The 144,179-nt window shown below is 44.9% G+C and overlaps 1 protein-coding gene and 1 long non-coding RNA gene across 2 annotated transcripts; one reads left to right on the forward strand and one right to left on the reverse strand.

Annotated features, from left to right (window-relative positions):
- Positions 1-40,073: 40,073 nt before the first annotated feature.
- LOC141212764 (uncharacterized) lies at positions 40,074-61,114 on the reverse strand. The gene is made up of 7 exons (XM_073665074.1): positions 61,023-61,114; positions 48,347-48,496; positions 48,116-48,217; positions 47,910-48,033; positions 47,732-47,826; positions 47,443-47,533; positions 40,074-43,431 (listed from the first exon to the last, which is right to left on the reverse strand). Exons 2-7 carry the CDS (start codon positions 48,422-48,424, stop codon positions 41,663-41,665), a joined length of 2,259 nt encoding a protein of 752 aa, XP_073521175.1. The 5' UTR covers positions 48,425-48,496; positions 61,023-61,114; the 3' UTR covers positions 40,074-41,662.
- Positions 61,085-98,290, forward strand: LOC141212765 (uncharacterized). Its single transcript, XR_012282411.1, has 2 exons — positions 61,085-61,221; positions 98,035-98,290. It is a non-coding gene; the product is annotated as an uncharacterized lncRNA (long non-coding RNA).
- The last annotated feature ends 45,889 nt before the right edge of the window (positions 98,291-144,179 follow it).

Here is a 144,179-nt window from a genome sequence, read left to right on the forward strand (position 1 = left end):
GTCAGGTCCTAGTCCCCAGAAAATCTGCACTGACGGCGGGGAACCGATGGAGGTTGGGGAGATGTCACTCCACTCTCAGGAAAAAGAACGGAGATTCGCCGAGGGATTGTGTCTTTATTGTGGTAAAGGTGACCATTTGATTAAGTATTGTGAGCGTCGTTTAAGTAAAGAAAAAAAAAAGGTCAGTTACGCCCGTATAGCTTGTTTATGCTCTGCAGGAGTATTTCTTTCTGGGAGTACTACTCTGCAGGGAGATTTGATTGAATTTCAGGTATTTGTGGATTGTGGTTCAGCACTTAATGTGATTGATAAAGGGTTTTTGGAAAACCTTAAATTGAAATCAAAACCTTTGTCATCACTTATTTCTGTGGTTGCAATTGATAACACTCCTTTGAAATGTATTACTCACAAGGTTGCTGCATTTTCTCTCACTATCAATGGAGTTCACCAAGAAATTTTGGACTTGGTTGTTTTGGATAATTTACCCTCTCCAGTTGTTCTAGGATTGCCTTGGTTAAAACTGCACAATCCTTTATTGGACTGGTCTACTAATGTGATTAAGTCTTGGAGTCCGAAGTGCTATGATAAATGTTGTAATGGTCGCTCTGCGGCTGTGGAAAAAGTGGAATTACCTGTACCTATTCAAGATTTTTGGAGGGTTTTTTTGGAGGAGTCGCAAGTTTTACCTCCTCATAGGGATTATGATTGCGCCATTGAGTTTGTTCTGGGTGCTACTCTTCCCAAAAGTCGCTTGTTTAATCTGACTATCCCTGAAAGAAAGGCCTTGGAGGAGTACAAAGAGACTAGCCTGGCTGCTGGTCACATTAGACCTTCTAAGTCGCCTGTGGCAGTCGGATTCTTCTTTGTTAAAAAAAAGGACGGCGGTTTATGTCCATGTCTGGATTTTCGTGAAATTAATAAGATTACCGTACGCAATTCCTACTCATTACCATTAATTCCTGACTTGTTTAACCAGTTAGTGGGAGACAAGTGGTTCTCCAAAATTGATCTCCGGGGGGCATACAATTTGTTACGTGTGAAGGAGGGTGATGAATGGAAAACTGCTTTTAACACTCCGGTAGGTCATTTTGAGAATCTGGTGATGCCTTTTGGTCTTACCAATGCACCTGCATTTTTTCAGAACCCTATTAATGACATCCTGAGACCTCTGATTGGTAAGAATGTGGTTGTGTATTTCGATGACATTTTGATTTATTCACCAGATCTGGAGTCCCATTCGCAGAGTGTACGTGAAGTTTTGCAGTTATTGGGTGATATTTCACTCTTTGCTAATCTGGAGAAATGTGAGTTCGCTGTGCAGAAAATTAGTTTTTTGGCCTACATTGTCTCCAGCGATGGCTTTGAGATGGACCCTGTGAAGGTTCAGGCTGTGCAGGAATGGCCTAGGCCTGCCTATTGGTTTGAAATCTATACAGAGATTTTTGGGTTTTGCCAATTATTACAGGAAATTCATTAAGAATTTTTCTGTAATTGTTAAACCTCTAACCGATCTCACCAGGAAAGGTGCGAATACGGCCCAGTGGACTACTGAGGCCATTGAAGTTTTTGAGTATCTCAAAGAGAGGTTCAGTTCTGCCCCTATCCTTATGCAGCCTGATGAGACCAAGCCTTTTTTGGTCGAGGTCGATGCTTCATCGGTGGGGGTCGGAGCAGTTTTGTCTCAGGAGAACAAGGGTGGAGTACATCCTTGTGCCTTCTTTTCGAAAAAAATTTCGGAAACCGAACTGAATTATGATGTTGGAAATCGGGAGCTGCTGGCTATTAAACTCGCGTTTGAACATTGGCGTCATTTTTTGGAAGGCGCTAGATTTCCTATTCAGGTTTTCACAGATCATAAGAATTTGATGCTGCCAACCGCTTGAATGCCCGTCAAGCTAGGTGGGCACTTTTTTTTTCTCGGTTTCATTTTTCTGTTACCTATTTCCCTGGTACTAAGAATGTTAAAGCCAATGCTTTATCTCGCAGCTTCTCTCCTACGGTCGGTGCCGAGGAGGAGGAGAGCATTTTACAGAAAGGAGTTGTGGTGGCGGCTTTGGACTCCGTTTTGGAGAATGGGATTCTGAAAGCTCAAGAAGATGCTCCATCTAACACTCCCCATGGGAGGTTGTTCGTGCCTGGAGCCTTTAGGAGAGATTTGTTTGTGGAGTGTCATGAGTCTCTGTTGGCAGGTCATCCAGGAATTTCGGAGACTAAGAGACTGATCAGTCGCAGTTTTTGGTGGCCTGGATGGCAGAAGGAAGTCATCAAGTGGGTGCGTCAGTGTACTGTGTGCGCTAGGTCAAAGGCTTCACATACTCCTGCTGCGGGGTTGCTTTGCCTTCTGGAGGTTCCTAGTGTGCCTTGGACGCATCTCACTATGGATTTTATTACTGATCTTCCTGTGTCCGAGGGTTTTACTGTCATCTGGGTGGTCGTGGACGGTTTTAGTAAGATGTGTCATTTGGTTCCATTCATTAAGTTGCCCTGCACCAAGACACTCGCTAAGGCATTTGTTAAGGAGATTGTCAAGCTCCATGGCGTTCCCACGGATATTGTTTCTGATAGAGGACCTCAGTTTGTGGCTCGCTTTTGGCGTGCTTTTTGTGACAGGTTGGGAGTCCATTTGTCATTTTCGTCTGGTTATCATCCTGAGTCTAATGGACAGACTGAAAGAAAGAACCAGGATGTTGAGCAGTTTTTGCGTTGCTTTGTGGCGGACAATCAAGAGGTGTGGTCGGAGTTTCTGCCTCTCGCAGAATTTGCTCTTAACAGTCATACATCCTCCTCTGCTGGGTGTTCTCCTTTTTTTTTGTTGTACTGGGAGACATCCGTCTTTTGGTTCTTTCTCCAAATTGGGGTCGGCGGTGCCGGAGGAGGAGAATTTTTCCGGTGATTTAGAGAGAGTTTGGACTAATGTACGTTGTAACCTTTAAGAGGCTAACCAAAAAGTCCAAGAAGTATTTTGACAGGAAACGTAAAGAGGTTTTGTTTACTGTGGGTGAAATGGTTTGGTTGTCCTTGAAGAACCTGCGTTTGAGGATTCCCTCTAAAAAACTGGGTCCTAAGTTTGTGGGTCCATTTAAAGTGCTTCAGGTTGTTAACCCGTCTGCTGTTAGGTTGGATGTCCCTACTTCCTGGAAGATTAATCCTGTGTTTCATGTTTCCTTCTTGAAAAAGTCTGACGTATCTAATAGGGACGCCACTGTCACAGTTCCTCCTGTGGTGGAAGACGGCGAATATGAAATTTCTCGTATTTTGAATTCTATATGGCATAGAGGGAAATTACAGTATCTTGTCTCCTGGAAGGGTTTCGGTCCCGAAGACAACTCCTGGGTAAGGACGGATGATGTCTCTGCTCCTAGGCTTATTAAAGCTTTCCACAGGAGCTTTCCTGATAGGCCTGGGCCTGGAGGATCCGGAGGATCCTCATAGAAGAGGGGGTACTGTTAGAACCCTCCTGTTAGTTTTTGCTATCTTGTGTTTTGCGGTCACGTGACCATCTGCATATACATTCCAGCTCTGCCCTTCTGGCTTTGCTGGACTTCAGTGTTGTTTGACTGTTTTGCTAGCCTGGTGCTTCGGTGCCTAGCTCTGTCAGTTTGCTTGGTCCTCTTGGACCTCTAGTACTTTTTGTCAATTTGTCTTTTGTGTTCTACAACAATTTCTGTTTAGGAAGTGTCCCATTTTTGTCCCAGTCCTTAGTTCTTTAGGAACCCTTCCTTAATCCTATAGGTCTTCGTTCAGACTAGCCGAAGAAAAAGGTGGGTCTGTTCACTAGGAACAGGCACCCCGCTACATCATAGGGATTCAGCTTAGTCTTATTGTAGGGACAGCTTTCCCCTATCTTTCCTTATTTCTTCTTGCAGATCACAACACACATAGCCTTACTTTGCTATTTAGATAGACAGATAGATAGATAGAGGGCTGCCACCAGGAATTTAAGGGCCCAATATTGGCAACATTTTCAAGCTCCCTTGAGACTCCGCCCAGGCTCCACCCCAGCTCCACCTCCACCCCTCGAAACTTCCACAGTCCCACCACCCAATCTTGGAAAAACTCCACTTCTGCACCACGCCCTCACCAATCACAGATTTACAGTTTCCACTCAACCATATATCATATACATAGCCAGCAACTTTTGTTTTGGCCAAAAGATTTTTTTAATCAACCACCACGACAAGTTAGACTCTTTTGGCTGGGCCCTACTTTACTCTAACCTATTAAACCTTTCTTAAAATATCCAATACTCTTTTTAGGTATATTTTTATTTCTTTTTCTTTAAAGGAATGTGTCACATCAATTTTTTAAAATGACTAATAATATCACATTCAAGGAACAAAAACCATCACACCATAGCCGGACCACAATTTACCATCACATAGTCACCAAATAATACCACATACAAGGTATACTGCCACACCATGACCAGACCACATATTACCACCACATAGTGACCGAATAATACCGCAAGCAAGGAACAAATACCACCACACCATGGCCAGACCACATATTACCACCAAATGGTCACCAAATAATACCACATATACACTGTGTGCAGAATTATTAGACAAATAAGTATTTTGATCACATGATACTTTTTATACATGTTGTCCTATTTCAAGCTGCATAAGTTTGAGAGCCAACTACCAATTAAGTAAATCTGGTGATGTGCATCTCTGTAATGAGGAGAGGTGTTGACTAATGACATCAACACCCTATATAAGGTGTGCTTAATTATTAGGCAACTTTCTTTCCTTTGGCAAAATGGGTCAGAAGAGAGATTTGACGGGCTCTGAAAAGTCCAAAATTGTGAGATGTTTTGCAGAGGGATGCAGCAATCTTGAAATTTCCAAACTTTTGAAGCGTGATCACCGAACAATCAAGCATTTCATGGCAAATAGCCAACAGGGTCGCAAGAAGCGTGTTGGCCAAAAAAGGCGCAAAATAACTGCCCATGAATTGAGGAAAATCAAGCGTGAAGCTGCCAAGATGCCATTCGCCACCAGCTTTGCCATATTTCAGAGCTGCAACGTTACTGGAGTATCAAAAAGCACAAGGTGTGCGATACTCAGGGACATGGCCAAGGTAAGGAAGGCTGAAAAACGACCACCTTTGAACAAGAAACATAAGATAAAATGTCAAGAATGGGCCAAGAAATATCTTAAGACTGATTTTTCAAAGGTTTTATGGACTGATGAAATGAGAGTGACTCCTAATGGGCCAGATGGATGGGCCAGAGGCTGGATCAGTAAAGGGCAGAGAGCTCCACTTCGACTCAGACGCCAGCAAGGTGGAGGTGGGGTACTGGTATGGGCTGGTATAATCAAAGATGAACTTATGGGACCTTTTCGGGTTGAGGATGGAGTGAAGCTCAACTCCCAGACCTACTGCCAGTTTCTGGAAGACAACTTCTTCAAGCAGTGGTACAGGAAGAAGTCGGTATCGTTCAAGTAAACATGATTTAAATGCAGGACAATGCTCCATCACATGCATCCAACTACTCCACAGCGTGGCTGGCCAGTAAAGGTCTAAAAGAAGAAAAAATAATGACATGGCCCCCTTGTTCATCTGATCTGAACCCCATAGAGAACCTGTGGTCCATCATAAAATGTGAGATCTACAGGGAGTGAAAACAGTACACCTCTCGGAACAGTGTCTGGGAGGCTGTGGTGGCTGCTGCACGCAATGTTGATCGAAAACAGATCAAGCAACTGACAGAATCTATGGATGGAAGGCTGTTGAGTGTCATCATAAAGAAAGGTGGCTATAATGATCACAAATTTTTTGGGTTTTTGTTTTTGCATGTCAGAAATGTTTATTTCTAAATTTTGTGCACTGATATTGGTTTACCTGGTGAAAATAAACAAGTGAGATAGGATTATATTTGGTTTTTATTAAGTTGCCTAATAATTCTGCACAGTAATAGTTACCTGCACACACAGATATCCTCCTAAGATAGCCAAATCTAAAAAAAAAAACACTCCAACTTCCAAAAATATTAAGCTTGGATATTTATGAGTCTTTTGGGTTGATTGAGAACATAGTTGTTGATCAATAATAAAAATAATCCTCTAAAATACAACTTGCCTAATAATTCTGCACACAGTGTAAGGGACAAATACCGCCACACCATGACCGGACCACATATTACCACCACATAGTGACCAAATAATACAATACTGATCATTAATAAAAAAAAAAAATACTAATATTACCATAAGTGCCATTATACACAGGAGCTCTCTACATAGTAGACGGTGTACAGTGATCACCAGTGACATTATACACAGGAGCTCTGTATATAGTGTCAGTGTACAGGTAATACAGTGATCACCAGTGACATTATACACAGGAGCTCTGCATATAGTGTATAGTGTACAGGTAATATAGTGATCACCAGTGACATACACAGGAGCTCTGTACATTAGTATATAGTGTCATTGTACAGAGAACACACTGACTCACAAGTGACGTCTCTAGTTGAAGTCCTTCATCTTCGCTTTTTTTCACTTTCATCCAGCGCAGACCGACCTCACTTCTTCCAGCCAGGACTCGTCTCTGCATAAAATAGCACACAGTTATCTAGAGCACATTCCCCAATTTCAACATTACACAGTTGAATACAGATGTGCACCCACCATTAATATATAATTAGTTATTATGCAACCCACCATTCCAAATACAAATTGTAATCCACCACGGCCCCCCCACTAACTGTAAATAGCCACTTTCTCCACCCAATAAATATATAAATTAAATAGCACCTGTACTCTTTCCCAATTCATTACCAGTCACACTCCTGCATCCTCAACACCCCCCACTCTGTACCTCCCGCTCCCCCAATTCATTATATTTACATGAACCCCTCCACTCCAATTCATTATGTCATGTTCGTGCTCTCTCCCAACCTGTATTCATAATCATTTATTCTCCCCCACTCCCAATTCATCATTTGCTCTACCCCACTCCCAATTCATTATTTGCTCTCCCCCACTCCCAATTCACCATTAGCTCTCCCCACCCCCCATTCAACATTTGCTCTCCCCACTCCAAATTCACCATTAGCTCTCCCCACTCCCAATTCACCACTAGCTCTCCCCACCCCCCACTCCCAATTCACCATTTGCTCCCCCCATCCCCACTCCCCATTTGCTCTCCCCACTCCCAACTCATCATTTGCTCTCCCCACTCCCAATTCACCATTTGTTCTCCCCACCCTCCACTCCCAATTCACCATTTGCTCTCCCCACCCTCCACTCCCAATTCACCATTTGCTCTCCCCACCCTCCACTCCCAATTCACCATTTGCTCTCCCCACCCGCACTCCTAATTCACCATCTGCTCTCTACCCCCCACTTCCAATTCAACGTTTGCTCTCCCCACCCCCCACTCACTATTTGCTCCATTCACTATTAGTTCTCCCCACCCCTATTCCCAATTCACCATTTGCTCTTCCCACCCCCAATTCATCATGTGCTCTCCACACTCCCAATTCACCATTAGCTCTCACTACCGCTCCCTCCCAATTGACCATTTGCTCTCCCCACTCCCAATTTACCATTAGCTCTCCCCACCCCCACTCCCAATGCACCATTTGCTCTAGTGAGGCGAGAGATGAACTAGTCGAGCAGCAGAGTTGAGGATGGACTGGAGGGGTGCGAGAGTGTTAGCAGGTAGGCCACAGAGGAGGGTGTTGCAGTAGTCGAGGCGGGAGATGATGAGGGCATGAACAAGCAGTTTAGTAGATTGAGGGTTGAGGAAAGGATGGATTCTGGGAATGCTTTTGAGCTGGAGGCCACAGGAGGTGGCAAGAGCTTGGATGTGGGGCTTGAAGGACAGGGCAGAGTCAAGGGTTACTCCGGGGACAAGGGAAAGTGTGATGTCATTTATTGTGATAGAAAGATCAGGTGGGGAAGATATGCGAGATAAAGGAAAGATGATGAGTTCAGTGTGCTGAAAAAGTTGGCTTATCCTCGAGTATATACGGTATATACTTTAAACTGTAAAGTGTTAGTAACAAGGCAAATCAACAGTAGAACTAATATCAGTAAGCTTGGGATAGCAGAGAAAGTCTTTCACTATTTAACGTTAATGTTCTCTTCACAAAGGTGGTGTGCCCAGTCGTGTGAGTTTCCATGTAAGTTCTCTATGAAGCTCTGGCAATAGCGGGGATCACTGGGTTTTCCGGCTAGGCCGCAAGTCTCTCTCTGATGTTCACTACTAGGACCAACCCTTCTCAATCACTATGTTTCCACAAAGTAAAATAATAGGAGCTATACTCACCTCCGGTGCTGGCACCATTCCAGCTGGATCACTGAGGGGCTCCCGCAGGAACTGAGCAGTCAATGTCTTTGATCCTAGCTGTTATCTTTAATTAACGCCTTTGATGCCGCAACCTATAGTATCAGTGGCATCTAGGTTGTCAAATAAAGGTAGGGGGCTCTTTTAGTCAACCAACTCACACAATGGCTCCCACAGCTGCAATTGTAAATCATGCCTCGCAGCATCGTGCAATAAAGCTCAACCAGGTTCACGTTCTGTAAAGGGACTAAAGTAAAAAAAGTAAAAAACAAAATGGTTTATAGAAAAAAATAACACAAATCCCAGGTCCCGTTCTTTGATGTGGACTTGGGAACTGAGCCGACAAATGATGGCTGCGTTATTCAGCCATCATCTGCCTCTAACAGTTGCGAGTGGAGGGAAGCGGCCGTTAACCTGTTATATGCCGCTAACAATCTGTGATGGCAGAATTTACAGTGACTGGTCCAGGTGGGGCACACTGTTCTAACTGTCCCTGCATCATGATTGTGGGGTGCCAAAGGGTTGTCATGACAGCTTGAGGTTTTCTGAACACCCCAGTGCTTGTCATGACAATACTCTGTAGTATCGGTGTCTCTGCGCCTTGACAGGCAGAGACGCCGTCCCTCTTACCGCCGCGCTCCCCGCCCGGCGTCCTCCGGCGCTTCTGCTTCTGCCGGCGCGCAGCTTCCCGGGCATTGTGCTTAGGGCGCCCTCTTAAAGGGGCCGCGCACGCCGTCCTAAGGAGTCCCCGGCCAATGACCGGAGGACCTCTCATATAAAAGGCACCTCCTCCAAGATGGAGGTGCCCATGCAAGGTTGTAGCTTTGTGTGTTAAACTCTGCTTCAGCCCTCAGGTCCCGCTGCCAGCCTGACTACCAGTCCAGCCCGCCAGCCTGACTACAAGTCCAGCCCGCCAGCCTGACTACAAGTCCAGCCCGCCAGCCTGACTACAAGTCCAGCCCGCCAGCCTGACTACAAGTCCAGCCCGCCAGCCTGACTACTGGTCCAGTCTGCCAGCTTGTCTACTCTCCAGCCCGCCAGTCTGTCTATGGGCCTTGCCCACCTGCTTACCTGGAAGCACCTGCCTGTTACCTGCTGTGCCTACCAGCCAGCCTATCTGGAGGCTCCTGCTTGTTACCTGCTGTGTCTGCCAGTCCGCCTACCCGGATCACCCGTCAGCCTGCCTGCCGTGCTCATCTGCTGTACCGGTCAGTCCCTGCCTTCTGACCCGTGGGAGTCACCTGCTCTCATACAAGGTCGGTCCCAGAGTAGCACCTGGTCCCCTCTGCTCGGTCCTTCCCTGGTCACGGAGTCGATTTGAGCCGCCGTATGACCTTGGTCAGTCCGAGTTGACAGCTACTTACGCCCCTCTGGTCCCTCCTTGCACCGCAGCACAGAGGTTCCACCACCCGGATCCGTAACATACTCCTTTGAACACATGCCTGTGGAGAGTAGGAGACTGTGATTTTTGCTACATACTGAAGCAGGGCTGCCACCAGGAATTTCAGCACCCCATACTGGCAACATTTCCGGGCACCCTTGAGACTCCACCCCTCAAACTTTCCACCGTCCCACCTCCCACTCTTGGAAAAACTCTGCTTCTGCACCTCGGTTTCACCAATCACACATAAACAGTTCCCATCGAACACCATTTCACATACACAGCCATCAGCTTTTGTTTTGGCCAAAAGATTTTTTAAGCCTGCCACCACGACAAGGTAGACTCTTTTGGCAGGGCCCTACTCTACTCTAACCTATTAAACATTTCTTAAACTATCCAATATTCTTTTTAGGTATATTTTGCTTCTTTTTCTTTAAGGGAATGAGTCACGTACATTTTTTAAACTAATTGAAACCAGATTGTGATCATTTTTTTATAATCTGTATTTCTGACTTCAGATTATTGTATCCTGTTTTCTGTACATTTATGGAAATCTGCTTTCTTGCCTGTTTGGAGATATGAACAATAGACATATGGATGTATATATATCACAAGACAAAATAGGGGACTCTAATTCCTAGGGAGAGTTTTCTATACATGTTCTCATGTTTAGTGACATGCAGATGTCATTGTGCAGGAAAGGGGAAGAGGTGAGCTGTGACACGACCTAATGTGAATGGTGGATTCTGTTATCTCTCATTGTAATCCTGCTGGCTATGATAATGAGGTGACTGCTGAAAAGGAATCTCTTCTAAACGTGTTATTCTATTAGAAAAGCAATTTCTGTTTATTTATTATTTATGATATAAGGGGTGACAAACTTTAAAGTAAATTCGTCCAAAACGTTAAACTATGATTAAAAGGATTGGCAATTTTCTGGTTATTCTTGACCAATGTGTTTGAGATGATGATAAGGCACTTAGTATTATGGTCTTTCTTGAACTTCGGCACTAAATATGAAATATGGGAAATAGACTATATTTCTATGTTAAATTTCTGCATTAAGGGCCTTTTATTCATCTCACACACACATTGGTTAAGAATAACCAGAGCATGGTCAATGCCCTTAACATAAAAGTTTTGTAAAACATTCCCACTAAACATTTCGCTAATTAAATCTATTTTTCATAAGAGTCATTTAGTTAAATCCTTTGGTCAATTATGTAAAGTGCAAAATTATAATGTAACAAAACAAAGACAAAACGTAGAACCAATTAATACAATGAAAATAAGGTCATTTTGTGAGGTCAGAAAACATATTAAAACAACAAACAGTTTTGCACACGATCTAAGGAAATGAACCATAATAATAAAGACGTATTTCCATAAATTCAAGAACAAAGAATAGTGCGCTCTATCCTAAAAACTGAGCCCTAATATTAAATGGGTATTCCCATCTGGGGTACCGATAGTGCATCGCAGGGTCAGTCAGGTGCAGGTCTCAGAACTGAAACATTACTATCCGATCTGTTACATCTGTCTAATGCTAGGACTTTGGGTCAGTAATCCCGCAGTCAGGCTAGGACACTCATCCATAATACAGGGGAACATACATGGCAATAACACACTAATGTAAAACTGGCTACATGTAGAAGATGTGAAGATGCAAATTTACATGTATGGAACAGGCAGTCATTTTACCTTCTGGTTAGCAAAATCCTTAATCAGGTCTTTAATATTCAGGTGTCTGGCGAGCTCATGCTCAATTGACAGAAGGGCTCGGCTGTTTAACCGTAGTTCCGTCATTGTAGAATGCAGATAGTTCTTGAGAGTTTGCTAATGCTATCTCTCCTTCTGCTACTCAAAGTGGTTGGGTGATAAAAATTCTTACAATACACACCTCTCCAAATCTTGAAGCTCGAATTTGTAGATGGCGTTTAGTAAAGCCAGTGGACCCATGTTTTCTGTAAATGTAGCTTCATAAACTTTCCGAAGACGTTGCTACTCAGAAAGTAACGGTGATGTGAGATCTACCTGCCTTCCCATGGGTTGTTCCATCTCTTGCTATTATTTTGAATTATTTGGTTCTTTCCTAGAATGGGTGGTTAAGTATGAAACAGGTTCCTCCGCTATAATCCATTATCTTGACGATTTTCTTTTTGTGGGACCACCAGATTCCAGGTCCTGTCAATTTTTGCTGGACAATTTTAGTTTTTTCGCGTCGCATTTTGGCATTCCCTTATCCAGTGAAAAAACTTTTGCTACTACTTCGCTATCCTTTTTAGGAATTGAGATTGATCCGTTGCCATGGTTTTTCGCCTTCCCTCAGAAAAAAGGTCAAAATTGCTGTCCCAGATTGAAGGATTCTGTTCTGTCCTCAAAGTAACACTATGTCAAATGCAGTCCATGCTAGGCCTCCTTAACTTTGCATGCACAGTAATGCCTATGGGGAGAATTTTTTCCAGACATTTAACCCTCTCGACCAAAAGCATCAAGCTTCCCCATCATAGAATTCGGATAAAACCTCCTTTGAAAGCAGACTTGCTGGTTGGGAAGGAGTTCCTCTTATCCTATAATGGATATACATGCTTTTAGTCATCGGAATTGACTAATGAGGATCTCTCCCTTTTTTCCGATGCCGCTGGATCTACTGGTTTCAGTGTCATTTTTGGAGACCAATGGTGTGCCGAACCTTGGCCGGAATCTTGGCGCACTGAGGGCTGGGTTAAAAATCTTACTTGGTTAGAGTTATTTCCTATCATCACAGCCATTTCTTTATGGGGCCCATCCCTCAGGGATAAACGGATCGGTTTTTGGACTGACAATATGAGTGTTGTACACGCCATAAATCACTTGTCATCCTCATCTCCCCTGGTTATCAAATTACTCAGATTCCTGGTATTAAAATGCTTAAGTTTAAACATCTGGTTTTAAGCCCGCCATGTTCTGGGTACAAATAATGTCATTGCTGATTCTCTTTCTCGTTTCGATTGGCAGAAATTCCGGGAATGTTTCCCCGCGGCCAAAGAGGAGGGACATCCAAGCCCATCCCTAATGTGGGAGGTGGTAGAGAAGGATTGATGGAGTTGGTGATATCTTCAGTGGCCTTGTCTACATGGCATTCTTACGGTAAGGCATGGAATGAGTGGCATAACCTAGTTGGGGATAGATCAGCAGCAGCATCCGACGCTGCCCGTCTGGAGGTCACAATCGAATATTTACTTTACTTGCACAGCATGGGTGTTTCAGGAGCCGTTGCACAGAACCGCCTATCTGGTCTCGGCTTTTATTTTCGCCTCTTAGGTTGGAACAATGTTACTGAGATTTTCATCATTCGGCAGGCTATTAGGGGTTGGAGGAGGGAGCACACTCGTCAGGAGAACAGACGGCCCATTTCTTTCAGTTTACTTACCCGCCTAATCAACTCCACTCCCGCTGTCTGCTCTTCTCCTTTCAAGTCTGCTGTACTCTCTGACGCTTTTTGACTCGCGTTTTTTGGTGCTTTGCGCATTAGTGAATTGGTGTCCCCATCCAAGCGCACTTCAGGAGGACTCCAGTATGATGGTGTCACTCCCTGTGACCGAGGTCTCCGTATCTGCTTTCGGAAATCGAAAATTGACCCGTCCAGTATTTGGTCATGGGTTCCCCTTCTTGCCATCCCCGGTCCTATTTGTCCTTTAACCCTTGTTAATAATTACTTATCGTTCTGGCGATCTGGTGACTACTTTTTCTCACACAAGGATGGTTCTCCTCTTACGGTTTTTCAATTTCAATCCCTTTTTCGGAAATGTTTAGCTTTCGTAGGCCTTCCTCTCAAGGTATTAGGATAGGAGCTGCTACCGAAGCAGCCCGTGCTGGTTTGTCTAACTCCGAGATCCAGCGCATTGGTAGATGGCGTTCCTCTTGTTTTGCAAGATACATCAGACCGAATTTATTGCTTCACTAACTTTATTATCTCTTCATAGGTGGTGTAAAACACAGTGTGGATACTGGGCCACTCTTACATCTTCTGGGCATCCCAAAGAGGAGAACGTCGACCAGGTGGCAGAGGTCTTGGGTTCCACGGCATCAACGTTTTTTGGAGAGGAATAAGAGGCTTGACCTGGCCTCAGGTTCTTCCCGAGGTGGTGCGGATAGCTCAGACTACTTCCTCTCCCTTAATTCTAGTCCTGCATGCGGGCGGGAATGATCTCTGCTCCTTTCACCTAGTGGAACTCCTCACAATCATGCGCTCAAGACGTGAATAAATTCCACAGACTTTTTCCAGAGCTTACTCTGATTTGGTCAGAGTTCATGCCACGTGTTGCATGGCAGGGCGCGAGAGATGCGGCGGCAGTTGAACGTTCTCGGCACACGCTTAATGCCCGCTTGTCCCGCTTTATCCGTTTTAAGGCCGGAGTGGTCATGAGGCATCACCAACTTGAGGGAGACAATTCCAGTCTTATGCTACCCGATGGAGTCCATCTGACGGAAATAGGGCTGGATATTTTTCTCTCCGGTCTCCAGGATAGCATAGAACAGGCTTTGTACCAAATGGGTGGGGGTCGGAGCGCAGTATAAATACTCCGCTCCTCCTTGACGGTCATTTGCTCCATCTTGATGTTTTTTTCCGGTACGAAGTCTGACTTGCGCTGGGAGTCCAGCTGTGGCATATGGATTCGCACCCGTTTCAGCTGGCTAATAGTGCTTTAACCGAGTTTTATACCAGTTACGTACTGAGCACGTCCTTTTTGGCTGTGACCGACTTCTACCCATTAAAAGGAGTTTTGGTTAAGATCTGTGTGTTGTCGTTATTCCATGGGACTTTTTGGGGAAATATTGTTGTTGGGTCTCAGCAGTCTGCAGGGCACGTCAATCTTTAATTGAATGCCCCTTGACTGCTGTGCCCTGCTGAAGGGGTTATATTGTGTGTCCCATGTTCTTTTTCTCCTCTCCTCCTGGCTTTCACCCAATAATCCTCTTCTTCTTCCCTCTTCCCCTCTTTATAAGTCCAGACCCTGCCTCTTCCTGCCTCTCTCCTCACAAGCGTGGGACCCGCAGTCTGCGTTTCCCACCACCCCTCCCCTTTTTTCCCATGTACAGTGTGTTTTGTTGGTATTATTTGGGTGTTCACAGCAGCAGTCATTTGCTCTATCTTGAAGCTTTTCTCCAGTACGAAGTATGATATGCGCCGGGAGTCCGGCAGTGGCATATGGATTTGTACCCGTTTCAGATGGCCAATAGTGCCTTAACCGGGTTTTATACCAGTTACGCGCTGAGCACGTCCTTTTTGGCTGTGACCGACCTCTAACCATTAAAAGGAGTTTTGGTTAAATTCTGTATGTTGTCGTTATTACATGGGACTTTTTGGGGAAATTTTGTTGTTGGGTCTCAGAAGTCATCTTACTACTGTTAATAGTAAAAATGATAATAGACATGTGCAATGTTAGTTAAAAAAAATCTGGCCTCCTCCTCCCCTTAATAGCCGGCCATCGCACACCATGTTATTTCTTCTTAGCCCAAGACAGCACCAAAGACTGGAGCTGTTATGAGCAAGAGGAAATCCATTCACCAGTTAAGGTAAAAAGTTCTGCACATGCCTATGAGTATAGTGAAGCGCAGATGTTGTGGCGCTTATACTTACTGCCAGCGTATGAGTAGATCTGCTGGCATCTCTGTCTTTGGTGTCATATATTGGGATCCTCTGTCATTGCTATGCTTATCTTCATTATTAACTGCTAATTTAAAAAAAAAAAAAATCCGGCCTCCTTCCTCCCCTTAATAGCCGGCCATCACACACCTCTTCCCAACACCCATGACAGCACTTTCATGAGTGTGAGGAAATCTTACTACCGGTAATGGTAAAAATGATCATAGACATGTGCAATGTTAGTTAAAAAAAAAATCCGGCCTCCTTCCTCCCCTTAATAGCCGGCCATCGCACACCATGTTATTTCTTCTTAGCCCAAGACAGCACCGAAAGATGGAGCTGTCATGAGCAAGAGGAAATCCAATTACCGGGTAGTGTAAAATGTTCTGCACATGCCTATGAGTATAGTGAAGCGCAGATGTTGTGGCGCTTATACTTACTGCCAGCGCATGATTACATTGTCTGGCTTCTTCATCTTTGGGGTCGGTGTTTTGGGTCCCTCAGTGTCGTATCCATGGTCATCTTCATTCCAGCAGTGCTTTCAGATGATCATCAAAGTGATGTCCAATCTTCAGTTCTTCAAGATCTACTGGAGGCTGAGGAAGACAGCTGGCTCTGATGACTATGGAGCTGGTGTCTTGTCAAGGGTTTCCAAGTTGACAAAAGAAAATCCCTTGAACATGGCCTGGTCCTTTGCTTTAAGAGGTGACTTTTTGGCCTCTGCTGCTTCTAATTTCTCCAGATGGTGTGGTCGAGAACTGTGATGAGCTTTAGATGGCTACAAAACAAACAAAAAAATAATTATTACCAAAATCTCAAACGTTCTGGAGAAGGATGATATGAAATGATCTGGACCATCAGACCAGGACCAGCAGCTCTGGATGATGTTGATTTTCCAATGTTAGGCTGTGTGCCCACGATGCGTTTTTAATGCGTTTCTGCAGCGTTTTTGCAGCTGCGAAAACGCATTAAAAACGCATGGTAGAAGGGCAGCAATGATAATCCGCATGTGCTGTGCACATGCTGCGGAAATATCCGCTGTGGATTATCATTGCGGAAAAAAACGCAGCACTACCAATTATTTTGCGGAAATGCTGCGTTTATCGCCGCCATTGACTTGCATTAGAACGCACCAATTCCGCAAGACTGCATCTGTACTTGCGTAATTGGTGCGTTCTAATGTGCGGATGGTACCCAGGACTAGAGGAGAGGAGACTCTCCTCCGGACCCAGGCACCATTAAAAAATCTGTAAAAAAAGAATAAAATAAAAAATAAATGTATATTTACCTTCCGGCGGTCCGCGCTGCGCTCCTACTTGATTCCCAGCACTTTGCAGTGGATTGAAGGACCTGCGCTGACGTCAGAGTCATGTGACGGGTCACGTGACGCTGACGTCGGCAGGCCTTTCAATCCACTGCAAAATGCAGGCACCGAGAGAAGCAAGCCAGCGCGGGCCATCGGAGGGTAAGTATACATTTATTTTTTTTATTTTTAACCACTCTCTCGGGTCACACTATATAAATCCATGCAGTTTGCATGGATTTATATAGTGTGACCTAGTTGTCACAAGCACTTTCCAAGTGATGCTAAAATCGCTTGGAAAGCGCTTGTCAACCCGCATGCGGAAATGTCAGTGAATAACGCTCCATTTCCGCATGTCCCTGGCAGGAAAAACGCATGTACAATCCGCATGTACAATCCGCATGTACAATCCGCATGTACAATCCACATGTACAATCCGCATGTACAATCCACATGTACAATCCGCATGTACAATCCGCATGTACAATCCGCATGTACAATCCACATGTACAATCCGCATGTACAATCCACATGTACAATCCGCATGTACAATCCGCATGTGTTTTTTTCTGCCAGGGAGATGCAGAAACACTCAGGAAAAAATCCTGGGCATTTCTGCATCGTGGGCACACAGCCTAAGTGTCAGCGCTAACTAATACTTAACAGAGGTGCAATGTGATCTGGTCATATGCTTACTACAGGGATGTGTGGTGGAGGCACTTTCAGGGCTTCCACAGAGACCCAATCAATACACTGGAAAAACACGTGCTCTCGGATGTTACCATGGACTACTAAGCGTCTGGCAGGATCTTTCTGTAGGAGCTAAAAACAATAAAGTAAAACCCATGAAGGTAAGCGGTAGAGGCAATAAAACATTCTCACAACTTCACCATTTAAATGAATATTGTACAACCCATAGTACTAATAACCTGGAATTATACTGACCTGTTTAATGATGTCATCAATGCCGGAGGATGCCTCATCGAGTGTCAGATGGAACGTACACTCACTGGTAACCATATCTTTTAAGATGACACCAAGAGAATACCAGTCTACTCCGGCGTTATACTCCTCGCCAGCAAAAATCTATCATGGAAGAGAGAACAGAAAGGTCAAAATGTTAACATTCCCATGGACTGTAATTTTAGTGAAAACTAAATAGGAAATCACTATTATCCCACCTCAGGAGCCATGTAACCGGCAGTTCCAGCGTATCCAGTGGCTGTTCGGTCTCCATGCATGTTGTCAATTGCGAGACCGAAATCTGTGATCTTAATATGGCCCGTTTCAGCCACCAAGATGTTCTCGGGCTTGAGGTCTCTGTGGATGACGCCCTTGGAGTGGAGGTACTGGATTCCACAGACCAGTTCAGCGGCATAGAATCTGACAGAAAGACATGAATGAGTGTAACTTTCCGAGGAGAAGACAAGAAACACAAAGATATTGCTTCCAGCCAATATTATCTACATTGACTGGACGATTAGAACAAGATGACCATATGCAGAACATACAACAAATCCTGCCAGATCCCACTGAAGAATAATGAGGCCACTCAGATTTCTGTCAATGTTCGGGTTAATTTCGCTGCAATCTACAGTATTTTTTATATTAAAAACACCAGAACCCAAAGGCAGATAATACAGCACCGAAGTGAACGGATGAATGCTAGACATTTCTATACAGTTATGATCAGGTTTGTAGGTAACATAAAATGTACCTTGCGCTGGGGATGTCAAGCCGCCCCTTCTCCAGAAGGAAGGTGTTAAAGTCCCCGCAGCTCACGTATTCCAGACCAAGCAGCACACAGAGCTGGAGCACAGAAATACAGAAGTAGATCTGTATGCAGGTAAAGTGGCCAAAAGATCACAATATCTACACACCTACTACAGAATAGCTCCGTATAACTATAGGCGGCAGGATAAATGGAAGGTGGTCTACATGTCCCATGTAAGAAGGATTACATTTCACATGTCCCATCATTTGTTTCAATGTTCTAGCTGATGACCATGAGACCCCTGTAATGACACCTTAGGGTTCATAATGATGCTCCTGTGGAGGGTCACTTAAATATGCGGATATGTAGAATGATTTTCTTCAGGGGCATACAGAGATAGAAAGAATTGCTGTACATTTTGTTCAGTTAATGTTCAATGTCCTTTTATGTCAGATATTTATAGGGGTGTCCTGTATTTACTGATGCACAGGGCAGGCATGGTGCCAGTATCTCTTCCCCCGCAGCATCTGGCAGATTTATTATAAAATGATTCTGGTTTATGGTAAAAACACGAGGTCAGACCTTGTACAACACTTTAATAAGTAAAAAATGGAGGCATGTTTTCATGAAACTAGCTTCACGTGGCGAGACTCCTTAGATATGGTGCTCGGATTGAATCATGTTTTTCAAAGCATTTAACTCAGACAAAAGAATGAAATCTTTGTGCCCGGAGTTCTCACTAGTTGTATCAGCAGAATAATATATCATACAGAAAATACTTACACATATCTTACTGACCAACAGTCAGGGAGGCCCGACAGGACTGGACGAGTGTAGACTGCAGTGCACAAAGCATGGTTGTTGTATACCCTAATCCAAGCTACAATAATACCAGGCCATAAAAGTGGTGGTCTGAAGGACATGATGCTCCATCTGTTAACCGGTTCAGGACCGCCCACTGTACCCAGGGTCCTGCAAGCGCTGCGGTTCCGGTGCAGAGCGATAGCTCTGACATGTGAGATCATGGGGACCTGATTGGATCAGGTCCCCATGATGTTAACCTGTTCCTATCTTCTAGATGAAGCGATCCATAGCGATCGCGGCATTTAAAAGATAGTGACACCGGTGGTCGGTGATCCAGACCCCGACATACCTTAGCAGCGAGGGGATCCTGATGCTGTGACCTCTGACCTCATTGAGACCTGATTGGCTCAGGTCTCGATGATGTCAGCATCACACCAGCCAATCAGAGAGGGCGATCTGCCTGATAAATACACTGTTTCCCCTCCGATCTCAGTGAGAGAGCAGAGGAGAAACAGTGTGACAAGAGCTGTGTCAGCCTTGCCACTGTGAAAGTAGAAAAAAAGAAAGTAAGAGTTAGGTTAGGGTTAGTCAGTCCTGTCAGTCAGTCAGTCCGTCCTCTCAGGTCAGGTCAGTCAGTCCTGTCAGGTCAGTCCAGTCCAGTCAGTCCAGTCCAGTCAGTCCGGTCCGGTCAGTCCAGTCCCGTCCGGTCCGGTCAGTCCAGTCCAGTCAGTCCAGTCCAGTCAGTCCAGTCCAGTTCCGTCCGGTCAGTCCAGTCCAGTCAGTCCAGTCCAGTCCAGTCAGTCCAGTCCAGTCCAGTCAGTCCAGTCCAGTCAGTCCAGTCCGGTCAGTCCAGTCCAGTCAGTCCGGTCAGTCCAGTCCAGTCAGTCCGGTCAGTCCAGTCCAGTTCGGTCAGTCCAGTCCGGTCAGTCCAGTCCAGTCAGTCCAGTCCGGTCAGTCCAGTCCAGTCAAAAAATATAAAAACAAATAAAATGGCCCGTCAGACTTATACCGCAGAGGAGGTGTATGCCCTGCTATGTTCTGACACTGATGACAGTGCAATCTCAGATGGAGATGTGGATTTTGAGGGCTTTAGTAGCGGCGACACTGAGAGCTCAGAAATGAGCAGTGATTCTGGTCCATCCTCAAGCCCAAGGACCAGTACAGCAATAGGGGCAAATAGCGCTACTGGAGAAACGTCTCCAAATCAGGGAACACTGCCCAGTACAAGCGCTGTCCCTGCTACTAGTGAATTGGCGCATGCCAGTGTACAAGGGGCTTTGCCACATGATATAGCATTTCCCAGATGGGAGGCTTCGGATTCGGCTGCTCCATTCAGCCCTGATTTCAACGCCACTCCTGGTATAAATGTGGAGGTGGAAGATTTTGGACCAATTCATTTTTTTAATTTGTTTTTTACAGACAGCTTGCTAGAGCATATTGTTGTGCAAACAAATTTATAGGCATCCCAATTCCTAAGCCAGAATCCCCGATGTTACTATGCTAGGGCAAATTTATGGACACCAACTAATGTCCCGGAAATCAAAAAAAATTTAGGACTTACATTTGCCATGGGGCTTGTTAAAAAACCGAGCATTCGATCCTACTGGTCCAACCACCCTGTTCAAGCCACCCCTATGTTTTCAGTCGTTCTTCCTAGGACCCGTTATGAAATGCTCATGCGGTTTTGGCATTTTAACGACAATAGTCAATGCCTGCCCAGAAATGCCCCAGAACATGACAGGTTATATAAAATTAGACCCATCATTGAAAATTTGTCAGAAAAAATCTGAAGGCTCTACACCCCAACACAAAATATTTCTATAGATGAGTCCCTTGTAAAAATTCAAAGGAAGACTGCACCTCAAGCAATTTATAACATCTTAAAGGGCAAGGTTTGGAATAAAGCTCTATAAAATGTGCGAAAGTTCAACCGGATACACATCCGCTTTTCACATATATGAGGGGAAAGATAGCCAACTAAACCCACCAGGATGCCCTACTTATCTGGGGACATCTGGAAAAATTGTTTGGGAGCTGATAAGTCCATTTTTTCAAAAAGGCTACAATCTATATGTGGACAATTATTACACCAGCATACCCCTATTTAAAAGTCTGGTTGAACACAACATCGGAGCTTGTGGGACCATTCGTAAAAACCGTCAGGGGTTTCCACAACCATTGGTCAACCAAAAGTTCCAAAAGGGGCAGTCAGGGGCTGTACGCAACGGAGAGCTGCTTGCCCTGAAGTATAGGGATAAGAGGGATATTTTTGTCCTCAGCTCGATCCACACAGATGCCACAAGGGCCACTGTAGAACTAGGATCCACCACTCCGAAGCAAAAACCTGTGTCAGTCATTGACTACAACAAACACAAGGGGGGTGTGGACCTTGCAGACCAGGTTCTACAGCCATACCAGGTATCAAGAAAGTCCTATACCTGGTATAAAAAGTTGGTTATTTATTTGTTTCAGGTGGCCACATACAATTCTTTTGTGTTGTACAAAAAAGCAGGAAATTCCAATCCTTTTCTTGATTATCAAGAAAAGGTAATTGAAAATCTTGTTTTTGAAAGTGTTAGCCCCGCTCATCCATTAGAATCTGAGGATGTGAAAAGACTCACTGAGCGACATTTTATTGCACTTATTCCAGCAACGGAAACGAGAAGGAACCCCCAGAAAAGATGTCGTGTATGTACTAAGAGAGGAATGAGGCGTGATACCCGCTACTATTGCCCACAATGCCCATCATTGCCAGCCTTATGCGTCACTGACTGCTTTAAAATCTTCCACACAGAACCACGTTTTTAAACTGTAAAAATGTATCCCAATTTGTCATTCAAACATTTGGTTCATTTAGTGAATGACACATTCGAGTAGAGCTCACTTAATTTCCAGGGGTGGGGGGGTTCTCCAGAATCTAAACCTTCCATTGTGTGCTTGTTTCTGGTAATCATCCATTGAGTTAAAATGGTCACTAAACCCATAGATGAATTCCCAGACGGGTGTCATTTCCAAAATGGGGTCACTTCAGGGGGGATTCTTTAGTTATGGTACTTAGCGCCTCTGAAAAGTGCCATGAAGTGACCCCATTTTGGAAATGACACCTCTCTGGGAATTCATCTATGGGTTTAGTGACCATTTACCTATCTACTTATTTTCCCACCACTAGATTAATTTATACAGAGGAGTAGATTGTAAAATTCGGTCACTTGTTGGGGGTTTCCTCTGTTTAGGCACCTCAGGGGCTCTCCAAATGCAACATGGCGTCCGCTATCGATTCCAGCCAAATTTCCAATCCAAAAGTCAAATGGTGCTCCTTACCTTCCGAGCCATGCCGTGCGCCCAAACAGTGGTTTTGCACCACATATGGGGTATCAGCGTACTCAGGAGAAATTGCACAACACATTTTAGGGTCCATTTTTTCTGGCTGCCCTTGTGAAAATTAAAAATTTGAGGCTAAAGTGTAGCGCCGGCGTCCCTGCCCTCTGCTAGGCAGGGACGCTGTTCCCCTCACCTCCCTGCTCCGTGCCCGGCGTCCTCCTCCCGCTCTGCTGGCAGCGCGCGCTCCTTCCCGGCCACTGTGCTTAGGGGGCGCGCGCGCGCGCTCTCCCTCCCTCTTAAAGGGGCCGCGCGCGCCGTCCTAAGGAGTCCCCGGCCAATGGCCGGAGGACTTCACCATATATAAGGCACCTCCTCCAATATGGAGGTGCCCGAGCAATGTTGTTGCACTGTTCACTACTCTGCTTCAGCCCTCAGGTCCCGTTGCCAGTTACCTGCCAGTTACCTGCCAGATTCCTGCCTGATTATCTGCTACCTGCCTGCTAGTCTGAGGTCCGACGGTCTGCCTTACTTCTCCTGTCAGTCTGTCTAAGGACCAGCCTGCCCGCTCACCTGGGAGCGCACATCAGCCACCTGCCTGCTTGCCCGAGGTCCGACGGTCTGCCTTCCAACTCCTGTCAGTCTGTCTATGGACCAGCTTGCCCGCTCACCTGGGAGCACACACCTGCTACCTGCCTGCTAGTCTACCTGGAGGCTCCGCCGTCACGTGCTGTGACCACCTGCCTGTCCAGTGACTCCTGCTCGCTCACCTGGGAGCGCTCATCAGCTGCCTGTCTACTAGCCTACCTGGAGGCTCTGCCGTCACGTGCTGTGACCACCCGCCTGTCCAGAGACTTCTGCCCGCTCACCTGGGAGCGCTCATCTGCCGCCTGTCTGTTGGTCTTCCTGGAGGCTCCGCCGTCACATGCTGTGACCACCCGTTCATCCAGAGACTCTCGCCTGCTCACCTGGGAGCTCACGTCTATCATCAGCCGCCACAGGTCGTACCAACCCTTTACCCAGAGACTGCCCCGGTCACTTGCCGTGACCATCAGCCCGTTCATCCAGAGACTGCCCCGGTCACTTGCCGTGACCTCCAGCCCGTTCACTCAGAGACTGTCCCGGTCACCTGCTGTGACCATCTGCCCGTTCATCCAGAGACTGTCCCAGTCACTTGCCGTGACCTCCAGCCCGTTCACTCAGAGACTGTCCCGGTCACCTGCTGTGACCTCCTGCCCGTCTTCCCTGGTCGCCACCCGCTCCCTTACAAGGACTGCCCCCTTGTATAGTAGCTCAGAGGTTCCGCCTCCCAGACCCGTTACAGTTTGCTCGGGCCATGGAACCCGGTGGCACCCAAGCTCCCTCGCTCTCGGACTTGTGTCATGAACTGTCCCGTCAAAGGTCCCAACAGGAGTCCATCCTGGGTCACCTGCGGAATGTCAATACTCGCCTGGACACTCTGACTGCTCCACCAGCAACCTCCGCCAGTGCCATGTCTCGCAGTCCGGCAGCTCCGCTGCCCACTAATACCATGGTATCCTACCCCGGACCCCGGCTTTCTGCACCTCCTCGCTTCGGAGGCGACTCCGCCCAGGCTCGGGGCTTCATAAATCAGTGCACCCTGCATTTTGAACTATTGTCCTACCAGTTTAACTCCGACCGGGCCAAGATTGCATTCATCATGTCCCATCTCACCGGGGAGGCCCTGGCCTGGCTAAATCCTCTATGGGAGAGAGGAGACCCCCTGGTGTCCAACTTGCCTGCTTTTCTCACGGCTTTCCGGAAAGTCTTCGACGAACCCGGACGGAAGACCTCATCCGCATCATCACTGCTACGCCTCCGTCAGGGAAGTCTCACCGTGGGCCAATATGCCATACGGTTCCGTACCCTTGCTTCGGAACTGGCCTGGGATAACGACGCTCTGGTATCCGTCTTCTGGGAGGGTCTGTCCGGCCGTATTAAAGATGAACTTGCCGGTCGGGACATTCCTACCACTCTCGATGACCTAATAACTCTTGCCACCCGGATTGACCTACGGTTCCAGGAGCGTGCCAAAGAAGTCACCCGTGAGAGGAGGTTACCACGTCTAGCTCCTACTTTTCAGAAACCCGTCACTCCCTCCGTCTCTACCCAGGTACACTCTCCTGAGCCTATGCAGGTCGACCAGACCAAGATGGTCAAAACCCGTCAGGACTTACGCCGTGCCGAGGGGAGCTGCTTCTACTGTGGCAGTAAGGAGCACCGGATCCGTGCCTGCCCGGAGAGGTCGGGAAACGCCTGTGTCTAGGTTCGCTCAGAGAGGTCGACCTAGACAAGAATAAATCCTCTTCATCTCTGCTGTTGTCAGTCTCAATCGTCTGCGGGGAGAACCGTTATTTCGAACTAGCCCAACTTGACTCTGGAGCAGCCGGAAATCTCATTTCACAGTCCCTGGTAGAGAAATACCGCATCCCCACCAAACCTCTGGCTGTACCCTTGTCTGTTGCTGCCGTGGATGGGGGTCTCTTACCACGCCCCATCCAACTCATCACCGAATCCATTACTCTGCAGGTGGGAATGCTGCATTCTGAGAGTATCTCCTTTCATGTTCTGCCTGGACTCTCTCACGCCCTCTTACTAGGCCTACCTTGGCTCCAGAGACATGCACCCGTGCTTGACTGGCAGACCGGAGAAGTCCTTCGCTGGGGACAGGACTGCCATAAGACCTGTCTGGTTCCCGTCCATCCCGTCCGTCCTTCTCCTACCCCAGCTAATCTACCCGGACTTCCGATTCCTTATTGGTCTTATGCTGATGTCTTTAATAAAAAGGAAGCAGAGACACTACCCCCTCATAGACCATACGACTGCCCTATCGACCTGTTACCTGGTACTACTCGTCCCCGTGGGCGTATTTATCCATTATCCGCTGCTGAGACCCGGTCGATGTCTGAATATATTGAGGAGAATCTGGCCAGGGGATTCATCCGGAAATCTACCTCCCCGGCGGGAGCAGGCTTCTTTTTCGTCAAAAAGAAGGACGGCTCTCTCCGTCCCTGTATAGACTATAGTGGCCTTAACCAGATCACGGTGAAGAATAAGTACCCCCTTCCGCTCATTCCGGAGTTATTTGATCATCTGAGGGGGGCTAGAATCTTCACCAAACTGGACCTCCGTGGGGCGTACAACCTGGTTCGTATCCATCAGGGGGATGAATGGAAGACGGCATTCAACACCCGGGACGGCCACTATGAATATCTGGTAATGCCCTTTGGTCTCTGTAACGCTCCTGCCGTCTTTCAAGAGTTGGTCAACGACATCTTCCGGGACCTTCTCTACTCCTGCGTAGTGGTGTACCTGGACGACATCTTGGTCTTCTCTCCGGATCTCCAGACTCACCGGAGGGACGTTCGTCAGGTCCTGCTCAGGCTCAGGCAGAATCACCTCTTCGCTAAATACGAGAAGTGCCTCTTTGAGCAGACCTCGCTTCCGTTTTTGGGCTACATTATTTCTCAGACCGGCCTACGAATGGATCCAGAGAAACTGTCTGCCATCGAGAAATGGCCTCGACCGGAGGGGTTGAAGGCCATTCAGCGATTCCTGGGCTTCGCCAACTACTACCGCCTCTTCATACCACACTTCTCTTCCCGGACTGCCCCAATTTCCGCGCTCACCCATAAGGGTACTAATCCCAAAGAGTGGCCGCCCGAAGCAGAGGAGGCCTTTCTTTCCCTAAAACAGGCCTTCTCTTCCGCCCCAGTGCTGCATCGCCCGGACGGCAACAAGCAGTTCTTCCTGGAAGTTGACGCCTCCTCCTCTGGAGCCGGAGCGGTACTTACTCAAAAATCATCTTCCGGGAGAATGGTAACTTGTGGCTTCTTCTCCAAACTCTTCTCCTCTTCTGAGCGCAACTATTCCATAGGAGACCGAGAGTTATTGGCCATCAAGCTGGCATTGGAGGAGTGGCGTTACCTACTCGAGGGGGCTCTCCACCCGGTAATAATTTACACTGACCACAAGAACTTGGCTTACCTCCAGCATGCCCAGAGACTTAACCCGCGCCAAGCCCGGTGGTCCTTGTTTTTTGCTCGCTTTGATTATGTTCTTCATTTTCGCCCGGCTGACAAAAACGTCAAAGCAGATGCCTTGTCCCGATCCTTTCTGGTGTCCGATCTCGAGGAAGAACCTAAACATATCATCGATCCCGCCAGAGTAATGCAGGTGGCTCCCGTGAGTCTAAATCGTCTCCCTCCCGGTAAGACGTTCGTATCAGTACCTGATCGGGAGAAGATCCTACACTGGGGTCACTCGTCTAAACTAGCTGGCCACGCCGGTCAGAAAAAGACCCTCCAGCTTATTGCCCGGCACTACTGGTGGCCTACCCTGCACAAGGACGTAATAGACTTTGTTTCTGCCTGTGTGTCCTGCGCCCGCAATAAAGTCCCGAGACACCTGCCAGCCGGTCGCCTCCTTCCGCTTCCTGTGCCTGCTGCCCCCTGGCAGCATATTGCTATGGACTTCATAACTGATCTCCCCGTCTCTGCCGGTTGTACGGTCATTTGGGTGGTCGCTGACCGCTTTTCCAAGATGGCTCACTTTATTCCCCTGCCAGGCCTCCCGTCTGCACCCGAGCTGGCTAAAGACTTTATCCGCCACATCTTCCGTCTTCATGGCCTGCCCCTCCACATCGTGTCGGATCGTGGGGTACAGTTCACCTCACGTTTCTGGAGAGCCACTTGTAAACTGCTAGACGTCACCCTGGACTTCTCTTCCGCTTACCACCCACAGTCCAATGGTCAAGTGGAGCGGATCAATCAGAACCTGACCAGTTACCTCCGGCACTTCGTTAATGCCCACCATTCAGACTGGGTGGATCTCCTACCTTGGGCCGAGTTCTCCTATAACAATCACGAGAGCGAATCCTCCTCCAAATCCCCGTTTTTTGTAGTCTTCGGTCAGCATCCTCGGATTCCTTTTCCTGTCTCCACCTCTGTGGACAACCCGGCTGCGGAATCTCTCGTTAGCAAATTTTCCTCCATTTGGGAGAGTACCCGATCCGCACTCCTTCAGTCGTCCGAACGGATGAAAAGACACGCTGACAAAAAACGCCTGGATCCTCCACAATTTCGTCCTGGAGATAAAGTCTGGCTCTCATCTAAATATGTCCGACTCAAGATACCTTCTTACAAGTTAGGGCCTCGGTTCATCGGTCCTCTGGAGGTCATTAGTCAGATCAACCCGGTGGCCTATAAATTGAAACTCCCGGCCAACTTACGGATCCCTAACTCCTTCCATGTATCTCTCCTCAAACCTGTGGTACTTAACTCTTTTTCCAAGTCTACAGGTACGCCTCCTGCTCCGGTTTCTGCTGAGGACGAGTTTGAGGTAGAGAACATTCTTGCCACCAAAAGGGTAAGAGGAAAGACCTTTTTTCTAGTAGATTGGAAGGGGTTTGGTCTTGAGGAGAGAACGTGGGAGCCCCGGGAGAACATCCATGCCCCTCTTATCCTAGCTAAATTTCTGTCTGGCCTAAAAAAGGGGGGGCCTAAAGGGGGGGGTACTGTAGCGCCGGCGTCCCTGCCCTCTGCTAGGCAGGGACGCTGTTCCCCTCACCTCCCTGCTCCGTGCCCGGCGTCCTCCTCCCGCTCTGCTGGCAGCGCGCGCTCCTTCCCGGCCACTGTGCTTAGGGCGCGCGCTCTCCCTCCCTCTTAAAGGGGCCGCGCGCGCCGTCCTAAGGAGTCCCCGGCCAATGGCCGGAGGACTTCACCATATATAAGGCACCTCCTCCAAAATGGAGGTGCCCGAGCAATGTTGTTGCACTGTTCACTACTCTGCTTCAGCCCTCAAGTCCCGTTGCCAGTTACCTGCCAGTTACCTGCCAGATTCCTGCCTGATTATCTGCTACCTGCCTGCTAGTCTGAGGTCCGACGGTCTGCCTTACTTCTCCTGTCAGTCTGTCTAAGGACCAGCCTGCCCGCTCACCTGGGAGCGCACATCAGCCACCTGCCTGCTTGCCCGAGGTCCGACGGTCTGCCTTCCAACTCCTGTCAGTCTGTCTATGGACCAGCTTGCCCGCTCACCTGGGAGCACACACCTGCTACCTGCCTGCTAGTCTACCTGGAGGCTTCACCGTCACGTGCTGTGACCACCTGCCTGTCCAGTGACTCCTGCTCGCTCACCTGGGAGCGCTCATCAGCTGCCTGTCTACTAGCCTACCTGGAGGCTCTGCCGTCACGTGCTGTGACCACCCGCCTGTCCAGAGACTTCTGCCCGCTCACCTGGGAGCGCTCATCTGCCGCCTGTCTGTTGGTCTTCCTGGAGGCTCCGCCGTCACATGCTGTGACCACCCGTTCATCCAGAGACTCTCGCCTGCTCACCTGGGAGCTCACGTCTATCATCAGCCGCCACAGGTCGTACCAACCCTTTACCCAGAGACTGCCCCGGTCACTTGCCGTGACCATCAGCCCGTTCATCCAGAGACTGCCCCGGTCACTTGCCGTGACCTCCAGCCCGTTCACTCAGAGACTGTCCCGGTCACCTGCTGTGACCATCTGCCCGTTCATCCAGAGACTGTCCCGGTCACTTGCCGTGACCTCCAGCCCGTTCACTCAGAGACTGTCCCGGTCACCTGCTGTGACCTCCTGCCCGTCTTCCCTGGTCGCCACCCGCTCCCTTACAAGGACTGCCCCCTTGTATAGTAGCTCAGAGTTTCCGCCTCCCAGACCCGTTACATAAAGTAGCAGTTTTATGTTAAAAATGTGTTTTTTTATTTTCACACTTCAACATTATAAAATTCTGTGAAGCCCCTGGGGGTTCAATGTGCTCACCACACATCTAGATAAATTCCCTGAGGGGTCCAGTTTCCAAAATGGGGTCACTTGTTGGGGGTTTCCTCTGTTTATGTACCTCAGGGGCTCTCCAAATGCAACATGGCGTCCGCTATGGATTCCAGTCAAATTTCCATTCCAAAAGTCAAATGGCGCTCTTTACCTTCCGAGCCATGCCGTGCGCCCAAACAGTGGTTTTGCACCACATATGGGGTATCAGCGTGTTCAGGAGAAATTGCACAACACATTTTGGGGTCCATTTTTTCTGGCTGCCCTTGTGAAAATTAAAAATTTGAGGCTAAAGTAGAAGTTTTGTGAAAAAAAGTTAAATGTTCATTGTTTTCTTCCACATTCCAAAAATGTCCGTGAAGCATCTGAAGAGTTAATAAAGTTCTTGAATGTGGTTTTGAGCACATTGAGGGGTGCAGTTTTTAGAATGGTATCACTTTTGGGTATTTTCTGTCATAAAGGCCCCTCAAAGTCACTTCAAATAAGATGTGGTCCCTAAAAAAATGTTTTTGTAAATTTTGTTACAAAAATGAGAAATCGCTGGTCAACTTTTAACCCTTATAGCTCCCTAACAAAAAAAAATTTTGGTTCCAAAATTGTGCTGATGTGAAGTAAACATGTGGGAAATGTTATTTATTAACTATTTTGTATGACATATCTCTCTGATTTAAGGGCATGAAAATGCAAAGTTTGAAAATTGCAAAATTTTAGCCAAATTTCCGATTTTTTCACAAATAAACGCAAGTGATATCGAAGAAATTTTACCACTATCATGAAGTACAATATGTCACGAAAAAATAATCTCAGAATCAGGGGAATCCGTTGAAGCATTCCAGAGTAATTACCTCATAAAGTGACAGTGGTCAGAATTGAAAAAATTGGCCCAGTCACGAAGGCAAAAACAGGCTCTGGTGCAAAGTGGTTAAACCATGACCTTCATCAGATGATTGCTAGTGAAGCAGGACACCAGTAGGAAGCAGCGCTAGGGAACGGGCATATAATGGCAAGTGGAAAGGCGTTACTTACTACTGGTGGATAAAACAAGACTGAGCACAAGACCTTCACAGCCATCTACACATCATAGGGGAGATCTCATGACTAGAGATGAGTGAACTCTTCAGCATTGTGCGGTTTGTCACCTAAGCATATTAGCTTCAGCAGAGCCTGTTGCCGCTTGGCCAAGGCAGTGCTTCCAGCTTGTGACTGATATGGTCATTTCGGAGATGGAGGCTGCAGAGGAGGAAGAGGCTGAGGAGGATGAGGTGCTGGAGCTGTAGACTTTGGGGGCAACCCTGATTGACCTAGGGACCGCAATCCTCGGCATCGGGAGGATGTGTTCCATCCCAAGATCCGACTGGGTCCCGGCTTCCAGTATGTTAACCCAGTGTGCCGTCAGCAAGATGTACTGTCCCTGCCCACAAGCACTTGTCCACGTGTCCGTGGTTAGGTGGACTTTCCCGGTAACTGCGTTGTTGAGGGCACGGCTAATGTTTTGGGACACGTGCTTGTGTAATGCGGGGACGGCACACTGGGAGAAATAGTGGCGGCTGGGGACCGAGTACCAAGGGATGGCTGCCGCCATCAGGTTGCGAAATGCTTGCGGAATGCAGGTTGCTAAAAGGCAACATTTCGATCGCAAGCAGTCGTGAAATGTGGGAATTTAGTAGTGTGGCCTGTGGGACGTTGGCTGCGTATTTGCGCTTGCATTCCAAGGACTGGGGTATGGACAACTGAAAGCTGCGCTGGGACAAGGACGTGCTTCCTGATGCTGCTACTTGAGAGTGTGCAACGACAGGTGCCGGGCAGGAGGCATCTTCACATGCACTATGGACAGGGGATTGGCTTGCACGCACAACAGCAGAAGAAGCAGTGGTGTCACCCGCAGACACTGTTCCTGGACCCTGGGATTCGGCCCACAAAGTCAGGTGCTTTGCTGCCTTGTGCCTGATCATGCTGGTGGTGGTCAGGCTGGTAGTTTTGCTACCCTGCTGATACTGGCCTGGCCGGTGGTGCAAATGGCCTTTTTGGGGTTATCGGTAGAGTCTTTAAAAAACAACCAGACTGGGGAAGATCTAACAGTTGTACTGGCAACTTCCGTCGTGTTGGTGTTATGGGGAACGGTTGCCCGCCTTCTGTCTGTGGCCTCAACACTGCTTCTTCCTGCCTTTTGGGGTGCTCTACCTCCCTCCCCGTTTGCTGCTGTCCTCGCTCTGCATGTCCTCCTGCCAAGTTGGGTCAGTTACTATATCATGCACCACCTTGTCTTACACTTCCGCACTCTGGTCCTCCTCCTGACTTTCTGGCAATTGTGTCTCATCATTGTTTACCTCTTGTGACACTTTCCCACCGCCGCCTTCATATGATCTTGGCTGCTCAAATATTTGAGCATCGCTATATGTGATCTCCTCTTGCCCCACTTCAAGTGGACCAGGCAAGCGGCCTAAATTTATAAATGGAAAAGTGAACAGCTCTTCGGAGTGTCCAAGTGTGGGAACACTAGGCATAGTGGGAGGAAGGAGGATCAGGGTGAGGAATATGCGGTCCAGACTTACGGCTACTGAGACTTGACCGTGTGGAAGACAGGGTGGTGGTGGCTAACTGACTGGAAGCATTATCCGCTATCCAACCAATAACCTTTTCACACTGCTCTGTGTTCAATAGTGGTTTCCTTTATTAATTGGTACAGGAAGGTTGAGCGAGAAGATGTGGGTGTTTGTTGTGGCACAATTTCAGCTTGCCCACGGTCTCGGTTTCTGCATGCACCATCACCATCATGTCCAGTTCCCCGTCCGTTGCCACATACCTTGCCCATTTTAAATGGAGGACAATATCTTCCACGCTCACTACAAATGGCTGAATTTGGAGCGAAGTTATATGTGATCCGTGTGACGGACAAACCAGTTTTAAATAGCTGGCCTGTAGGCAACTATCTTTAACAGCGCCGACCTTGTGTCAGTAAGTTCACTGACACACAAACAAAATTTCAATGGAGGCCAGAAATGGCAATATTTTCAGCACAATTATATGTGATCCGTGTGATGGACAAACCAGTTTTAAATAGCTGGATTTTTAGCGCTGTAATATGGAAAGGACCTGGCTGTATTCTGCAGTGCCAACAAGCAAATGGCGCAGAAAAACAGTATTCTCTGGATTGACTTTTAAGCAAATAATCAGGATAAAGATAAAAAAAAATTATTCCTGTCTCCTGAGACCTGGTGCTACTTCTACAAATATCTGTAAAAGCACCAGCAGACAGAATTAGAATAGAGCCTCTTGCTATGTGCACTGCAGTCTGCTGTATACCCTGCCTGCCTGCCTAGCATGGGGGCGCCAGGTCTGATATAGACCTGATGACCCTGTGCGGCCAGCCAATCACTGTAATGCCACAACCAACATGGCTGCGGCTTTACCGTGTGTGGCAGACAATCCCTGCATGTTCATTGGGGCTCTAAAGAGCGCCAAACATGCAGGGAGGGGACCCGAGCTCCCACCGAGCAACCCCGGAAATACTCGGCGAGCGCCGAGCAGTTGCGAGCAGTGAGATGCTCGGGCGAGCAGTTGCGAGCATGCTGGCTCATCACTAGTTATGGTTCATTACAACATTCCACTCTAAAGCTACAGAATTACGTGACTGTCTTAACAAATCATGGCCCATCTTAACCGGTTCCCGACCGCCCACTGTAGATAAACGTCGGAGCTTGCTGGGCTCTGTGCAGCGCCGACATTTAAAAACGGTGGGTGGTCTCGCAGCGCTCAGGACCCCCAGGGTCCTGCAAGCGCTGCGATTCCGGTGCAGAGCGTTAGCTCTGACAGAGAACATCATCGGGACCTGATTGGATCAGGTTCCAGTGATGTTAACCCTTTGCTATGTTCTATATGCCACGATCTATAGTGATCGCGGCATATAGAAGACAGCAGGAGGAGAGGGGGTCGTCTTACTTACCTCTCCGACGACCCCAGATACCTTCCAGGACCTGGGGTTGCTATGGCAGCTGGAGGTCACATGACCGCCTCCAGATCTGCCATATATGGTGTCCTGCCTGGCTCAGCCTGCAGCTGAAGCCAGGTAGGAGACTCTGACTGTGAAACAGTCAGCGAAGATCTCATGTAATGTAATACATGTCTATTACATTAGATGAGATCAGTGATCAGAAAAATAAAAATTAATGTCCCATACAGGGACTAAGTAAAAATGTAAAAAAAAGTAAAAAAAAATGTTTTTAAACTGTTAAAAAAAATCACAAAATAAATAAAAATAAATAAATAAAATATTAAACCAATAAATCCGTATATTTTTACAAAACCCAAAAAGTACACATATTTGGTATCGCCGCGTCCGAAACAACCCGAGCTATAAAACTGTCACAATAATTAACTCCTTCTGTGCACACCGTAATAAAAATAAATAAAAAACGGAGCAAAAAAACTATGCTTTTTCATCATATCGCCAAACAAAAAGTGGAAAAAAATGCGATCAAAAAGCAAAATAGAAATAAAAATAGTACCGCTGAAAACGTCATCTTGTTCCGCAAAAAACAAGCCGCCATACAGCTCCATCAGCCGAAAAATAAAAAAGTTATAGCGCTCATAATAAAGCAATGCAAAAAATATATTTTTTTCTATAAAATTGTTTTATTGTGTAAAAGCGCCAAAACATAAAAAAATATACAGTAAGTGTAGTATCGCTGTAAACGTACTGACCCGAAGAATAACGCTGCCTGATCACTTTTACCACACGCAGAACGGCATAAAAAAAAACCTCAAAAAACAATTCCTGAATTGTTGGTTTTTGTTAATTTTACCTCCCAAAAAACGGAATAGAAAGCGATCAAAAAATGTCACGTACCCAAAAATGGTACCAATAAAAATGTCAACTCGTCCCGCAAAAAACAAGCCATCACATGACTCTGTCGGCCGAAATATGGAAAAATTATAGCTCTCAAAATATGGTGATGCAAAAACTAGATTTTGCAAAAAAAAGCGTCTCTTAGTGTGTGACAGCTGTCAGTCATAAAAACCCGATATAAATCTGGTATCTCTGTAATCGCAACGACCCGAAGAATGAAGTAATCTAATCAGTTATATCACACTAGGAACGGCGTAAAAAATAAATAAAACCAATTCTTCACCTGCTACTGATTTGTTTATTATGTCTCCCAAAGATCCCAGTAAGGCTCTGCTCACATTTATCCTGCGCTCTGCGCTGAGCACTTACACCAGAGTTTCCGTGTAAATCTCTGAAATACATGATTCAGCCAGAACCCATGACGGAAGATTCCCTGTAATGAGGCAGATATAGGCCACTGTGGATGCCGTCTGGCCTGGGATCCCACGGTGTCATTTGTTTTAGGCGTGCATAAAAGTGCGGTTGGCCACAGTTTTGTGCACTTCTGAAAAAAAGGACACCGCTAAACAGAGGCCAGACGGAGTTCAGAGTAACTCTGCTGCCTCATTACAGTGAATGGATCCCGCAGGGGTTTCATCTGAATTACATCACTTGGAAATTTAGATGGAAACCCCGATGTAAGTGCTCAGCCTAGAGCGCCGGATAAATGTTACGTAAAATGTTCCCAATAAAAGCTTCAACTCAGTCCTCAAAAAAAGCTAGTCCCCACTCAGGTCCGTCATCTGTTAAAAATATAAGGGACTTCCAATTTACTGGTAGCAGAAAGGCTCTGGAAAAGCCAAATGGCCCTTGCCCCCCAAAAGAAATTCAGAAAATTTTGTGCTCCCAAATCCAAATGCCTATTCTACAATAATTTGTTCTCCAATTGTCAAATAGCACTCCGTCCCCCCCAGATCTCGCCGTATGGCTGAGCGGTACGATACAGCCACATATGGGGTATTGCCGCGTTTAGAAGAAATTGTGTGACACATTTCGGCACCATTTTTACCCATTGCCCTGTGTGAAAATGTAAAATCTGAGGGTAAAACATTTTTTTGTGGTAAAAATATAATTATGCTTTTTTCACTGTCCAATGGTATAAATTTAAAAATTAAAAAATACTCACTACTTCCCTAGATGAATTCCTTGAGAGGTGAAGTTTACAAAATAGGGTCACTTGTGGAGGTTCCTGCTGTTTCGGCATGTCAGCGACTCTTCAAATGTGACATGGTGTCTGCCACCTATCCCAGCCAACATAGCGCTCCTATCGCTTCCGAACCCTGCCGTACACCAAAGCAGTGGTTTTACCCCACATATGGGGTATCGGCGTACTCAGGAGAAATTGCACAACAAATTTCATGGTGAAATTTATCCTATTACCCTTATGATAATGCAAAATTAGGGAATGAAAAACATTTTTTGTGGGAAAAATGTGAAAATTTTATATTTACAGCTCAATATTATAATCTTCTGTGAAGCATCTTGGGGTTCAAGGTGCTCACCACACATCTAGATAAGTTCCCTAAGGGGTCTAGTTTCCAAAATGGTGTCACTTGTGGGGGGTTTCCACTGTTTAGGCACATCAGGGGCTCCCCAAATGCAACATGGCGTCCGCTAATTATTCAAACAAATTTTACATTCAAAAAGTCAAATGGCGCTCCTTCCCTTTCAAACCCTGCCGTGCGCCCAAACAGTGGTTTGCCTCCACATATGGGGTATCAGCGTGTTCAGGAGAAATTGCACAACAAATTTCATGGTGCAAATTTTCCTATTACCCTTATGATAATGCAAAATTAAGTGATGAAAAACGTTTTTGTGGGAAAAATGTGAAAATTTTATTTTTACAGCTCAATATTATAAACTTCTGTGAAGCACCTTGGGGTTCAAGGTGCTCACCACACATCTAAATATGTTCTCTAAGGGGTCTAGTTTCCAAAATGGTGTCACTTGTGGGGGGTTTCCACTGTTTAGGCACATCAGGAGCTCTCCAAACGCAACATTGCGTCTGCTAATTATTCAGACAAGTTTTACATTCAAAAAGTCTAATGGCGCTCCTTCCCTTCCGAACCCTGCAGTGCGCCCAAACAGTGGTTTTCCCTCACATATAGGGTATCAGCACGCTCAAGAGAAATTGCACAAAAAAATTTGGGGTCTTTTTTTTCCTGTTACCCCTGTGAAAATAAAAAAAATTGGGTCTAAAGTAACATTTTTGTGAAAAAAGTTAAATGTTAATTTTTTTCTTCCACATTCCAAAAATTCCTGTGAAGCACCTGAAGGGTTAATAAAGTTCTTGAATGTGGTTTTGAGCACCTTGAGGGGTGCAGTTTTTAGAATGGTGTCACTTTTGGGTATTTTATGTCATAAAGACCCCTCAAAGTGACTTCAAATATGATGTGGTCCCTAAAAAAATGGTTTTGTAAATTTTGTTGGAAAAATGAGAAATCGCTGGTCAACTTTTAACCCTTATAGCTCCCTAACAAAAAAAATTTTGGTTCCAAAATTGTGCTGATGTAAAGTAGACATGTGGGAAATGTTATTTATTAACTATTTTGTGTGACATATCTCTCTGATTTAAGGGCATGAAAATTCAAAGTTTGAAAATTGCAAAATTTTCAAAATTTTCGCCAAATTTCCGATTTTTTCACAAATAAACGCAAGTTATATCGAAGAAATTTTACCACTATCTTGAAGTACAATATGTCTTGAAAAAACAGTCTCAGAATCAGGGGAATACGTTGAAGCATTCCAGAGTAATTACCTCATAAAGTGACAATGGTCAGAATTGAAAAAATTGGCCCGGTCACGAAAGCAAAAACAGGCTCTGGTGCGAAGTGGTTAATGGCTGACCCCATATTGGCAAAATATCTACCAGACAGACAGCAAATCACCTTCAGAAAGGCAAAAAATCTGTGATCATTTTATGAGAAGCCATCATTATCCTACCACTCCCCCTAATTTTTTGAAAAGACCACCTCCAGTAAATGGATGTGAACCATGTGGTTGATCTGTGGCGTGTCCTAATGTCGAACATGCTAACTCTTTCAGAGATTCCCAGGGCTCTAGGACCTATTACATCACCAAACCGATAACTTGTACCTCTAAAGTGGTGGTCTATTATGCGACATGCCTCTGTCCTAAAATCTATGTAAGGCTATGTGCCCACGATGCAGAAATGCTCAAGATTTTTTCCTGAGCGTTTCTGCATCTCCCTGGCAGAAAAAAACGCATGCGGATTGTACATGCGGATTGTTCATGCGTTTTCCTGCCAGGGATATGCGGAAATGGAGCGTTATTCACTGACATTTCCGCATGCGGATTGACAAGCGCTTTCCAGGCGATAGCATCACTTGGAAAGTGCTTGTGACAACTAGGTCACACTATATAAATCCATGCAAACTGCATGGATTTATATAGTGTGACACAAGAGAGTGGTTAAAAATAAAAAAATAAATATATACTTACCCTCCGATGGCCCGCGCTGGCTTGCTTTGCTCGGTGCCCGCAGCGGTGGATTGAAAAACCTGCCGACGTCAGCGTCGAGTGACCCGTCACATAACTCTGACGTCAGCGCAGGTCCTTCAATCCACTGCAAAGTGCCGGGAAGCAAGGAGGAGCGCAGCGCGGGCCGCCGGAAGGTAAATATACATCTATTTTTTATTTTATTCTTTTTTTTTTACAGATTTTTTAATGGTACCTGGGTGTGGAGGAGACTCTCCTCTCATCTACACCCGGGTACCATCCGCACATTAGAACGCACCAATTACACAAGTACAGATGCAGTCTTGCGTAATTGGTGCGTTCCAATGCAAGTCAATGGCGGCGAAAACGCAGCATTTCTGCAAAATAATTGGTAGTGCTGCGTTTTTTTCCGCAATGATAATCCGCAGCGGAAATTTCCGCAGCATGTGCACAGCACATGCGGATTATCATTGGGGAACATGGCAGACCTTCTACCATGCATTTTTAATGCGTTTACGCAGCTGCAAGAACGCTGCAGAAACACATTAAAAACGCATCGTGGGCACACAGCCTAAGGCTCACAACTAGATAACTTAAGACAAGAACACGTGAACACATCCTAGGTATTGAAGCGGCGGTAAATGAAACGGATATTTCTACGTTAAAACTATTCCCAAGCATTTGAGAATACACCATAAGTGTGACGCATCTAAACTTAAAGTTCGGGGTATTGACATGATCACCACTAATATTAGGGAAGGTCGAGTGAGCCAACTATTAGCTCAGAAAGAGAGCAGATGGATTTGGACTTTGATCACCTATATCCACATTGTTTTAGCTATTTTGTGTTACCTTTTTATCTAGTATGGTTGGGTAGTAGTTAATAATTTCTATCTGTCAATGACGTTGAGGACTTCCATTCTGCTATTGGATAACATGGACATAATTGCTGGCACTGTATTGTCTCTCAAGATCTGTAACTTTTTTTCTGTGTGGGCATTTTTTGTCCGGTTATTATTGTATATATTTCACATTTATAGATCGATATTTTGAGAGATATTTTCTTATTTCTTATTATGCATTTATACTATGATCTCATATAATCGTGTTATACTTCATGCTTTTCTTAAATATATACTTTGTTTTGTCATGGCCAATTAACTTTTCTGACTTATATAGAACTGGCTATCGCCTATACCCCTTAGATACATATATACATTTGGGCTATGCTATTATTGACAGTTTACCCCATTATGCTTGTTTCTTTTTCTCTCCGGTTGTATTTGACTATATGTCTGTGGACTGGGCGGTACGCATGGGTTCACTGTTCTCTGTGGTGACCTCGCTGGCCGTCCAATCTGTGCTCCATGACGCGTGATCACGTGGTTCCCCACGTACTTGCGGCGTGATGGATCATATGACGCGGTTGCCATGGATGCGGCGGTGTAGCAGTGATTGCCATGTGTCATGCCACGCCCTCCCCACACCCATTGGCCGAGAGACTACACACCCCCTTTTCTATTAGCTCAAGGGCTCTTTTTAAACCCTACCCACCTTCATTGACGCCACCTCCTGATGAAGGCAGCCGTGCCGAAACGCGCATCAGGGTGAGCGCAATTGAGGAGCGTGTTCACATCCACTGTGGCTGTAAGTATTCTATAGGGTTCATGCTACACTCTTTTTGCTGCCGTTCTTTAATCTTTTTTCCTACTTAGGTGCATTTTCTAGGCTTTAATATGTATTAGCATATACTTTTACCCTGTAGCCTAAGAGGTCAGGGCACTGATACCACTTATAAAGATCTGCTGTCCCCGATATGAGCTATCTATATTAGTACCTATATATAGACAGCGGTGTGACTAACCTCTCATATAGCAACTACTTCTGACCTACCTCACAAGCACCTGCACTTTTATTGAATGCTTCTCTGCATTTTAACAATATATTCTTATTTTTTGGCAGCCCAATTATGTATTTACATCAGAAAAGAATCATGTTAATTTGTCTCATGCTCATTAGTGCTCCTCCATTGTTTTACTATTAACTGTCTCTGTTTCTGCGATTCATATTTTTTTCTGTATAAATTATAATTAATAACATTTTGTAATTTTTTCACTATTATATGGGACTCTGACTTGAAGTTTTTTCCTCTTGTTTCTTATGTATGGAGGAGCATGTGGGGCCCATTATACTGGTTGGCCCACGACTTTGTCAAAGTTTTCATGTTGTGAGTTTTACATTCCTGATGTAGAATCAGTCTGGGTAAATGTACATGGACATGACAATAATGGAAAACTGCTAACTGGACTTTGCTACAAGTCTCCTAATATAGCTGAACACGTAGAGGATGAAATGCTGCAACAAATTAAAAAGGCAACAAAAACAAGTCATGGTGAAAAGTGTTGGATCCCTTGAAATTGTTCCAGAAAATGAAGTAATTCTCCCAGAAAATTATTGCAATTACATGTTTTGTTATACACGTTTATTTCCTTTGCGTGTATTGGAACAACACAAGAAAACAGAGAGAAAAAGGCAAATTGAACATAATTTCACACAAAATAGGCCGGACAAAATTGTAGGTAAACAACTTTGTTTCAAGTATGTGAAGCTTGTTCAAACGTAATTGTGGCAAGTAACAGGTGTGGGCAATATGAAAATCACAACTAAAACTAGATAAAAAAGGGAGAAGTTGATTCAATCTTTGCATTGTGTGCATATGTGTGCCACACTAAGCATGGAGAAAACAGAAAAAGGAGAAGAGAACTGTCTGAGGATTTGAGAACCCAAATTGTTGAAAAATATCAACAATTTCAAGGTTATAAGTCCATCTTTAGGGATAAGCATGTTCCTTTGTCCAAGGTACGCAGCATAATCAATAAATTTACAACCCATACAGTCAGATATGGTGGAGGTTCAAAGGTGTTTTGGGGTTGATTCTCTGCCTCTGGCACTAGGTGCCTTGACTGTGTGCAAGACATCATGAAATCTGAAGATTAGCAAAGGATCTTGGGTCACAATGTAGTGCCTAGTGTCAGAAAGCTGGATTTGCGTCCTAGGTCATGGGTCTTCCAGCATGACAATGACCCCAAACATACTTCAAGAAGCACCCAGAAAATGGATGGAAACAAAGTGCTGGAGAGTTCTGACCAGCAAGGAGTCTGGATCTAAATCCCATTGAACACCTGTGGAGAGATCTTAAAATTGCTGTATGGAGACAAATATTACAGTTTGAGAGTCCTCAGTTTTTGATACCATCTTTTCAGTTAGCCATTAGTCAGTAAGCTTTCGAGACTACTCAGGTCTCTTCATCAGACATAGTATAACACAAAATCTGAAGAGTCACATATTTATACACAACATGGCACAGGAATAATGCAATAGATGAGACAAGTGATGTGAAGCAGAAATATCAGTTTTGGAAAGGGAGAAGAAGTTGTGGCCGTAAAAATAAGTGGCCACAAGTAGATCTATTCTTTTTGTCTTTTTTTGTGTGGCGATGAGAATTCATCCTTGTTCTAAGTTTTTGCCTTGTCTCCCCTACATACAGACCCCCAGTTGGACATTTGGTACATATAATTAAGTACATTAGATGTGATGCAGCTGAAAGTATCTGGGATCTTGTGGTCCTGATGTGAGTTGGGAATCTTTATCTTGTCCGTGGTCATTATAAATGGACAGGTTTTACATATACAGTGGATGAGGATGAATTTTGTAAGTTTCACCACAAAGGTGAAACTATCCTCCCGGTTAGTTTGCTTTCCCTCCCAGTACCTTTTTATTCTAACAATGATAGGTTTTTGAGAGATTATACTTGTTCCTTCTATTTTTTGTTCTCCTTAGCTTGACTTCTTCGCCCTATATGAATGTGTTTTTGTTTCTCATTCAGGGTTTTCGTATTTTACTTCATACTTTTCTTTCCCCTTGTTGACAGTGTGTTGCAGCCTCCCCTCTGGTTCCTCAGGAGGTACGAGAAACTCCTCAACGGCTTATTAAGGAGTTAGGTCAGTGGTGGTGTTTTTAGTTGTGCAGCTAGGGCCTTTCTTGTCTGTACAGAGACTAGTTGGGTGTAGTTGTGGCATTCTCCCCTGTGTGGGTTCTCCGGTGGTTATCAAGATTCGCTTTCTGGTTAAAACATTTCCCACATTTTGAACAAGAAAAAGGCTTCTTCCCTGTGTGAATTCTCTGATGTTTATTAAGATCTGATTTCTGTACAAAACATTTCCCACAATCTGAACATGAAAATGGCTTCTCCCTTGTGTGAGTTTTGTGATGTTTTATAAGAGTAGACTGCGCTGTAAAACATTTCCCACATTCTGAACATGAAAATGGCTTCTCTCCTGTGTGAGTTCTCTGATGGTTGATAAGAGTTGATTTCTCTGCAAAACATTTTCCACATTCTGGACATGAAAAAGGCTTCTCCCCTGTGTGAGTTCTCTGATGTGTGATAAGCTTTGATTTCTTTACAAAACATTTCCCACATTCTGAACATGAAAATGGCTTCTCCCCTGTGTGAGTTTTGTGATGTTTTATAAGAGTAGACTGCGCTGTAAAACATTTCCCACATTCTGAACATGAAAATGGCTTCTCTCCTGTGTGAGTTCTCTGATGACTGGTAAGAGTTGATTTCTCTGCAAAACATTTTCCACATTCTGAACATGAAAAAGGCTTCTCCCCTGTGTGAGTTCTCTGATGTTTGATAAGCTTTGATTTCTTTGCAAAACATTTCCCACATTCTGAACAAGAAAATGGCTTGTCCCCTGTGTGAGTTCTCTGATGTGCAATAAGAGCTGACTTCTCTGTAAAATATTTCACACATTCTGAAGAAAATGGCTTCTCCCCTGTGTGAGTTCTCTGATGTGTGATAAGAGATGATTTCTCTGTAAAATATTTCACACATTCTGAACAAAAAAAAGGCTTCTCACCTGTGTGAGTTCTCTGATGTTTGATAAGAGTTGATTTCTCTGTAAAACATTTCCCACATTCTGAACATGAAAAAGGCTTCTCCCCTGTGTGAGTTTTGTGATGCTTGATAAGATTTGATTTCTTTGCAAAACACTTCCCACATTCTGAACAAGAAAATGGCTTCTCCCCTGTGTGAGTTCTCTGATGTATATTAAGATGTGATTTCTGTGCAAAACATTTCCCACAATCTGAACATGAAAATGGCTTCTCCCCTGTGTGAGTTTTGTGATGCTTGATAAGATTTGATTTCTCTGTAAAACATTTCCCACATTCTGAACATGAAAATGGCTTCTCCCCTGTGTGAGTTCTCTGGTGCTCAAGAAAACTAGATTTCCGGTTAAAACATTTCCCACAATCTGAACATGAAAATGGCTTCTCCCCTGTGTGAGTTTTGTGATGCTTGATAAGAGTTGATTTCTCTGTAAAACATTTCACACATTCTGAACAGGAAAATGGCTTCTCTCCTGTGTGAGTTCTCTCATGCCTAACAAGATTTGATTTCTGATTAAAACATCTCCCACACTTGGAGCAAGAAAATCTATTCTTCACTGTGTGAATTTTTTGATGTTTGAGAAAAGACTTTTTGAGAGGAAAACTATTTCTATATTCTGAACGTGAAAATGGCTTCTTTGCTTTAGGAGCAGTTTGTTTTTTAATGCTTATTTTGTGAGTTTGATTTCCCTCAGTAGTCGGTAATGAATCAGAAGACAGGACTTGTTTCATAGAATCAGATGACAGATCTTTGCTGTGAAGGGATGATGGTAGATCTGGAGTAATGGCATTCACTTCAATTGTATCCTGTGGGATCTCAAGATCATCTGATATAAAAATCTCCTGTCCCTCTGATCTCCTGGTACAGTCATCTGCCAAGAATAAAACCAATTATTATTTTTTAATAAAAAATCCTTGAATTTTATATTTTTGAACATTTCTACTTAAACTGTCTGTAAATAAAGGCAAGTTATATAAAAAAAAAAATTCATTTATTCACCAGGACAATGACCATCTAATAGAAAACCTCATAGGATGAACCAGTGGAGCGTGGTGTTCAACTGTTTGATCATTCTGCCTCCCAAATATGGAGTAAAAGGCGCAGGCTCTGTCCAGCCACTAAGATTAGGTAGCCTGGGACCAGTAGTACCATCCAGTCTGGCAGTATGGGTGTGTGTGCTGTCCAGCTGGAGTAACCTACTCCCTGCTTCAGCCATTTGGAAAGCACCGCACCCTACTAAAGCTGGAAGCATATTGCCGGAAGCTGCCAGATCCAGCCTTGTTCTCCTCTGGTTCAGTCCTCTGTGATCAGCTCCCGGCTTGTGTATTTGCTTCCGGTTGTGACCTCGGCCCGTTTACTGACTACTCGTGTCTTCTGATTTTGTATTTTCTCTGCCCTCCTGGTTCTGATCCGGCTACCTGACTATTCTTATTCCCATCTCACTCCACAGAACAGCAGGTAACACTATGGCCCAAGCCTAGGGGTCTCTGTGTAAGTCCAGATCCATGTAGAGGGGTTAAAGGGTGATGAGCAAAGTCATTTGTGAAATCTGTAAAGAGGGTAGATAGTGACAAGCCTGTTTGTGGTGGCCATCTTTTGAGCTGCCAGGTGACCATGAACAGTGCCCCCAATACATTGCGTCTGCGAACTATTCCAGTTAAGATCTGCATTCAAATAGCTAAATGGCGCTCCTTCCCTTCTTACCCTGCCATGTGCCCAGACAGTAGTGTACAACCGTATATAGGGGATTGTCAGATTCAAGAAAAGTTGGAAAATAATTTGTAAGGTCCATTTGTTTCCTATTATCCTTTGTGAAGAATTCCAGAATTATCACCACATAAAGTGACGCGGGAAGGGGTTAAATCAGAGGATTACGGAAGTCAAAAACTGTGAGTATAGACAATAAAACATCTACTGAAATGATCAAACTCAACAGTCTTCATCAGAGAAAAATGAGTAACTAGTGGTGAAACCTCTCTGGGGTAATTAGAGTCTGGGGCTCGGTGGCTCTTCATCATCTAAACTATCGTAAGGGACAATATTTTCTGTCACATGAGTGTCAAGAAGAAATATTAGACATTTAAAGTGAAGTTTTTTACAATACTGCAGAGCTGAGGGGTCTTAAATTTAGATCTCGGGCATTTGGAAGAGGCAATGGAGATCTTTTTGAAAGACTACCAGGGAGTTACAGAGACACATAAGTGAGGCCGGCCGATTCCACCACAATCAAACTATCATACAGAATGAACTTGTAAAAAAAGAAAGAATATATAAACATGTAACATCCCCAACAACAACGTATGTATGAAGGGAAAAATCCAACACTAAACCGGAGTCGCACTCATTTATGGTGGACCATTGGAGGTATGATGAATCCTGACCAGAAGAGTAGAGAAAGTATTAGTGCCCCCATTTCAGGAGAGATTGTGCAGGAATCTGAATTCTTTAGGATTGAAAACATAATGGAATTTATGACGTGGAGTGAATCCATGAAACCAGGGCTCGAGCCATGCCACCACATCTCCTGCAGGCGTGAATAGATGTGTATTACAGCCATCAGCCACGCACAGCTTAGAGATACAGTTAGGTCCATATATATTTGGACAGGGACAACATTTTTCTAATTTTGGTTCTAGACATTACCACAATGAATTTTAAACAAAACAATTCAAATGCAGTTGAAGTTCAGACTTTCAGCTTTCATTTGAGGTTATCCACATTAAAATTGGATGAAGGGTTTAGGAGTTTCAGCTCCTTAACATGTGCCACTCTGTTTTTAAAGGGACCAAAAGTAATTGGACAGATTAAATAATTGTAAATAAAATGTTCATTTCTAGTACTTGGTTGAAAACCCTTTGTTGTCAATGACTGCCTGAAGTCTTGAACTCATGGACATCACTAGACGCTGTGTTTCCTTCTTTTGATGCTCTGCCAGGCCTTCACTGCGGTGGTTTTCAGTTGCTGTTTGTTTGTGGGCCTTTCTGTCTGAAGTTTAGTCTTTAACAAGTGAAATGCATGCTCAATTGGGTTGAGATCAGGTGACTGACTTGGCCATTCAAGAATATTCCACTTCTTTGCTTTAATAAACTCCTGGGTTGCTTTGGCTTTGTTTTGGGTCATTGTCCATCTGTAGTATGAAACGACGACCAATCAGTTTGGCTGCATTTGGCTGGATCTGAGCACACAGTATGGCTCTGAATACATAAGGAATTCATTCGGCTGCTTCTGTCCTGTGTCAGATCATCAATAAACACTAGTGACCCAGTGCCACTGGCAGCCATGCATGCCCGTGCCATCACACTGCCTCCGCCGTGTTTTACAGATGATGTGGTATGCTTTGGATCATGAGCTGTACCACGCCTTCGCCATACTTTTCTCTTTCCATCATTCTGGTAGAGGTTGATCTTGGTTTCATCTGTCCATAGAATGTTCTTCCAGAACTGTGCTGGCTTTTTTTTCATGTTTTTAAGCAAAGTCCAGTCTAGGCTTTTTATTCTTGATGCTTATGAGTGGCTTGCACCGTGCAGTGAACCCTCTGTAGTTACTTTCATGAAGTCTTCTCTTTATGGTAGATTTGGATATTGATATGCCTACCTCCTGGAGAGTGTTGTTCACTTGGTTGGCTGTTGTGAAGGGGTTTCTCTTCACCATGGAGATTATTCTGTGATCATCCACCACTGTTGTCTTCCGTGGGCGCCCAGGTCTTTTTACATTGATGAGTTCACCGGTGCTTTCTTTCTTTCTCATGATGTACCAAACTATAGATTTTGCCACTCCTAATATTGTAGCAATTTCTCGGATGGTTTTTTTCTGTTTTTGCAGCTTAAGGATGGCTTGTTTCACCAGCATGGAGAGCTCTTTTGACCGCATGTTTACTTCACAGCAAAACCTTCCAAATGCAAGCACCACACCTCAAATCAACTCCAGGCCTTTTATCTGCTTAATTGAGAATGACATAACGAAGGGATTGCCCACACCTGTCCATGAAATAGCCTTGGAGTCAATTGTCCAATTACTTTTGGTCCCTTTAAAAACAGGGTGGCACATGTTAAGGAGCTGAAACTCCTAAACCCTTCATCCAATTTTAATGTGGATACCCTCAAGCTGAAAGTCTGAACTTCAACTGCATCTGAATTGTTTTGTTTAAAATTCATTGTGGTAATGTCTAGAACCAAAATTAGAAAAATGTTGTCTCTGTCCAAATATATATGGACCTAACTGTATATCATGGCACAGGTGTAATGTTTTTTATGTAGTTTATCAAAATCCTGTTTGAAGTTAGTTGGTTTAAAAAGAAATTGAAAAGTCGGGATAAAGGGAAACTCTGTTGTTATTGTACAGAAATTTACACTTGTCCCTCACTGGACATTTAATGTTATCGATCAAAAAAGCAAACTTTGGCCAGAAAGACTGGACCGGGTCTTGTAGGGACCATATGAGCACATTCAGCAGCACAGAAGGGACAGAAGGTAGATTCACCCAATAAGATATCAGGGATCTAGGAAGCCAACAGCATCATTACCCTCCGCTTTCTCTTACAGTCCCATCATAATTTTTCTTCAAGTGATTTTCTCACTTGTCAGCACTTTCTACGTACGCTGTCATTTGGCTTTGTAGTTTACAGACTTGGGCAGGTAACGGTCAGCGTCTACTAATCCCAGGGGGTAGGTAGATCCTCCAGGTTGTAAGTTCTATAGAAAAGGGCTTTCACAATTACACAAAGTAAATTGAATATTTTCGGAAGGAGGAGAATGTTGTGGTCTAGCAGCAAAATGGTGATCACACGATTGTGATATGGCCGGACTACACCACCGATAAAGCATCCACAGCCGGTGACTGAGAAGAATCTGTGACTTCTCTGCATTTAGTGGTTACTACTCACCTGGGTAGTCATATGTAGGAATCTCCTCCTTACACCGCTCATCACCCCTCACATATGTCTCTGTAGTATTAATATGAGTCAGATCTTCACCCTGAAACAAATATTATAAAAGTCAAAGACAGATGGAGAAGTCACATGTGTGATCAGCTCTAATCCTGCCATCTCCACCGTTCTCATTATACAAGTATAAAACATATAATACTGGTGGATGAAACAAGACTGAGCACAAGACCCTCACAGCCGTCTACACATCATAGGGGAGATCTCATGACACCTTCTCTCCATCTACCTGATGATCCTGAGGAACATTGGGATCTTCTTGTTTACAGTCCTGTGGAAGAAGAGGACGGGGACATCTCTCTGGTGTCCTCTTACTGGATAGATCTGGAGGAAACACATACAGGGACTGAATTCATTCTTTCCATACAGATACTTATAGGCCGTGTGTATTTAGTCCTGTCTATTACCTGATGATGTGAGGGGTTGGGGAACCTCCATCATGATGTCCTTGTACAGATCTTTGTGTCCTTCTAAATACTCCCACTCCTCCATGGAGAAATAGATGGCGACATCCTGACACCTTATAGGAGCCTGACACATACAATGATACCGTCATCCCCCGATCCCTTCATAGTATTACTGTATAATGTCCCAGCATTCCCAGCAGCGTCACCTCTCCAGTCAGCAGCTCAATCATCTTGTAGGCGAGTTCTAGGATCTGGTCATTGATGTCCTCATGTATCAGGGGGCGAGGTGGAGACCCCGTGATTAATCTCTGGTTATGGAGAGACACATTAATAAATCTCACTACAGACATTTCCAGAGTCCTCACCTCTCCAGTTCTGTCCATCTGTTATTCCCATAGATAAGAATGATGTAATGTGACATCATCAAAATATCTCACCTCTCCAGTAAGCCGGAAGAGGATCTCTAGGGTGAGGTGTAATATCCTCTCCACTATCTTGTCTCTGTCCATATCCATCTTTGATAGGTAAATCAGGAAAATTTTCTTATATAGAAGATCTTCACTGAGAGGATCCGGTATTGTAGAGACCTGAATTAGAAGAAGATGAGCCGATGTAACATCATAAAAATCCTGTGTAATAATGCAACTACTGAAGATAATAAGGGGAAACATACGAGGAGATTTATTATTTTAAATTTAGTTTTTTCTTTACATCTAGGAATAAAACCTTTATATTTTAGGCCACAGACAACAAGCAGTTTCTTCCTCGAAGTCTGCAGCTGAAAATGTTTCTCATAGACTCACCTTCCATAACGCTAATTCTCGTCTCATTTTCCGTCACTGGAATTGGCATTAGCAATAATGCAGGAGATATTTATTTCACGTGACATGAGAAATAACTACTTCATGATGAGGAAACATCTACTACGGATCTAAAACCATATTTGGAGACAGTCCGTCACTGACTACATCTCCACTGGCCGTCTGTATGAATGTTTCCAGTCTTCCCCGAACTGTAATCTTCTATCAAGTTACATCTCATGTCTGATTCACACACAGAAGTTTGAGGCTTTTATAAAAGCGGTTTTGTTTGCACAAATGCCGCGGACAGAAATTATTTGATACTAAAGTCTACATGTACAGTGTATTATGGGTTTTATTTCTAGCCTTAGGCTTTCCTATATTACAAGAAAAAAAAACATAAAAAAGCAGATATTAAAAGGTTTCAAAAGAAAATTTGCTCCAACAATTCTTGTAAAAAGAAAAAACATGCAAAAAGCAGAAGACACATTTTGTAATTTTTTAACATGTTATGAACTCTTTTGGGCACCAGAACATAGATGTACACCTCAGGGATGGCACAGGTGCGGCAGCAACAAAATCCCTGGCAGTTTAACCACTTGCTCCTGCAAAAAGCAAACATGGCATCTAAGAAGGTGTGACAGAGTTCAGCTGAATGCCCTCCTCCCTCAAGTACTGGGCCTGTAATATACAAAAGTCTATTAGGCCGGGCCAGAGGCAGAGTTCCATAACTTACTTTTTAACGCCTCCATAAACATTAGACTAAAGTTACATGGAAGCACTGATTTTGGTCGACTATATAATGTATTTGGGGACCTCCCTACAGATGCAGTCAGACATACAAACCACAGGAAAGCTGGAATATTTGTGTATGGGGGAGTCTGGAGGGATAGCCGTCTGCCAAATGATCGTTCAGCCAACACTTATCTCATGTGTATGGGGCAGTTAGTATTACACTGACAGGCAGTGATAATACACGGCACTACAGTAGTACAGTGCATCACATGAGCAATCAAAGGCTTCTGTGTTGTATGATCGCACTAATGAGAGTTATTTTAAAAAGTTTATAAAAAAGGTTTAAAAAAAAGTTTTAAAGTGAAAATATCACAGTTTTAGCAAAAATAAATATTTGTCACTATAAGGAAAACATGCATATAATGAGAAAATGGAGAGGGAGGTCGGCTCACTGTTTATTTAATGCACCTTGTCTGAAGAACACCGCATGGAGTCACCCTGGTCAGGGACTGTGAAGACCCAGGGTCTTCTGTTGGTGTAACGCTACTAAAACAACACAGGGTGAGGGTAAAACAGCATGGTAATACTTTATTGAACCACAAAGAAGACATTAAACATACAGAACAGTCCCAGCAAATACCCAAGATGGTACAACATTACACAGTCTCACCCTTCCTTCTCCGCCAGCCTGGGATAGAACAGCTGCGACTTTAGAGACTTCCAGTGCTGACTACCTCAACCAGTGGCCCTCCGCTTCAGGTGGGCTCCCACAGAGAGAAGGTAGCGGCAAGTTTAGGAAGTCAACAGTCCATTGAGGTACAAGACCAGGAGACCCGATGGTCCCATCCTGGCCTCTCCGAGAGTTTTCATGGGACCAGACGACCGGTGGGTCCCTCTTGGCAACTCCAAATGTCTCCATGGGTTCTAGGTGACTGGTGGGTCCCTCCTAGCAACACCAAAACAGCATATCCATGGGGCCAAGTGACTTTTTCGTCCTCTCCCGGACTTCCCAAAAGTATCCATGGTCTCTCTGATGGTTAATGGAGCAGATCTGAAACTTTCCAGTGAGGGCTGATACCCTTAGATTAGAAACATGTAGAATACAAATCTGTGTCTCTTTAGATGCCATACAATCCATCTACTTTGCTGAAGGATGTCTCCCATTCTCCTTCCAAAGTCCTTCTGATGTTCCATGATTCTCTGTCCCAAATTTCATTCTGTCTACAGCACTACAGACATCCCTGTTTATATTTACATCTATGTGAGGTCATAAAGCCCAGGTAAAAGAGGTAAAGGTGCAGGGATCACTTATCATTGTTTGAGCTAATCTACTTACACAGTTGGTATCACAGGGGCTGTTGTAAATAAACTTTCTGCTGACTTAGTACAATTTGTCATTAGCACAGTAAACATGATTGTTTCCAAACGAACAGAATTCAGCATTCAGGGTTATACAAATACTATGACCTTTTTGATCAGCAAGAGAAATACAGTCCCTGACGAAGCTACTGTAGTAGCGATACACGTAGGTATCTATGCCCTACGTGTATCACTACTACAGTAGCTTCATCAGGGGTCGTATGTTTTTTAACCACTTGTGTGTCCCTACATGAAATAAAGTTGCTATTGTATTTATTATTTGTAGTAATTCTTATTATTTTTGGATGTGCATTATCTCACTGTGCAAGCTTTTCTCTACCTACTTCTTTATGTGCTTTGTTGCACAGTTACCATTGCACCCCGTATCATATTTCAGTGATTTAGATTGTGTGGTGCCGACTGCCAAATATCTTAATAGATTAATGTCTTCTAATACATTTTTTTTTAGGGGCCCTGACGTGCATCCCACGTATTGTAGTTAACTCTCTATACACTCTATTAAATAAATGACCCCCTATAGTGTTACAATTGATGAAATTGTGTACTGAAAATTGCTGTACCGTTAGGTTTTCTTCAAATGTGTCGGTTTTATTAACATAGTTGCATGCTTTACAGGGTGTATGTCCACATTTAAAAAACCCTTACAGGATAACCAAGTTACATTGCGTTTGATATTTGTTTCTTGCTTATTCCGCCTAGTGTAGAAGCCTTTTTGGATCCAAAACTCAAACAAAATATGCAAAAGAATTTACAAAGTCTGGAGGATGCCATCTCAGACAGCAAAAAAAACTACGTTTGAGAGAGATATCAAAGACTACGAGTCAAATTCAATTTACACATGGAAATGAAACAAACCAGGATCTACTGTTCAGAAATACAGGTCACACAATAAATTCAAAGGAAATAGAGGAGAGCGGAGGTCAGCTTCACAAATCCTAATGTGTCCATGGGTTCCTCTAATTATAATTCTCTGAGGACTTATCTGATGCATCAGTGGGATCAACTAAAGAAAGATGGAACAAAAATAAATTCTCAAGAACGCCCCACAATCCAGCACAAAACAATGAGCGGGCAGAAAGCTCAAACGTGCCCGGACATGTGCGTTCCACGCCGGAGGGCATCACGGTCTCCTACCTGCGCATGAGCATGTCCGGAAGCATGCGTTCCACGCCGGATCGCATATGGTATTGGATTGCATACCACCAACATAGAAAAATCCTATCTCTGAGATCAGCATCATGGGAGACTAAAAACAAGTACTGCACATCCTCCCATCATGTAATAGGCATGTAGATCTACTTTATCACTACAAAAAATATGGGATGGTGGCCCACAGTATATTCCTAAATGGTCAAATTTGACCTCTATTACACAATTAGAGATACACAAGGATCACCACACTTGTTAATGACGAAATAGTATAAGTGGAATATAATTGATAAGTAATAATTCTGATATAGAAGCTCAGATATCTCGGTGAAGTACAACAATATGTGAACCCCATTCACAGGAAACTGACTAGCAATGGGTAGAGCATAAAATCCAAAAATATAATCCAGAATGGGGCTGTAGTCACACAAAACAGGCATAGGAAATTTGCTCACTGAGTCCCTTAGGGGCTCGTGAATCCAGTCTAACAATCCACTCACTTTCCTTTCAGAGGATACATCTATTATGATCACCTCCTCTCACATTGGGTTTAACCACCTCAATGATACAAAAGGAGAGGTCTCCGGGTTCACCTCGATGTGCACTGTTCATGTGTCTCACTAATGGGATCTCCCGACCATGGCATATATCGCCCAAATGCTCCCCTACTCTCCTCCTAGACACCCTCTTGATCTTGTCTACATATTCTAGGGGGCAGGTGCATGTGGCCATATATACTAGTCCTGAAGTTTTACAGATGAAATAATCCCACTGGAAAAAGATTTTAACCATGGAGGAACTTGAGAAAGATTTACATGGTCTCATCCAATTACATGTACAACATTCTCCAGATCTAAAGAAACCGTAGATTCTTCTATCTAGCCAAGTCCCCTTGGGTGCAGTTTTTTTTATAGAAACTGTGCATGGTCCCTAATTGACCAACCCTTTCTGAAAGTTATTGTGGGAGTAGATTCCACAGCACCCTCAGGTCTGGGTCGACCACAAGTATATCCCAGTGTTTTCTGAGGATATGAAAGATACAGTCACTCTGATTGTCATAAGTTTTTCTTACTCGTGTAGTCCAATCTTCTTCTTGGTCTCTTGGATTGGTATGGAGGAGTGTCTCTCTCTCCCATTTTTCTGCAAACGATGATGCGGAATCGAAAATGTACCATGAGTACCCTTTATCCCTTAATCTGGTGTTCAGGTCTATTGCCTGTATATTAAAATCTGTGACATTCGAGCAGTACCTTCTCAACCGTAAAAATTGGCCCTTGGGTTTTCCTCTTTGTATGGGGATGGGGGTGGTGGTTATCCCACTTCAATAGTTTATTAGTGCTTGAAGGTTTATGGTAGATGAGTGTCCCTAGGGTCCCATTTCAATCTTTCTTGATCAGTACATACAGGAACGTCAACTGGTAATAATTGGTGTTGGTCTGCTCCTTTAAACAAAATGTACTTTTCAGGTTATCCCCCCAGCACCCTCACTTATCTTCCCTTCTTTTGAGGCCCACAGAGTCAGACTCTACCGGCCATTCTCCCTGCGAGTGGCGGTTGTGTATCGCCCTCCGGGCCCCTCCCGTCAGTTTGTGGATCATTTTGCCACTTGGCTTCCCAACTTTCTATGCTATGACATCCCCACCCTCATCATGGGAGACTTTAACATCCCAATTGGCGATTCAGTCTCCCCATCTGCCGCTCATCTTTTATCGCTAACTTCCTCCTTCGGCCTTTCACAGCTTACTAATTCTCCTACACATGATGGAAATACTCTTGACCTGATCTTCGCCCGGCTCTGTTCAATATATGACTTTACTAACGCTCCTCTTCCGCTCTCTGATCACAACCTTCTTTCATTCTCTGTCAAGAACTGTCCCCCTGCTCAAGACACCCCCACTTTCCACACTTACAGAAATATACAATCCATTAACACCCAGAAATGTATGAAAATGTTGCAAACATCATTGGCTCCAATCTCCTCCCTCACATGTCCTGACTCTGCACTGAAGCATTATAACGAAACATTGCAATGCTCCCTGGATGAAGCTGCACCTCCTACACAGAGAACAACTCGGCGCAGATGAGGACAACCCTGGAACACGCTTCTCCAGCGGTGCTCCACGTGCGCTGAACGGCTGCGGAGAAAATCTAATCTGCCCGAAGATTTCCTCCATTATAAATTTATGCTTAAAACCTATAACTCCGGCCTTCACCTCTCCAAACAAACCTACTATAATAAACTCATCATCTCACGGTCCAATAATCCTAAACGACTCTTTGACACGTTTCACTCTCTCCTCAATCAAACAGCACAAGGCCCGACCACCGACCTCAGCGCTGACGATCTGGACAATTATTTCAAAGAAAAAACTGACCATATCAGACGGGAAATTTTCTCCCAAACCTCACATGTAATGCATGCTCCTCCCTCCCACACTGCATCTTGCTCATTTTCTGACTTCGAACCAGTCACGGAAGAAGAAGAAAAAAAACATCCCTGGACGAGAACTGTGATGCTAACTACAGACCTGTCTCCAATCTTCCCTTTATCTCTAAACTCCTGGAACGCCTTGTCCAGTCCCGTCTGATCCGCTATCTCTCAGATAACTCTCTTCTTGACCCTTTACAATCTGGTTTCCGCTCTTTACATTCTACTGAAACTGCCCTCACTAAAGTCTCTAATGATCTACTAACAGCCAAATCAAATGGGCACTACTCCCTGCTGATTCTCCCAGATCTCTCTGCATCATTCGACACTGAAGATCAACAGCTCGTCCTCACTATGCTAAGCACTATCGGCCTCAAGGACACCCTTCTCTCTAGGTTCTCCTCCTATCTCTCTGACCTCTCATTCACTGTGTCTTTTGCTGGCTCCTGCTCCTCTCTCCTTCCCCTTATTGTCGGGGTTCCTCAATGATCAGTCCTAGGCACCCTTCTTTTCTCCTTATACATCGCTCCTATGGGACAATCATACACCTCTTCTCCAAACATCACCCCTGACTTATTACAAAACACCAGTGATTGTCTTTCTGCTGTGTCTAACACTATGTCCTCCCTCTATCTAAAATTGAATTTGTCAAAAACTGAACTACTCGTATTTCCTCCCTCCACTAACCTACAGTACAGACCAAAAGTTTGGACACACCTTCTCATTTAAAGATTTTTCTGTATTTTCTTGACTATGAAAATTGTACATTCACACTGAAGGCATCAAAACTATGAATTAACACATGTGGAATTATATACTTAACAAAAAAGTGTGAAACAACTGAAAATATGTCTTATATTCTAGGTTCTTCAAAGTAGCCACCTTTGGCTTTGAGGACTGCTTTGCACACTCTTGGCATTCTCTTGATGAGCTTCAAGAGGTAGTCACCGGAAATGGTCTTCCAACAATCTTGAAGGAGTTCCCAGAGATGCTTAGCACTTGTTGGCCCTTTTGCCTTCACTCTGCGGTCCAACTCACCCCAAACCATCTCGATTGGGTTCAGGTCTGGTGACTGTGGAGGCTAGGTCATCTGGCGTAGCACCCCATCACTCTACCTCTTGGTCAAATAGCCCTTACACAGCCTGGAGGTGTGTTTGGGGTCATTGTTCTGTTGAAAAATAAACGATGGTCCAGCTAAACACAAATCGGATGGAATAGCATGAAGCTGCAAGATGCTGTGGTAGCCATGCTGGTTCAGTATGCCTTCAATTTTGAATAAATCCCCAACAGTGCCACCAGCAAAGCACCCCCACACCATCACACCTCCTCCTCCATGCTTCACAGTGGGAACCAGGCATGTAGAGTTCATCTGTTCACCTTTTCTGCATCGCACAAAGACACGGTGGTTGGAACCAAAGATCTCAAATTTGGACTCATCAGACCAAAGCACAGATTTCCACTGGTCTAATGTCCATTCCTTGTGTTCTTTAGCCCAAACAAGTCTCTTCTGCTTGTTGCCTGTTCTTAGCAGTGGTTTCCTAGCAGCTATTTTACAATGAAGGCCTGCTGCACAAAGTCTCCTCTTAACAGTTGTTGTAGAGATGTGTCAGCTGCTAGAACTCTGTGTGACATTGACCTGGTCTCTAATCTGAGCTGCTGTTAACCTGCGATTTCTGAGGCTGGTGACTCGGATAAACTTATCCTCAGAAGCAGAGGTGACTATCGGTCTTCCTTTCCTGGGGCGGTCCTCATGTGAGCCAGTTTCTTTGCAGAACTTGATGGTTTTTGCAACCGCACTTGGGGACACTTTAAAAGTTTGCCAAATTTTTCAGACTGACTGAGCTTCATTTCTTAAAGCAATGATGGCCACTCGTTTTTCTTTACTTAGCTTTTTTCTTGCTATAATACAAATTCTAACACTCTATTCAGTAGGACTATCAGCTGTGTATCCACCAGACTTCTGCACAACACAACTGATGGTCCCAACCCCATTTATAAGGCAAGAAATCCCACTTATTAAACCTGACAGGGCACACCTGTAAAGTGAAAACCATTTCCGGTGACTACCTCTTGAAGCTCATCAAGAGAATGCCAAGAGTGTGCAAAGCAGTCATCAAAGCAAAAGGTGGCTACTTTGACGAACCTAGAATATAAGACATATTTTCAGTTGTTTCACACTTTTTTGTAAAGTATATAATTTCACATGTGTTAATTCATAGTTTTGATGCCTTCAGTGTGAATGTACAATTTTCATAGTCATGAAAATACAGAAAAATCTAAATGAGAAGGTGTGTCCAAACTTTTGGTCTGTACTGTACCTGTGCCCAATATTGCCACTTCAGTTTGTGGCTCCACCATTACTCCCCAGCAACCAGCAACAAGCCCACTGGTTTGTCTTGGGGTCATACTCAATTCAGATCTTGTCTTCACACCTCACATCAAATCACTTGCTCGCGTCATCTACACCTCAAAAACATCTCTAGAATCAGAAATTTTCTTACCTTTGACTTTGTAAAAACTCTCACTGTAGCTCTTATTCATTCTCCTCTGGACTATTGTAACTCTTTACTAATCAGTCTCCCTCTTTCTAAACTCTCCCCTCTTCAATCCATCCTGAATGCAGCAGCCAGGATCATATTCCTCACCAACCGATACACCAATGCCTCTTCCCTGTGCCAGTCATTGCACTGGTTGCCCATCCAATACAGAGTTCAATATAAACTTATCACTCTCACCCACAAAGCGCTCCATGCTTTAGCATCCCCCTACATCTCCTCCATCATCTCAGTCTACCACCCTACACGTGCCCTCCGTTCTGCTATGAACTTTAAACTAAAATCCTCCGTAATAGGAACCTCACACTCCCGTATCCAAGATTTCTCGCGTGCTGCACCAATTCTTTGGAATGCAGTACTCAGGACAATTCGATTAATTCCCAATACCCACAGTTTTAAGCGTGCCATAAAAACCCATTTCTTTAGACTGGCCTATCACCTCAACACACTTATCTAACTGTCCCAGTTTGGCCCATATTAAAATTTTCTTCAAAATCATGCTCATACCATCCAAATGTAGCACCCCGAGGGCTCGGCTGCTACAGGGGTATTGCACCTCAAACCAGAGGTGTGATATTCCACTCCCGGGTAAGGATGGAGTGTGGACCAGGACTCGGTAGGCTGCATGCACCACACACACCCCATTTCCGAGGGACAGCTCAACGGTGCTCCCACTAGACAGAAGTGCAGGCACGACAGCATCTGTCCCTGGCTGGAGTGGGGAGGGGAAAGTACACCCAGTGGTGTAGGAGCAGATAGGGGTGGGTCTCTGGGCATAGGCAGGAGCCCATTGGTTGCTAGTCACCTGGGCTCAGGTGTTAGAAGGAGGTATAAAAGGTGGGCACCATCTTAGATCAGTGTTCAGTCCGGGGAGTGCAGTCTGAGGAGAAGACAGGAAGCAGAGCCTCTGCATGGGCTCTGCTCCGCAGGCAGGCCTTGTCAGGAGGCTGGAGCCTGAGAGAGAGAGAAAGGAGAAGGAACAGAAAGGAAAGTAAGATAGGAACTGGAACAGAGGAGGAAGGAAGCAAGGAACAGGAACACAGAGAAAGGCCCAGAGACCAGAGTGAAGAAGGAACCCTAAGAACCCACGAGATAACGGGTGAAGGGTTGGCAGAGCAGGGTACCGGAACCCAAATTGGTGGAGGCGACTAATCCTCAGCCAAAACCGGAGGTTGTGACCACATCTTGGTGCGACCCCTCACTACATCCACCAGGAAAGCATACCACATAGGGTCAGGGAAACCGGAGAGAGGTTTCGCCAACAGAAGGCCCGAGGAAGCTGGACAAAGGTGGGTCACTGGTGGGGACGGCCAGAGAAAGGAAGAGAAGGGAGCCCTGTGCCACACTCTGGAATTGCTTGGGAGTTGACCGATTCCCTCACCTGGTGGACGCAGCACGACTTGGGCAGTCATCGCCTGCAGCATTGACACGAATAACAACTGTGAGTAAAGCATTGGAAACTGCAATTACAAGTCTCTGTGTTTCATCGCCGCACCAGCACCATTAGTATTGGGACGCTCACACCATCACTACCATCATCTACTCTAGCTGCCCTGAGGCAATACTTCTCCCGTGGGGAGTTATCCCATTCTTGGCTGCGCATATAACATTAGCCTCAGCGGTCTGCAGCGCAGCGGCGATCCCCACTGACCGCAATCCACGGGTGGCGTAGTCGGACAATTACAATACAAGTAGACTGCCACTGGTTTGACCACCCTGGGCACGGACCAGGTCACTGCCACACGGAGACTACAACCCCCAGCATCCTACAAAAGGCCCGGTTCCGGGTTCCCAGCACAGGCCCAGGGGGCGCGTCACATGCAGTGATTAGCCTCTGTCTGTACTGTACACATACTGGCAGGCGACCAGTTCATGTAGTGTTATGTACTTACCCTATTTACTATATTATAGCTGTATTATAGAATATATGTACATTTTACCTTTGTGTCCCCCCTATTTGCTTATAGACTGTAAGCTTGCGACCCTCACTCCTTTTAATATTTGAGTTATGCTTATTCTGTAAAGTCTGTATTGTCTGTACAAGTCCCCCCTAAAATTGTAAAGTGATGTGGAATATGTTGGTGCTATAAAAATAAAAATTATTATTATTATAATTAAATTCAGATGTAAATCTAAAGCCCACTCTATTGATGCGGAGTTCCCCGACAAATCTTCCATGAAGTCATTATGTCTGCTACACTCGACTGATCTCAATTTCAAGAAACGTCTTACTCCTCTGATACCATCCTCAGGCCGTATATTACTGTAAAAAGCCTCGATATCTAGTAAGGCCGGCTGCTCCCCTACATGCATGTATACATGCTCGAGGGTATACATGGAGGGGAGCAGGCAAAGGGAAAACCAACTCCAGAGGGATTATTCCAACTGCAAAACCGGTACTGTGGGGGCATCATACATCCTGCATAAGGGGCATAATGGGGGCATTACACTGTGTGGGGGACATCATACATCCTGCATAAGGGGCATAATGGGGGCATTACACTGTGTGTGGTCATCATACATCCTGCATAAGGGGCATAATGGGGGCATTACACTGTGTGGGGGCATCATACATCCTGCATAAGAGGCATAATGGGGGCATTACACTGTGTGGGGGGATCATACATACTGCATAAGGGGCATAATGGGGGCATTACACTGTGTGGAGGCATCAAATATACTGCACAAGGGGCATAATGGGGGCATTACACTGTGCAGGGGCAACATACATCCTGCATAAGGGGCATAATAGGGGCATTACACTGTGTGGGGGCATCATACATCCTGCATAAGGGGCATAATGGGGGCATTACACTGTGTGGGGGCATCATACATCCTGCATAAGGGGCATAATGGGGGCATTACACTGTGTGGGGGCATCATACATCCTGCATAAGGGGCATAATGGAGGCATTACACAGTGTGGGGGCATCATACATCCTGCATAAGGGGCATAATGGGGGCATTACACATCCTGCATAAGGGGCATAATGGGGGCATTACACTGTGTGGGGGCATCATACATCCTGCATAAGGGGCATAATGGGGGCATTACACTGTGTGTGGGCATCATACATCCTGCATAAGGGGCATAATGGGGGCATTACACTGTGTGGGGGCATCAAACATACTGTATAAGGGGCATAATGGGGGCATTACACTGTGTGGGGGCATCATACATCCTGCATAAGGGGCATAATGGGGGCATTACACTGTGTGGGGGCATCATACATCCTGCATAAGGGGCATAATGGAGGCATTACACAGTGTGGGGGCATCATACATCCTGCATAAGGGGCATAATGGGGGCATTACACTGTGTGGGGGCATCATACATCCTGCATAAGGGGCATAATGGGGGCATTACACTGTGTGGGGGCATCATACATCCTGCATAAGGGGCATAATGGAGGCATTACACAGTGTGGGGGCATCATACATCCTGCATAAGGGGCATAATGGGGGCATTACACTGTGTGGGGGCATCATACATCCTGCATAAGGGGCATAATGGAGGCATTACACAGTGTGGGGGCATCATACATCCTGCATAAGGGGCATAATGGGGGCATTACACTGTGTGGGGGCATCATACATCCTGCATAAGGGGCATAATGGGGGCATTACACTGTGTGTGGGCATCATACATTATGCATAAGGGGTATAATGGGGGCATTACACTGTGTGGGGGCAACATACATACTGCATAAGGGGCATAATGGGGGCATTACACATCCTGCATAAGGGGCATAATGGGGGCATTACACTGTGTGGGGGCATCATACATTCTGCATAAGGGGCATAATGGGGGCATTACACTGTGTGTGGGCATCATACATTATGCATAAGGGGTATAATGGGGGCATTACACTGTGTGGGGGTCCCGTACTCTGAGAACAATACGTTTTCTCCCTTCCTGTCTCCATAGTTGGGTCGTATGTATCTATTACAGGAAACAGAACAGAAACCTTATGATTCTTATAAAGGGGCAACACAAAACCCCAAAAGAGTCTCCGTGCTGAAGGGGTTAATGCCCCCTGCTGCCAGTAATGGGGTCTCCACATACCTCCACGGTAGCGTCTAGATTGGAGTTGATCTCCTGAGGGGGAGGAGTGATTTCATTCTATCATGACGTCACCGGAAGGGGCGGGGCTTCTCAGTCCAGTGGACGCTCTTCCACCTGCAGCTGCAGCAGTGCACATTGTGCCGGGACCGGAGGATGGTGATGAGGAGGTCGTGTTCAGCGTTGTGCTGTGAGGACTGAGGTAGGGGAACTGACCATGTGAATAAATGCTGTGGAGGCATAAAGGGGGCTGTGTGGGTGGTGTGAGGAGGCATGGGGTATGTAGAGGGACATCCAGGGGGCTGTGTGGCTGGTGTGAGGAGGCATGGGGTATGTAGAGGGACATCCAGGGGGCTGTGTGGCTGGTGTGAGGAGGCATGGGGTATGTAGAGGGACATCCAGGGGGCTGTGTGGCTGGTGCGAGGAGGCATGGGGTATGTAGAGGGACATTCAGGGGGCTGTGTGGCTGGTGTGAGGAGGCATGGTGTATGTAGAGGGACATCCAGGGGGCTGTGTGGCTGGTGTGAGGAGGCATGGTGTATGTAGAGGGACATCCAGGGGGCTGTGTGGCTTGTGTGAGGGGCATGGGGTATGTAGAGGGACATCCAGGGGGCTGTGTGGCTTGTGTGAGGGGCATGGGGTATGTAGAGGGACATCCAGGGGGCTGTGTGGCTTGTGTGAGGGGCATGGGGTATGTAGAGGGACATCCAGGGGGCTGGTGTGAGGAGACATGGGATGTGTAGAGGGACATCCAGGGGGCTGTGTGGGTGGTGTGAGTAGGCATGGGATATGTAGAGGGACATCCAGGGGGCTGTGTGGGTGGTGTGAGGAGGCATGGGATATGTAGAGGGACATCCAGGGGAGTGTGTGAGTAGGCATGGGATATGTAGAGGGACATCCAGGGGGCTGTGTGGGTGGTGTGAGGAGGCATGGGATATGTAGAGGGACATCCAGGGGGCTGTGTGGCTGGTGGAAGGGGCATGGGGTATGTAGAGGGACATCCAGGGGGCTGGTGTGAGGAGGCATGGGATGTGTAGACGGACATCCAGGGGGCTGTGTGGGTGGTGTGAGTAGGCATGGGATGTGTAGAGGGACATCCAGGGGGCTGTGTGGCTGATGTGAGGAGGCATGGGGTATGTAGAGGGACATGCAGGGGTCTGTGTGGGTGGTGTGAGGAGGCATGGGACATCCAGGGGGCTGTGTGGGTGGTGTGAGGAGGCATGGGATATGTAGAGGGACATCCAGGGGGCTGTGTGGGTGGTGAGAGGAGGCATGGGATATGTTGAGGGACATCCAGGGGGCTGTGTGGCTGGTGGAGAGGGCATGGGGTATGTAGAGGGACATCCAGGGGGCTGGTGTGAGGTGGCATGGGATGTGTAGAGGGACATCCAGGGGGCTGGTGTGAGGTGGCATGGGATGTGTAGAGGGACATCCAGGTGGCTGTGTGAGTAGGCATGGGATGTTTAGAGGGACATCCAGGGGGCTGTGTGGCTGATGTGAGGAGGCATGGGGTATGTAGAGAGACATCCAGGGGGCTGTGTGGGTGGTGCGAGGAGGCATGGGACATCCAGGGGGCTGTGTGGGTGGTGCGAAGAGGCATGGGGTATGTAGAGGGACATCCAGGGGGCTGTGTGGGTGGTGCGAAGAGGCATGGGGTATGTAGAGGGACATCCAGGGGGCTGTCTGGCTTGTGTGAGGGGCATGGGATATGTAGAGGGACATCCAGGGGGCTGTGTGGCTGGTGTGAGGAGGCATGGGGTATGTAGAGGGACATCCAGGGGGCTGGTGTGAGGAGGCATGGGATGTGTAGAGGGACATCCAAGGGGCTGTGTGGCTGGTGTGAGGGGCATGGGGTATGTAGAGGGACATCCAGGGGGCTCTGTGGCTGGTGTGAGGAGGCATGGGGTATGTAGATGGACATCCAGGGGGCTCTGTGGCTGGTGTGAGGAGGCATGGGGTATGTAGAGGGACATCCAGGGGGCTCTGTGGCTGGTGTGAGGAGGCAGGGGGTATGTAGAGGGACATCCAGGGGGCTCTGTGGCTGGTGTGAGGAGGCAGGGGGTATGTAGAGGGACATCCAGGGGGCTCTGTGGCTGGTGTGAGGAGGCATGGGGTATGTGGAGGGACATCCAGGGGGCTGTGGGTGGTGCGAGGAGGCATATGGGGTATGTAGAGGGACATCCAGGGGGCTGGTGTGAGGAGGCATGGGATGTGTAGAGGGACATCCAGGGGGCTGTGTGGGTGGTGTGAGGAGGCATGGGGTGTGTAGAGGGACATCCAGGGGGCTGTGTCGCTGGTGTGAGGAGGCATGGGGTATGTAGAGGGACATCCAGGGGGATGTGCGGGTGGTGCGAGGAGGCATGGGATATGTAGAGGGACATCCAGGGTGCTGTGTGGGTGGTGAGAGGAGGCATGGGATATGTAGAGGGACATCCAGGGGGCTGTGTGGCTGGTGAGAGGAGGCATTGGATATGTAGAGGGACATCCAAGGGGCTGTGTGGGTGGTGTGAGGAGGCATGGGATATGTAGAGGGACATCCAGGGGGCTGTGTGGGTGGTGAGAGGAGGCATGGGATATGTAGAGGGACATCCAGGGGGCTGTGTGGCTGGTGCGAGGAGGCATGGGGTATGTAGAGGGACATCCAGGGGGCTGTATGGCTGGTGCGAGGAGGCATGGGGTATGTAGAGGGACATCCAGGGGGCTATGTGGCTGGTGTGAGGAGGCATGGGGTATGTAGAGGGACATCCAGGTGGCTGGTGTGAGGAGGCATGGGCTATGTAGAGGGGCATCCAGGGGGCTATGTGGCTGGTGTGAGGAGGCATGGGGTATGTAGAGGGACATCCAGGTGGCTGGTGTGAGGAGGCATGGGGTATGTAGAGGGGCATCCAGGGGGCTGTATTGCTGGTGTGAGGGGCATGGGGTATGTAGAGGGACATCCAGGGGGCTGTGTGGGTGGTGCGAGGAGGCATGGGGTATGTAGAGGGACATCCAGGGGGCTGCGTGGATGGTGTGAGGGGCATGGGGTATGTAGAAGGGTATCCAGGGGGCTGCGTGGCTGGTGTGAGGGGGCATGGGATATGAGGATGGTGGCCGACACAACCTCTTTAAAGACGATAGCACGCCATTTTAAAATCTGTCATGGGAGAAATCCTAAAACATTTATGGTACGTGGTATTGATGTCATCCATAGTGGCATTTAGGGGTGGAAATGTAAAAAAAACTTCTGGCTCAAAGGGAAAACAAATGGATAGTGGAACTGGGAACAATGACACCAAATGGCCTTAATGAGGCCCTGAGCTTCACCCATTTCTTTAATAGATATAATCTTTGTGGTATTTTTATACAATTGTATGTGTTGATTTTAATTTGTTTTCTTTGTCATTTGTAACTTTCTCCCTCCATAGTCTATATGCACCATCTGTATGGATCACCTACATATGGTTAATCAATATGAGGATACTACGAGCAACAATTAAATTGGACTAAGAAAATTGATTTTTGTACTGACAGAATCGTGTTGCAATTATAGGAAAATGACATTTCTTACTCTAACACATTTTTGCATTATTAAGTAGTTGCGTTACTATACTTGTCTTAATGCATTGCTGTGTTCTCTTTGGCGAGCGCGCGGGTGCTGTGCCTCCCCTTGCCTCTGCGTCATGCACGGCATCTGCATGGTGTCTGCACATGTTCGGGGGTCATGGCAACGTGTCCTTGTTCCCGGTCATGCGTGGTTCACCTTGATGGCCATGCGTGACGCATCTGGCTCGGGCGGTTCAGCGTGCATGCGCTGATGGTTCAGGAGATGATTGGTCCGTTGTGGTCACGTGACCGCAGGCCCTAAAGTATATTTAAACAGACATGGAAGGTCCTATTAAACAATCCCCCCGAGGAAGCCATAGGATATACCACGCGAAACACGCATTGGGGTCCTTGTTTATTCTGGGTGCTGATCTAATATGGGTAAGAGTGCAATATAATTCTTTAGCATTTCTTCATAGGGCACTATAGGCCATATGGCACGTGGTACATATCCATAGTGATGAAATATGCCATAATTTTGTACCAGTGCATAAATGCCTTGAATACGAGCACTTCTTGCACTTTGTCCCAATAGATATTTAACATCTATTATTATGTTGTATATGTGTCACCCAGTTTGGTTGTCTGTGTGTTGTCCTTTTTAATCATGTGTGTCTTTTCTGTATATTGTTTACAATAAAGTTTTTTGATTCTTTGCCATATACTCCTGTATATGGTTCGTTTTTGCTATATAACAGCAGAAACCAGTCTGGGGGCGTCTCCTGCCAGAGAAAATATAGAAATAGTCCTTGGATGAGTTCAATGGATCCAGCAGATGAGGGACACAACACAATCCAACGTGGCAGCTTCTATCAATCCACACACGCCACGAGGGTCTGGCCGCAGCCTGAGACCCTCCAGCATCGGGAGGCACCACGCAACTGACTGGGCCAAACATGAGTGTATTGTTCTGTCTACTGGGATCAGCTCTGGATGGGGGAAGGGTTCACACCCTCTAGATGCAACAAGAAATGTTGACCTAGGCCTGATTACATTACAGTCCATGAACACAGGCCGGGGGAGGGACACGCTGTTAGGCTGTGTGCCCACGATGCGTTTAAGCACCAGCAAAAACTGCAGGAATGCTTAAACGCTTGGTAGAAGGCCTGCCATGTTCCCCAATGATAATCTGTGCTGTGCACATGCTGCGGAAATTTCCGCTGCGCATTATCATTGCGGAAAAATACACAGCATGTCAATTAATTTTGCGGACATGCAGCGTAATTGCTGTAATTGACTTGCATTGAAACGCATATTATACGTGTCAGTATATTTGCACACATGGATAATATGCATTTCTATGTGCGGATGGTACCCGGGTGTGGAGGACAGGAGACTCTCCTCCGGACCTGTGTACCATAGAACCTGTGAAAAAAAGAATAAATAAAAAATAAATATTATACTTACCTTCTGATGGCCCCCGCTCTCCTAGTCTTCACTTGCCGGCAGCATGCTGTGGACTGAAGGACCTGCGCTGACGTCATTTAGTCATGTGACGACAGGTCCTTCAGTGTACCGCGAGCTGGGGAAAAAAACGCAGCACTACCAATTATTTTGCGGAAGCGCTGCGTTTTTGCCGCCAGTGACTTGCATTAGAAGGCATGCATTCCGCTTCACTAGATAAGCACATGCGGAATACAAGCGTTCAATGTGCGGATGGTACGCAGGTCTAGAGGAGAGAAGACTCTCCTCCGGACTCGGGCACCATAGACACTGTGAAGAAAAGAATAAAATAAATGTTATTTACCTTCTGGCGGCCCGCGCTGCACTCGTCCTCCCATGCCGGCAGAACGCGATGGACTGAAGGACCTGCGCTGACTTCATAGTCATGTGACGGGTCACGCGACGCTGACGTCGGCAGGTCCTTCAGTGTCCCGCGATCTGCCGGCAGCCAGAACGGAGCAAAGCAAGACACTGGGGGCCATCAGAAGGTAAGTATAGATTTATTTTTTTATTTTTTACCATTCTTTTATGGTCACACTATATATGCCGTTTGCATGGATTTATATAGTGTGACCAAGTTGTCAAGCACTTTCCAAGTGATGCTAAAATCTCTTGGAAAGCGCTTGTCAACCCGCATGCGGAAATGCAAGTGAAGAACGCTTCACATCCGCATGTCCCTGGCAGGAAAACGCATTTACAAAACGCATGTGCAATCCGCATGCAGAAATGCAAGTGAAGAACGCACTGTTAGTCATATTGGATAAAACAAGTTGCTGAGGTTAGGACCACCAGGGACCCCAATGTTACTTAGGAAAGACTATGTCCATGTTTAATAAAAAAAAATTCACTTATGCATAGCACAGATCTGTCCATCCATTCATGGATTCTGTATGGGGCTAATAAAAATAGGCCATCACAGCACTCGGCTGTCACTTATGTATATAAATGCATAGAAAATATTAACTACTCGAGCTAAATTGCTGCATTGTCACCTTAAAAGAACTCTGCACCTGATTAATGTCTTGATGAGAGGGCGGGGGTGAAGGACGCAGCTCCTGATTCATTAAGAGACATATTCATCAGAAGCGTCTGATGGCTGGACAGCGCCTCCATGCTATGCCACTGACTGGAGTAGGATTTGTAGCTTCCACCGCTGCTCATGATGAAGTTGCCAAACAGCAGTCATCACAACCCGGCCCACTTACCCATAAAAATGCCATTAGAAAGCAAAAAGGTGCAACGTTTTTACATAGTCTTCAGTTGCATCCAAATTATACGATTGAGCATTTTATAACAGAATTCTGGAGTAAACACTATGATGAATAGGGTCCTATGGGTTTTGTTCCGTTTAAGCTGAGTTGATGCAGGTCTGTGCTATGACGTCAATTCAAGTTAAGAAACCCTTTTATCTACAGGTGCATCTCACTAAATTAGAATATCATCAAAAAGTTACTTTGTGTCAGTTCTTCAATACAAAAAGTGAAACTCATATATAGTCATTGCACACAGAGGGATCTATTATATAGTCATTGCACACAGAGGGATCTATTATATAGTCATTACACACAGAGGGATCTATTATATAGAGTCATTACACACAGAGTGATCTATTATATAGTCATTACACACAGAGGAATCTATTATATAGAGTCATTACACACAGAGGGATCTATTATATAGAGACATTACACACAGAGGGATCTATTATATAGAGACATTACACACAGAGGGATCTATTATATAGAGTCATTACACACAGAGGGATCTATTATATAGAGTCATTACACACAGAGGGATCTATTATATAGAGACATTACACACAGAGGGATCTATTATATAGAGTCATTACACGCAGAGGGATCTATTATATAGAGTCATTACACGCAGAGGGATCTATTATATAGAGTCATTACACACAGCGATCTATTATATAGTCATTACACACAGAGGGATCTATTATATAGAGTCATTACACACAGGGATCTATTATATAGAGTCATTACACACAGAGTGATCTATTATATAGAGTCATTACACACAGAGGGATCTATTATATAGAGTCATTACAGACAGAGGGATCTATTATATAGAGTCATTACAGACAGAGGGATCTATTATATAGAGTCATTACACACAGAGGGATCTATTATATAGAGACATTACACACAGTGATCTATTATATAGAGTCATTACACACAGAGGGATCTATTATATAGAGTCATTACACACAGAGGGATCTATTATATAGAGTCATTACACACAGAGGGATCTATTATATAGAGTCATTACACACAGGGATCTATTATACAGAGTCATTACACACAGAGGGATCTATTATATAGAGACATTACACGCAGAGGGATCTATTATATAGAGTCATTACACGCAGAGGGATCTATTATATAGAGTCATTACACGCAGAGGGATCTATTCTATAGAGTCATTACACGCAGAGGGATCTATTCTATAGAGTCATTACACGCAGAGGGATCTATTCTATAGAGTCATTACACGCAGAGGGATCTATTCTATAGAGTCATTACACGCAGAGGGATCTATTCTATAGAGTCATTACACACAGAGGGATCTATTTCAAGTGTTTATTTTTGTTAATGTTGATTATGGTTTACAGCCAATGAAAACACAACAGTTATTATCTCAGTAAATTAGAATACTTTTATAACAGCTTGAAAAATTATTTTAAAACCAAAATGTCCTACTGAAATGACTGTTCAGTAAATGCCCTCAGTACTTGGTCGGGCTCCTTGTGCATCAATTACTGCATCATTGCGGCAATGTGGCATTGAGGCAATCAGCCTGTGGCACTGCTGAGGGGTTATGGAAGCCCAGGTGGCTTTGATAGCAGCCTTCAGCTCATCTGCATTGTTGGGTCTGGTGTCTCTCATCTTCCTCTTGACAATACCCCATAGATTCTCTATAATAGATTATAATAAATAGATTCTCTATGGGGTTAAGGTCAGGCGAGTTTGCTGCCAACCAAGCACAGTGATACTGTTGTGTGTAAACCAGGTACTGGTACTTTTGGCCGTGTGGACAGAGGGAAGCATGAAGTGCTGTAAAATGTCCTGGTAGACGGCTGCGCTGACTTTGGTCTTGATAAAACACAGTGGCCCTACACCAGCAGATGACATGGCTCCCCAAACCATCACTGATTGTGGAAACTTCACCCTAGACCTCCAGCAGCTTGGATTGTGGCCTCTCCACTCTTCCTCCAGACTCTGAGACCTTGTGGAGTGTGTCAGTGACTGCCTTCTGGACATCTGTCAAGTCAGCAGTCTTCCCCATGATTGTGGAGCCTACTGAAACAGACTAAGGGACCTTGTTAAATGCTTAGGAAGCCTTTGCAGGTGTATTTTGTTAATTATTCTAATTTACTGAGATAATGACTTTTGTGTTTTCATCGGCTATAAGCCATAATCATCAACATTAACAGAAATAAACACTTGAAATAGATCCCTCTGTCTGTAATGACTCTATATAATATATGAGTTTCACTTTTTGTATTGAAGAACTGAAATAAATTAACTTTTTGATGATATTCTAATTTAGTGAGATGCACCTGTATTATTAGAATTATCACACCAGTACACCTGTTTTCTCATTTGCAAGATTTAAGTAAACCTTGTATGATATCTTTTTCATTTGTGAATGTCCTTATACTTTCAAGCAGAACCTAGACACCCACAATGCAATAACCCATCGATCACTACAAGCCCTCCGTTTTCCATGGATATCCATATTATGGACTGTGTATACTTTTCTTATGCCTGAACTGCGCACCCCTCGGTGAAGACTGAGTTTTTTTGGGGCATCTTATGGTGGTCTCAGGATATGAACACCCCCTGATCTGCTTGAAAATATAACTGAAATAAAGTGTTGAGAAAAAAATTCAAATATCAAGTTGACCCTTCAAGTCACTGTCTTGTAAATCTTTATCACTTCTCCACAGAATAGGTGATTGGTCTGAAATCACTCAGGGTGTAAAGAGACTCTGTCATCACAGAATAACTAATTAAACCAATGGCAGCCCCTCAGTATATCATGGCACCCTGTATTTTGATTGTCAGCTGTAGCTTCATAGACTCGAGTGGGGGTCTCAAACATTTGGCCACAGAGGCTGCTTGAGGTCCTCAAAAAATCCACTCCAATCTAATGTGGTAAATTATAAGGACTCTCTCGGCTGCGCTCTGTTACGTTTATCCCTGCGAGGCTCCGCCACTTTTTGAAAAGCTGAATTCCAGTCACCCCAGCACCAAACTGTACAGAATGGAGGCTGCAGAGAGATCCTCTAAAAATCCACTCCGATCTAGACAGCTCACTAGTGAATCAGCTAGAATGGAGTTGCTAAAATGAGGTCCTCAAAAAATCCACTCCAATACAATGTTGTAAATTATGAGGACTCTGTTGCTGCGCTGTGTTACGCTTTTCCCTGCGAGGTTCCGCTCTCTTTAAAAAAAAATTGATTTCAGTCACCTCATCACCAAACTGTACAGTTTGGAGGCTACAGGGAGGTCCACAAAAAAATCCACTCCGATCCAGACGGCTCAATGAAGAATCAGTTAGAATAGAGTTGCTAAAATGAGGTCCTCAAAAAATCCACTCCAATCCATTACTGTTAATTATGAGGACTCTGTCGCTGCGCTGTTACGTTTATCCCCGCGAGGCTCCGCCCACTCTCGAAAGACTCAATTCCAGTCACCTCAGCACCAAACTGTACAGTTTGGAAGCTACAGGGAGATCCTCAAAATACCCACTCCGATCTAGATGGCTCTCTAGTGAATCAGCTAGAATGGAGTTGCTCAAATGAGGTCCTCAAAAAATCCACTCCAATACAATGTTGTAAATTATGAGGACTCTGTTGCTGCGCTCTGTTATGTTTCTCCCTGCGAAGCTCCTCTCACTATTTGAAAAACTCGATTCCAGTCACCTCAGCACAAAACTGTACAGTTTGGAGGCTACAGGGAGATCCTCAAAGTACCCACTCCGATCTAGACAGCTCACTAGTGAATCAGCTAGAATGGAGTTGCTCAAATGAGGTCCTCAAAAAATCCACTCCGATCTAGACGGCTCACTAGTGAATCAGCTAGAATGGAGTTGCTCAAATGAGGACCTCAAAAAATCCACTCCAATCTTACATTGTATATTATGAGGACTGTCGGCTGCACTCTGTTATTTTTTTCCCCGCGAGGCTACACCTACTCTTTGAAAAACTAAATTCCAGTCACCTCAGCACCAAACTGTACAGAGTGAAGGCTACAGGAAGATCCTCAAAAAATCCACTCCGATCTAGATGGCTCACTAGTGAATCAGCTAGAATGGAGTTTCTCAAATGAGGTCCTCAAAAAATCCACTCCAATACAATGTTGTAAATTATGAGGACTCTGTTGCTGCGCTCTGTTATGTTTCTCCCTGCGAAGCTCCTCTCACTCTTTGAAAAACTCGATTCCAGTCACCTCAGCACCAAACTGTACAGTTTGGAGGCTACAGGGAGATCCTCAAAATACCCACTCCGATCTAGACGGCTCACTAGTGAATCCGCTAGAATGGAGTTACTAAAATGAGGTCCTTAAAAAATCCACTCCGATCTAGACGGCTCACTAGTGAATCAGCTAGAATGGAGTTGCTCAAATGAGGTCCTCAAAAAATCCACTCCAATACAATGTTGTAAATTATGAGGCCTCTGTTGCTGCGCTCTGTTTTGTTTCTCCCTGCGAAGCTCCTCTCACTCTTTGAAAAACTCGATTCCAGTCACCTCAGCACCAAACTGTACAGTTTGGAGGCTACAGGGAGATCCTCAAAATACCCACTCCGATCTAGACGGCTCACTAGTGAATCCGCTAGAATGGAGTTACTAAAATGAGGTCCTTAAAAAATCCACTCCGATCTAGACGGCTCACTAGTGAATCAGCTAGAATGGAGTTGCTCAAATGAGGACCTCAAAAAATCCACTCCAATCCTATGTTGTAAATTATGAGGACTGTCGGCTGCACTCTGCTATGTTTTTCCCCGCGAGGCTACACCTACTCTTTGAAAAACTAAATTCCAGTCACCTCAGCACCAAACTGTACAGAGTGAAGGCTACAGGAAGATCCTCAAAAAATCCACTCCGATCTAGAAGGCTCACTAGTGAATCAGCTAGAATGGAGTTGCTCAAATGAGGTCCTCAAAAATCCACTCCAATACAATGTTGTCAATTATGAGGACTCTGTTGCTGCGCTCTGTTATGTTTCTCCCTGCGAAGCTCCTCTCACTATTTGAAAAACTCGATGCCAGTCACCACAGCACCAAACTGTACAGAGTGAAGGCAACAGGAAGATCCTCAAAAAAATCCACTCCGATCTAGATGGCTCACTAGTGAATCAGCTAGAATGGAGTTGCTCAAATTAGGTCCTTAAAAAATCCACTCCAATACAATGTTGTAAATTATGAGGATTCTCTCAGCTGCGCTCTGTTATGTTTCTCCCTGCGAAGCTCCTCTCACTCTTTGAAAAACTCGATTCCAGTCACCTCAGCACCAAACTGTACAGTTTGGAGGCTACAGGGAGATCCTCAAAATACCCACTCCGATCTAGACGGCTCTCTAGTGAATCAGCTAGAATGGAGTTGCTCAAATGAGGTCCTCAAAAAATCCACTCCGATCTATACGGCTCACTAGTGAATCAGCTAGAATGGAGTTGCTCAAATGAGGTCCTCAAAATATCCACTCCGATCTAGACGGCTCACTAGTGAATCAGCTAGAATGGAGTTGCTCAAATGAGGTCCTCAAAAAATCCACTCCAATACAATGTTGTCAATTATGAGGACTCTGTTGCTGCGCTCTGTTATGTTTCTCCCTGCGAAGCTCCTCTCACTATTTGAAAAACTCGATTCCAGTCACTTCAGCACCAAACTGTACAGAGTGAAGGCTACAGGAAGATCCTCAAAAAATCCAATCCGATCTAGATGGCTCACTAGTGAATCAGCTACAATGGAGTTGCTCAAATGAGGTCCTTAAAAAATCCACTCCAATACAATGTTGTAAATTATGAGGACTCTCTCAGCTGCGCTCTGTTATGTTTCTCCCTGCGAAGCTAATCTCACTCTTTGAAAAACTCTATTCCAGTCACCTCAGCACCAAACTGTACAGTTTGGAGGCTACAGGGAGATCCTCAAAATACCCACTCCGATCTAGACGGCTCTCTAGTGAATCAGCTAGAATGGAGTTGCTCAAATGAGGTCCTCAAAAAATCCACTCCTATCTATACGGCTCACTAGTGAATCAGCTAGAATGGAGTTGCTCAAATAAGGTCCTCAAAATACCTACTCCAATCTAGACGGCTCACTAGTGAATCAGCTAGAATGGAGTTGCTCAAATGAGGTCCTCAAAAAATCAACTCCGATCTAGACAGCTCACTGGTGAATCAGCTAGAATGGAGTTGATTGTTTGAGGACCAAAAATAATCAACTCCAAACTAGACGCAACCGAGCCGCCACCACATATATGGCTGTTGTGTGCGCACAGGACCTGTGATGAGGTCACAGGAGGGGAGGAGTCAGGGGTCACATGATCAGGGGCCTCAGTGGATGCAGGACGGTTGAGCCTAGAATGTATGGGCTGTAGTCAGGTCCTGGAAGGAGCCCATACATTCTGGAAGATAGCAGAATCTATGGGCTCCTGTCAGCCGGGCCGGCTCCAGGTTTCTCTGGGCCCCGGGCGAAAGAGTCTCAATGGGCCCCTATAACACATACCACGATTCATGATGCACAGATACCGCAGAGAAATATATATATATATATATATATATATATATATATATATATATATATATATATATATAGTACAATGCAAAGATTTCACTTCTTACATTACATGAGTGATATCTATTGTAAATTCCACAATAGCTCAGAAACCGGCGAATCGCTCCACACAGAATACTGGCCCCCATAAAATGCTCCATACGGAATACTGGCCCCCATAAAATGCTCCATACGGAATACTGGCCCCCATATAAGGCTGCATACGGAATACTGGCCCCCATATAAGGCTGCATACGGAATACTGGCCCCCATATAAGGCTGCATACGGAATACTGGCCTCCATATAAGGCCCCATACGGAATACTGGCCCCCATATAAGGCCCCATACGGAATACTGGCCCCCATATAAGGCCCCATACGGAATACTGGCCCCCATATAAGGCCCCATATGGAATACTGGCCCCCATATAAGGCCCATACGGAATACTGGCCCCCATATAAGGCTCCATACGGAATACTGGCCCCCATATAAGGCTCCATACGGAATACTGGCCCCCCATATAAGGCTCCATACGGAATACTGGCCCCCATATAAGGCTCCATATGGAATACTGGCCCCCATATAAGGCTCCATACGGAATACTGGCCCCCATATAAGGCTCCATACGGAATACTGGCCCCCATATAAGGCTCCATACGGAATACTGGCCCCCATATAATGCTCCATACAGGATACTGGTCTCCTTATAAAGCTCCATACAGGATACTGGCCCCCTTATAAAGCTCCATACAGGATACTGGCCCCCATATAACGCTCCATACAGGATACTGGTCATCTTATAACGCTCCATACAGGATACTGGCCCCCATGTAATGCCCCATGCAGGCTGTTACCCCCCACATAATGCCCCATACAGGCTGTCCCCCCCTTATAATGCTCCATGCAGGCTGTTACCCCCCCACATAATGCCCCATACAGGCTGTCCCCCCCCCTTATAATGCTCCATGCAGGCTGTTCACCCCACATAAAGCACTATGCAGGCTGTCCCCCCCCCTTATAATGCACCATGCAGGATGTACCCCCCCTCTTTATAAGGCCCCATGCAGGATGTCACGCCCCCTCTTTATAATGCCCCATGCAGGATGTCACCCCCTCTCTTTATAATGCCCCATGCAGGATGCCACCCCCTCTCTTTTTAATGCCCCATGCAGGATGTCACCCCCTCTCTTTATAATACCCCATGCAGGATGTCACCCCCCTCTCTTTATAATGCCCCATGCAGGATGTCACCCCTCTCTCTTTATAATGCCCCATGCAGGATGTCACCCCCCCTCTCTTTATAATGCCCCATGCAGGATGTCACCCCCCCTCTCTTTATATTGCCCCATGCAGGATATCACCCCCCCTCTCTTTATAATGCCCCATGCAAGATGTCACCCCCCTCTCTTTATAATGCCCCATGCAGGATGTCACCCCCTCTCTTTATAATGCTCCATGCAGGATGTCACCCTCCTCTCTTTATAATACCCCATGCAGGATGTCACCCCCCTCTCTTTATAATGCCCCATGCAGGATGTCACCCCCCCTCTCTTTATAATGCCCCATGCAGGATGTCACCCCCCTCTCTTTATAATGCCCCATGCAGGATGTCACCTCCTTTCTTTATAATGCCCCATGCAGGATGTCACCCCCCTTTATAATGCCCCATGCAGGATGTCACCTCCTCTCTTTATAATGCCCCATGCAGGATGTCACCTCCCCCCCTTTATAATGCCCCATGCAGGATGTCACCCCCTCTCTTTATAATGCCCCATGCAAGATGTCACCCCCTCTATTTATAACGCCCCATGCAGCATGTCACCCCCTCTCTTTATAATGCCCCATGCAGGATGTCACCCCCTCTCTTTATAATGCCCCATGCAGGATGTCACCCCCCTCTCTTTATAATGCCCCATGCAGGATGTCACTCCCCCGCTCTTTATAATGCCCCATGCAGGATGTCACCCCCCCTCTCTTTATAATGCTCCATGCAGGATGTCACCTCCTCTCTTTATAATGCCCCATGCAGGATGTCACCCCCCCCTTTATAATGCCCCATGCAGGATGTCACCCCCCTTTATAATGCCCCATGCAGGATGTCACCCCCCCCCCATATTATGCCCCATGCAGGATGTCACCCCCCCCATATTATGCCCCATGCCTCCAAACATTAAAAAAAAATCAAATACTCACCTCACTCCTCCTCACCTGCTGCAGCTGCTCGGGTCCGGACTCCAGCGTCGCCGGTATCTTCCCGCTCTGCGCTCCCTGTGACGGCTCAGGGGAGCGCGCGGTGGAAAGACATCACCGCACCCTCTGACCTGAGACGTCACAGGGAGTGCAGAGCAGGAAGACAGCGGATCTGCGGAGGCACGGGGAGAGGTAAGTATCCGGCTGCCGGGGCCCTGAGCAAGCGGGGGAGAAGGGCGGGCGCTGACACCGCTCTCCTCCGTCCATAGCCCAGCGCGGTGCGCGACCGCCAGTAGGCCCCTCTGCCTGCTCAGGGCCCCGGCACTTGCCCGGGTGTTGATGCCGGCCCTGGAGCCATACATACCAGGATATGGAAATCTAACAGTAGCTGCTGCATTTCCCACCCTAGGCTTATACTCAAGTCAATAAATTTTCCCAGTTTTTTGTTGTAAAATTAGGGGTCTCGGCTTATATTCGGGTCACTGCGCACAGACTGCTTGTGACCCCTGGCTGCAGCTGGCTCTTGCTTCCACTTATGTCACGACTATTTGCGGCTGCAGCCAGGGAGTCGCCTGTTTCGCGTTCCACAGTGAGTGATGGGCTGTGGGCGGGGTTATCCCCCATCCCGTCACACCCGGCATCCACAGCACGCGCATTCATTGACAGAGCGCGCGGTGGATGCTGGGTGTGACACGATGGGGGATAACCCCGCCCACAGCCCGTCATTCACCGTGGTACGCGGAACAGGAGACCCCTGGCTGCAGCTGCAAATAGTCGTGATGTAAACGGAAGCAAGATCCGGCTGCAGCCGGGGGAATTATGTGCTGGCTGTGCGTGGTCAGCGATGTTGTCACAAGCAGTATTGACAACATGACGTAATTACAAAATTCATTAGGGGCCCCGGGGGGATACATTGGGGGGTTAATTTAAAGTAGTGCACAACCCATTTAAACACTGCTTCGCTGATTAGTCGCGCCTGGTCGGCCGCATACATATTCTAGAATACCCGATGCGTTGGAATCGGACCACCATCTAGTATATATATATATATATATATATATATATATATACATACTAGCTATTGAACCCGTTCTTCGCCCGGGTGGCGAGCATTTTTATTGGTATATGGTCTCCCATGCTGGTATGTGCTGCCCTCCTCCTTGTATTTGTGCTGCCCCCATCCTGTCCCCACCATCCAATCCTGGTATGCGTGGTACCCCTCATCCCAAATCCTGGTATGCGTGGCACCCCTCACCCCAATACTGGTATGCGTGGCACCCCTCACCCCCAATCCTGGTATGCGTGGCACCCCTCACCCCCAATCCTGGTATACGTGGCACCCCTCACCCTCAATCCTGGTATACATGGCACCCCTCATCCTTATCCTGGTGTGTATGGTATCCCTCATCCTGGTATGCATGGCACCCTATCCCTCACTCCCAATCCCGGTATGCGTGGCACCCCTCACCCCCAATCCCGGTATGCGTGGCACCCCTCATCCCGGTATGCGTGGCACCCTTCACCCCCAATCCCGGTATGCGTGGCACACCTCATCCTTATCCTGGTGTGTATGGTATCCCTCATCCTGGTATGCATGGTACCCCATCCCTCATCCCTATCCTGGTGTGTATGGTATCCCTCATCCTGGTATGCATGGCACCCCATCCCTCATTCCCAATTCCGGTATGCGTGGCACCCCTCATCCCCAATCCCGGTATGCATGGCACTCCTCATCCCCAATCCAAGTATGCCTGGCACCCCTCAGCCCCAATCCCGGTAAGCTTGGCACTCCTCACCCCCAATCCCAGTATGCGTGGCACACCTCACCCCTCATCCCGTTATGCTTGGCACCCCTCACCCCTCATCCCGGTATGCGTGGCACCCCTCATCCCTATCCTGGTATGTATGGCACCCCTCATCACTATCCTGGTGTGTATGGTATCCCTCATCCTGGTATGCATGGTACCCCATCCCTCATCCCGGTATGCATGGCACTCCATCCCTCATCCCCAATCCCGGCATGCGTGACACCCCTCATCCCCAATCTCGGCATGCGTGGCACCCCTCATCCCCAATCTCGGCATGCGTGTCACCCCTCATCCCCAATCCCGGCATGCGTGGCACCCCTCATCCCCAATCCTTGTATGTGGGGCACCCCTCATACCCAATCCCAGTATGCGTGGCACACCTCATTCCCAATCCCGGTATGCGTGGCACACCTCATTCCCAATCCCGGTATGCGTGGCACCCCTCATTCCCAATCCCGGTATGCGTGGCACCCCTCATCCCCAATCCCTGTATGTGTGGCACCCCTCATCCCCAATCCCGGTATGTGTGGCACCAATCCTGGTATCTGTGGTACCTGTCACCCCCCAATCCTTGTATGTGTGGTACCCCTCACCCCCTAATCCTGGTATGCGTGGTACCCCTCACCCCCCAATCCTGGTATGCGTGGTACCCCTCACCTCCAGTCCTGGTATGTGTGGTACACCTCACCCCCAATCCTGGTATGTGTGGTACCCCTCACCCCCCAATTCTGGTATGTGTGGTACCCCTCACCCCCCCCCAATCCTGATATATGCATGGTCCCCTCACCCCACAATCCTGTTATGTGTGGCCCCCTCATCCCTTTCACATTGTACACACATAAAAAAAAAAATAAACAGTTATACTCACCTTTCTTCTCTGTACTCCAACGTTGCTGCGTCCTCTCTGCCGGAGGCCGGGGGAGGAGTGCGGCGCCGGAGCACCGCGCTGTACGGCGCCACTTTGCTGAAGACACATTGTAAATGTGTCTTCAGTAAAATGGTGCCGGGTAGCGCAATGCGCATGCGCCGGTCCGACGCCTTCACTCCGCCCCCGGTCTCCAGCGAAGAGAGGCGCCGCGGCAACGCTCCTCCCGGTCAGGTAAGTATGTAAGTATGGCGCCGGAGATCGCGGTATGCGTTCAGTGTCTACGCATACCGCGATCTCCGGCGCCATATACTCCTCTTACCTGTAACGGCTGGATGCCTGCTTCTCTCTGGAGCCAGACTGCGCGTCACGCATGCGCAGTCTATCGAGGCTTCAGACAGAGACACGCATGCCGCCTTATATTATAGATATAGATATATATATATATATAGTCGTGCTCAAAAGTTTACATAAAACGGCAGAATTTTTCCTTTCTTGGCCTTGTTTCAGAGAATATGAATGAGAACAAAAAAACTTTTTCTCCACTCATGGTTATTGGTTGGGTGAAGTCATTTATTGTCAAACTACTGTGTTTTCTCTTTTTAAATCTTAATGACAACCAAAAACATCCAAATGACCCTGATCAAAAGTTCACATACCCTGGTGATTTTGGACTGATAACATGCACAGAATTTGACACAAATTGGTTTGAATGGCTGCTAAAGGTAACATGCTCACCTGTGACCTGTTTGCTTGTAATCAGTGTGTGTGCATAAAAGCTGAGTGAGTTTCTGGCATCCAGACAGACTCTTGCATCTTTCATCCAGCCACTGACGTTTCTGGATTGTGAGTCATGGGGAAAGCGAAATAATTGTCGAGTGGAGAAGATTTTTTTTTGTTATCATTCATATTCTCTGAAACAAGGCCAAGAAAGGAACAATTCTGCCGAGGTATGTAAACTTTTGAGCAGAACAGTATATACAAACATATATATATACATACAGTGACAGGTAAAAGTTTGGACACCTCTGGTCAAAATTACTGTTATTGTGAACAGTTAAGCAAGCTGAAGGTGAAATTATCTCTAAAAGACCTAAATTTAAAGATGACGCATTTACTTTGAATTTTAGGCAAAAATATATATATACTGTTGTTTTTTACATTTTAAAAATTACAAAAATGAAAATGGGCCAATGCAAAAATTTGGGCATCCTTGGAAATTTGTGTGCTCAGATAACTTTGACCAAGGTTTCAGACCTTAATTAGCCCATTAGGGTTATGGCTTGTTCACTATCATCGTTAGGAAAGGCCAGGTGATGCAAATTTCCCAACTTTATAAAAACCCAGCCTCGTCTAACCTTGTGCTAAAAAAAACAGCAGCCATGGGTTCTCCTAAGCAGCTGCCTAGCACTCTGAAAATGAAAATGGTGGAGGCCCACAAAGCCGGAAAAGGCTATGAGCAGATAGAAAAGCGTTTTTAAATTGCCCTTTCCCCAGTTCGAAATGTAATTAAGAAATGGTAGTTAACAGGAACTGTGGAGGTCAAGATAAGGTCTGGATGACCAAGCAAGATTTCAGTGAGAGCTGCTCATAGGATTGCTAGAGAGGCAAATCATAACCCCCACTTGACTGCATAAGATCTTCAGAGACACCTGCACAAATATGGCCTTCATGGAAGAGTCATCAGAATAAAACCTCTCCTGCATCCTCACCATAAAATTCAGTGTCAGAAGTATGCAAAAGAACAGCTAAACAAGCTTCATGCACTTTGGAACCGATGAGGTTAAAATAGAACTCTTTGGCCACAATGATCTAAGGTATGTGTGGAGGAAAAGGACACAGAATTTCAGGAAAAGAAAATCTCACCAACCATTAAACATGGGGGTGGGTCAATCATGGTTTGGGGTTGTGTTGCAGCCAATGGCACGGGGAACATTTCACAGGCAGAGAGAAGAATGGATTCAATGAGATTTCAACAAATTCTTGATGCAAACATAACACCATCTGTAGAAAACCTGAATTTGAAAAGGGGATGGCTTATACAAATGGATAATGATCCTAAATACAAGTCAAAATCGGCAATACCTCAAAATGCGCAAGCTGAAGGTTTTACAATGGCCCTCACACTGCCCTGATCGGAACATCATTGAAAATCTGTGGCTAGACCTCAAAATAGCAGTGCATGCAAGACGACCAAGGAATCTCACAGAACTGTAAGAATTTTCCAAGGAAGAATGGATGAAAATCCCTCAAGCAAGAATTGAAAGATTCTTTTCTGGCTACAAAAAGCGTTTACAAGCTGTGATACGTTCAAAAGGGGGTGCTACTAGGTACTAACCATGCAGGGTGCCCAAACTTTTGCATCGGCACATTTTCCTTTTTGAAATTTTTAAAATGTAAAAGATGAAAAAATATATATTTGTTTTTGCGCAACATACAAATTAAATGTGTCATCTTTAACTTTAGGCCTTTTAGAGATCATTTCATCTTCAACTTGCTTAACTGTTCACAATAACAGTAATTTTGACCAGGGGTGTATACATACAGGGTGGTCCAAAAGTAGGTGGCCAGAAAATAATAACATTTATTTTGATTTATATATAAAATTATATTTACTAACACAAGCATAACATTGACAATTACATTTTATTCTGAACAATAATACAAAAGCCCTTAAATTTTATCAACGCAGGTGCTCAAACTGTTTTCCATTACAATTTGCACAGCCTTGAAGTCGCCTCTTTCGCTTCGACAAACTTTTTTGCACAAGTCTCTTTGGGTATTAATTTCTTGAAATGCATCTCTTATGTAATTTTTCAAATCACTGACACTTTTTGGTTTTCGACTATAAACTTTGTCCTTGAGTACTCCCCAAAAGAAAAAATCCATTGGGGTCAAGTCTGGTGAACATGCCGGCCAATCAAGTGGGCCTCTTCGGCCAATCCATTTATTAGGAAATGTTTCATCAAGATACTCGCGGGCTACTCTTGAATAATGTGGAGGGGCCCCATCTTGTTGGAAATAACAAAGGTCATGTGAATTAGGCTGTTGCTGTAACTGGGGAACAACTTGATTCATTAGAATTTCGAGATACTTATCTCCTGTGACTGTTCCATCAAAAAATATTGGTCCTAAAACACCAAAACTTGAAATACCACCCCAAACATTGACACCAGGCTCATTTAGTTGTTGCTCTAATGTTAAAGCTGACTCGCCCCCTGGGCCGTGGGGCACCCGGAACCGGGCTTCTGTACGATGCTGGGGGTAGTAGTGGCAACCTGATCCCGTGGCTCAGGGTGGTCAGACCAAATACTGTGGCAGTCTATTAATAGATTTGTGAATGTCCGACTACGCCACCCGTGGATTGCGGTCAGAGATAACCGCCGCTGCGACGCAGACCACTGAGGCTGGTGCTGGTGTGCAGCGCAGGGGTAGGACAACTCCCCACGGGAAGAGTGTAGCCTCAGGGCAGTGTAGGTGGATGCTGGGGGTGATAGTGCCGGCCGCAATAGTAAAAGTTCAGAGCCCGTTTCAAGCAGTCCTGGGTCTTTATTGTAGATGTTATTAATGACCCAACAGTAGTACCGGTTAGGAATGGGCCTGGGTATCTGAGAGCATTCGGGCGAGCCCCACTGGTCAGGGTGAGTGTGTAGGCCTACCGTTCTCTCTATGCTCTTTCTGACTATGCCCCTCTTCGTGGTGTAATAGCCCACGTCCCTGAGCTGGCCGTGTACTTCTCGCCTGTATGGCTTGCGACTCGGGCCTTGGATACCTTTTTGCTTTCTCCTCGCTGTACTGGTCCCTCTGTGTGGCAGAGCCCGCAGGCTTCTTAGGCCAAGGGACCTGAAATACCTCGAGGGTTGGTTCTCTGCTGCTGGGCTTGATAGCCCGGGGCAGCCTTGGACCCCAATGTCCGGTTAGATTGGTTCTCTGCCAGGACCGGCTCTCATCGCCTCTGTCCCTGTCTTGTAGTTTCTCCTCTGCCTCACGGACTCCTCAGCTGCTGCTGACCTGTCCCTCTTCTCTGAGAACTCGTCTGGTCACTTCAGAAGTGGGTTCTGGCCTCCCTAACCCTGCCCCAGTTCCAGCTTTTATAGGGCAGCCAGCTCCCCCTACTGGCCTGGGACAGGAGGTGCTGCATGCTAATGGTCCCTAACCAGGGAACCTCCCTCCTGCTCTCAGACACAGACTTTAATATTTGTGGCATCCAGGCCTGGGGTGAAACATTCCCCCCTAGTAAAATTTAGTACTCCGGACTAAACACATTTTTAGGGAACACAAATACAGGGTATAAACAATAACATAGCATATATAAAAGTACATTTTGTCCTTAAGGTCACGGCGCTTCCGTGACCGGGTGTCCATATCACCCAATAAGGTGAAGTTTTGGAACGGTGCGGGGACCTGTCTCCATAAACCCCAAGTTCCTGGCCTTGGGCGTGGCGACAAGGCTGAGCTACCTACTTTGGGCCACAAGGGGCCACGCCGGACATGTTTTTCTTCTGTGACCATCTTCGCAAGAGGGCACAAAAGTGCAACTATCTACAAGACAGTTCTGGCCATTCAGTGTCCATGACCTGTCAGTCCATTGTACTAGGAAAAACTGGAAAAACATTATTAATAACCAGGTAACAAATATAAAACATTAACTATATACTTTGCATTTAGATTCTCCAGCGAGCTGGTATTTGACCCCTAGTGCTCCGGGTTGACCTGCGTAACCCACTGTCTGGTGGTGGTCTAACCTGGCTTTCCGCACTAGCATTTAGGGTACAGCTACTAGCTGGGTTTACAGGCAGCGCAGGCAGCTGTCTGCGGGTCCTTTGGTTTACCGCAGGCATGGCAGGCTCACTGTCAGCAGAGGGTTGACTCTCCTGGGCTGCTGGCATGGGTTCTTCTGCCTCCGGGGCTGCTTGTTCTTTTGATTCTTCCCGCTCTCCTGTAGGTTCCTGCTGGGTAGGTTGAAGGAAGTGTAGGATGGGTACCACTATTGCGTCGTTTATCCGAGTCCAGGACCGGGGAAACTCTCCAAGAACTGTGCTGATCATTTCTTCCTTGTCCTCTGCGGGTTCAAGGTCATGTTGATCTTCTCCTGCACTCTGTAGTTGCTCGGGGCACCGTTTTAGGTGGTCTCTGGAGATGGTGCTAGTGGTTTCTCCTCCATCCTTGGTAATTACACATACCTTCGGGTTGTTGTGGTCGGACTGCAGTACTGTGTACGGGTCGCTCTCCCACTGGTCATCTAGCTTGTGAAGCCTTCTCTTCCACTTCAGGACCTGCTCTCCAGGTTCCAGGGGACCAGCAGGGGCGTGTTGGTTGAAGAGCCTCTCTTGCTTTTCTCTCGCTTGAGCCAGACTCTTCTCCACACTCTCCTGTACCTTCTTGTACAGTAGCCGCCGTTCCGCATCCCAGTCTGCGTCTGGGGAGGTGTCCTCGGGTGTCAGGACTCCCATCTCCAGGTCCATAGGCAGCTTACCTGGTCTTGCTCACATCAGGTAAGCCGGGGTGCAATTTGTAGCATTCACCGGGATATGGTTGTATAAGTCTATCAGGTCTGGCAGCTTCTCCGGCCACAGGCTGCGTTCTTCCAGGGGCAACGTCTTGAGGAGATCAATGACGATATTATTCATTTTCTCACACAGCCCGTTGGTTTGCGGGTGGTAAGGCGTTGTCCGAATCTTCTTACAGCCGTAGAGGTTGCAGAACTCCTGGAAGACTTCAGCCTCAAACGCTGGACCTTGATCTGTCAAGACCTGTTCCAGATACCCTTGTGGACGGCAGAAGTGTTGTTGGAAGACTTTGGCCGCTGTTTGGGCTGTCAAGTCTTTAACAGGAACCACCACCAGGAACCAGGAATAGTGATCCACTATTGTCAGGGCATAGACGTAGCCCGACCGGCTTGGAGCCAATTTCACATGGTCCAGAGCTACCAGCTCAAGAGGCTGCCTGGTGACGATGGGCCTCAAGGGTGTCTTCTGGCTGGTACAGTCCTTCCTTCTAAGGTTACATGGGCCGCAGTCCCTACACCACTTCTCTATGGCCCCTCTCATACCGATCCAGAAGAACCGCTCTCTCAGTAGGAACTCCAGTTTCTTCCACCCGAAGTGTCCCGCTCTGTCATGGTAGGCCTCCAGGACCATTGCTGCATCTCGTCTTGGGACCACTACCTGCCAGGTCAGCTCGTGCGTCCGGTGGTTGACAAGCCTTCTGCACAGCTTACCCTCATAGAGGAATAGCCTGCTTTTCTCCTTCCATAACTGCTTGGCTTCCTCTGGAGCGTCCGGGCCAGGGCTAGCATCTGCCTCGGTTAACAGGTCTTTCACCAGGCGAACTGCAGGGTCACTATCTTGCGTTTCAGCCCAGCCGTGGTGGGGTAAGGGTTGAACATGACGGTGGTTAGGTCTTTGTCTCTTACCTGGTGAGAATACTGAGTGGCCCCATACCGGTGGAACGCACGGAGCTCTACTTCCTCCAGCTCTTCCGAGTCCTCTTCTCCTTCGGGTAGGTGGGGCATTCTTGATAGGGCGTCTGCGTTGGCGTTGGTTCTGCCTGCCCGGTATTTGATTGTGAAGTCATAATTTGATAGCCGGGCCATCCACCGCTGTTCTAGGGCACCTAGTCTTGCATTGTCCAGGTGTGTCAACGGGTTGTTGTCCGTGTACACAGTGAACTTTGCGGAGGCCAGGTAATGTTTAAACCATTCTGTGACGGCCCACACCACTGCCAAGAATTCTAGCTTGAAGGAGCTGTAATTCTCCGGGTTTCTTTCAGTGGGCCTCAGCTTCCGGCTGGCATACGCGATCACCCTTTCTCTGCCCTGTTGGTTCTGTGACAGTACGGCTCCCAGACCCACATTACTGGCATCTGTGTGGAGAATAAAAGGCTGGCCATAATCGGGGTAGGCCAGGATCTCATCCCCCGTGAGGGCCATCTTCAACTGGCGGAAGGACTCCTCTTCCGGCTTGTCCCACTTGAAGGGTGGCTTGTGACTTCTGGATTTAGATTGCCCTATCAGGAGGTCCTGCATTGGAGCTGCCATCTTGGTGAACCCAGGGATGAACCTTCGGTAGTAGCCTACCAACCCGAGGAATTGCCTCACTTCTTTGATGTTAGAGGGGCTTGGCCAGCTCTTGATTACTGTAACCTTGTCGGGGTCGGGGGTTACTCCCTCTGCACTCACCACGTGTCCTAGGTACTGTACCTTCGGTTTCAACAGGTGACACTTTGAGGGTTTCACCTTCAGGCCAAAGCCTGCCAGGGCTTCAAACACCTCTGCCAGGTGTTTCAGATGGTCCTCGTAGGTCTTTGAATATACAATCACGTCGTCCAGGTAAAGTAGGACCGTCTCAAAGTTTCGGTGCCCTAGACAGCATTCCATCAGCCTCTGGAAGATCCCGGGTGCATTGCAGAGCCCGAATGGCATACAGTTGAATTCACTTAATCCCATCGGGGTGGTGAAGGCAGTCTTCTCCTTGTCAGCCTCTGCCACAGGAACCTGCCAGTACCCGCTAGTAAGGTCCAAAGTAGAGAAGAAATTAGGTGATTTTAGGGCTGCTAAAGACTCCTCTATTCTAGGTAATGGGTATGCGTCTTTATGGGTGATACGATTGACTTGTCTATAGTCCACGCACATTCTCATGGTACCGTCTTTCTTTTTTACCAGAACCAAGGGGGCTGCCCAGGGGCTACAGCTGTCTCTAATGACCCCGGCTTCTTTCATTTCTCTCAGCATGCCCTTGGCGTTCTGATAGTGTGCGGGGGGTACAGGCCTGTATCTCTCCTTTATTGGTGGGTGGCTCCCGTGGGGATGTGGTGTTCTACCCTTTTCACGCTGCCGAAGTCTAGCGGGTGCTTACTAAAGATTCTCTCGTACTCCTGAACCACCCGGTAGACTCCTTATTTTTGGTGCAAGGGAGTGGAGTCAGCACCCACGTGGAGTTTCTGGCACCAGTCCTCCTTGGGTTTCTGGGAGCCATTACCCTCCGCCTGGGGAGATGGAGGCAAGGGTTCCACGGCCCTGACAGCATTGTGTTCAACAGTATACAATTTGGCTAGTGTAGCGTACCGGGGCAAGTGTACTTCCCTTTCCCCAATGTTTAAGATCCGGACGGGCACCCTTTCATGGCGGACATCAACCACCCCCCGGGCTGTCAAAATGGTGGGCCTGCTGTCTGAGTACACGGGTTCTACCATGGCTTGGTAGTCTCTCCCTCTTAACCCGATTGCAGTACGACACCAGATCATCATTTCACTTTTGGGAGGCATGGCAATGGGGAACGGGTCGCTCATCCTTACGCTACCGATCTCACCACCAGACAGTTCTACCTGTTGCCGTCTCATCAGGGCTCTTATCTCTTTCTGGAGGACCCTCTGTTGGCTGGAGCTAGCATTCTTCGCCACCTGCTGTAAAATTACAATTACTTCTGAAAGACAATTTTCAATCACGTTAGTACCCAAGGTTATTTTAGGGTGACTTTCTCGACGGTCAATGTCCACAATGATCACTCCCTGTGCCGGCAGTTCAACTTTACCAATCTTAATGGTCATCTCTCTGAACCCCACCTGCGGCACGGGCTGGCCATTGCTGGCGATGATGCTCAAGTCATTGTCTGGATAGCGGGTTATGTCAGTGTCACTCCAATACTGCTTAAAAAGTACATAGGGGATGGTAGTTACTTGTGACCCGGTATCCAGCAGTGCACTCATGGGGATACCGTCCAGCACTACGGGTAAAACTGGGCGTCTCCCCACGTACTTATCGCGCCAATTAGACGGGCCTGATGACCTTATGCCTGGGGGTTGGCACCCTGCCCCAGGTCGGACCCGTTTAAAGTACAGCACCTGGCTACGTGTCCCGACTGGCGGCAACGGCGGCAAATCGGCTGTCCATCCTCCGTGTAACGGTCGGTGGGCCTCCCTCTGAACGACGGGATCCTCCTCTGTCGATGCCACGGGACATCCTCCGGACTGGAAGCCAGCTTGATTGGTCCTGACGGGTCCATCTGTAACGACTGTATGGTCCTGGTCAATGCAGCAACACTCCTTGTTAGTTCTTGGACCTGATGGTGCAGGTTTGCAGGCGGGGATGGGTTTAGGGCCTGCGCATCAGCCCCCACAAGGTCTGCGGGGTAGGGCGCTGCCCCCTGGTGGTAAGTGATGGCAGGACGCCGGGAAGCTACAGCGCCACCCGGTGCGGGTTCTCGGAGCACCCGGATGGCCCTATCTTTGAACTGTGCAAAAGTCAAATCGGGGTTCTGTAGGGCCATGAGGCGCAGCTTGGTTCTGTGGGCGCTGGACAGCAGACCTTCTATAAACTGGTCAGTCAACAATTTATCTGTATCCTGCACGCTGCCAGGGTCAGCTTGCTTGATTGCCCCCAAAGCTTCCTGTAAATTTAGGGCATAATCTCTGATGCTATCTTGAGCTTGCTGCTTACATCCATAGAACCGCATTTTGATTTCTGCTGAGGTACGGGTATCAAAGGTGTCCCGTAGACGGGTCAGAACCCCCCTTACAGTCCTTTTCTCCTCAGCTGTCCAAGACTTTACCTCCCGCTGGGCCGCACCAGTTAACTGCCCTATCAGTATGCTTACTTTCTGTTCTTCTGTCAGGGGATAAACTTTGAACAGGCTATACAGCCTTTCTTTAAAGTCGCCCAAGATATGCGACTCGCCGGCATACTGTGGCAGCCAGGCCGCTCCGGGAATATAGGGCATGGAAAACGGCATCACAGCTGCAGCGGCTACGCTGGTGGTAGAGGGTCCCTCCACTTCCGACATCCTCCTCCCCCCTAGTTAACCGTGGCCTACCTTCCGGCGATCCTCTTCTGTAGGCCGCGGCTCCGCTCGCGATGCTCTGGGCGAGGACCTTACGTCGCACGGTGATGACGTCGGCGTCCGCTGGATCTCCTTCTAGGACCTTGCGCAGCCACAAACATGTTTCTGGATGCCACAAACATTAAAGGCTGTGTCTGAGAGCAGGAGGGAGGTTCTCTGGTCAGGGACCATTAGCATGCAGCACCTCCTGTCCCAGGCCAGTAGGGGGAGCAGGCTGCCCCTATAAAAGCTGGAACTGAGGGCAGGGTTAGGGAGACCAGGACCCACTTCTGAAGTATCCAGAAGGGTTCCAAGAAGAGAGGGACAGGTCAGCGGCAGCTGAGGAGTCCAGGAGGCTGAGGAGGAACAGCAAGCCAGGGACAGAGGCGACGAGAGCCAGTCCTGGTTGAGAGAGAACTGCACAACCGGACACTGGGGTCCGAGGCTGTCAGGGTTGCAAGCCCGGCAGCAGATCACCTACCTGTGAGGGATTTTAGGTCCCTTGGCCTGAGAAGCCTGGAGGATCCGCCACACAGAGGGACCGGTACAGCACAGAGAAGCAACAGGTACCTAAGGCCCGAGTCGCACAAATGTTGTGGCAGTCTATTTGTAGGGTTTTGAATGTCTGACTACGCCACCCGTGGATTGCGGTCAGGGATGACCGCTGCGGCAAGGCAGACCGCTGAGGTATGTTGGTATGCAGCACTAGGATAGAATAACTCCCCGCGGGAAGAGTGTAGCCTCAGGGTAGGTAATAGGATGCTGGGGGTGATGGTGCAGACCGCAATAATAAAGGTCCAGAGTCTACCTCAAACAGTCCTGTGTCTTTATTGTAGATGTTATTAATGACCCAACAGTAGTACTGGTTAGGAATGGGCCTGGGTATCTGAGAGCATTCGGGCGAGCCCCACTGGTCAGGGTGAGTGTGTAGGCCTACCGTTCTCTCTATGCTCTTTCTGACTATCCCCCTCTTCGTGGTGTAATAGCCCACGTCCCTGAGCTGGCGATGTACTTCTCGCCTGTATGGCTTGCGACTCGGGCCTTGGGTACCTTTTTGCTTTCTCCTCGCTGTACTGGTGCCTCTGTGTGGCGGAGCCTCCAGGCTTCTTAGGCCAAGGGACCTGAAATCCCTCGCGGGTTGGTTCTCTGCTGCTGGGCTTGATAACCCGGGGCAGCCTCGGACCCCAATTTCCGGTAAGATTGGTTCTCTGCCAGGACCGGCTCTTGTCGCCTCTGTCCCTGGCTTGCAGTTTCTCCTCTGCCTCACGGACTCCTCAGCTGCGGCTGACCTGTCCCTCTTCTCTGAGAACCCTTCTGGTCACTTCAGAAGTGGGTTCTGGTCTCCCTAACCCTGCCCCAGTTCCAGCTATTATAGGGCAGCCAGCTCCCCCTACTGGCCTGGGACAGGAGGTGCTGCATGCTAATGGTCCCTAACCAGGGAACCTCCCTCCTGCTCTCAGACACTGCCTTTAATATTTGTGGCATCCAGGCCTAGGGTGACACAAATGCATGTTCTCATACCAGTAAATACAATTATGTCTGTTAATATGGCCGGATAATGGGAAAGAAGCTTCATCACTCCACATAATGTTGTCTAAAATTACTGGATTTTCTTCAGTTTCGTTAAGCATAATCTCACTAAATTGCAGCCATCTGTCTGGATCATCCTCCAATAAACCATGAATTAGACGTGGACGATAAGCTTTCCACCCAATAGATTTCAGGATTCGCATGATAGAAGCTCGTGAAATTCCCAATTCCAGAGAGGCTCTGCTGGACTTTTTTGGACTCTGAACAAATGTTTCAGCAACAAGTTGTTATTATCTTCTGTACAGACTGTTTTGGGTCGACCAGTTTTTGGAGCATTAAGGATTGAGCCAGTGGCATTGAATTTGTCACGAATGCGGTAAATGGTTTGTCTCTTTGGGGCTTGAGTACCAAATCTTTCAACCCAATTTGCTCTAACGGTTTCAGCATTTTGAGATTTCCAATACTCTGTTAAAATCCATTTCCTTTGATCTGTATGTAAATTATTTGCCATTATGTGTTATCTGAATTATCTGAAAAGAAAACAGATTTGGGGGAGATCTATCTGTGAAAACTAGATCTGTGAAACTATGAAGGAGGAGATTTATCAAACATGGTGTAAAGTGAAACTGGCTCAGTTGCCCTTAGCAACCAATCAGATTCCACCTTTCATTTTCCAAAGAGTCTGTAAGGAATGAAAAGTGGAATCTGATTGGTTGCTAAGGGCAACTGAGCCAGTTTCACTTTACACCATGTTTGATAAATCTCCCCCTTCATAAACTTATTACACTTTCTGTCCACCTACTTTTGGACCACCCTGTATATACATACACAATGTCCGGCCCATTTTTTTGAGTTTTGTTTGAAATTATGACCAATTTGCCCTTTTTTCTCTGTTTTTTTTTGTGTTGTTCCAATACACTCAAAGGAAATAAACGTGTGTATAATAAAACATGTGTAATTGCAATAATTTTCTGGGAGAAATACTTCATTTTCTGGAACAATTTCAAGGGATCCAACACTTTCAACGATGACTGTATACAGGATGTGTTTTTATATACAGCATGTTTGTATTTACAGTGTGAGTGTGTACAGGTGCATCTCACTAAATTAGAATATCATCAAAAAGTTAAGTTATATCAGTTCTTCAATACAAAAAGTGACACTCATATATTATATAGAGTCATTACACACAGTGATCTATTTCAAGTGTTATTTCTGTTGATGATTGTGGCTTACAGCCAATGAAAACGCAAAAGTCATTATCTCAGTAAATTAGAATACTTTATAACAACAGCTTGAAAGATGATTTTACAATCCGAAATGTCCTCCTGAAATGTCTGTTCAGTAAATGCCCTCAATACTTGGTCGGGGCTCCTTTTGCATCAATTACGGCATCAATGCGGCAATGTGGCATGGAGGCGATCAGCCTGTGGCCCTGCTGAGGTGTTATGGAAGCCCAGGTGGCTTTGATAGCAGCCTTCAGCTCGTCTGCATTGTTGTGTCTGGGGTCTCTCATCTTCCTCTTGACAATACCCCATAGATTCTCTATAATAGATTCTCTATGGGGTTAAGGTCAGGCGAGTTTGCTGCCAATCAAGCACAGTGATACTGTTGTTTTTAAACCAGGTATTGGTACTTTAGGCAGTGTGGACAGGTGCCAAGTCCTGCTGGAGAATGACATTTCCATCTCCAAAAAAAGAGGGAAGCATGAAGTGCTGTAAAATGTCCTGGTAGACGGCTGCACTGACACAGTGGACCTACACCAGCAGATGACATGGCTCCCCAAACCATCACTGATTGTGGAAACTTCACAGTAGACCTCAAGCAGCTTGGATTGTGGCCTCTCCACTCTTCCTCCAGACTCTGGGACCTTGTGGAGTGTGTCAAACTAAGGGACCTTTTTAAATGCTTAGGAAGCCTTTGCAGGTGTTTTTTGTTAATTATTCTAATTTACTGAGATAATGACTTTTGTGTTTTCATTGGCGGTAAACCATAGTCATCAACATTAACAGAAATAAACACTTGAAATAGATCACTCTGTGTGTAATGACTCTATATAATATAGTTTCACTTTTTGTATTGAAGTACTGAAATAAATTCACTTTTTGATGATATTCTAATTTAGTGAGATGCAGCTGTATGTGAATACAGTGTGTATATTTACAGTATGTTTGCAGGGCTGCCACCAGGAATTTCAGGGCCCCATACTGGCAACATTTTTGGGCCCCTTGATACTCCGCCCAGACTCCACCCCAGCTCCGCCTCCATCTCTCAAATCTTTCATAGTGCCACAGCCCACTTCTGCACCACGTCCTTCCCAATCCCACATTAACAGTTCTCATGGAACACCATATTAGATACATTGTTTTTTTGTTTTGGCCAAAAGATTTTTTAAGCCTGCCACCACGACAAGGTAGACTCTTTTGGCAGGGCCCTACTCTACTCTAACATTAAAAATTTGTTAAAATATCCAGTACTCTTTTTAGTTATATTTGTATTTATTTTTCTTTAAGGGAATGTGTCACATACATTTTTTAAACTAATTGAAACCAGATTGTGATAATGTTTTTATAATCTGTATTTCTGATTTCAGGGTACTGTATTCTGTTTCCTGTACATTTATGGAAGCTGCTCTCTTGCCTGTTTGGAGATATGGACATTGGACATATGTCACAAGATACTGTATTATAGAGGACTCTATTTCCTTGAGAGAGCTTTCTATACATGTTCTCATGTTTAGTGACATGCAGATGTTATTGTGCAGGAAGGGGGGAGAGGTGAGCTGTGACACTACCTACTGTGAATGGTGGATTATGTTATCTCTCATTGTAATCCTGCTTGTTATGATAATGAGCTGACTGCTGAAAAGGGATCTCTTCTGGACTTGTTAGTCTATTAGAAAAGCGGTTTCTGATTATTTATTATTTTATGATATAAGGGGTGACAAACTTTAAAGTCAATTATTCCAAGACTTTAAACTATGATTAAAAGGATTGGCCATTTTCTGCTTATGGTTGACCAATGTGTTTGAGAAGAAGGTAAGGCACTTACTAATATGGCCTTTCTTGAATTTCAGCACTAAATATCAAATATGGGAAACACAAATCTCGGCTCTGCTGAATTTCTGCACTGAATGCCTTTTATCATCTACAAACACATTGGTTAACAATAACCAGAGAGTGGTCAATGCCCTCAACATAAAAACTTCCTAACACATTCCCAGTAAACATTTCGCTAACTAAATGTATTTTTCATAAGAGTCATTTAGTTAAATCCTTTGGCCAATTAAACATCATAAAAATGAAGGCATTGGCTCTTCTATCATCTCTATAAAACCAGTGGAGGGAGTGTAAAGTGCTGTAGTGCTGTAGTCGTGACCGAGCTGCAGTCCCTTTGGCACTTTACAGACAAGGGGTGTCCCAGTCCCAGTGTGCTATAAAGTGTGGGGGGCATCACACCCACTTGTGGGCCGTAGGCCTCCGCTGCCTCCAGGCTTCCGTCCTCAGGAGCCGCCGTACACAATGCATGGAACAACATTCAAACTTTCACTAACAAGTACAAGTTCATCATGTGGGTACAAGTGGGATAGGGCCCAGCAATGCAGACTTCCTTCCTCCTGAGCACAACTCCTCTTCTCTTCTGCCACACGTTCATTCTGGACTACTCCCAAGTCTGCTGACTCCATCAGCCCCAGGGATTCATTGTCCACTCCAGCAGTGCCCCCGGGACCTGCCACCTGCTCCTCATGTAACTCCATGTCGCAATGTCAGAAGACCAGCCCGCTCCATGGTACCTGGCCTGAGCCATAGGCTCCAGGTGCTTTTGGAATGGCCATCACGGATCTCCATTTGGCCTCCCACTGTACAGAACATTTGGCCCATGCTGCCCCTAGCAGCCCACCACCCCACCTGAACTTGAATTCTCTTCTACCCTTCACTGGCTGACACTGAATCCCCTCTAACCAGGAAGTGCCCCCCTTCTTATCAGCACTAGTGCCCTCCCACTGGGCTAAACCTAACCTTAACCATTTCCTATCTTACATGCTAATCTATTATCCTTATGCTATATTCTATGCTATGCTAAACCAGAATATTGCAATATGTAGTAAAAATCACACCACAGGCTGATCTTCAATGGAGCGCCGTCAGAACAGGCTCCAGGGCCTTCAACAGGCCAGCGGCAGCCATGACAACCCATCGGCACCCTGCATTACTGGAGGAAGGGGCAAGGTGTGCCCCCCAGACTGCGCTTTAAAAATGAGATTGACAGCAGCATTTAAGGGATTAACAGCAGCGAGTGGAGCTTAGCTCTGCCTGCTGCTGTTACAGTCAGATGCTGGCTGTATTAGGCCACGTACACACACTGAGTATTTGGTGAGTTTTTTACCTCAGTATTTGTAAGCCAAAACCCGGAGTGGGTGATAAATCTAGAGGTGGTGACATGGTCCTATTATACTTCTCCTCTGATTGTTCCACTCCTGGTTTTGGCTTACATATACTGATGTAAAGAACTCACCAAATACTCAACGTGTGCCCGTGACATAGGGGTATGTGCATGTGCAGTCTTTTATACATCGGCGTATCCACTTATTCTTTTTCTATAGAAAGACGCTTCTGGAAAACCCTGGCTGTGTGGATAGATAAAATAGTGGAAGCTTAAGATTGGATCGGTCATTTCTTTTAGTTGCTTTCGAAGCCTGAAGTGCTTAACAGAAGAGACAAGAAATGAAATATATGCACAGCAAGTCGTTTTGACATTGCTGTGCATATATTCATTCTTTTTTACGTTTTTGAAGTGTTTTTTCAGGTGGGTTCATGGCAGAATATGCCTGAAAATGAGGCGGTGTGCACATACCCTAACAGTCAACATCTCGGGGAAATGATGCAGACTACTACTATTGTAGGTTAGAGGAAAAGGAACCACTGGTTACAAATGCCTATAACAGGTATTCTTGTACTTCCATTTACCCACAGTGCATCTGCAGTAGTGATGGACAGTCTGGCTCTTTTTGGCGATCTGTCTCTCCTGGCTCTGCTCACCAAAAACAGCCAGCTCTTTTGGATCCTAAACCGACCCCTATTAAATATGTGTTTACAATAGGTGAACACATATTTAAGATGATGTTAATGAGGCTGAAACTCTGCCTACTTGCAGTTGACCAATTAAATTGATGAGTGGGCAGAATTTGGTCTGGGTGGGAGTTACGTCCCCTGAACACTGGAATTTAACACCCAGTTAGAGCCATTCAGAGAATATAGTGGCCCTCACTGGGGCGCTGACCCCCATCATTCACAGCAGGAAGCCGTCAGTTTGTTTCAGGTCGTTTGTGAACGACCCATCACTAATCTGCGGGCTCCTTCATCTTTCAGCATCCATCTTCATTCTTCCCAAAGTCGGGGGGCGGGGTGTGTGTGTTATCCAGTATGGTGGTATTAGTGGTATTATACACCTAGGATCTAGGGCGGTGTCTGCCTCACACTATATTCCTTATAGCTCATGTCATTACTTTCTTGAATATGAGGAATTCCAAAGACATGTACATGGACATGCAATAGCAATAGAAAAAAAAATCCGGCCTCCTTCCACCCCTTAATAGCCGGCCATCTCACACCTTATTTCCCCGTCACCCAGGACAGCTCAATGAGTTATGGAGGAGGGGGAAAAGGGTAATTATAGTCACCGGTAAATATAATTATTTTACATAGCAAAGCAATATAGCTTTAAATGCTATGATTTAAAAAAAATAAAAAAAAACTGGCCTCCTTCCACCCCTTAATAGCCAGCCATCTCACACCTTATTTTCCCGTCACCCAGAACAGCTCAATGAGTTGTTATGGAGGAGGGGGAAAATTATAACTATAGTCATCGGTAGTCACCGGTAAATATAATTATTTTACATAGCAAAGCAATATAGCTTTAAATGCTGTGATTTAAAAAAAAAAAACTGGCCTCCTTCCACCCCTTAGTAGCCAGCCATCTCACACCTTATTTCCCCGTCACCCAGGACAGCTCAATGAGTTGTTATGGAGGAGGGGGAAAAGTATAACTATAGTCATCGGTAGTCACCGGTAAATATAATTATTTTACATAGCAAAGCAATATAGCTTTAAATGCTGTGATTTAAAAAAAAAAACTGGCCTCCTTCCACCCCTTAATAGCCAGCCATCTCACACCTTATTTCCCCGTCACCCAGGACAGCTCAATGAGTTGTTATGGAGGAGGGGGGAGAAGGGTAATTATAGTCACCGGTAGTCACCGGTAAATATAATTATTTTACATAGCAAAGCAATATAGCTTTAAATGCTATGATTTAAAAAAAAAAAAAAAAAACTGGCCTCCTTCCACCCCTTAATAGCCAGCCATCTCACACCTTATTTCCCCGTCACCCAGGACAGCTCAATGAGTTGTTATGGAGGAGGGGGAAAAGTATAACTATAGTCATCGGTAGTCACCGGTAAATATAATTATTTTACATAGCAAAGCAATATAGCTTTAAATGCTATGATTTAAAAAAAAAACTGGCCTCCTTCCACCCCTTAATAGCCGGCCATCTCACACCTTATTTCCCCGTCACCCAGAACAGCTCAATGAGTTGTTATGGAGGAGGGGGAAAAGTATAACTATAGTCATCGGTAGTCACCGGTAAATATAATTATTTTACATAGCAAAGCAATATAGCTTTAAATGCTGTGATTTAAAAAAAAAAAAACTGGCCTCCTTCCACCCCTTAATAGCCGGCCATCTCACACCTTATTTCCCCGTCACCCAGGACAGCTCAATGAGTTGTTATGGAGGAGGGAGAAAAGGGTAATTATAGTCACCGGTAGTCACCGGTAAATATAATTATTTTACATAGCAAAGCAATATAGCTTTAAATGCTATGATTTAAAAAAAAAAAAAAAACTGGCCTCCTTCCACCCCTTAATAGCCAGCCATCTCACACCTTATTTCCCCGTCACCCAGAACAGCTCAATGAGTTGTTATGGAGGAGGGAGAAAAGGGTAATTATAGTCACCGGTAGTCACCGGTAAATATAATTATTTTACATAGCAAAGCAATATAGCTTTAAATGCTATGATTTAAAAAAAAAAAAAAAAAAAAACTGGCCTCCTTCCACCCCTTAATAGCCAGCCATCTCACACCTTATTTCCCCGTCACCCAGGACAGCTCAATGAGTTGTTATGGAAGAGGGGGAAAAGTATAACTATAGTCATCGGTAGTCACCGGTAAATATAATTATTTTACATAGCAAAGCAATATAGCTTTAAATGCTATGATTTAAAAAAAAAAAAAAAACTGGCCTCCTTCCACCCCTTAATAGCCAGCCATCTCACACCTTATTTCCCCGTCACCCAGAACAGCTCAATGAGTTGTTATGGAGGAGGGGGAAAAGTATAACTATAGTCATCGGTAGTCACCGGTAAATATAATTATTTTGCATAGCAAAGCAATATCGCTTTAAATGCTATGATTTAAAAAAAAAAAAATCCGGCCTCCTTCCACCCCTTAATAGCCGGCCATCTCACACCTTATTCCTCACAGCCCGTGTCATTGCTGTCACGAATATGAGGAATGTAAATTACCGGTATATTTAAAAATTGTCATAGGCATTAAAAAAAAAAAAAGTCCGGCCTCCTTCCACCCCTTAATAGCCGGCCTGTCTCGCACCTTTTATTTCCTCTCAGCTCAGGACAGCACCATAATCTGCTGCTATGATGGGTGAGAGGAAATGCAGTCACCGGTTATAAATGCCTATGACTGAGGGGAAGTGCAGGTGTTATTGCACTTCTACTTACCAAGCATCTCTTGGCTCCTCCATCTTGCTGGTTGCATCTTCGCTCCTCCCGAGGTTAAGTGCCTGATGGATATTGGAGAAATCTTCTTACTCCACGTCGTACTCCCTGTAGCCAGTGCCCATCCTGGGATCCATACTTCAATCTTCCTATATTCTGATGATCTTCATTTCCTTCTGTTCTTCTTCCAGGGACTCAAGAGGGCACTATCTCTGATGACACGTGAGTCTTCAAGGGTTTTCTAGCTGACAAATGAAAAGCCTCTGAATGCAGCCTGTTTGTCTGGGGGGATCGATGACATTGTGGCCTCTGCTGCCTCCAACTTGCCTAGATGGAACCTTTTGCGGCGGTGATGAGGTTCAGATGTCTGGATGAAACACAACAGAAGATTAGTATTTAAGGATGATGACTTATCACATTAAATAAAGTCACAATCTTTGCTCTTCATTTGTGTAGATTTTATTCCCAAGTAATCCTACATATTGGTTTTCTGGTCAATGTACTGCAATTAGCATGAGAATCAATACAGCAATTGACTATATTTGGTTTATTACCTAATCATGGGAGGTTCCATCGGTAATATACTGTAATATTTCTGTCATGTGAGATTGGTGATCTTCATGGGAAACATTTATGCCAGGTTCGTTTGGTGGCTGGCAAATTACCGCCTTTTAGGCTGCTCACCCACTAATCCAGTGTGCCGTCATACAAAGCTCATGCTAGCAAACATTAATGTATGCAGGATGACGTTAAAGATTGTTGGTGTATGAACATAAGAGCTGAAGCTAGATGCATCAAACCCGGGTGCTCTGTACAGACCCTGTGCACAATCAATTATGGCGGGGCATTAAATTCACAATCCGATGGCACTTGGCATCATTTTTTTTCTTTCAGATTCCTACTAATTCGGACAGCAGAAGCCTCTATATGCCTCCTCGAGGTATATGAAGATTGAGAAGACTGCTCATGCTCATATATAGACTTTTCTGGGAGACCTATTCCAGTTTTGCACAAATTCAAGCTGTAATTCGACCTTATCCATGAGCACTTTCTCTTATGTACAATGGTTAAAGAAGAATATATTGGGCGTTGCATTCACTAGTCTTATGTTATGTTCTGCTACCAAAGCTAAGGAAAGAGAGGAGATCTGTCCCTACTATAAGACTCAGCTGAATCCCTACGATGTAACAGGGAACCTGATCCTGCGATCAGACCTGCTAAAGTCCTAATCTAGTCTGTACGAAGACCTATAGATGTGGGGAGGGAATCCCTACAAGTACTAAGGACTGGGAGGAATATGGGACACCTCCTAACAGAAATAGTAGCAGACAGACGAACAAACAAAATAGATAGAACATAGAGGTCCGTAGACCAAGCAAACTAACAGAGTTAGATACAGAGCACAGGCTAGCTAGAAAGTAGATATACAATGAAGTCCAGCAAAGCCAGAAGGGCGGAGCAGGATTAAATAGGCCAACAAGGTCATGTGACCAGCAAAGGAAAAAAAACCTAACAGCAAGGTTCTAACTGTACCCCCCCTTCTAAGAGGATCCTCCGGATCCCCTAGGACCAGGCTTATCAGGAAATCTCCTGTGAAACGCTCTGATAAGTCTGGACGCGGAAACATCATCTGACCTCACCCAAGAGTTATCCTCGGGTCCGAAACCTTTCCAGGCCACAAGATACTGCAAACTACCTCTATACCGTCTAGAGTCAAGGATGCGAGAAATTTCATATTCCCCGTCCTCCACCACCGGAGGAACAGAGGCAGAGGCGTCACCATCCGACACAACAGCTTTTTTTAACAGAGAGACATGAAAGACCGGATTAATTCTCCAGGAGGTAGGAACCTCCAACCTAACAGCAGATTGGTTGACAACCTGAAGCACCTTAAAGGGCCCTACAAACTTAGGACCCAATTTCTTAGAAGGAATCCTCAACCGCAGATTCCTAGAGGACAACCAAACCATGTCACCAACAGCGAACAAAACCTCCTGTCGTTTCCTATCAAAGTAGTCTTTAGATTTTCTGTTGGCCTCCTGAAGATTACCACGCACATCCGTCCAAACTCTTTCCAAATCACCGGAAAAATTCTCCTCCTCAGGCACGGCAGATCCCAACTTGGAGAACGACCCAAACGACGGATGTCTCCCAGAACAACAAAAAAAAGGCGAACAACCAGCAGAAGAAGATGTATGATTGTTCAGAGCAAATTCGGCAAGTGGCAGAAACTCAGACCACCCCTCTTGATTGTCTGCCACAAAACAACGCAAGAACTGCTCAACATCCTGGTTTTTCCTTTCTGTCTGGCCATTAGATTCAGGATGATATCCGGACGAAAACGACAAATGAATTCCCAACCTGTCACAAAAGGCACGCCAAAAACGAGCCACGAACTGAGGACCCCTATCAGAAACAATGTCAGTAGGAACGCCATGAAGTCTGACAATTTCCTTGACAAAGGCCTTAGCGAGAGTTTTAGCGCAGGGCAGTTTGACGAAGGGAACCAAGTGACACATCTTGCTAAAACGGTCCACGACCACCCAGATGACAGTAAAACCCTCAGAGGGGGGAAGGTCAGTTATAAAGTCCATAGCCAAATGTGTCCAAGGAGCACTGGGGACCTCCAAAGGACAAAGCAACCCCGCAGCAGGAGTATGTGAGGACTTAGATCTAGCACATATAGTACATTGGCGCACCCACTTAATGACTTCCTTCTGCCATCCAGGCCACCAAAAACTGCGACCCACCAGTCTCTTGGTCTCAGAGATTCCGGGATGACCTGCCAACCGAGATTCGTGACACTCAACAAACAAATCTCTCCTAAAGGTCTCAGGCACAAACAACCTCCCATGAGGAGTGTTAGATGGGGCATTCTCCTGAGCTTTAAGAATCTCATCTTCCAAAACGGAGTCTAAAGCAGCTATCACAACACCTTCTTGTAAAATGTTTTCCTCTTTCTCAGCACCGACTATGGGAGAAAAACTGCGAGACAAGGCATCCGCCTTAACATTCTTAGTACCAGGGATGTAAGTAACGGAGAAATTAAACCGCGAGAAAAACAGTGCCCACCTAGCCTGACGGGCATTCAGGCGCTTGGCAGCATCAAGATATATCAGATTTTTATGATCCGTAAGAACCTGAACGGGAAATTCCGCACCTTCCAAGAAGTGGCGCCAGTGTTCAAATGCGAGTTTAATAGCCAATAATTCCCGATTACCAATATCGTAATTCAGTTCAGTCTCCGAAAATTTTTTTGAAAAAAAGGCACAGGGATGTAATCCATCCCCGTTATCCTGAGACAATACTGCGCCAACCCCCACAGAGGAAGCATCAACCTCAACCAAAAACGGCTTAGTCACATCAGGCTGCATAAGGATGGGAGCAGAGGTGAACCTCTCCTTGAGATACACAAAAGCTTCAATGGCCTCAGAAGACCACTGAACCGCATCAGCACCTTTCCTGGTGAGATCAGTCAGAGGTTTGACAATACTAGAAAAATTTTTTATGAATTTTCTGTAGTAATTGGCGAAACCCAAAAACCTCTGTGTCGATTTCAAACCAATAGGCCTAGGCCATTCCTGCACAGCCTGAACCTTAACCGGATCCATCTCAAAACCTTTGCTGGAGATAATGTAGCCCAAAAAACTAATTCTCTGTACAGCGAACTCACATTTCTCCAGCTTAGCAAAAAAGCGAATTGTCCATTAATAACTGTAATACCTCACGCACGCTCCGCCAATGAGACTCCAGATCTGGCGAATAAATCAAAATGTTATCCAAATACACAACCACATTTTTACCGATCAAAGGTCTAAGGATGTCATTAATCAGATTCTGAAAAAATGCAGGAGCATTAGTAAGACCAAAAGGCATAACCAGATTCTCAAAATGACCCACAGGAGTGTTAAAAGCAGTCTTCCATTCATCACCCTCCTTCATGCGCAACAGATTGTATGCCCCCTTAAGGTCAATTTTAGAGAACCACTTGGCCCCCAATAACTGGTTAAACAGATCAGGAATCAATGGCAGTGGGTAAGGATTGCGTACCGTAATTTTGTTGATCTCACGAAAATCCAGACAAGGACGTAAACCGCCGTCCTTTTTTTTTACAAAAAAAAATCCAACCGCCACAGGAGACTTAGAGGGCCTAATGTGACCGGCGGCCAAACTTGTCTGTATGTATTCCTCCAAAGCCTTCCTCTCAGGAATAGTAAGGTTAAATAAACGACTTTTAGGAAGAGTCGCTCCAGGGACAAATTCAATAGAACAATCATAGTCTCTATGGGGAGGCAAAACCTGCGATTCCTTCTCAGAAAAAACTCTCCAAAAATCCTGAATAGGAACAGGCAATTCTCCCCTATCCAAAGCTGCAATACGCCCGTTACAACACTTGTCATAACATTTATGGCTCCAGGATTTAATTTCACTGGTAGACCAATCCAGTACAGGATTGTGAAATTTTAACCAGGGCAAACCCAATATTACTGGAGAAGGCAAGTTATTCAACACTACCAAATCCAATTTCTCATGGTGAACACCATTAATAGTGAGAGGAAATTCACTGACCTTGAGAGTAATATTCTTCAAAGGGGAACCATCCACAGAAACCACAGCAATGGGGGATGACAAAGGTTCAGGTTTTAAATTGAGTTTTTCCACGAATCCCCCATCAATTACATTCAGTGTAGACCCGCAATCAACAAACACCCGAAATTCCATTAATTTTTCCTGAGCAATCGTGGAAGCAGCTAAAAATATACCCTTGGAATTTAAACAGGCAATACGGGCGTGACTGACCATTTTTTTTTCTTTCTTCATACGAAGCTCACAGCCTTTAATCAAATGACCAGATTTTCCGCAATAGAAACACAAGCCTTGCGAAAAACGACGGTCTTTTTCTTGAGAGCGAGGTGCCACCGATCCAATCTCCATCGGTTCACCACTGTTAGTACACACATTATCATAACCAGAAACTGACATAGCAGAGGATTTGCTCTCATTAACCCTAGCACGCAGTCTTCTATCCACCCGTATAGCTAATTGCATAGCCTGTTGCAAATCCTCAGGTGTAGGATAAGCAATTAGCAGGTCTTTAACCCTTTCACTGAGCCCAGCAAGAAATAGACTTTTCAGAGCAGAATCGTTCCACCCTGTTTGAGTGGACCAACGACGAAAATGAGTACAATATTTTTCGACATTACCTGATCCTTGTTTTAAACGTCTCAACTCAGTCTCAGCTGATGCCACACGGTCAGGATCATCATATAATAGTCCTAAAGCAGAAAAAAAACTATCCACTGATCTGAAGCATGTATCACTAGGTTGCAAAGAAAAGGCCCACTCCTGAGGCTCTTTGCGCAAAAGTGACATTATGAACCCTACGCGCTGGGATTCATCCCCAGAGGACTTGGGTCTCAAACGAAAATACAATAAGCAAGCATTTTTAAATGAAAAAAATTCTCGATGTTCACCAAAAAATAAATCCGGCAAACATACCTTAGGCTCCAAGAAATATGCTCCAGGACAGTTACTCACGTGCTGACGGAGCTCGGCCACTTCCAGAGAGAGTCCCTGCAGGTGTTTAGCCAAATCCTGAACCGACACCATGATGGAACAAAAAAAAAAAAAAAAAAAAAAAAAATCTTTCCTTAGAGAATTTGCAGGCTGGACTTACTGTTATGTTCTGCTACCAAAGCTAAGGAAAGAGAGGAGATCTGTCCCTACTATAAGACTCAGCTGAATCCCTACGATGTAACAGGGAACCTGATCCTGCGATCAGACCTGCTAAAGTCCTAATCTAGTCTGTACGAAGACCTATAGATGTGGGGAGGGAATCCCTACAAGTACTAAGGACTGGGAGGAATATGGGACACCTCCTAACAGAAATAGTAGCAGACAGACGAACAAACAAAATAGATAGAACATAGAGGTCCGTAGACCAAGCAAACTAACAGAGTTAGATACAGAGCACAGGCTAGCTAGAAAGTAGATATACAATGAAGTCCAGCAAAGCCAGAAGGGCGGAGCAGGATTAAATAGGCCAACAAGGTCATGTGACCAGCAAAGGAAAAAAAACCTAACAGCAAGGTTCTAACATCTTACTCTTCTTAAACATTAGATGGCTGTACAATTTCAGACTGCCAATCCTTTTGTTCTTACTGAGATAAGTTGCCACCAGATATTTGGCCAGCTACTATGTCGGCCCTCGCTCAACCGAGCTCTGCGGTGTTCCCTATGTGAGAGCTGCTGCCAGACATGCCTATAGGTGGTTTATCTCAATGAGAACAAAAGGATTGGCAACCCTGAATTGGACATGTCAGATACTTAACTCCCGCAAAAATCAATTGTCCGGGGGTTCCTATACAGATTAGACTGTTGGTAGAATCTATCGTTATCGGTGGGTTTGGCCAACAATAGTTTAATGTGTATTGGAGTAAAATGCACCAAATTAATGACAAGGTGCATGGCCTTTACAAAAATCTGGTGCTTGAATAGTTTTACAGAGATAAATACATCTATGCTACCCTTGTATCATTTTCTATAATATGTAACAGTAAATCTATTAAAGACAATATGTCACCAGGTTTTTGCTACCTTATCTGAGAGCAGCATAATGTAGATAAAGAGACCCTGAATCCAACAATGTATCACTTAGTTTACTTTGTGCAGTGGTTCTGATACAGAGTTCTCAGATTTAGCAATGTAGCAGAGTTGAGAAAGCTAACCCCGCCCACACTAGGCTGTGCATGTAAACAGTCCATTGACATTGAGCTGCTTAACACAGGAGGAGGCGGAGTCGGACTAGCAAGCATGTGCTGTTGTAGTCCTGGCAATGATAATCACCAGGTGATAAAACTTTCAGTGTAAGTAGACAACAGCACACAGCATTACAGGTGACATATCATTGAAATCTGTGATTTAACCTCTTCCTCATGCTGTCCGCAGATTACATAGTAAAAAGTTCACCCTGACCTGTATACAATTTCTGTCCATTTACTTACTACAGGAATGTGTGGTGGGGGCATCTGAAGGGCTTCCACAGAGACCCAGTCAATATGCTGGAAAAAGGGATGATCTCTGATGTTTCTGTGGACTCCTAAGCGCTTGGCGGGATCTCTCTGGAGGAGCTGGAAATGAAAAATATGCTTAATAGTCAATCAGTGCAGGTAAAATATCTTATAACAGAACAATTCTACAGGACTTCTGTAGTGCAACGTTAGACGCTAGGGCTCTTTCACACGTCTGTGTATCCAGTATGTGTGGTGACAGTTTCCACACGTACCGGAGACACTGACACACGCGCACATGTCAGTGTGTTTCCACGGACCGTGTGTCTGTGTGATCCACACAGACATGCCAGTTTTTGCCAGCCGGCAGCACGGATCACACGGACCCATTCAAGTCAATGGGTCTGTGTAAACATGTACCGCACATGGATGCCATCCGTGTGACATGTTCCGGGCTTGGGAATCAGCGGTACAGTTAGAGCTAATCCCAAGCGCCGGGTGCTGAACGCTGTCCTCATCATAGTTCCCTGCCGGCGCAGCGATCAGCACCAGCAGGGGATAGTGATGAGAGTACAATTCTGCTCCCGGTGTCTCCACCTGTAAAAATAAGAATAAAAGTTAAAAAATCCTTATACTCACCTGTCCTAAGTGTCCCCCGCTGTAATCCACGCAACCGCTCAGCAGAGGAGCTGTGCTCAGTGAGCGGTGTCCTGTCAGTCACTGAGCTCAGCGCAGCTCCGGGGCCTGCTCGCTGCAGGAGTCATTCTCCCCTGCTCCTCTGCTACTACTCTCATCATTATCTCCTGCTGGTGCCGATCGCAGCGTCGGCAAGGGACAATGATGAGGGCAGTGTTCTGCTCCCGGTGCTTGGAAACAGTGCTAACTGTACCGCTGATTCCCAAATTCCGGTGCGTGTGCTCCTGATGCGCCACACGGGTGGCACATGAGCGTCACACGTGTGCCACACAGGTGCACAAGGACACACATATCTCCGGTACCAGAAAAATCAGGACGTGTGAAAGAGCCCTTAGGTCCAACTGACTGTAGACTGCCAGTAGATCCATGACAGCAATGCTCAGTGACTAAACACTTCTACCCAGCAAAACAAGTACTCATGTAGATCCTCAAATGGATTCATTGCTGGTTAGAAAGGGAAAAATTAAGAGTACATTGGCCTATTCTGTGCGGCTTCAGTACATTTACCATGGCAGTACATTACTAAGTAGTAAATCCAATATCCGTATTGTTCTCACCTCTCTAATGATGTCTTCAGCGCCGGAGGAAGATGTATCAAATAGTGCAGGATGGTAAGTGCACTCACCGGTAACCATCTCATTTATGATGAGGCCAAGCGCGTACCAGTCCACTCCGGCGCCATACTCCTCCCTAGCCAGCATCTGTCACAGAGGAGAGAACAGTTACTACATAGGTGACATGTCAGCACATGAATGTATCAGGCTTTGTATCACGTTTGTGTCCTTCTGTGGTAAAATGACACAGAGTCAGTTGAAGTAAGAAGCGTCATTGATGTTTGCTAAAAGAGGCTTTTAAGTTTCCTGGAAGAGATGTGCCGACTGCCGACTACTTCACTGTAGTTTTGTGCATTATTTTTTAACCTTGCATTTTAGGCTGTCGGCAAAGTTTAGTGTACTCTAAGGTAATGCACATGATGTATTTTTTGGGAAGGAGGGGCAAGTACACCGAGTTTTTCAAGAGGAAGACGCTTCAGGAAAAGTATGAGTTATTTTTATCCTGAAGCATCTTTTTTTTTTTACCCTTCTTCGTCATTTCCGTGCCCCTGACGCCCATCCCCCTGCTCCCTCTCTCTGGAGCACTCTGGAATGCCTGCTCTGTCTGCAACAAGCTCCATTTTGTCCATGGCCTCTTTACCTCTCGCAATCTCTCCTTCCTGGGCATCACAGAGACATGGTTGACACCCTCTGACACTGCCTCCCCTGCTGCGCTGTGTTACGGTGGCCTCCACTTCACCCACAATCCTCGCCCTGGTAACAGACATGGTGGAGGAGTGGGTCTCCTCCTTTCTACCAACTGCACCTTTAGCCCTATCCCACCTCTACCCTCTCTTATTCTACCTTCTTTTGAAGTCCATTCTGTCCGCATTTACTCTCCCTTCAACCTCCAAGTGGCTGTCATATACCGACCTCCAGGCCCGGTCACTGCCTTTATTGACCAATTCTCCATCTGGCTTCTTTACTTTATCTCTGCTGACATTCACACAATCATCATGGGCGATTTCAACATCCCCACTGACACTCACCAGCCAGCAGCATCCAAACTCCTGTGGCTTACTTCATCCTTTGGAATTACTCAGTGGTCCTCCTCAGCCACCCACACAGACGGACACACACTAGACCTCATCTTCACCCAACTCTGCTCCCTATATAACCTTACAACCTCCCCACTACCCCTATCTGACCACCATCTACTCATGTTGTCATCCCTGTCCTCCTCACCAGTCACCCATGTCCAGCAACTAGCACACCCCCGCAGAGACCTTGCACATCTAGACACTCATACACTCTCTGACACTATTCTACCACTGACATCCATATCTTCACTCCATGACACAGACAGCGCCACTGCTTTCTACAATACCACTCTTGCATCAGCTATTGACTCGGTCGCCCCTCTTATGCATGGCAGAGCACGACGAGTCAATAGGCAACACTGGCACAACAACCTCACTAAACAGCTTCGACAAGCGTCCAGGGTTGCAGAAAACACATTATCAAGATGACTACATTCAAACAAGCAAGACTTGCATTCAAATCAGCTCTCACCTCTGCTAAACATGCATACTTCACAACCCTCATATATTGCTTATCCTACAACCCCAAACAGCTATTCAACACTTTTAAATCTCTCCTCCACCCCCCACTGCCCCCTCCGACCTCCGTCATCTCTGTTGAGGAGTTTGCCACACACTTCAAAAACAAGATTGACCAAACAAGGCAAGTCTATACTGCCCAACCACCACAACTCCTTTGTTTTCCAGACCATTGCCCTTCCCCCATAACCTACCTTCACAACATCACGGAAGGAGACCTTACTCGTCTCCTCTCCAAATCACACCTCACCACTTGTGCACTCGACCCCATCCCATCCCACCTCCTCCCCAACCTCACCCCACCATTCATCCCATCCCTAACTCATCTCTTCAACCTATCGCTAACTTCTCGAGCCAACCGCCTTGTCCAGCTACCATATTGCTGCTCCCATTTGCCTCCAAACTCCTTGAGCAACACGTTCACACTGAACTTTCCTCTTACTTCTCATCTAACTCTCTCTTCGACAACCGACAATCCGGCTTCCGCCCCCATCATTCCACTGAAACTGCCCTTACCAAAATCACCAATTACAGCCAAAGCTAACAGACAATTCTCTGTACTCCTTCTTCTTGACCTGTCCTCTGCTTTCGACACAGTTGACCACTGACTCCTACTACAGATCCTCTCTTCCTTTGGCGTCAAAAATCTTGCCCCATCCTGGATGTCCTCATACCTTTCTAACCGTACATTTAGCGTCTCCCACTCCCACACTACTTCCTCACCCCGGTAATCTCCGGTCCTCCCAAGAACTCCTTCTCTCCTCCACACTTATTCGCTCCTCGCCCAATGGCCTCCAAGATTTCTCCCGAATATCCCCCATCCTATGGAATTCTGTGCTTCAACACATCTGATTATCCTCCACACTTGGATCCTTCAGACCGAACCTGAAAACCCATCTCTTCAAACAAGCCTACAGCCTGCCATGACCTTGCCTGCTGCCACCTCAACAACACTGGAGCCACCGCAACAACTCAACCTACTGTCTCCTTCCCCATTCCTGTAGAATGTAAGCCCGCAAGGGCAGGGTCCTCTTCCCTCTGTACCAGTCTACCATTGTTAGTTTGTTTACCGTAAGTGATATCTGTATTTGGTATGTAACCCCTCCTTATGTACAGCACCATGTACATCCTTATGTACAGTATCAATGGCGCTATATAAATAAATAATAATAATATTTTCATGAGTGCTTTTTCAACATTTTTAACCATTGGCATTTTTTTAGCATTTCTCCAGCATTTTTGTGGTATTTTTTTACTGCTGTTTTCCATTCCTTTTTTGTAAAAAAAACTATGTTCAATAATGAAGAAACCGTTAGTGTTAGCAAAAACAATAGCACAGCGCTCAAAAAGATACTTGGGTGTTTGCTGGAAAACGCTTTAAGAATGGTAAGGTCACTTCTTTTAATCACTTTGCGTCTTTGGAAGCCTGAAGTGATTAAAAGCCTCTCAAAAGACGACATATGAACGGCAAGTCGTTTCTACACTGAAATGCATATGTTTGTTCGTTTGAGCGTCTTTTTGCCGTCTATTTGTCCAGTATATGTTACTATTCTGAAAAAAAAGTATGGGATAGCTAGTAGAACACACTATTCCATCATTTAATACAGTATAAACATATATTTTACATTTACACTTTTTTAACATGTAGGTCTGTGAGTTATGGATACCACTGTTTGCCATCCATCACACGCATTTGTTACAGGGATACATCCTGAACTTTTCAATAGGTTATACTGATATACAAGTGCTTTGCTCTAAATTAGAATATCATCAAAAAGTTAATTTATTTCAGTTCTTCAATACAAAAAGTGAAACTCATATATTATATAGAGTCATTACAAACAGAGTGATCTATTTCAAGTGTTTATTTTTGTTAATGTTGATGATTATGGCTTACAGCCAATGAAAACACAAAAGTCATTATCTCGGTAAAGAATACTTAACAAAAAACACCTGCAAAGGCTTCCTAAGCGTTTAAAAAGGTCCCTTAGTCTGTTTCAGTAGGCTCCACAATCATGGGGAAGACTGCTGACTTGACTGATGTCCAGAAGGCAGTCATTGACACACTCCATAATGAGGGTAAGCCACAAAAGGTCATTGCTAACGAAGCTGGCTATTCACAGAGTGCTGTATCCAAGCATATTAATGGAAAGTTGAGTAGAAGGAAAAAATGTGGTAGAAAAAGGTGCACAAGCAACCAGGATAACCGCAGCTTTGAAAGGATTGTTAAGAAAAGACCATTAGAAAATTTGGGGGAGATTCACAAGGAGTGGACTGCTGCTGGAGTCATTGTTACAAGAGCCACCACACACAGACATATCCAGGACATGGGCTACAAGTGTCACATTCCTTGTGTCAAGCCACTCATGACTAATAGACAACACCAGAAGCGTCTTACCTGGGCCAAGGAGAAGAAGACCTGGACTGTTGCTCAGTGGTCCAAGGTGTTGTTTTCAGATGAAAGTAAATTTTGCATTTCATTTGGAAATCAAGGTCCCAGAGTCTGGAGGAAGAGTGGAGAGGCCACAATCCAAGCTGCTGGAGGTCTCGTGTGAAGTCTCCACAATCAGTGATGGTTTGGGGAGCCATGTCATCTGCTGGTGTAGGTCCACTGTGTTTTATCAAGACCAAAGTCAGTGCAGCCGTCTACCAGGACATTTTAGAGCACTTCATGCTTCCCTCTGCCGACAAGCTTTTTGGAGATGGAAATGTCATTCTCCAGCAGGACTTGGCCCCTGTCCACACTGCCAAAAGTACCAATACCTGGTTTACACACAACAGTATCACTGTGCTTGATTGGCAGCAAACTTGCCTGACCTTAACCCCATAGAGAATCTATTATAGAGAATCTATGGGGTATTGTCAAGAGGAAGATGAGACACCAGACCCAACAATGCAGACGAGCTGAAGGCTGCTATCAAAGCCACCTGGGCTTCCATAACACCTCAGCAGTGCCACAAGCTGATCGCCTCCATGCCACATTGCCGCATTGATGCAGTAATTGATGCAAAAGGAGCCCCGCTATAATATATGAGTTTCACTTTTTGTATTGAAGAACTGAAATAAATTAACTTTTTGATGATATTCTAATTTAGTGAGAAGCACTTGTATCTGTTAAGCGAATACCTTTATGGTCCATGGGTGATGGATGCCACTGTCAGGTATCCATCAAAGCTTCCATTTAACGTAATTGATAGGTTTTACTGGCCCATACATTAAAAAGAGTCAAACAAATTATTTTGAACCAGCCCTTAGGTTTTCCATGAGAATATTTAAAGGGGTTTTCCAACTTGAAGAAATTTAGTAAAATTAACTAGCAACACTGTAAAATAACAAAATCATCACTACTCACTTCTCCCACTGCAGTGCTCCCAGTCTTCATTTAAATGGAGGTGGCATTTGACCACTGCAGCCAGTCAGTGGGTGCAGTGGTCATGTGCCATATAAAAAGCATCACTGATCTGTGATGTAAGCCATGATACCAGTAATTTGGCGTATAACCGCCAGGACCACAGACTGACTGGAGTGGTCACATGCCGCAAAGTCTGGGAGCGCTGCAATAATGTTACCGTTGGATCGATTGGGAAGAGGGTGTGTGATGATTTTGTTATTTTACAATTTCGGCAGCCATTTCTATAATTTTTCTACAAGTTGGATGACTCCATTAATAGCAATACAGATACAAATTAAATCATTAATACATCAGTCAGCAAGAGAGTTCTCTTCTTCTCACCTCAGGAGCCATAAATTCCCTAGTTCCAACATATTTGGTGGCTGTGCGGTCTCCAAGCATGTTCTCAAGTGCGAGACCGAAATCTGTGATCTTAATATGGCCCGTGTCAGCCACCAGGATGTTCTCGGGCTTGAGATCTCTGTGGATAATGCCCTTCGAATGGAGAAACTGGATGCCACACACGAGCTCAGTGGCATAGAATCTATCGGAAAAGAAGATTAAAGAATGTCAGAATATGACAGGGAATTTTTAGAAATTCCCATGAGTCAGTAGACTGTTATCTCTTTAAGGTCCCTGCTTGATGTGAACAGCCAGAGACTTGACCGGTACCTCCTGGCTTTCAGAAACATGGGCGCTAAAGCAACAACTGCAGAGAAGGTCACTGCTGACTTAGGACCTGCACGACCAACCATCAAAAGACAGTGGGTGGTTAGGAAAGGATTAAAAATAAGAATGTGTTCTATCGTTATGGAAAAAAAAAGACATTAGTATTATAGGAAAACATTAGAAGTATTGTATCCTCATGATGGAGCTTTGAGAAATGTAGGCTATTATTTGCAATTTACTTTAACTAAGATAAAACTTAAAACTATACCTTGCGCTGGGGATGTCAAGCCGCCCCTTCATCTCTAGAAAGTCAAAGAAGTCCCCGCAGCTCATGTATTCCAGCCCAAGTAGCGCAAGCATCTATAGAAGAAATAAAAGAGAGAAGACTTTTGCGTTGATTCATCAGGACTGGCATTTTTCACACCGTTCTTGATGAGCAGGTGGAATAGAGTGCTGATTTGATAAGAGACACGTCTCTTAAAGAATTAGGCCAGGCGCCTAGTGGCGTCTGTCTTCGTGCGCACCTAGCCACAAATGCTACTCCTGTAGGTAACTGGAGTAAAATTTGTGGCGTAAAGGTGGCAGCTGCTCTTCAAGAATTTGACGTCACCACATCCTATCATGCACCAGCTCCACCAACCTTGTTGGAGTTTGGCGAAAATGGCTTGAAAATGCCAAAAGATGCAACATTTTTGCGCAGCCTTGCGTTGCACAAAGATTTTGAGACTTTTCAAAGCTTTTTATGCCATCATTTTGACATTATAGCTTTGATGAATCAAAAAGCCATAGTTGCCAAACCATTGTGACATGTACACAGTTACTACAAAGAAGAGATCAGTGGCTTCTCTACATCTTTAGAAATTTTCTCATGATCTTATAAAGTATGGGTTGTAATTACCCAAATATTAAGCTTTTTTTTTATTGATGGTAACCTTAAAGAACACTTTGTTATATAAAATACATTTGTGATTATTTTATATACAATGGGAAAGTTTGTGTTACATAGGGGGACATTTAATAAGGAGCAATAAGTCACTACTGTACCTTGGTCTGGAATGCAAAGTCTGCGCGGACAAGGAAGGGGCTCCCAGATGCCAGCTGTAAAACTCGGCGCTCCACCATCACATATTCCTCATTGCCAGAAGCCAGCAGGGATCTCTTACTGATGATCTTAACAGCATACTTCTGATGGTTAGAAGTGTCCTCCGCCAGCACAACTTTTCCAAAGCTCCCCTGCCCGAGCACATGATGGAATAATAATCTCTTTCTGATGTTATGTGAGATTGCACTTCTAGAGCAGGTTGGCCGGACACTGCTGTCCTCTATTAGAATGAAGAATAAGAGAGCATGAGAAGACATTTACATTTACTATACACTGTCTACACTGTGCTGATAGAAAAAAAAGTTATAAGCACCTACAAAAGAGTTAAATCCTAAATACAAAAATTAAGTGGGTATTAAAGGGAATCTGTCAGTATGATCGTCCCCCCTAAGCCATCTATATGTGCATGTAGGTCATAGGAAGCTGAATAAAATGATACGTTGATATCTGGGATCCAATGTCTTCTTCCAGAGAAATCTATGTTTTTTGATGTAAATGAGCTTTCCAGGTTATGGGGTGGACACTGATCTGCATGAGAATCTGCCTCCAGAGCTTATTTTCCATGAAGGGAGAGTTACCAGTGTGATGTGTAAAGGCCGCTCTCTGATCTCACTGCAGAACTGTGTGTGATTATGACGCGCCCAGGGGGATGGGGACGACTCGGCGCCCGGGCCTAGTTGTTGCCTGATCTTGGGGGATGTCGCGGTGGCCGGCTCCCGGGCCTGTACCCTGGGGTCACTCTTAAAAGAAAGGGGGGAAGTTATATGGGATAGGGAATGTTTGTGACGCCACCTGTGGTGTCTGGTGAGGATCACGAGCGATGCAGCAGTCCTCTGAGGCCGGTGTTTAGGCAACTTAGTTGGTACGACTCACCACAGGTGGAGCGGGGCCTCAGGGCAGTGTAGAGAGGGTGTAGAGTAGAGCGTTGGCGGGTGCAGAGCCGCGGAGGAATGACCAGACAGAGGCGGTAGTTGAAGTCATCCAAGTCTTTACTCACTTTGGTGTTTACTCAGCTCAGATCTTCTCTATGCTGTCACACGATGAGCTGCGGCCGCCAGGGTGGGGTTCAGCACTCCCCAGATAGTTCAGGAGCACTTGACAGGACCCCCGCTCTAGTGTGTTCCTCTCTTGTTCAACTTCTCCCGCCTTGTGTCCCCCACTGAGTCCCGTACAGGTACTGCGATGTCCCTTGTGGGTAACGTGTAGTCCCCAGACCGACTGGGTGCCCTTTTTGGTGACTTGTGGTGAGAACGTGGCGTAAGGCCGGGTCCCTCTGGATAATCTCAGATTAGGGCATACAGGTGGCGACTCCGCTCTGTCCGTATCCCCCTGGGATCCACATAAGCCTCCGGACTTTTCCGACAGAAACGTGAAGTGCAAAGTCAGATAATCGGGACCGGTACCCTCTCTTGCGGCAGGGTCTCTCTGGCTGGGCCAGAATAAGGTATGCAGGTGGCGACTCCGCTCCGTCCACACCCCCTGAGATCCTTTCGCCTGTGGAGCCTATCTCCTCTGCTCCCCTCCTGGGCTTTCTTGCTTGGACCCTGACCAGGGACAGTGTCGGTTATAACTCTGCCCCGACCCCCCGTCTCGAGGCCTGAGACCGGGGACCGTGGACCCTCAGCCGGCTGCAGCCTTGTGCTGACTTGCCGTCCCAAAGAACCACGACCAAAGACCTTGTTATTAAAATGGCCTCCAGTTATATAGAATCTAATAAAGTGCTTAGGTAAATGCTTCCTCCACCCTCGCTCACTATGTGGTTCCCCCTTACTTTGGTTCCCCCCAACTCCTCCATTCAGGCCCGGGGCAGCACTATGGTGCTTTAGGCCCCCTTCAGAACTTGAGTGGTGTAGTGTTGAGTGTGTGGTTGGGGTCCTGTGTAGTGCTCCATCCTTACCTGGGAGAGGAGATACCACACCTCGTTCTGAGGTGCAGTACCCCTGTGGCGACTGAACCCTCAGGGGCACCACAATTATACCTCACACATCTGCAGGTTCCTCTCTTGCAATGTTGTCGCAATACAGCAGAGCTCAGAGAGCTGCAAAAAATGTGTTTGTAAGAAGACAAAGTTAATTTCTCCTGTTCTGTGTCAGGTACTTGTCTCACACTGGTAACTCCCCCTTTTATTTAAAATAAGCTCTTGAGGCCGAGTTATCTTCCCGGCAACATCCTCCCTATCGCCTGGAAAAGGTCAGAAAAATGTGCATTTCTCTGGAATAAGACATCAGATCGCAGATATCAAGGTATTATTTTATTCAGTTTCCTTAAACCTGCATGCCCATATAGGTGGCTTAGGAGGGTGGATCCTACTAACCGATTCCCTTTAAAGGGAATCTGTCGCATGAAAAAACACTACTAACCTGGGGTTAATCTGCAGGTTAATAGCATTTTTAACATGCCCAACACCGGCACTTATAACCCTGCTTTATTCCTCCCGCTACCATTTGGGTTTCAGTCACGGAGGTGGCGCTGGTGCAGGTTCAGCCACAGTTCTGTGTATAGAGACCAGCGACTGTAATCACACCCCCGGCACTGACTGACAGCAGACTCTGCATTAGGATCAGTTTTCACCCCTGTGACTAAAACCCAAACACAACTGGAAGGAATAAAGTTAATTTTCTCCTGGCAGCAGGGTTGTAAGTGCCGGCGCCGGGCAGGTTCAGAACGCTATTAACTTGCAGATTAACCCCAGATCTGCAGGTTAATACCGTTTTTTTATGTCACAGGTTCCCATTAAGCTATTTAAAACTATAAAGAATAAATGGCCACCACTCAAAAGATAACTACAAATTACATTTTATTAAAGTATTAATATTGAGAATTAAACAAAATTCCGTTAAAATACATGGAGAGCGTCACACAATAGAAATTTTATGGAAAGCGTATCACATATGGGTATAATTTAATGATCAGTATTCAACTCTATAATAAGTAAAGTGGCGGTGAATTAGACACATAGTATTGATGCAGGTAAAATAGTGGTATATAGTGTAAGGCGGCGGTGTTCACACCGTGCAGTAACTGAGGCAGTGACCCAAGCAAGTCCAACATAAACAGCTTTATTCAGATACTCACGGGTAAACAGAAAAGTCCTCTGGCTCGCAGCCAGGTTAACATGAGTCCTTAAACAACAGTGCCGTGCCGGGCCGCTCAGAGCCTGACAGGTGCAGAGCCTTCCCAGGCATGGGTTCAGCCACACTCAATCCTGCTGAGCTTTCCTGCTATGCTCCTAGCAGGTTCCAACATAGAACAACACTAATCCTTAGTGCAGGGTTTTTAACCCCTTTAAAGCCCATGAAGTACTAATACGTGTCTGTGCCCTGGGACTTAAGAGCTTGACCCGTATTAGTACGTCATCACGATCGCGCACGCACACAGGCTGTGCGGCGCGATCGCCGCCGGGTGTCAGCTGATTGTCACAGCTAACACCCGGTACTATGCGCAGGGAGCGGTCCCGCACCGCTCCCGGCACATTAACCCACGCAATGCTGCGATCAAAGTCGATTGCAGCATTGTGGTGGCTAAGGGGAGGTGATCGGTATACTCACCTCCTCTTCCGCCTCCAGCGCTGTCTGCCGCGGCTTCCCGGGTGTTGCCATGATGACCTGATGTCATCATGACAACATCCGGGTCACCAGACAGCAGGAAGATTTTTTGGTCATGCGCAGTGCATGCATGACCAAACAATCTTCTCACTGTGCAGCGCTGAATGCCAGCATGGCACAGGGATGGTGCTCACTCACTATGCTATGCAGGCGATCAGAATAAAAAAGTGAAAGTCCCATAGTGGGACAAAGTAAACAAGTAAAAAAACTCTCAGAAAGTGAAAAAAAAAAATAAAAAAAAATTGTAAAAATATTAAAAATAAAATAAAAAAAATAATCCACTAAAAATAAAAATATAATGTACCCATCAATAAATATTATTATAAAAAAAAACAAAACAATAAAAGTACACATATTTGGTATCGCCGCATCCTGACCTATAAAACTGTCCCACTAGTTAACCCCTTCAGTGAACACGGTAAAAAAAAAAAAACTAAGCAAAAAACAATGCTTTATCATCATACCGTCAAAACAAAAAATGGAATAACACGCGATCAAAAAAACGAATATAAATAAAAATGGTACCGCTGAAAACATCATTTTGTCCCGCAAAAAACAAGCCACCATACAGCTCCATCATCCGAAAAATCAAAAAGTTATAGCTCTCAGAATAAAGCGATGCAAAAAATTATTTTTTCTATAAAATAGCTTTTACTGTGTAAAAGCGCCAAAACATAGAAAAACGATATAAATGTGGTACCGCTGTAAACGTACTGACCCGAAGAATAAAGCTGCCTTATCAATTTTACCACACGCGGAGTAGAATAAAAAAATTGAAAAAAAAACAATTCCTGAATTGTTGGTTTTTGTTTATTCTTCCTCCCAAAAGCTGGAATAGAAAGTGATCAAAAAATTTCACGTGCCTGAAAATGGCACCAATAAAAACGTCAACTCATCCTGCAAAAAACAAGCCATCACATGACTCTGTAGGCCAAAATATAGAAAAATTATAGCTCTCAAAATATGGCGATGCAAAAACTAGATTTTACAAAATATGTGTCTTTTAGTGTGTGACAGCTGTCAATCATAAAAACCCCATATGATTCTGGTATCTCTGTAGTCGCACTGACCTGAAGAATAAGGTCGTCTAATCACTTATACCGCACAAGGAACGGCGTCAAAAATAAACGCTAGGGCTGGGGTTGGGGTTGTGCTAATGTTAGGGTAGGGTTAGGGTTGTTTGTTTTTTTCAAAAGTAAAAAAAAAAAAAAAGATGACGATATGGCAACTAGTGTTGAACGCAAGTGCTCGCTACTTGAGTTTGCATCGGGTGCTCGGGTATGCACTGAGTATCGCGGGTGCTCGAGTCTCCGCTCCATATGTTTCGTGGCCAAAAAAACCTTGAGGGGATTGCCTGCCATGCACGAGCGATCCCCGCATGTTTTTTTGGGGGTGTCTAATAACCGTGAAAAATGCGGGCGGGGACTCAAGCATGTCACTCGAGCACGCGCAATACATGGTGCATACCTGAGTACCCGATGCAAACTCAAGTAGCGAGCACTTGCGCTCAAGACTAATGACAACTTATTCAATATGATGACCTAATGTCATCAAATTCTGTGTCGTACCTCTGGGTTCATAATGTTCACTATACCTCTTGATAAAATCCTTGAGGGGTGTAGTTTCCAAAATGGGGTCGCTTGTGGGGGGTTTCAACTATTTAGGCACATCAAGGGCTCTCCAAACGCAACATGGCGTCCACTCTCGGATTCCAGCCGATTTTGCGTTCAAAAAGTCACACAGTGCTCCTTCCCTTCTGAACTCTGCCGTGTGCCCAAACACTGTATTTTCCACACATATGGGGTATTGGCGTACTCAGGAGAAATTGCACAAATGTTTTTGTGGTCCACTTTCTACTCTTACCCTTGTGAAAATAAAAAAATTGGGGCTAAAACATCATTTTTGTGGAAAAAGTTTGATTTTTTTATTTTCACGGCTCCATGTCATAAACTTCTGTAAAGGACTTGGAGGTTCAAGGTGCTCACGACAGATCTAGACACGTTCCCTGAGGGGTCTAATTTCCAAAATGGTGTCACTTGTGGGGGGTTTCCACTGTTTTGGCACATCAGGGGCACATCCGCTAAATTATTCAAGCAAATTTTACAATCAAAAAGTCAAATGGCACTCCTTCCCTTCCGAACCCTGCCGTGCACCCAAACAGTGGTTTTCCCCCACATATGGGGTATCTGCTTACTCAGGAGAAATTGCACAACAAATTTTGGGGTCCATTTTTTCCTGTTACCCCTGCAAAAATAAAAAAATGGGTCTAAAGTAACATTTTTGTGAAAAAAGTTAAATGTTAATTTTTTTCTTCCACATTCCAAAAATTCCTGTGAAGCACCCAAAGGGTTAATAAAGTTCTTGAATGTGGTTTTGAGCACCTTGATGGGTGCAGTTTTTACAATGGTGTCACTTTTGGGTATTTTCTGTCATAAAGACCCCTCAAAGTGACTTTAAATATGATGTGGTCCCTAAAAAAATGGTTTTGTAAATTTTGTTGGAAAAATGAGAAATCGCTGGTCAACTTTTAACCCTTATAGGTCCCCAATAAAAAAAAAATTTTGTTCCAAAATTGTGCTGATGTAAAGTAGACATGTGGGAAATGTTATTTATTAACTATTTTGTGTGACATATCTCTCTGATCTAAGGGCATAAAAATTTAAATTTTGAAAATTGCAAAATTTTCACCAAATTTCTATTTTTTTCACAAATAAACGCAAGTGATATCAAAGAAATTTTGCCACAATTATGAAACACAATATGTCACGAAAAAACAATCTCAGAATCAGGGGGATCCGTTGAAGCGTTCCAGAGTAATTACCTCATAAAGTGACAGTGGTCAGAATTGTAAAAACTGGCCTGGTCATTAACGTGCAAACCACCTTGGGTTGTAAAGAGGTTAAAGGACCTGTGGCAAGAGCCACTAGAAAACCCGGGTTGAAGGAAGGAGGCCGCCCCACTGCCTTCCTGTAGCATCCTTCAGACCGCATATCAAATATACGAGTTGGGGGTCACTTGGGTAATAGTGATCACAAAATAATAAGTTTTCATGTATCCTTTAATACGATGTGTAGTAGAAGGGTTACAAGGACACTAAACTTCAGGAAGTCAAATTTTCAATGGATGAGAGATGATCTTAGTGCAATAAACTGGGACGATATCCTGAGACATAAAACTACATAAAGCAAATGGGAGACATTTATTAACATCCTGAATAGGACCTGTGCACAATATATACCCTATGGGAATAAACATGCTAGAAATAGGAGGAAACCACTATGGCTAAATAGAGCTGTAAGGGGCGCAATAAGTGACAAAAAGAAAGCATTTAGAGAACTAAAGCAAGTAGGTAGTGATGAGGCATTAAATAAATACAGAAAATTAAATAAATTCTGCAAAAAACAAAATCAAGGCAGCAAAGATTGAGACAGAGAGAATCATTGCCAGAGAAAGTAAAAATAATCCCAAAATATTCTTTAACTACATAAATAGTAAAAAAAAAACCTCTGCACTTGAAACAGAACCCTGAGACTATCACAGAGCAGGTGCATTTATACGGAGACTTAATTACACACAGGTGGATTCTATTCATCATTACCAGTCATTTAGGACAACATTGGACCATTCGGAGATCCTCACTGAAATTCTGGAGTGAGTTTGCTGCACTGAAAGTAAAGGGGCCGAATAATATTGCACGCCCCACTTTTCAGTTTTTAATTTGTTAAAAAAGTTTAAAATATCCAATAAATTTCGTTCCATTTCACGATTTTGTCCCACTTGTTGATTCTTCCCCCAAAAATTTGAATTTTATATCTTTATGTTTGAAGCCAGAAATGTGGCAAAAGGTAGAAAAGTTCAAGGGGGCAAATACTTTCACAATGCACAGTATGTAAACTAGAAGCTTGGACTGATAAATGGCAAATGAGCTTTAATGGGGATATATGTAGAGGAAATAAAATGTATAATTATATGCTTAATTGTAAAACACTGGGCAAAACTGTCACTGAAAAAGACCTGGGTGTATTGGTGGACGACAAGCTCACGTTTGGTGGCCAGTGTCAGGCTGCTGCTGCAAAAGCAAATAAAATAATGGGATGCATTAAAAGAGGCATAGATGCTCATGAGGAGAACATAATTTTACCTCTATACAAGTCATTAGTGTGACCACACTTAGAATACTGTGTACAGTTCTGGTCTCCGGTGTATAAGAAAGACATAGCTGAACTAGAGCGGGTGCAGAGAAGAGCGACCAAGGTTATTAGAGGACTGGGGGGTCTGCAATACCAAGACAGGTTATTAGAGGACTGGGGGGTCTGCAATACCAAGACAGGTTATTAGAGGACTGGGGGGTCTGCAATACCAAGACAGGTTATTAGAGGACTGGGGGGTCTGCAATACCAAGACAGGTTATCAGAGGACTGGGGGGTCTGCAATACCAAGACAGGTTATTAGAGGACTGGGGGGTCTGCAATACCAAGACAGGTTATTAGAGGACTGGGGGGTCTGCAATACCAAGACAGGTTATTAGAGGACTGGGGGGTCTGCAATACCAAGACAGGTTATTAGAGGACTGGGGGGTCTGCAATACCAAGACAGGTTATCAGAGGACTGGGGGGTCTGCAATACCAAGACAGGTTATTAGAGGACTGGGGGGTCTGCAATACCAAGACAGGTTATTAGAGGACTGGGGGGTCTGCAATACCAAGACAGGTTATTAGAGGACTGGGGGGTCTGCTATACCAAGACAGGTTATTAGAGGACTGGGGGGTCTGCAATACCAAGACAGGTTATCAGAGGACTGGGGGGTCTGCAATACCAAGACAGGTTATTAGAGGACTGGGGGGTCTGCAATACCAAGACAGGTTATTAGAGGACTGGGGGGTCTGCAATACCAAGACAGGTTATTAGAGGACTGGGGGGTCTGCTATACCAAGACAGGTTATTACACTTGGGGTTATTTACTGTGGAAAAAAGAAGGCTTAGGGGTGATCTTATTACTATGTACAAGTATATGAGGGGACAGTACAAAGACCTTTCTACTGATCTTTTTACTCTGAGGCCTGAGACGGGGACAAGGGGGCATCTTCTACGTCTGGAGGAAAGAAGGTTTAATCATAATCACAGACGCGGATTCTTTACTGTAAGAGCAGTGAGACTATGGAACTCTCTGCCGCATGATGTTGTAATGAGGGATTCACTACTAACATTTAAGAAGGGCCTGGATGCTTTTCTTGAAAAGTATAATATTACAGGTTATAAATACTAGATTCCTTGATAGGGCGTTGATCCAGGGAACTAGTCTGATTGTCGTATGGAGTCAGGAAGGAATTTTTTTCCCCAATGTGGAGCTTAGTGTTTTCCACATGTTTTTTTTTTTGACTTCCTCTGGATCAACATGTTAGTCTATGGGTTGAACTAGATGGACTTAGTCTTCCTTCAACCTTAACCCTTTCGCAACCTTGGGTTTTGTCATTTTTGTATTTTCGTTTTTTGCTCCCCTTGTTCCCAAAGTCATAGCGTTTTTATTTTTTGGTCAATATGGCCATGTGAGGGCTTATTTTTTGCAGGACGAGTTGTACTTTTCAACACCATTACTAGTTTTACCATATCTTGTATGGGAAAACGGGAAAAAAATTCCAAGTGCGGTGAAATTGCAAAAAAAGTGCAATACCACAGTTGTTTTTTATTTATTTTTTTTAACACGTTCACTGAATGCTAAAACTGACCTGTCATTCTTATTCTCCAGGTCATTACGAGTTCGTAGACACCAAACATGTATAGGTTCTTTTATATTTAAGTGGTGAAAAAAAATTCCAAAATTTGGTAAAAAAAAAATAAAAAAATAGCGCCATTTTCCGAGACCTTTAGCTTCTCCATTTTTCGGGATCGGGGCTGGGTGAGAGCTTATTTTTTGCGCGCCGGACTGACATTTTTATTGATAACATTTTGGGGTAGATCCGATGTTTTGATCGCCCGTTATTGCATTTTATTGCAATTTTGCGGCGACCAAAAAACGTAATTCTGGCGTTTAGAATTTTTCTCTCGTTATGCCGTTTACCGTTCAGATTAATTCTTTTTTTATATTGATAGATCGGGCGATTCTGAACGCGGCGATACCAAATATTTGTATGTAGGATTTTTTTTTTATATATTTTATTTTGAATGGGGCGAAAGCGGGGTGATTTAAACTTTTATATTTTTTTAATTTTTTTATATTTTTAAAAACGTTTTTTTTCACTTTTTGCATGCTTCTATGGTCTCCATAGGAGATTAGAAGCAGCAACTATCTGATCGCCTCTGCTACATACAGGGGATCAGCTGCTGTGGGGTACTGCCGATCAGCTCCTAGTCACTTCACTAGAAACCTATCTGCAGTTCCTGGCAGCGGCCACTACACAATGTCCAGCGCTGTGCTATTCTGCTCCATACACTATTTACATCCTGCCAATGGCGGATAACAGATGATCAGTGGGGGCTGGGTGGCAGTCCCTCACCTATATTATATTGATGACCTATCCCATGTATGCTGTATGATACATTTTGATCTTGCTAGACCTGTTGAACACTAAGCCACACTTCTTTACTTTATATCAACCCCTTTTCTAGACCCTTAATAGTGAGGCTCAAAAAATGCCAATAACACAAAATAATTCAGGCCCATTTAGCCCAATAAAACTCCCAAACCTCAATCAAAATCCTGACAAAACCTGGACTGTGAATAGACCTTACCACAATTTTATTAGACATTAAGGAGTTTTCATACCAAAGACATTATTTATTTTATTCCATACACTTTCCCACTATAAAAATATTAAAAAAAGCTATTCTCATCCCCTCTTTCAAGTTGATAGGCTGCAGGGATAACTTCACAACTCCAGCATATCTGACCGCTGCAGCCAATCGCTGGGCTCAGTGGTATTGTGATGACTGTATCAACATCATTGCTGAACCCTATGATTGGCTGCTGCCATAATGTGCACTGTGGTCATGATGCTTCTGCTATAATCTGCCCCCAAAGACCAGGGACCGAGACAGCGGAGAGACATTGCCGAACCTAGGAAGGATGAGGAGGATGAGGAGGATGAGGAGGATGAGGAGGATGAGGAGGATGAGGAGGACAGCTTCATTTATCATTGTTATAGCCACCAAGCATCTGGAATAAAAAAATAATCTTCTAATATCCTTTACAGTCTGAGGTGGTGTCTGCCGGGTCACGCACCCAAGGTTTAGAATAGTAGATCATTGTCTATTGATGTTTTTCCATCACTTCTCATTGACAGCAATGTAAATCGCAACGCACATGTAGCAAAAGATTCATTGAACCCCCATTCTTACAATCATTGGGGTCTTAGTATCACACTTCCACCATTAAAATAGTAATGAATACTGGCAGCACACCACATTAATTAGACTTAATAGACTTTAATGGTTGCAGCAATACCACATGTATACAGTAACAATAAAAAAGCATGAAAATTCATATCACCCCATCTTTTCCAATAAATTAAAGACATATATATATATATATATATATACATATATATATATACTGTGCACACAACTATAAATATTTATATATATAATTTATTTATTTTTTGTCTTACAACTGTAATGTAATATTGAGGTAAATCACTGTCTCCTATGAACCCCGGCCATTGACGGGGCTTCACCGGGGCACCAATATGGCAGCCATGGGGATAATGATCTGTCCCCTGGCTGCCATGACATTCCATCAGGACTCCACAACCACATTCTTTGGTGACCAATGAACGCCGCTGTCACTGGGATAATAAAAGACTGTTATTAGTCTTGAAATATGATGGCAGAAAAAAATAATTTTTTAAAGTGTTTGTGTTTTTATGGCAATAACAGTAGAACTTCAATAAACTTTATGAAGTTGGAATCCCCATAATTGTCCTGACCCCGATAATAAAGACACAAGAGTCCAAGGCCTCACCGCACCGATGTTCAATGCTTTATTGTGCCCCACATATAAGCAGCCCACCCCCAGACCTCGATTTCCATAGATATCAGCTGAATACATCATTGACCCAGAGAGTAACATTATCTTCAGATTTGTAATGTATATTGTAAAGTGAATGATGAAAAATAAAGAATAAATGACAGAATTGCAACTTTTTTTTTAGATTTCCCTCCAGAAGTTCTTTACATGTAAATGAAATCAATGCATTAAATATACAGTATCCCAAATTATCACTTAAAAATACAATTTGTCCCAGAAGAAGTAAGTCTTTTATAACTATGTCAGTGAAGATATAAGAAGTCATGCCTTCTGATGTTCTACAATGAAAAGAAAACAAAAAAAAATAAAAATTAGAATAGGCCCAAAATAGTCTGCTCACTAAATAGTAAAGAAACCCTCCACAATGGTAGGTATGACTTGTTTTATAAAACACATAAATGTATGTGTTACTCTACCTGAGCCTCTCTGGAGTCCCTGCTGGGCTTCTGTTTTCAGGACCCCTTTGGCTCTTTTGGGCAGCGGATTTTTTTCTCCTGAAGAGTTTGTGGTGTGTTTTCTCTTCTTGGCACTTTTTTTCCTCTCTTCATCCACTTGATTCATCTTCAGATTGGAAGACATCTTCTCAGCTGGCCTTGAGCTTGTCCTTCTCTTCTTCCTCTCTTGGCTGCTGTTCTTCGATGTCTTCTTATCTTCATTTGATGAGATCAATGTGGCATTTGTCCTCTTCTTTCCCTTCCTCGGTTGTCCTCTGTCTTCATTCATCTCCATATTTTTGCTACTCAGTTCAGGGTTGGCAGATATCTCCTCCACCGTCGCAAGTCAACTCCAACTGTCACTCTCAACTGTCAACTTCTATTCAAATATTATATACACACTTGGCCTGGAAGCACGGCTGGCCATGTGACCAGTAACTGACCAATAGCTTTCTTTAGTATATTCTATATAAGCATATACAGTACAGACCAAAAGTTTGGACACACCTTCTCATTTAAAGATTTTTCTGTATTTTCATTACTATGAAAATTGTACATTCACACTGAAGGCATCAAAACTATGAATTAACACATGTGTTGTTAAGTATATAATTCCACATGTCTTAATTCATAGTTTTGATGCCTTCAGTGTGAATGTACAATTTTCATAGTCAGGAAAATACAGAAAAATCTTTCAATGAGAAGGTGTGTCCAAACTTTTGGTCTGTACTGTATATCATCATTTTTATACATGGCTTGTGTTGAATATGTTCCATATAAATGCCAGTCGTTTTTTAATTCACTCTTAGGAAGATTTGCTGTATCTGTCAGATGCTCCTTATTACATCGCCCTATTTGTAGCAGAAGGACATGATGAGAAAGTGTCAGATTGTATCTGTAAGTGAGAAACCCCGGACACAAATCTAAACGCCATATGGTAAATGCCATTGAACTTGTTTCTTAGAGATGAAATCTGTGGTTAAACTAAGTATTTATAAATAATAAAGCTGTGCAATATATAGAGCTGTAACCATCAGACTTTATTAAAGTGGTTTCAAACCATTTTAGGACTTGAGCCAAATTCCTACTAGGTCCTCGCTCCTCGTCACACAATATTCACTGCACAGTCGCCCCAGGAGTTGCATGTATAGCAGCATGCTGCACCATTCTGTCCAGTAACATATTGGATGTTCCAGTGGACACTAGACAAACCTCAGTGTCCGATATACAGGGGGTCCGGCGCTTCCGTTATCTTCATCTTTTCTTTTTTTATCATAGAACAAAAATATGGAAATCACAACATAGTGGGGAAAAAAAGTATTTAGTCAGCCTGGTGCAGGGCTACAATTTTATTTCTGGTGTCCTTCGACAGCTCTTTGGTCTTCACCATAGTGGAGTTTGGAGTGTGACTGTTTGAGGTTGCGGACAGGCATCTTTTATACTGATAACAAGTTCAAACAGACGCCAGTACTACAGGTAATGAGTGGAGGACAGAGGAGCCAGTACTACAGGTAATGAGTGGAGGACAGAGGAGCCAGTACTACAGGTAATGAGTGGAGGACAGAGGAGCCAGTACTACAGGTAATGAGTGGAGGACAGAGGAGCCAGTACTACAGGTAATGAGTGGAGGACAGAGGAGCCAGTACTACAGGTAATGAGTGGAGGACAGAGGAGCCAGCACTACAGGTAATGAGTGGAGGACAGAGGAGCCAGTACTACAGGTAATGAGTAGAGGACAGAGGAGCCAGTACTACAGGTAATGAGTGGAGGACAGAGGCGCCAGTTTTTATGATCTGCTACAAGCACTAAGGAAAGACAGGAGATCTGTCCCTACAATAGAACTAAACTGGATTCCTACAATGTAACGGGGAACCTGATCCTGCGATCAGACCCGCTAAAGTCCTTGGCTAGTCTGAACGAAGACTTATAGATGCAAGGGAGGGATCCCTACAAGAACTAGGGACTGGGATAAAGTTGGACACCTCCTAGCAGAAATTGTAGCAGTAAAAGACAAACACACAACATAGAACATAGAGGTCAGAAGACCTAGCAAAACTAACAGAGAAAGATAACAGAGTACCAAGCTAGCTCAAGAGTAGAAAATACAATGAAGTCCAGCAAGGCCAGGAGGGTGGAGCCGGATTAAATAGGCAAAAATGGTCATGTTACCAGCAAACTAGAAAAAACCTAACAGGAGAGTTCTAACAGTACCCCTCTTCTAAGAGGATCCTCCGGATCCCCTAGGACCGGGCTTATCAGGAAACCTCCTGTGAAACGCTCTGACAAGTCTGGAAGCAGAAACATCATCCGCCCTCACTCATGAGTTATCCTCGGGTCCGAAACCCTTCCAAGCGACGAGATACTGCAAACTCCCTCTATACCGTCTAGAATTTAGGATGCGGGAAATTTCATATTCCCCGTCCTCCACCACCGGAGGAACAGTGGCAGAGGCGTCACCAACCGACACATCAGCTTTTTTCAACAGAGAAACATGAAACACCGGATTAATCTTCCAGGAGGTAGGAACCTCCAACCTAACAGCAGATTGGTTAACTATCTGAAGCACCTTAAAGGGCCCTACAAACTTGGGACCCAAGGTGCACTAGGAACCTCCAGAGGGCAAAGCAACCCCGCAGCAGGAGCATGCGAAGACTTAGATCTACCACACACAGTACATTGACGCACCCACTTAATGACTTCCTTCTGCCATCCAGGCCACCAAAAACTGCGACCCACAAGTCTCTTGGTCTCAGAAATTCCTGGATGACCTGCCAACCGAGACTCATGACACTCAACAAACAAATCTCTCCTAAAGGTCCTAGGCACAAACAACCTCCCATGGGGAGTATTAGATGGGGCATTCTCCTGAGCTTTAAGAATCTCATCCTCCAAAACGGAGTCCAAAGCAGCAATCACAACACCTTCTTGTAAAATGCTCTCCTCCTCCTCCTCAGCACTGACCATGGGAGAAAAGCTGCGAGACAAAGCATCCGCTTTAACATTCTTGGTACCTGGGATGTAAGTAACGGAAAAATTAAACCGCGAGAAAAAAAGTGCCCACCTAGCCTGACGGGCATTCAAGCGCTTGGCAGCATCAAGATAGATCAGATTTTTATGATCAGTGAAAACCTGAATGGGAAATTCAGCACCTTTCAAGAGATGACGCCAGTGTTCAAATGCGAGTTTAATCGCCAGCAATTCCCTATTACCAATATCGTAATTAAGTTCAGTCTCAGAAAATTTTTTTGAAAAAAAGGCACAGGGATGTAATCCATCCTTGCTTTCCTGAGACAACACCGCACCAACCCCCACAGAAGAAGCATCAACCTCAACCAAAAATGGCTTAGTCACATCAGGCTGCATAAGGATGGGAGTAGAGGTGAACCTCTCCTTTAGAAACACAAAAGCTTCAATGGCCTCAGAAGTCCACTGAACAGCATTAGCACCTTTTCTAGTGAGATCGGTCAGAGGTTTGACAATAATAGAAAAAAAATTTATGAATTTTCTGTAATAATTGGCGAAACCCAAAAACCTCTGTATCGATTTCAAACCAATAGGCCTAGGCCATTCCTGCACAGCTTGAACTTTAACCGGGTCCATCTCAAAACCTTCACTGGAGATAATGTAGCCCAAAAAACTAATTCTCTGTACAGCGAACTCACATTTCTCTAGCTTAGCAAAAAGCGAATTGTCCATTAATAACTGTAATACCTCACGTATGCTCCGCCAATGAGACTCCAGATCAGGCGAATAAATAAGAATCTCATCCAAATACACAACCACATTTTTTCCGATCAAAGGTCTAAGGATGTCATTAATAAGATTCTGAAAAAATGCTGGAGCATTGGTAAGACCAAAAGGCATAACCAGATTCTCAAAATGACCCACAGGAGTGTTAAAAGCAGTCTTCCATTCATCATCCTCCTTCATAAGCAAAAAAAATTTTATGCCCCCCGGAGATCAATTTTAGAGAACCACTTGGCCCCCACTAACTAGTTACACAAATCAGGAATCAATGGCAGTGGGTAAGGATTGCGTACAGTAATTTTATTAATCTCACGAAAATCCAGACAAGGACGTAAACCGCCGTCCTTTTTTTAACAAAAAAAAAATCCAACAGCCACAGGAGACTTGGAAGGCCTAATGTGACCGGCGGCCAAGCTTGTCTGTATGTATTCCTCCAAAGCCTTTCTCTCAGGAATAGTAAGATTAAATAAACGACTTTTAGGAAGAGTCGCTCCAGGGACAAATTCAATGGTACAATCATAGTCTCTATGGGGAGGCAATATTTGTGACTCCTCCTCAGAAAAAACTCTCCAAAAATCCTGAATAGGTACAGGTAATTCCCCTTTTTCCACCACAGCAATGCGCCCGTTACAACACTTGTCATAACACTTAGGACTCCAGGACTTAATTTCATTGGTAGACCAATTCAGTACAGGATTGTGCAATTTTAACCAGGGTAACCCCAAAATTACTGGAGAAGGCAAATTATTTAATACCACCAAATCCAAATTTTCTTGGTGAACACCATTAATAGTGAGGGGAAATTCACAGACCTTGTGAGTAACACTCTTCAAGGGGGAGCCATCGACAGAAACCACAGCAATAGGGGATGACAAAGGGTTGGGTTTTAATTTAAGTTTTTCCAAGAATCCCCCATCAATCACATTCAGAGTAGAACCACAATCCACAAATATCCGAAATTGAATTAATTCTTCCTGAGCAGCGGTAGTAGCAGAAAGAAATACCACCTTAGAATTTAAACAGGCAATATGGGCGTAACTGACCATTTTTTTTTCTTTGTTCATACGAAGTACACAGTTCTTAATAAAATGATCAGATTTCCCGCAATAAATGCACAAACCTTCAGAAGATCTGCGGTCTTTTTCCTGAGAGCGGGGTGCCATCGCCCCGATCTCCATTGGCTCTCCAATGTCAGTACAGACCCTCTCAAGATTCGGAGCTGACATGGCAGAGGATTTACTTTCAATAACCCTTGCACGCAGTCTCCTGTCCACCCATATAGCTAATTGCATAGCCTCCTGCAAGTTTCCAGGTGTGGGATAAGCAATCAGCAAATCCTTAACCCTTTCACCTAGCCCCGCAAGAAACAAACTTTTCAAAGCTGAATCCTTCCACCCCACCTGGGCAGACCACCGACGGAAGTGAGAACAATATTTTTTCACATTACCTGATCCCTGCCTCAAATGTCTTAATTGAGTCTCAGCTGATGAGACACAATCAGGATCATCATACAACAACCCAAAGCAGAAAAAAAACTATCCACTGATCTAAAGCATGGATCACTAGGTTGGAGAGAAAAGGCCCATCCCTGAGGTTCTTTGCGCAAAAGTGACATTATGAACCCTATGCGCTGTGATTCATCACCAGAGGATCTGGGTCTCAAACGAAAATACAATAAACAAGCATTTTTAAAGGAAAAAAATTCCTGTTGATCACCAAAGAATAAATCAGGCAAACGTACCTTTGGCTCCACAAAATGTGCTCCAGAACAGCTACTCACGTGTTGTTGGAGCTCGGCCACCTCCAGAGAGAGTCCCTGCAGGCATTGAGCCAAATCCTAAACCGACACCATGATGAAAACTGGAAGTCTATCCTTAGAGATATTTTTGGGCTGGACTTACTGTTATGATCTGCTACAAGCACTAAGGAAAGAAAGGAGATCTGTCCCTACAATAGAACTAAGCTAGATCCCTACGATGTAACGGGGAACCTGATCCTGCGATCAGACCCGCTAAAGTCCTCGGCTAGTCTGTATGAAGACCTATAGATGCAAGGGAGGGATCCCTACAAGTACTAGGGACTGGGATAAAGTTGGACACCTCCTAGCAGAAATTGTAGTAGTAAAAGACAAACACACAACATAGAACATAAAGGTCCGAAGACCAAGCTAAACAGACTGAGAAAGGTAACAAAGCACCAGGCTAACTTAAGAGTAGAAATTACAATGAAGTCCAGCAAGGCCAGGAGGGCGGAGCAGGATTAAATAGGCAAACAAGGTCATGTGACCAGCAAGATAGAAAAAACCTAACAGGAGAGTTCTAACATATATACAGTGACTGATGAGCACTATACACAGTGACTGATGAGAACTATACACAGTGACTGATGAGCACTATATACAGTGACTGATGAGCACTATACACAGTGACTGATGAGCACTATACACAGTGACTGATGAGCACTATACACAGTGAGTGATGAGCACAACATACAGTGACTGATGAGCACTATACACAGTGACTGATGAGCACTATATACAGTGACTGATGAGCAGTATATACAGTGACTGATGAGCACTATACACAGACACTGATGAGCACTATATACAGTGACTGATGAGCACTATATACAGTGACTGATGAGCACTATACACAGTGACTGATGAGCACTATATACAGTGACTGATGAGCACTATACACAGTGACTGATGAGCACTATATACAGTGACTGATGAGAACTATATACAGTGACTGATGAGAACTATATACAGTGACTGATGAGCAGTATATACAGTGACTGATGAGAACTATATACAGTGACTGATGAGCAGTATATACAGTGACTGATGAGCACTATATACAGTGACTGATGAGAACTATACACAGTGACTGATGAGCACTATACACAGTGACTGATGAGCACAATACGCAGTGACTGATGAGCACTATACACAGTGACTGATGAGCACAATACGCAGTGACTGATGAGCACTATATACAGTGACTGATGAGAACTATACACAGTGACTGATGAGCACTATACACAGTGACTGATGAGCACAATACACAGAGACTGATGAGCACTATACACAGTGACAGATGAGCACTATACACAGTGACTGATGAGCACTATATACACTGACTGATGAGCACTATATACAGTGACTGATGAGCAGTATACACAGTGACTGATGAGCACTATACACACTGACTGATGAGCACTATATACAGTGACTGATGAGCACTATATACAGTGACTGATAAGCACTATACACACTGACTGATGAGCACTATATACAGTGACTGATGAGCACTATACACACTGACTGATGAGCACTATATACAGTGACTGATGAGCACTATATACAGTGACTGATGAGCATTATACACAGTGACTGATGAGCACTATACACAGTGACTGATGAGCACTATACACAGTGACTGATGAGCACTATACACAGTGACTGATGAGCACTATACACAGTGACTGATGAGCACTATATACAGTGACTGATGAGCACTATATACAGTGACTGATGAGCACTATACACAGTGACTGATGAGCACTATATACATTGACTGATGAGCACTATACTCAGTGACTGATGAGCACTATACACAGTGACTGATGAGCAGTATATACAGTGACTGATGAGCACTATATACAGTGACTGATGAGCACTATATACAGTGACTGATGAGCACTATACACAGTAACTGATGAGCACTATATACAGTGACTGATGAGCACTATATACAGTGATTGTTGAGCACCATATACAGTGACTGATGAGCACTATACACAGTGATTGATGAGCACCATATACAGTGACTGATGAGAACTATATACAGTGACTGATGAGCACTATATACAGTGACTGATGAGCACTATACACAGTGAATGATGAGCAGTATATACAGTGACTGATGAGCACTATACACAGTGAATGATGAGCAGTATATACAGTGACTGATGAGCACTATATACAGTGACTGATGAGGACTATACACAGTGACTGATGAGCACTATACACAGTGACTGATGAGCACTATACACAGAGACTGATGAGCACTATATACAGTGACTGGTGAGTACTATATACAGTGACTGATGAGAACTACACACAGTGACTGATGAGCGCTACACACAGTGACTGATGAGCGCTATACACAGTGACTGATGAGCGCTATACACAGTGACTGATGAGCGCTATGCACAGTGACTGATGAGCGCTATACACAGTGACTGATGAACGCTATACACAGTGACTTATGAGCGCTATACACAGTGACTTATGAGCGCTATATACAGTGACTGATGAGCGCTATATACAGTGACTGATGAGCGCTATACACAGTGACTGATGAGCGCTTTATACAGTGACTGATGAGCACTATGCACAGTGACTGATGAGCACTATACACAGTGACTGATGAGCACTATACACAGTGACTGATGAGCACTATACACAGTGACTGATGAGCACTATACACAGTGACTGATGAGCACTATATACAGTGACTGATGAGCACTATATACAGTGACTGATGAGCACTATACACAGTGACTGATGAGCACTATATACAGTGACTGATGAGCAGTATATACAGTGACTGATGAGCACTATACACAGTGACTGATGAGCACTATAAACTGACTGATGAGCACTATACACAGTGACTGATGAGCACTATATACAGTGACTGATGAGCACTATATACAGAGACTGATGAGCACTATATACAGTGACTGATCAGCACTATAAACAGTGACTGATGAGCACTATATACAGTGACCGATGAACACTACAGTGACTGATGAGCACTATATACAGTGACTGATGAGCACTATACACAGTGACTGATGAGCACTATACACAGTGACTGATGAGCACTATACACAGTGACTGATGAGCACTATATACAGTGACTGATGAGCACTATACACAGTGACTGATGAGCACTATACACAGTGACTGATGAGCACTATATACAGTGACTGATGAGCATTATATACAGTGACTGATGAGCACTATATACAGTGACTGATGAGCAGCATATACAGTGACTGATGAGCAGCATATACAGTGACTGATGAGCACTATATACAATGACTGATGAGCAGTATATACAGTGACTGATTAGCACTATACACAGTGACTGATGAACACTATACACAGTGACTGATGAGCAGTATATACAGTGACTGATGAGCAGTATATACAGTGACTGATGAGCACTATATACAGTGACTGATGAGCAGTATATACAGTGACTGATGAGCACTATATACAGTGACTGATGAACACTACAGTGACTGATGAGCACTATATACAGTGAGTGATGAGCACTATATACAGTGACTGATGAGCAGCATATACAGTGACTGATGAGCAGTATACACAGTGACTGATGAGCACTATATACAGTGACTGATGAGCACTATACACAGTGACTGCTGAGCACTATACACAGTGACTGATGAGCACTATATACAGTGACTGATGAGAAGTATATACAGTGACTGATGAGCACTATATACAGTGGCTGATGAGCACTATATACAGTGACTGCTGAGCACTATATACAGTGACTGCTGAGCACTATACACAGTGACTGATGAGCACTATATACAGTGACTGATGAGAAGTATATACAGTGGCTGATGAGCACTATATACAGTGACTGATGAGCACTATACACAGAGACTGATGAGCACTATATACAGTGACTGATGAGCACTATACACAGTGACTGATGAGCAGTATATACAGTGACTGATGAGCACTATATACAGTGACTGATGAGAAGTACATACCGTGACTGATGAGCACTATATACAGTGATTAATGAGCAGTATACACAGTGACTGATGAGCAGTATACACAGTGACTGATGAGCACTATATACAGTGACTGATGAGCACTATATACAGTGACTGATGAGCAGTATATACAGTGACTGATGAGCACTATACACAGTGACTGATGAGCACTATACACAGTGACTGCTGAGCACTATACACAGTGACTGATGAGCACTATATACAGTGACTGATGAGCACTATACACAGTGACTGATGAGCACTATACACAGTGACTGAAGAGTACTATACACAGAGACTGATGAGCACTATATACAGTGACTGATAAGCACTATACACAGTGACTGATGAGCACTATACACAGTGACTGATGAGCAGTATACACAGTGACTGATGAGCAGTATACACAGTGACTGATGAGCACTATATACAGTGACTGATGAGCACTATACACAGTGACTGATGAGCACTATACACAGTGACTGATGAGCACTATATACAGTGACTGATGAGCACTATACACAGTGACTAATGAGCACTATATACAGTGACTGATGAGCACTATATACAGTGACTGATGAGCAGTATATACAGTGACTGATGAGCACTATACACAGTGACTGATGAGCACTATAAACAGTGACTGATGAGCACTATATACAGTGACTGATGAGCAGTATATACAGAGACTGATGAGCAGTAAGTACAGAGACTGATGAGCACTATATACAGTGACTGATGAGCACTATATACAGTGACTGATGAACACTACAGTGACTGATGAGCACTATCTACAGTGACTGATGAGCACTATACAGAGTGACTGATGAGCACTATACACAGTGACTGATGAGCAGTATACACAGTGACTGATGAGCACTATACACAGTGACTGATGAGCACGATATACAGTGACTGATGAGCACTATATACAGTGACTGATGAGCACTATACACAGTGACTGATGAGCACTATACACAGTGACTGATGAGCACTATATACAGTGACTGATGAGCACTATACACAGTGACTGATGAGCACTATATACAGTGACTGATGAGCAGTATATACAGTGACTGATGAGCACTATACACAGTGACTGATGAGCACTATAAACTGACTGATGAGCACTATACACAGTGACTGATGAGCACTATATACAGTGACTGATGAGCACTATATACAGAGACTGATGAGCACTATATACAGTGACTGATCAGCACTATATACAGTGACTGATGAGCACTATATACAGTGACTGATGAACACTACAGTGACTGATGAGCACTATATACAGTGAGTGATGAGCACTATATACAGTGACTGATGAGCACTATACACAGTGACTGATGAGCACTATATACAGTGACTGATGAGCATTATATACAGTGACTGATGAGCACTATATACAGTGACTGATGAGCACTATATACAGTGACTGATGAGCACTATATACAGTGACTGATGAGCACTATATACAGTGACTGATGAGCAGTATATACAGTGACTGATGAGCACTATACACAGTAACTGATGAACTCTATACACAGTGACTGATGAGCAGTATATACAGTGACTGATGAGCACTATATACAGTGACTGATGAGCAGTATATACAGTGACTGATGAGCACTATATACAGTGACTGATGAACACTACAGTGACTGATGAGCACTATATACAGTGAGTGATGAGCACTATATACAGTGACTGATGAGCACTATACACAGTGACTGATGAGCACTATACACAGTGACTGATGAGCATTATATACAGTGACTGATGAGCACTATATACAGTGACTGATGAGCAGCATATACAGTGACTGATGAGCAGTATACACAGTGACTGATGAGCGCTATATACAGTGACTGATGAGCACTATACACAGTGACTGCTGAGCGCTATACACAGTGACTGATGAGCACTATATACAGTGACTGATGAGAAGTATATACAGTGACTGATGAACACTATATACAGTGGCTGATGAGCACTATATACAGTGACTGCTGAGCACTATACACAGTGACTGCTGAGCACTATACACAGTGACTGATGAGCACTATATACAGTGACTGATGAGAAGTATATACAGTGGCTGATGAGCACTATATACAGTGAATGATGAGCACTATACAGAGAGACTGATGAGCGCTATACACAGTGACTGATGAGCACTATACACAGTGACTGATGAGCAGTATATACATTGACTGATGAGCACTATACACAGTGACTGATGAGCACTATACACAGTGACTGCTGAGTACTATACACAGAGACTGATGAGCACTATATACAGTGACTGATGAGCACTATACACAGTGACTGATGAGCACTATACACAGTGACTGATGAGCACTATATACAGTGACTGATGAGCACTATACACAGTGACTAATGAGCACTATATACAGTGACTGATGAGCACTATATACAGTGACTGATGAGCAGTATATACAGTGACTGATGAGCACTATACACAGTGACTGATGAGCACTATAAACAGTGACTGATGAGCACTATATACAGTGACTGATGAGCAGTATATACAGAGACTGATGAGCAGTAAGTACAGAGACTGATGAGCACTATATACAGTGACTGATGAGCACTATATACAGTGACTGATGAACACTACAGTGACTGATGAGCACTATCTACAGTGACTGATGAGCACTATACAGAGTGACTGATGAGCACTATACACAGTGACTGATGAGCAGTATACACAGTGACTGATGAGCACTATACACAGTGACTGATGAGCACGATATACAGTGACTGATGAGCACTATATACAGTGACTGATGAGCACTATACACAGTGACTGATGAGCACTATACACAGTGACTGATGAGCACTATATACAGTGACTGATGAGCACTATACACAGTGACTGATGAGCACTATATACAGTGACTGATGAGCAGTATATACAGTGACTGATGAGCACTATACACAGTGACTGATGAGCACTATAAACTGACTGATGAGCACTATACACAGTGACTGATGAGCACTATATACAGTGACTGATGAGCACTATATACAGAGACTGATGAGCACTATATACAGTGACTGATCAGCACTATATACAGTGACTGATGAGCACTATATACAGTGACTGATGAACACTACAGTGACTGATGAGCACTATATACAGTGAGTGATGAGCACTATATACAGTGACTGATGAGCACTATACACAGTGACTGATGAGCACTATATACAGTGACTGATGAGCATTATATACAGTGACTGATGAGCACTATATACAGTGACTGATGAGCACTATATACAGTGACTGATGAGCAGCATATACAGTGACTGATGAACACTATATACAGTGACTGATGAGCACTATATACAGTGACTGATGAGCAGTATATACAGTGACTGATGAGCACTATACACAGTAACTGATGAACTCTATACACAGTGACTGATGAGCAGTATATACAGTGACTGATGAGCACTATATACAGTGACTGATGAGCAGTATATACAGTGACTGATGAGCACTATATACAGTGACTGATGAACACTACAGTGACTGATGAGCACTATATACAGTGAGTGATGAGCACTATATACAGTGACTGATGAGCACTATACACAGTGACTGATGAGCACTATATACAGTGACTGATGAGCATTATATACAGTGACTGATGAGCACTATATACAGTGACTGATGAGCAGCATATACAGTGACTGATGAGCACTATATACAGTGACTGATGAGCAGCATATACAGTGACTGATGAGCAGTATACACAGTGACTGATGAGCGCTATATACAGTGACTGATGAGCACTATACACAGTGACTGCTGAGCACTATACACAGTGACTGATGAGCACTATATACAGTGACTGATGAGAAGTATATACAGTGACTGATGAACACTATATACAGTGGCTGATGAGCACTATATACAGTGACTGCTGAGCACTATACACAGTGACTGCTGAGCACTATACACAGTGACTGATGAGCACTATATACAGTGACTGATGAGAAGTATATACAGTGGCTGATGAGCACTATATACAGTGAATGATGAGCACTATACAGAGAGACTGATGAGCGCTATACACAGTGACTGATGAGCACTATACACAGTGACTGATGAGCAGTATATACATTGACTGATGAGCACTATACACAGTGACTGATGAGCACTATACACAGTGACTGCTGAGTACTATACACAGAGACTGATGAGCACTATATACAGTGACTGATGAGCACTATACACAGTGACTGATGAGCACTATACACAGTGACTGATGAGCACTATATACAGTGACTGATGAGCACTATATACAGTGACTGATGAGCACTATAAACAGTGAGTGATGAGCACTATATACAGTGAGTGATGAGCACTATATACAGTGACTGATGAGCACTATATACAGTGACTGATGAGCACTATATACAGTGACTGATGAGCACTATATACAGTGAGTGATGAGCACTATATACAGTGACTGATGAGCACTATATACAGTGACTGATGAGCACTACAGTGACTGATGAGCACTATATACAGTGACTGATGAGCAATATATACAGTGAGTGATGAGCACTATATACAGTGACTGATGAGCACTATATACAGTGACTGATGAGCACTATACACAGTGACTGATGAGCACTATACACAGTGACTGATGAGCACTATATACAGTGACTGATGAGCAGCATATACAGTGACTGATGAGCAGCATATAAAGTGACTGATGAGCAGTATACACAGTGACTGATGAGCACTATATACAGTGACTGATGAGCACTATATACAGTGAATGATGAGCACTATACACAGTGACTGATGAGCACTATATACAGTGACTGATGAGCAGTATATACAGTGACTGATGAGCTCTATACACAGTGACTGATGAGCAGTATACACAGTGACTGATGAGCGCTATATACAGTGACTGCTGAGCACTATACACAGTGACTGATGAGCACTATATACAGTGACTGATGAGAAGTATATACAGTGACTGATGAGCACTATATATAGTGGCTGATGAGCACTATATACAGTGACTGATGAGCACTATATACAGTGACTGATGAGCACTATACACAGTGACTGATGAGCACTATATACAGTGACTGATGAGCAGTATATACAGTGACTGATGAGCACTATACACAGTGACTGATGAGCACTATATACAGTGACTGATGAGCACTATATACAGTGACTGATGAGCACTATATACAGTGACTGATGAGCAGTATATACAGTGACTGATGAGCAGTATATACAGTGACTGTTGAGCAGTATACACAGTGACTGATGAACACTATATACAGTGACTGATGAGCACTATATACAGTGACTGATGAGCACTATATACAGTGACTGATGAGCAGTATATACAGTGACTGATGAGCACTATATACAGTGACTGGTGAGCACTATACACAGTGACTGGTGAGCACTATACACAGTGACTGGTGAGCAGTATATACAGTGACTGATGAGCACTATATACAGTGACTGATGAGCAGTATACACAGTGACTGATGAGCAGTATATACAGTGACTGATGAGCACTATATACAGTGACTGATGAGCACTATACACAGAGACTGATGAGCACTATACACAGTGATTGATGAGCACTATACACAGTGACAGATGAGCATTATACACAGTGACTGGTGAGCAGTATATACAGTGACTGATGAGCACTATATACAGTGACTGATGAGCATTATACACAGTGACTGGTGAGCAGTATATACAGTGACTGATGAGCACTATATACAGTGACTGATGAGCACTATATACAGTGACTGATGAGCACTATACACAGAGACTGATGAGCACTATACACAGTGACTGATGAGCACTAATCACAGTGACTGATGAGCTCTATATACAGTGACTGATGAGCACTATACACAGTGACTGATGAGCTCTATATACAGTGATTGATGAGCACTATATACAGTGACTGATGAGCACCATATACAGCGACTGATGAGCAGTATATACAGCGAATGATGAGCACTATACACAGCGACTGATGAGCACCATACACAGCGACTGATGAGCACCATATACAGCGACTGATGAGCACTATATACAGCGACTGATGAGCACTATACACAGCGAATGATGACCACTATATACAGCGACTGATGAGCACTATATACAGCGACTGATGAGCACTATACACAGCGACTGATGAGCACTATACACAGCGACTGATGAGCACTATACACAGCGACTGATGAGCACTATACACAGCGACTGATATACAGTGACTGATGAGCAGTATATACAGTGACTGATGAGCACTATATAGTGACTGATGAGCACTATACACAGTGACTGATGAGCACTATACACAGTGATTGATGAGCACTATATACAGTGACTGATGAGCTCTATATACAGTGACTGATGAGCACTATACACAGTGACTGATGAGCAGTATACACAGTGACTGATGAGCACTATACACAGTGACTGATGAGCACTATACACAGTGACTGATGAGCACTATACACAGTGACTGATGAGCACTATATACAGTGACTGATGAGCACTATACACAGTGACTGATGAGCAGTATATACAGTGACTGATGAGCACTATATACAGTGACTGATGAGCACTATACACAGTGACTGATGAGCTCTATATACAGTGACTGATGAGCAGTATACACAGTGACTGGTGAGCAGTATACACAGTGACTGATGAGCACTATATACAGTGACTGATCAGCACTATACACAGTGACTGATGAGCACTTCATACTGTGACTGCTGAGCACTATACACAGCGAATGCTGAGCACTATATACAGTGACTGATGAGCACTATATACAGTGACTGATGAGCACTATACACAGTGACTGAAGAGCACTATATACAGTGACTGAAGAGCACCATACACAGTGACTGATGAGCAGTATATACAGTGACTGATGAGCACAATATACAGTGACTGATGAGCAGTATACACAGTGACTGATGAGCAGTATATACAGTGACTGATGAGCACTATATACAGTGACTGATGAGCACTATACACAGAGACTGATGAGCACTATACACAGTGATTGATGAGCACTATACACAGTGACAGATGAGCATTATACACAGTGACTGGTGAGCAGTATATACAGTGACTGATGAGCATTATATACAGTGACTGATGAGCATTATACACAGTGACTGGTGAGCAGTATATACAGTGACTGATGAGCACTATATACAGTGACTGATGAGCACTATATACAGTGACTGATGAGCACTATACACAGAGACTGATGAGCACTATACACAGTGACTGATGAGCACTAATCACAGTGACTGATGAGCTCTATATACAGTGACTGATGAGCACTATACACAGTGACTGATGAGCTCTATATACAGTGATTGATGAGCACTATATACAGTGACTGATGAGCACCATATACAGCGACTGATGAGCAGTATATACAGCGAATGATGAGCACTATACACAGCGACTGATGAGCACCATACACAGCGACTGATGAGCACCATATACAGCGACTGATGAGCACTATATACAGCGACTGATGAGCACTATACACAGCGAATGATGACCACTATATACAGCGACTGATGAGCACTATATACAGCGACTGATGAGCACTATACACAGCGACTGATGAGCACTATACACAGCGACTGATGAGCACTATACACAGCGACTGATGAGCACTATACACAGCGACTGATATACAGTGACTGATGAGCAGTATATACAGTGACTGATGAGCACTATATAGTGACTGATGAGCACTATACACAGTGACTGATGAGCACTATACACAGTGATTGATGAGCACTATATACAGTGACTGATGAGCTCTATATACAGTGACTGATGAGCACTATACACAGTGACTGATGAGCAGTATACACAGTGACTGATGAGCACTATACACAGTGACTGATGAGCACTATACACAGTGACTGATGAGCACTATACACAGTGACTGATGAGCACTATATACAGTGACTGATGAGCACTATACACAGTGACTGATGAGCAGTATATACAGTGACTGATGAGCACTATATACAGTGACTGATGAGCACTATACACAGTGACTGATGAGCTCTATATACAGTGACTGATGAGCAGTATACACAGTGACTGGTGAGCAGTATACACAGTGACTGATGAGCACTATATACAGTGACTGATCAGCACTATACACAGTGACTGATGAGCACTTCATACTGTGACTGCTGAGCACTATACACAGCGAATGCTGAGCACTATATACAGTGACTGATGAGCACTATATACAGTGACTGATGAGCACTATACACAGTGACTGAAGAGCACTATATACAGTGACTGAAGAGCACCATACACAGTGACTGATGAGCAGTATATACAGTGACTGATGAGCACAATATACAGTGACTGATGAGCACTATACACAGTGACTGATGAGCACTATACACAGTGACTGATGAGCAGTATATACAGTGACTGATGAGCACTATACACAGTGACTGATGAGCACTATATACAGTGACTGATGAGCACTATACACAGTGACTGATGAGCAATATATACAGTGACTGATGAGCACTATATACAGTGACTGATGAGCACTATATACAGTGACTGATGAGCACTATACACAGTGACTGATGAGCACTATACACAGTGATTGATGAGCACTATACACAGTGACTGATGAGCAATATATACAGTGACTGATGAGCAGTATATACAGTGACTGATGAGCACTATATAGTGACTGATGAGCACTATACACAGTGACTGATGAGCACTATACACAGTGATTGATGAGCACTATATACAGTGACTGATGAGCTCTATATACAGTGACTGATGAGCACTATACACAGTGACTGATGAGCACTATACACAGTGACTGATGAGCACTATACACAGTGACTGATGAGCACTATATACAGTGACTGATGAGCACTATACACAGTGACTGATGAGCAGTATATACAGTGACTGATGAGCACTATATACAGTGACTGATGAGCACTATACACAGTGACTGATGAGCACTATATACAGTGACTGATGAGCACTATATACAGTGACTGATGAGCACTATACACAGTGACTGATGAGCAGTATATACAGTGACTGATGAGCACTATATACAGTGACTGATGAGCACTATACACAGGTGACTGATGAGCACTATGTACAGTGACTGATGAGATCTATATACAGTGACTGATGAGCACTATACACAGTGACTGATGAGCTCTATACACAGTGACTGATGAGCACTATACACAGTGACTGATGAGCACTATACACAGTGACTGATGAGCACCATATACAGTGACTGATGAGCACTATACACAGCGACTGATGAGCACTATATACAGTGACTGATTAGCAGTATATACAGTGACTGATGAGCACTATATACAGTGAGTGCTGAGCAGTATATACAGTGACTGATGAGCACTATACACAGTGAGTGCTGAGCAGTATATACAGTGACTGATGAGCAGTATATACAGCGACTGATGAGCACTATATACAGTGAGTGCTGAGCAGTATATACAGTGACTGATGAGCACTATATACAGTGAGTGCTGAGCAGTATATACAGTGACTGATGAGCAGTATATACAGCGACTGATGAGCAC

Source organism: Phyllobates terribilis, unplaced genomic scaffold (genome assembly GCF_046119375.1).
Source record: "Phyllobates terribilis strain yellow unplaced genomic scaffold, ASM4611937v1 Scaffold_185__1_contigs__length_3729836, whole genome shotgun sequence".
Classification (NCBI taxonomy): Eukaryota; Metazoa; Chordata; class Amphibia; order Anura; family Dendrobatidae; genus Phyllobates; species Phyllobates terribilis.

Excerpts from the sequence above, each read along its gene's own strand:
- LOC141212764 (XM_073665074.1), bottom strand. The coding sequence starts at position 48,424 with ATGGATATGGACAGAGACAAGATAGTGGAGAGGATATTACACCTCACC. Across the intron at positions 47,534-47,731 it reads ATGTTCCTCAGGATCATCAG|GGTGAAGATCTGACTCATAT; the intron begins GTAGATGGAGAG and ends TATTTGTTTCAG. Across the intron at positions 43,432-47,442 it reads TCCTACATATGACTACCCAG|ATGACTGTACCAGGAGATCA; the intron begins GTGAGTAGTAAC and ends TATTCTTGGCAG.